Source organism: Tauraco erythrolophus, chromosome 10 (genome assembly GCF_009769465.1).
Source record: "Tauraco erythrolophus isolate bTauEry1 chromosome 10, bTauEry1.pri, whole genome shotgun sequence".
NCBI classification, from domain to species: Eukaryota; Metazoa; Chordata; class Aves; order Musophagiformes; family Musophagidae; genus Tauraco; species Tauraco erythrolophus.
Window position 1 is genome coordinate 30,683,300 of NC_141474.1, and position 121,896 is coordinate 30,805,195.

Below are 121,896 nucleotides of genomic sequence, written 5' to 3' on the forward strand. Positions count from 1 at the left end.
TTCGCATCCCTTTTCTCCTCTCGCACCCTGCGGAGATGGTTTTGGTCTCCGGGAGATGAACCGCCCAGCTGAAGGGTTGAGGCTTGTCCCAGTGCCAGGGTACAGGGCTGAGGATCCTCAAACTCTGTGATTCTGCCGTCTTCCCTTAGGGTGCATGTGTATTTCACCCAAACTCCAGCACTATCACTTTGTCCGCTTCCCAGTGCTGCTGCTCATGCTTTTCCTGCATGATCTCTACAGAACGGCCATCCCACTGGTAAGCACAGCACGTCAGCCCACAAGGTGCTTCCATCACCCAGCCTCAGTCCTCCAAAGCGTCATGAGACTCATTGAGGCACAAACTTCCCTCCTCCTCCTCCACTTTCCCTTCCCAGAGCCCAGGGACATGCAAACTCTGTGCCCCCAGTGCATTGCAGCCCCGCAGCTCCCAAGAGCTAGCTCAGGTCTGTCTTACCAAGCCCAGGTCTCACCTCTGCACTGCAATGTAGACATATCCTCAGGGCATGTCTATTCACTAGGTACAGGCTGCTCAGTGGTGGCAGGGTGCAAGTCGGGTCTGGTTTGGAAGCTGCAGAGCAACCTTACAGTGCGAAGGGAGTCGAATTTGCCTGGGCACCGCGCCACGCTGAAGCGGCTCTACAGCATACATCCAGCTCGGGGCAAAAGCATTGGAGGCTGTGCAGACCTGTTCCTCCACAGCCTCCTGCTCTGGCTCCCAGCTCCCCATCGCTTTCCAAGAGCCGTGATGCATCACCATCCATAGCTAATCCTGCTTTCCTCTGCCTCCACTGGCATCTCCCCCTCCCAAAGACGGCCTCTTGCTGCAACAACGCCATCAGGAGCATTGCATCTCACCACCCCTGGGATAATGCATGGCTCCTGCCAGAGTTGTGCACCCATTTCAGAGGCACCAGGACTGAGTCTGCTCTGGGAGAAGCTAAAATGATTCACTTGCAGGCTTGCTTGCTGTTTTATTAATTCCCTTTTTTTTTTTAATCTGCAATTTCAAATGGTGCAATTTGGAGATCAAAGCCCTTCCCCTGCTCTAATAGCTCCGTGTAAGCCCGGACTTCACACATACAGGAGCCTCTGCCTCCAGGGAAGACGTGAGACTCAATCTCAGCCAACATGAACCGATTCACAGAGAAGACAAACTGGGATATATTTTGCTCTCACTTACACCCATCCAAAGTTAATTGGCTTTAATGTGGGAAGAACGTACCTACTCAACTGATCTTAGTCAGATCAGGCCCATCCCTGCTCTGTATTTAAGAAAACTCATTGGATGGTGCTGCCTGTGAAATAACTGCAATTACCCCTGGCCTGAGGCGAGAAGGAGTAGCTGGAGTGGGTGCTGCATGGACAGACAGCCACCAGGACACAAGGCAGGGGACTGCCCCAACCTTCCGCCTGGAGGAAGGGTGTTCTTGTTGGCCTTCCTGAGCAACACTCAGCTCCAAGTTTGATCCAAAATGTTATTTATGCTCTACCTGGTTTCTTCAATGTACTACAAACAGTCCCATGCATACCCTTTCACCACTGCTATTCTGTGGGACAGAAAGAAGTTAAATTGGGCCCAAAACGCGTGGCTATCAGAGAATCCTAGAATAGTTTGGGTTGGAAGGGACCCTTAAAAGTCATCTAGTCCAATCCTCCTGCAATGAGCAGGGACATCTTCAACTAGATCAGGTTGCTCAGAGCCCCGTACAATCTGACCTTGAATGTTTCCAGGGATGGGGCATCTACCACCTCTCTACGCAACCTGTTCTAGTGTTTCACTGCCCTCGTTGTAAAAAATTGCTTCCTTATATTTAGTCTGAATCTTTCCTCTTTTAGTTTAAAACCATTACTCCTTGTCGTGTTGTTACAGGCCCTACTAAAAAGTCTTTCTTCATCTTTCGTGTAAGCTCCCATCTAAAGGAGAACAGAGCTCCCACTCAACTAGACATGCTGGTAGATGTTACCCAACATCATTCAATGCATCAGGAACAGGAGAGCCTGCACTTGGGACAACTGCCAACGTTTAACATGAGGTGAACCTGTACAGAAGGGTAGTGGGACTTCATTTTGGTCTAGATCTGTCACAGTAAAGATCAGCTTAAATTGATTAGGCGCTGTTTTATGAAAAAATGAAGCAAAATCTGTCAGAAAGAAACATCACAGCTTGCTGTCCTTTGTACTCCGAGCAGTGGGCCTGTATAGCCATGCTGGGCAGGAAAATAACAGGGCAAGGACAGAGCCGGTCTCACCAGTTATGTCTGAATGTAAACATGGTCTCTATAGAGCATGGATGAAATCCCTACCCTGAGGGCACAGGAGAAGAGCTTAAGGTTGTTCTAGCTGGTCCTGCTCTCCAGACTTATCTCCCGCCTTGAACATGGTCCCGAGGCAGCCTGCAGACCCCTAAGCGATGCCTCCTCTCCCTTGGGCGCTGGCTGAAGCTACGTTGGAGCAAGCACTGAATAACCTCCTGCCAACAGCCTCAGCTATTTGCTCATTTGATCTTTTTCCCTGAGACAAACACTTTGATGCCACTGCTACGCAGCGACGCAACGTGCCATCCCCTCCCAAAGCTGCAGCCCGGTGTCCTCTGCTGGTCCTTCCCACATCACCCTGCCTGGTGGCACAGCTGTGCTCTTTTAGAAGATTGCTCAGGTCATGCATGTTGTCAAAGCTGGGCTGGGTCTGTCTCTGACATTTGACAGCTCATGAATCTCTGAATCAGGAGCAAACCAGCTTCCCTTGAATTTGAAATGCGCTGAATCTTCTTCTCGTAGACCTACTCCATCATTCCCCATTAAAAAAAGAAAAAAAAAAGACAAAAAAGAGCCATTCTTTTCTTTCTCTCACATCTAGCAGAAGCACCTCACAGAACGCGGTCTCCTCTCCTAATAGAAACTGTAAGCACATTTGTTGCACGCAGAACCATTTGATGTACACGTTGCTGATAAAACACAGGCTCTGGTTCTACAACTCATTACACCAGTCCCCTTCAAAGCCCCGCTGAGCAACCGGCTTCTTGACGTTGAACGTTTCCTTATCTCATCTTTCGTACTTCAGCATTTCTTCATTTAGAACATTGATAATTAAAAATGCGGAAGGGGATGATCACAAGGGGAGATTAGAGAACTTTCGCAAAAATACTTGAAATAATAATAGCATTACATTACAGGGAACAACGTCTCCTTATTAACTAACTGCTGTGCCATAGTGCCAAGGGATCCCAAGCAATGGCTCAACCCCCCCTGTGTTAGGTGCTATGCAAAGAGAAGAGCTGCTATAAAAACGGTACAAACTCCCTGCGGGATGCCAAAGGCAGCCTAGCAGATGTTTACATCTCCAATTTCTTTGAGGCAGATCCTTACGGGCGTTGTTTAGCTCTTACTGAATTCCAAAGGTTGATAAAACGCTGCCTGAACCACGAATCTAAGAGCTCTATTCTTCGAGCTACTCTGCATTTTACAGAGATGTGCACCAGATGATACATCAGTTAAAAATAACTGGGAAATATCAAGCAATCGTAAGTACGTGTCCCACAGGCTTGCATATCTTGAATACTGAAATGCCTTCCAATCACGCATTAAATGACGAGTCTCACTTTTGCTGCTGGAAATAGCGTATGCAATGCCTTCGGTTTCGGTAGGGTCTTTGTTTTGGAAAGCTCTCCTAATTGATGCTGCTTGGTCTTTATGGTAAAGAAGGCAAACCAAAGACCTCTGGCTTTGCAGCTGGATTAAGATTACTCTTTGTTGGATTTTTCTCAGGAGTCCCGTAACAACCCTGTTGCCGGCCTACAGTCACCAGCCTCATCCTTCATAAAAATGGGAAAGCTAGCATTGGGTTCCACATGAAGAACAGCCGCAAGGACTCAGGATTTTAACTATGAGTACTACAAAAAGCTTACATGCTTTCCTCACCAGCACTCAAGAAGCACCAGGGCTGCCTTACGAGTAAAAACGGCCTCTACTTCACATGGAGATCCAAGAGCATCCTGCATCATGACCCTATGTAAAGGGCTGGTTACTACAGACTGGAGAGAGAATTGGAATTCAAAGCCTACCTGGATGTCACAGCTACTCAGCAAGACAAGAGAAATGGGTAAATTCATACGCAGTTCAGTATAAAGATCTGGCTGTCCAGAGTTGTTTCACTGCACAGCTAAGCATGAGATGGATCTGATTTCTATTCCTTCCTTTTGGCCACAGTACAGCAAAACCAGCTCACTGGAACCACTGGAGGGGAATCTCTGCACAATAGCCCCAACGTGCCTTAAATTGCTAAAATAGCCATCAGCCAATAATCCCATCTCCCGCTTCTCACTTGTATAGCTCTGATCGCTTTAGAAAGGAGGAAAAGCAGCATCCATCATTTATGGGGAGAATACAATTGAAATTAATACAATTCATCAATTAATCGAAAAGTCATCACAAGCATAGACTCATAGAATGGTTTGGGCTGGAAATCCTGTGAAATATCCAACAAAGACATCATAGCTCAGAAACGAAGCCATGTTTGTTTCATACCTTTACATAAAAAAAAAAAGAGGAAAAGTGGGATAGCCTAACTGCCCAGAATCTTTTTCCAAGCTTCAGACTACTTTCTCGTTGTTGCTTTCCATTCTGTCTCCAGCGTGTCTTTGAAAGGCACTTATGGCCACACTTCTCACACTCATCCTCCCCAAAAGATACTCAGCACCAGAGAGGACTGTCCCAGCTCTTCCTCACATAAGCTGAGGATGTGGACCAGAGCAGGAGGCCACTCAGCAGAAAGTCTTCTTACAAGTGGAAGGAATCCCCCTAAGATTTCATGACCTCAAAACAGCAGGAATAGGAGCCAAAGGTCCAAACTACTTGTAAGAATAAAGTTATAATTCATTTTTTTTTTCCTGGATTTGAGAGATTAAAGGAAGGAAGTACATTGGGAGGAGAAGGAAGCAAAGTTAGAGGGATAAAGGCAAGGTACAAGAAGAGTCTGGGGCTGTCCTTCAGAGAAACAGGCAAAGGGGTTGAGGAAAGGGAAAGCAAGGGAGTGGTGGTGGTGGGAAAAAAAAAAAGATGATCTAAGAAGGGAAAGAGAGGTAAGAGGGTCAATGGGATCAGAGCAGAAGACAGTCAGGTTAACTAAAAAAAAAGTCAGACTGGATATTCTAGAAAGAAAACTGAGAATAGAGACAGAAAGTACGGTCAAGTGAAGGAACAGAGAGCATGAGCTGGAGGTCAGAGAACTGAGATGCAACAAACAGTGAGGAATTCAACAAATAAAAAAGCCCTTGATATTAGGATGAGTTCATTTGTTGAGCTAATCCCTCTGCTTCCATTTGCCCTAATGGAGTTTGGGTCTGAAAGAGAATTTGAAACACAGGCAGGGTAAGGAAAAGTCACAGCAGAAGAGGTGAAAAGGATCAGAAGCAGCATTTTTTTCCTCTGTAACCTCTCATATTTTACAGCTCCACCTCATCAGGATACATGACCATACACAGTAACCTTCAGGAGGTGAGTTTGTAGGTTGTCCTACATGACATGCTGTCAATCACTGTATAAATCACTGCTCTCTTGATTTTTCTCGTGCTTGTATTTCAAATAAGACTTTCCCAGCAAAAGCTGCTGTTCAATCTCAAAGAAGGTTAAACGGTTTTCCAGCTGATCATTGGCCACAGTTTCTTCCTACTCAGCTCAAAATAAGGGCCAAATCCAAGCTTGGCTCTGCGCCATCTGTTTTCAGTATTACTCAATAAGTTCCTTTCGTCTGGAAAAACCTTCAGATTTATCTTACACTTTTCCCCCATACAGAGATAACGGCCAAATCACAAGCGCCTTTGCTGAACATCTGCAACTCAGATGGTCATCAAACATAGTGGGGCTCCCTTTCCACATGCCAACGTACAAGACCCAAAGTCATTTGTTGTTTCCTACTTGTTAGACACCCCATCCTGGTCCAGTTATGTCACTAAGAGACTTAATGAGACCTCATTTTGTTACTGATTAAGTTTTGCCACTGTAATCACTGCATCGCACAGCGATACATGCTGGAGTCAGGGCTCTCCAGGGAAGCTCATGAGATTTCACCTACATGTGCATATCCCAGATTTTTCCTCCCAGACCCACAAACTTGGCAAAAACATTTTGATTTCTACTTAAGCAGGTTGTGAAAAACTGGCCTTCTCATCTGTGAGCGGGTCTCTGAAGATTTCCACAGAGGATGCGAGCGCGGCTCCCACGGTCGAGGCTCACATCCAAGAGGGCACCCTCACACTGGCCTTAGCAGAGCAGAGTGGTTTAAAACAGTATGGTTGATTCACAGAAATGATAAAACCAGATTAGGAGATCTAATCTCTAGGCAGCAGGAAGAACTGATGGGATGGCCAGCTGTGAAAATCCCTTTCATTTCCACAACACACAAAAATGAGCCAAAAACGCTACTGAGGGATGATGTCCTGTATCGCATGAGTTGATCAGAAAACATTTGCAGGATTATTACGATATACCATTACTCAAATTAATCAGTAAACTCCTGACACGACATACACTGAGGTCCATGGGAAAAAGCCAACTGCTTTCAGCATGCATTGGAAGAAACTGGAAAATTCTATTAACGCACAAACTTGCAATAGGACACAAGTGAATTAATATCCCTGCTTATAAAAGCAGTCGTATCAAGCAGACTGCAAAATTAAATTGATGCACTAACACAAAATACAGCCTAAGCAAAAAATTATACCCCTAGCTATCTCGTATCTAATGGGCATGATTATGTGTTACAAGACTGTTACTTAGGTACACAAAATATAGCCAAAATATTGTTATTTCTCATGAAAGAGCTTGTTTGTTTTTTACACAGATGGTCAAATTTAGGTTTATTTTTTGCAATACATTGCTGAGTGATTAAAGAAAGCATTGTATAGAGGTTAACTCGGAAGCCTGGGAATCAGGGAAAACACCCTTTATTACGTGTGATTTGTGGTTTGTTTTCTGATCGCTTTATCTTCTGATTCCCTCTGAGGGCAGTGAGGCAGTGGAACAGGTTGCCCAGAGGAGTTGTGGATGCTCCATCCCTGGAAGCGTTCAAGGCCAGGTTGGATGGGGCTTTGAGCAACCTGGTGTAGTGGAAGGTGTCCCTGCCCATGTCAGGAGGTTGGAACTAGATGATCTTTAAGGTCCCTTCCAACCCAAACCATTCCACGATTCTACAATCAGCAAAATACGAGCAATATCCCTTTGGTGAGGCCCTAATTTGTAAAGATCTTTTACATGGCAGTAAGACAGGTAGGTTGGAGAGGAATACAACTTATGAGTGCTGCAAGTCAGAGATTACACATGCTCAGCGCGTTTTAAGGGCTTCGACACACAATCAGGCTGCTGCACTGTAAAGTGTTTCCCCATTGTGGCTGATGGATAGTTGCTGCCCATGTAAGATGTCCTACCCTCGTATGAAAGCAAAGTAACTCCAGGCAGCTTGCTCCATCAATGCCAGGTGAGCCTGGGCACACAAAGTTCCTGCAGAGCTGTCGATGGACAACAACTTCTTCGACAATGGCAACTTGTTATTAAAGCCTTCAGCAATTACTTCTCATCAAAACCTCTAGATAATTAAGTCCTCTCTCCAAAAGAGTGCAACATTTCACACACATTTCCCACCACTGCCTTGTTAAGCTTGGTGACCTACGTGAACAATGCTGCTGCAGCCTCAGACAAGGCTCCATCTCACAGACACACAAAAACGTCCATCACATAATTACCCCTGAGCATCCGTTTTGTGGCAGCCTTGGCACAACCCTTACAGTCACTGAGCTTTTCATCCTTGAAGGTGATCCCACCAGGATTGATGTGCACCAACACCAGGAATACTCACTTTTTCCTACCAGCCAGCAAAAATCTGAATTTCTGAGCATAGATCCAGATGCAAAGGCACTGGCAGCCCTTTGGCTGGTCTTCCATCTTTAGGAGCCTCTGTTATTTATTTCTTATCTGGTTGGGATTCAGGCTCATGCAATGGAAGCAGAAAAAAAAATCTCTCCTGCTCTTGCAAATAACTTGAGCCATCCTGTTGCCGTGTTGTACAAATTCAGAAGGCAAGATTTGTTCTCAGTTTCACCTTTCCTTGCTGTGCACAGGTCTGGGAAGATATGAGAGATGGTTCAATGAATGTCTGCAACTTACATCCACTCCATCTTACTAGCACCACAACCTATATACAACTAGATTTTTTTTTTCCCCTCTCTAGACACATTTTCTTGATTCATCTTCAAAATCTGAGTGGGTGAGATCTTGCATTTGTCCGGATTTTTCCCCCTCACCGCTGGCTGTCACGTCGCTCAGATACAGATGCACAAAACGCTGGGAGGGTCCTGATGTGCCCGTGGCCACACAGGCATGGCATGAGCCCCTTTCTCCAGGAAAGCAATTCCTTTTTTACTGCCAACTGTGGCTATCCAAAATGACTCTGGTTGCTCTCTCAAAAGGATGTTTGCAATTGTGGGGAAAGAAAAAAACAAAACAAAACACTCCAAACAACAAAAAAATCCCGAACTAGAAGCATAATTCATGCTCTGTCAGAGCTGGATTTTTTTTTTTACTCTACATCTAGGTATCTGGGACTAGCCAAGCAACTTGCTTGCTTACAAACACCTTATTTTCCCAATTTTGGTTTGGATACATATGTGGGGTTTGTTATAGGAGGAGGAACAGCTGGATTGCAAACACTGCAGGGAGAAGGTGCCCCATTCCGCGCTGCAGTGATTGCTCAGGAGGTACCACCCTGTGCCCCCTCCTCAGGATAACCCTCCCGAGTGACTCTGAACAAGGCAGAAGTCCCACTTCACAGGGAAGTACCCAAAAATCCCTGCACAAATGCACAGGTAACACAAGGCTTGTACTTACAGAAAACCCCTAACAACTGCAAAGTGTCCAAATTCATCACCCCCTGGGAAAAGCGCTCCCGTTCCTCCACGATCCCGGAGTGCATCCCCCTGCCCATTGCCGGCTCTCCCAGCACGCCCCCAAGCCGTCTCTCTCCTCCGCTATGCAAACTGCCAACTCACAGTTCGACCGTCTTCCTAACGTTACCATGGTTTCCCAGGTCTCTCACCAAAGCTCGTTCCTGCAATGTAACCTAAAATGCATCGCTCAAAACTGATAGAGATTCCTACGCATGGATCGCGGTCCCCATCTTTTCTTTTCCCCAGCAGTTGATTTATTAAAAATACGGAATCCCAACGGTGCCCATTTCTCAAGAACACACCCTGATGGTTTCCAAAGGGAGGGCAATCCTATATAAAGATATCAAAGATGGGATTTCACAGCCATAACGACTCAGGAGTCATCAAATCTAGGGACATAATCACATTGAGTTCCCAACGATCCTTGTAGTGTGGGAGATTATTTAAAGTCATACATCTTTCAGATTTTTTTTTTCCCCAATTTAATATTTGAAAGAAGCCACTCAAGCCTCTCAAACCAAGATTTCTGATGCAAGAACTCCACACCGCAGACCCAAAATAGCAGAATTATGAGCGCTAAAAGTGTCTAGCAAGGCTTTTTATTTTAATTCATATTTGAGAAAGGTTTCTAGCAGCTGGAGAAAGTAAGAGCTGTATTCATAAAACCCTTGGCTAGATGCCACACAAACGGTACTTTTATCGAGCGGGGGGTGGGAGGGGGGGGAAATGGGGAATGTGCCTATTCCGCACCAGGAATGTGTTTCTCCAATTCATAAATCCTCCTCCTCTCCCCCAGCTGACTAAAGGAAACCTTTCTCAGTTTGCCATGGAGGTGAGAGAGGGTGAGAGCAATTCTCTGCCCCAGAAAGAGGCATTTCAGCCGAAACAACACGCTTTTTAAAAACACGCACACAAATAGGACTATGTGTTACAGCCCAGCCGAGGGACGCCCCGACCCGGCACAGACAACAGCGGGGACAAACCTTCCAAAGGTGCAGTCAACCCATCATACTAGCAGCCTGCCACGGAGTGTAACATCCTGCCATAAATATATATATTTTTCAGGACAGGTCTGAGAGTTTCCAGTCTAAAACACACACTCGGACACAGGGGGGGAGAAGGAAGGAGTTACCAGGGTGGGGAACTGAAACACGGAAAGATTGAGGGTTAAATGAAAAATAATATTATCTAAATATACTTTAAAATTGGTGATTGAAGATGATACATAGACAAAACAGGAAATGTGAAACGCCTGATTTCCCCCAAGCCAAGCTTTATTCTGAATTGCAAGTGCTGCAAGGCACTAAAGATGCTCCTAAGATGCAGCCGCTAAGGCGCAGGGGAATAGCTGTACCTCAGGTTGCTCTGGGCTTAGGGACTTCGCAGCTCAGCACTGTTAAAAACGAAGCAGTTTGGGTTAATATGACAGGTCTAACTTTTGGCAGATTCCCAGGCAGGGAGGTTGAAAGTAAAAATAAAATAAAACCCATCTAAACATTAGGGCTTGGCAGCAGCCAAATGGAAGGTTTGAATGGGGATTTTTAGACTTCAGCTCAGCTCCATCTCTCCCACTTTGGGCACTTCAACCCTTCACTGTGTGTAGTCCTTGACAGCTTGCCCAGCATCCCACAGGGGCTGAACTCAAGTCCTAAAGTCCTGGTCGAGATGTGAACCAGGCACTAGACGTGCGGGGACTGACCGTGCAGCATCCCTGCCCCAAGGCAGGAACATCTGTGCTCCACAGTCCCGTCCAAATAACAGATTCTGATGCTTCAACAAGCCTCATTTTAAGCATTTCTTCATTTCATACCATCTGTGGGTAGTTTAATTTTAGCCCTATCCTTGCCCTGGCCATCATGGACGTGGAGAACATGTTCCACTCTGTTTGCAGTAAGGCTCTGATACAGAGCAGCAATACAGAAGGGGCAAGGAAACAGCGGACTGATTCTGCAAGGTTGCAGATCTTTAAATAGCATTTCACATCAAGCTCAAAAAAGGCTAGATCTACTGTACAGGAAAAGGATCAAACCCTAAACTCTTCCTCATTCAGTCCCTGGAATAGATGCTTATGGGTCCAAACCAAAGGGTGAGGATGAACTTCAAACTCTTCCTCACCAGCAAGTGCTTTCCCAGCTGAGCGAATTAGGCAAAGCCAACAGAAGGTCTGCCAGCTCTTGCAGATTATGCCCTAAAAGAAAACATACTTGGCAAGCCACTGAAAAATGCTATAAGCAGCTCACACGGTCACTGCTCTTCCCTCCACGCTGCTAGGAGTTCTCCTCCAGGATTTGCTGCCAAGCTCCAGGCTATGAAGTTTCTGTAGGAATCGTATTGCCCACAACTTGTAGAGAAAAGGAGGGTAAGACTGCATGGAAACAAAAAACACCCCCCACCTTTCTGTATAGCTCACCTCAAATCCATATCGTGCTTCATGTTTGTGGATAAAGCCTAAAATATTTATTCCATGATTGCAGAAAACAGACTAGTGCACACATCTCCTTTAAAAATGACCCCCAAAACCCCCAAATAAACCATCACGCTAATCAGAGCATATAAAAAAAAACAACAGGAATTCATTACTATTATCTTCTAATGAGATAAGGAATGTAGTTACTCCTTTGTGCCCTTAAAAAACCTTATCCAGAAGTCTTTCTCATGTAGGAGGAGTAAACCACTCAGAAAACGTGTCCTTCTCTAACTGCTGGTTAGAGCGCGTACGCACACAGTGCTTGCGTATGCAAGCAGTCTCTTTCCAGTAGCCCCCTCATTAAATCAATGTTTACCATGTTGCATGCTTAAAATGTTTTCTTTTCAATGTAAGAAATACCACACTCCTTCCCTGCACTGACTCAGGGAGGGTTTTCAGCACACATTCCCACCAGAGCATCACACATTGCCATACAGTCTGGATTTTCACTCAATACCAAAAAGAGAACAAAATAGACTATGGATCCATACGCGCTACATTTTTGGAATAATACTTCCATCTTGCATGTTGTTATGTTATATGACATTGAGCTAATCACAAGATTGTTTTTGAATAGCCAACCCTCAGAAAAATTAATTTCCAATGCTGTAGCATGACAATTCAACATCTGCTCTTGGCCAGTACGTGGGGTTTGACAAACACATAATGTAAATGGGAATTGCTTGGTTACAAATCTAATGTGCATAAGCCTCTGATGCACGTAGTTTCTCTAGCATTCACAAAACCCCACCCATTTCACATGTCACAGTTTACCCACTGCAGCATTATCTCATTAACTATCTCCTCCAAACAGACCGGGAAAGCAAATCCTACTGAAAATCCACAGATTTAGGACACTTACAAGGGTTGGATAGCATGGTCCAGAACCCAAGTTTTTGTATTAACATATGCACAGCATTCCTTCCTGGTCTTTTTTTGGTCACACTAAACTGGAAAAATATAGCATCCTCCCCTCTTCCCAAACAGGCCGAGAGGTTCAGGGTGCTGAGGTGGAGTCCTGTGACAGGTCGGACATGGCTTGAGATGTTCAGCTACAAGCCTTTCTGCAGGTTTGTGATGGTGACCGAAGCCAGCGCTGCAAAAGGCAGCACCCAGGTTTGCCCGGGTGCCCTTTCAACCCTTCAACATCCTGCTGTTTAAACCCACATTACCAAAAAAGTCCTTTGCACATTGAGCAAAGACAGCTCAGTGCCCAAGAGGGGCATCAGCAAAACGTGAGCGCACGGCTTGAGTCTCTGCGAGAGCTGCGAGGGTTCCCCATGTTCCTGCCCAGGACTTCGGCATCCCATAAAGGGTGCAAAAAAAAAAAAAAAAAAAACACGTGAAAAAACCTCAATGTTTTAGCATTCAGACCCAATTTCTACCGTAAATCCAACCCTAGTAGCACACCAGGAAGAGCTCAGTGCCCCAAGCAAAGGCACCCCATGGCAGCTTCCCCCGTGCCATAACATAGTCCCTGGCTGCAGGGAGGGTGGAGGTGCTTGGAGGGGATTATCTGACTCCCAGCTGGCACTGGGGTGCCATAAGGGGCACAAGCAGCAAAGCAAGAGAGAACAAGTCCTGGCAGAATGTATTTAAGAAGCCCAAACCCAGAGAGAAAAACCATCTGCTAACACACAGTATGTGCAAAAGCGGAGACAACTGGCCACAAAGGAACCAAAGGCATGCGAAGATGCCCTCCCTTAAACAAAGACATATATCCTGCTGCTCAAGTAAAGGATTACTCAATGAGTAGGGGGAGGGAAAAAAAAAAAAGCCCAGAGACTGAGCAGCACCCAGTCTACGTCTGATTTCCATTTTAAATAAGCTGCAACGCTACTGGGCAGAGAGAGATCATTCAGAGCTGAACGTAAGCAGAGGGAAGAGATTTCTATCCTGCTTCACAGTCAAATACTATTTCGTGTGATCTATATCAAAACTAAGAACACCACTTTGCCAGACACTGGAGTCTCCATCTCCTAGCAACACCTCCCCACTCAGCGTCTTACTCAAGACCCTTCAGCTCCTGCCTATAAGCACAGCTCCCTGCCCCGCCGTGCGCAAATGAGATCTATAGATACACATACAGATAAGCATATGTGTGTATTTAAAAGCCAGAGGGAAAATTAAGCAAATTCCCTCAAGCCTGAGCCTCGGCATTGTTATCCAGGAGCACCCCAGGCTCTGCACCAACACTGATGCAGGTATAAAGTGCTCACCCACCTGGTAACATGTTTCCAAAAGGTTTTCTAGAGTCGCCTGTAAACCTTATGTCCCAAAAACCCATCCTGTAGATTGAAAACCTGATTAATATTATTCTAATATGTCTAGTAAACAGCTTCTGAGTGTACAACAGGCTGCAGAAACACTCATGACATCTCAGTTTGCTTTGAGATTTAGTTACCAACTTCTAGGAACAAGAAAGATGGCCAAATAGCACATCTACATCCAGCAGCTCCTATTAAACGTAGTAATTTAGCCATTAAAAAAATACCATTCGAGAACCTACCTATTTGTTGTGGTGCTTCGTTCTGGCAGAGTCAGGGCTTGCCGAGACTGGAAGCAGGGATCAAACCAACCCCACACACTCTTGTGTGCATTGACAGAAAAGAGCTGCTGAGAGCCTGCAAACGGAAGGACTTGCATGGACCAACAGTTTTGCAGCTGCCTGGAGAAGACAGAGTGCTCTCAAGCTTTCCAGGAGATAGTAAACTTCAGATAAGATAATAACAATATTAATTGTGAGTACTGTTTAGATCATGCCTCCACGCACATCTCTTGTTCTGATTGAGCAGACAGTTTCACTATACCACATATGGTTTTGTATTACAGCAACCTTCCTGGTTCTACCCAAGCTTGTTATTTTAGTTAGTTATATTATTGGATTTGTTGAATTAAGTTGTCATTTTATTATTTATGATGGTATAGTTGCGTAGTCTGGTCATTATTTTATCAGGTATCCTTTGTTTAAACACTTTCCCAAATAGGTCTTTACTACTTCAGGGCATGGATTGCATTTGTGACTGCCTTCTGCTACTTCTTCTGGCTGAATAAGAAACAGAGAGGTTGGAATTTACACTGTTAAAACATGGCAGAGCCACTCTTCAAATATGCTAGACCAGTTTCAGTGTTCAACCATGCTACTTACTCAGCATGAGCATGCCTTTTTTTTTTTTTTAATGTGAACTATTAACATTCTCCTATTTAGGAGATGAGAGAGAACAGCATGGTTTCCTTAGGAAACTTATTGGACTTTCAGCCAAAATTGTCCATGGGGTGACTGCTTGAAAGAGAAACGGATCTGAGCCTCTACATAAACCACAACTCCCTTTCCTGCAGCACAGCTCTTTGAGCTGAGGAGCAGCTCCTGCTTTACCTGAGCTCTGGTCTGGAGATGTAGAGGTCCCAGGACAGCATTCGCAGAGATCCCATGACCCAGGCAAGAGGCAACGGGACTGCAAAGCAGAGAGACCTTCACCTTATGGCAAACCCACCCGCATCAGCTGCTTTCCAGCCTCAGTTACTGCGCAGCATGGCAAAGGCTCTCTTGTTTTGGGTTGCAGTTGCCTTTTTAATGAGCAAAAGGAGAAATCATCACAGATAAGAGTTGGGATCCCTAAATGGGTGTTTCCTTCAGGAGAGGGCTTTCTTTCCCCCAAAGTACAATTCTAATGAGAAGTTCTGACAAGAAGTAGCCTGCTTAGAGCAGCTGCGTTATTATTTAACAGACAACATCACCATAGGAGACTGCGGGCTGTCCCAAGGCTGAAGTGCTAAGGGATGGATAATGCTATCTTTAGGATGAGCTGTGAGCTCCTGAGAAACAGCAGCCGCCAGCACTGCCAAGATACGGAGGTGGTTTCAGCTGGCTGCACTGACTGCTGGTGTATTGATGTTCCCTTCCCCAAACACCTGGTTTGCTCCTTTGTACTAACACAGCTTCTGACCCACAAGAAGATTCCTGTAGCTGCTTTACCAAGGGAGACCCTCTCACCCACCATCACACCCTGACGCACTGCCCAGCAGCTGCTAGCAGTAGGTAGCACCGCCATCACCCCAAATTCAGCCCTTCCCAACCACACACACACAAACTTACTGACACACAGTGGGTCTCTGCTTCTCCCAGTCTGCAGCCCAGGGTGAAGGACTGCAAGGAGATATCCATGAGTGCCACCTCTGTTCTTCAGCATACAAGAACCAGGGCCCAGCAACACCCAACCGTGCAGGTCCTGACATCCACTGTCCACCTCATAACCACCCTTCTCTTCTTCATAACACTGCCTTTCTCTCTCCTCAGCCCACTACTCAACCACTCCAACACAACCCCCACCCACCTATTTTATTTCATTCCCATCAATCCCTTCTACCCACCCACCCCTCATCTCCCAGCCCAAGCTACAGCTGGGCCTTGTGAGGTACGTGTGGGGCCACACTTCCCATCCCACAGCACATCCCTCTTAAGGAAATGTGCTCTACAGGCCTAATGCAACTTCCCTGGCTGGTGCCACCCCAAGCAAAGCATCACCAAAAGCAGAGATTGACCCAAGGAAGATGCACGATAAGGAGAGTGCGCCCCAAGGACAGTGTCACCCTCAGGTGGCTGTCACTCCAAGGAGGGTGTTGCTCTCAGATACCTGCTCTCCAAGGAGGGTACCACATCCAAGCAGGTGCACCCCAAAGAAGGTGCACTATAACGAGGCTTCAACCCAAGTAGGGTGCACTGCAGGCAGGGTGCACCCCACAGAGAGCATCGCTGTCAGGCAGCTGCACCCCCCAGGCGAGGTTCACTGCAAGGGGGATGGCACCAGCTGACAAATGCACCCTCTGACAGGTGCCACACCAAGCCAGGAACACCATAAGGACGGTGCACCCCAGTATCCCTATCAGGTGGGAGCAGCCCAAGGAGGGTGTACCCTAAGGGTGGTGCCACCCCAAGGACGGTGTCACTGTCAGGCAGGTGCACGGCAGGGAAGGTGTACACTGAGCTCAGTGTCACCCAAGCGGGGTGTCACTCCCAGATAAGTGCACCCCACGCCGGGTGCACCCCGAGGAGTGTGTCCAACCTGCACAGGGTGCGCCAGAAGAAGGGCACGCCCCGAGGAGGGTGTCACCCCCGGGCAGATGCCGCCCTACAGGAGTGTCACCCCCGGGCAGGTGCACCCCAAGGAGGTCTGTCTCCCCCTCCCCACCCGGCATCCGCGGCGGGCGCGCCCCTGCCCGCCCCCGCGGCCGCGCAAACCGCCTCCCGCACACCCAGCCCGGCCCGGCCCGGCGCTCCGAGCCGCGCCCGCCCCGCCGCCGCCGCCGCCGCCCGCGCCGCGCCGATCCGGGCCGGCCCTGTGCATTGTGGTCCGTCGGCGCGGGGGGCGAACATGGCCGAGAAGCAAAAGCACGACGGGCGGGTGAAGATCGGCCACTACGTGCTGGGAGACACGCTGGGGGTCGGCACCTTCGGCAAAGTCAAGAGCTGAGTACCGCGGCCGCGGGGAGGGGGCCGGGCTCGCCGGGCTGCGCCCTCCCGCCGCCTCCCCTTCCCCCCGCACCTTCCTCCCCGTTAACGCGGGCCTCCGCGCCGGGCATCGCCCGCCCTCGGCGCTTCCCCCCGCCGCGGCGCGGCCGCGCAGCATCCCCGGGGGGCGGCGGGGGTCCGGCGGGGGGCGGGCGGGCGGTGCGGGGCTGGCGGAGCCCAGCGCTGCTCCACCGGCGCCTTCCCGGGGGGCGCGGGGTGGGAGGCGCTCCCTTGCCGGGATGGAGGGATGAGGCGGGGGGCGCGGGCAGGTGGCGGGGGATGCAGACCTCGCCCTTCGGTAGCGGGGCGGCGTGGGGCCGCTGCCTGCCGCAGCCCCCGGAGCCGGTGCTCCGAGTGGGACCCGCCAAAAGTTTCGTCCCGAAGTAGGAGGAAGGTGATGGGAAGGTTGGAGAGCGGAGCAGGTGACCATCCCCGGCTTGTGCCGAGGCTGTGGTCCCTGCTGCCCCTTCCTTCCCAAAGGGCTGGCGAGCGCTTCGTAAGGAACCGGGAGCAAAAGGGGTTTAATTCTGCCGCTCCTTTCTGCATCCCGCTGGGGAGCGGCTCCCGCGGGGCTGAGCCCTGCAGCGGGCCGGGATGGAGGGGTCAGGGCCGGCTTGGGCTGCACACGGGGATTCCTCTGCCACCCGTGCCAGAGCAGTCAGCTCGTGTTTACAACTCACCAGCTTGGCTTTACCACAGTGTAAGATTTGCAAAGGTTTGCATTTCTGGCATTGCATGCAAATTTTTATTTTTGACTCAAGATATTAAAATATATATTTATTTATTGTCTAAGCAAAATGGATAGCTGTGATTCCTGGTTGGAAACGGGTTTAGCTGTAGCCAGGGGAGCAGCTGCCCCACTTGCTGCCCGGCCGGGAGGTTACCCACAGCGCTGTGGCTGCTCGAGGGGGTGATGTGCCCGCGCTCAGCGACTGGAGTTTTAAAATAAACCAAAATTGACAGCAGGGGAAAGAAACCACCGCGACCACTGGAGCTAAATCCACCTGTGACCATTAATCAGGCCCCTAAAAATATATTGCTGTGTTTAATCCCAAACCACAAATTTACTCACTAAAGAATTATCGGAATAAAGACTTCTAACAGTAAGGACCATTTAAATCACTCACATGTACCAGCAGACCTCAAAAAGTGCTCCAAAGGCAGGTTTTTTCTTGTGGGACAAATTAAGCCTTCCAACAATAGCCTTTTTTCCTTAACTACCTTTCAGGAGTACCTTGCACAAACACCCCCCACCCTACATATGACCCAACTTTGGTAAAAAAACTGACAGTTTCCAAAGAAACATTTAATATAACATGAAAGAAATTACCTAGCTTGAAATCCTTTATTGGTGAGTAGTACCCTTTATGTATTTTTTTCCTTAATATTTTGCCTACTACTGACAGGTGAAATTTGGATTCGAGATTGGAAACTGAGATGAGGAAACCAGATCTCCTGTTTAGGCAGAACTATAGTATTTTAATCAAACGAGCTTTAGAAAAGCCTGTATTCATCTATTTAGCAAGAAACATGAGGAAAGTGAAGAGATTTTGGCCTGATTGGTTCAACCTTTGTATACGTTGTGTGTAAGAATTGCTTTTTCACAAAGAAGATGGGTGGCATTTCTTGTTGCTGATGTGTTTTCTTCAAGCTCTGCCTTGCCCAGGACTTTGTAAGAGGCGCTTTTTCTTGCCTCACTCCTCAAAGAAATCACAAATTGCAAATTTTAAGGATTACAATTATTAAGGAGATAAAAAAATGGTAATGGAAGGGAAGGATTTAGTGATGATGGGGTACTAACCAGAGCTTGGATTTGTGGCTGGAGCTCAATAGTCACTTTGAGCTGTCAAAAGCCTGAGATAGGACAGAAAAAGTCTCTGCTGCCCTGTTGGGATGCTCGTTCTGCTCAGCGCTGCCTGGGTCATCGGTGAACGGATCCACCTAAAAACTAGCTAAATGCTGCAAGAGATGGTTAGTTTTAAATCCATTCAGTTCCTTGATCTTGTTTGTAGACAGACCGTACAAGGTATGGAGGGGAGGAAATAGGTTGGCAGATGAGAGCAGGATTTTGATGATAACACTGAAATTCCAGCTGGAAATGGTGATTAAAAGGCAAAGGAACGTGGCTGGAGTTAACGTGGTAGATGTGAAGGTGGAGGATGGATAGGAGGCCTCATGCCAAGGGTCAACGTTACTACACAGGATTTTGCCAAATACAGGGAGAGCTGGTGATAGTTATTTTCCCTGTCCTCCAGGCAAAAAATAAGATTGATTTGCAGAAAACAGAATTGAGGTGGCTGTAAGGAAGCTGTCTTGGATTTTGAGTTTAGTGAAGCAATGAAGGAAGGAGGTGGCATCTCCTCTGCTGATGGTCGGTAAGCACAGATCAGACAAATTGCTGCTGTGTTTGTCCTGGGCACGTCCCACCCTGCGGGTCCCTGAAGAGCTCTCCTGTGACCACAGCTCTCACACAACAAGACCTTCGATCAAAATCCAGAGGAGGAACGCAAATATTTTTCCACGCGATGCCATGCATAATGTCCTCGGTAGCCACTTGGTGGTTTCTTACCCACACTTGTTGGCCACCAAGGTGATCAATTTGTGGTCCCTCAAGGACCAGCAATGCTTTGGTCATGTTTGTGTTGGTTATGATGGCACCTCCGTGGGCTCGAGTTGGGGTCAGATTCTGTTGGCCCAGGCGCTGTACCATTGCCACTGAAGGACAAACCTTGTGTTGGAGGGACGATAAAGGAGACGGAGCAGATGAAGGAAAGGGAAAGGAAGGATGATATAACATACAAGCAAGTGGCACTGAGGCAGAATTAATACAGCGTTGCTAAATATATGCTTTGGATGGATTTCATTTTTAACTTTGGGCTAAGATAAGGGCCAGCACAGCTGATAGGAAAGGAGTTTTCTCCCCCCTCTCTAAACTTCTACATTCCCCCGAAGCATTTGCAAAAATGTTAACTGCTTGTGCGACCTGAGCTGCACCAAACATGCACCCAGAAGTAGGCTTCCTTGGTACCTGCTGCAAAAAAACATGCTGTCAAAGGGTTTTAATGATTATCTCAGCTTACGGTATTATAAACTCTATTCTTCCTCCTATAAAAATAACTAAATTAGAAGGGCCTTCTTTCAGAAACTAATTCTATTATATCTCTTCCCTTCTTTCCTTAATAGCATCTGATGCTGAAGCGTTCTCGTGCCCAGGCAGTCACACGTGCAAGCAGATGGGGTAGCAGCGAAGGACACTCACACCAAGTCCCGTTTGTTGCTGTTTTTTGGAGTTTAGGGTCAGCGTTACCACTGCGGAGGTAGTGAGAGGGAAGGAGGTGGTTTTCTCACCACCACCCGAGACCACCATGGCCCATGTTTGGGGCGAGGAGAGGACAAACCTGTTAGAGATGAGCTGCACGAGCATCCCCTTCCATGCCTACGGGAGGTATGGGACCTGCCACTACTCCTCATCCTGGGGCTGGATCCTCCCAATGTGCTCCAGCACACGGGGTCAGAGACAGTGACTCTGGGAGCAGAGGGAATGTTGTCCTTGCTGCCCCGTGTCAAAATTCCTGCATCTACAGGCTGCAGCCGGAGAGACCTGAAAGGCTTAAAAGTCTCCCACCGCATAGCAAATTACATTCTCTCTTTTTCTCTATCTCTCAAGGCTTTGAGTAGACTTAACAAGCCACTGGGGACTGAAACAATAATATCTCTGTATCTAGTGCTTACTGTAAGCAAAAGATGGATTGCAAAATAGACTTTATTTTTAATTATTAACGGTTTTGAGCTAGCAAGCCTTCGCAGAGTTAGCAGACCTTTGCAGAGTTACATGTTGTTTGTTATGGATGGAAAGGAGATGAACTATTTGGCAATGGTCTTAAACCCAATAATTATTCATTCTGGCCTTGGCCTTTTTTTTTTTTCCCCGAAGTGAATAATAAAACTTTGTCAAAGCGTTTACTGGGATAAGGCCAGAAGGGGTTGTGTTGAAACAAAGGATGGCAGAAATCAGGGTTTTCTTCTTATTTCAGTGATAAACCTCTTTCTTTGCTCTGCTGTTCCTCAGGTTCCCAACTCATGGCTTAGCATGTTATAATTCTTTAACAGAGCTGAATGAATCAATGGCAGCTTTCAAAGTGCTCGTGCTCCCAGGAAAGAAAGAGCAGAGGTATCACAGTGCCGTAGTTGACCACGTCAAATGATCCAAGGGCTGGAGCACTTCTCTTATGAAGACAGGCTGAGAGTTGGGGTTGTTCAGCCTGGAGAAGAGAAGGCTCTGGGGAGACCTTCTAGCAGCCTTCCAGTACTTAAAGGGGCTACAAGAAGGCTGGAGAGGGACTTTTTGCATGAGCCTGTAGTGACAGGACAAGGAGCAATGGCTTTAAACTGAAAGAGGGGAGACTTAGGTTAGATAGAAGGAGGAAATTTTTTGCAATGAGGGTTTTGAGGCACTGGAACAGGTTGTCCAGAGAAGTTGTGGATGCCCCATCCCTGAAAGTGTTCGAGGCCAGGTTGGATGAGGCTTTGAGCAACCTGGTCTAGTGGAAGGTGTCCCTGAGCATGGCAGGGGGTTTGGAACTAGATGATCTTGAAGGTCTCTTCCAACCCAAACCATTATATGATTCTATGAAATGCTGCTGGTGAAAGCGTTGATCTCAAAGGCATCTGCCGAAGTTGTCTCACACCCCTCTGTCCTGCCTTCTTCAGCCTCCTCGAGGTAACGTACACCGTGCATATGCCATGACAACCTCAGCAAAGAGAGATCAGTGCCTTTTATAAGACTACTCTTGGCACAACTCGGGGAGAATTTCTTGCAGTGAATGCAGAGGCTGTACCCCAGCCCCCTTGCAAGCCCAGTAAAGCCTGAGTGTGCTTCTGCACCCCTCGCACACGCGCTGCTTGGCAGGGTCTTGCTCCAGCAAAGCATCCCTGCCATGGGGCAGACTCTGCGCTGCCCAGCTCTCCTCTCCCCAAGGATGCACTAGGGAATACGCCTCCTCCGACTATTTACAGCACTCTCCTTGCACTGTACAAGAGGAATTATCTGCCTCCTCCAGCCCTCAGCTAATCCCTAAATTGCAGCTATACCGCGAAGCTTCGTTTATTTTCATTTAATCTAGTCGTTTCAAGTATTGCGAGGGATAAAATGGGCATGCAAAGTGGTGCTTTAATTTTCAAGGGCAGTAAAGTGTTTTATTTTTAGGATGCTCTTATTGAGGAAAGAATCTCTGGCAGGTCTTATCTGGTGGCTAATAATAGTGACCTCGCGTGCCCCGAGTGGGGCCGCCTGCTTACGCCGTTTGCTTCTGATCAGCTCGTTAGGGCCTCCAAAATTACAGAGCCTAATAATGCAACAACAAGGTTTGCTCATAATTATCAACTCCTCGCGCTCTATGTTATTACTGGAAGGGGGTAACATTAGTAATTAGAGAGCACAAATATTTAGTGTAAGCGGGTTTTCTGTGCAGTCTTTAGAAATTCTATATGTCACCATTTTTAATATCACGTTAGAAAATGCTGAGAAGGGGTAGCTCATGGCCAGAGAACCTTTTTAGATATAAACATCCACTTGACAGTCTTCAAGCAGTTTCCGCTGTCAACTTCAATACCAATCTTGCTTCTTAGGAGCTTTTTATTTGTTGTGTGGTCAGTTTATTGATAACAAATGGACAAACGCTGAATTCGTTTCACGTTGTTGTTAAGTCAGTGCCATTCCCCCCGTGACAGTGGTGCTACTCCCAGTTGGTGGGTGCTGTTTGTCCCTGTATGCAGGAGGTAAGCCTCAGCGTCTCAGTGCACCGAGTGCATGTTATAAAACCTTATATTGAAGTTTGTGTCTTTTCTAAAACCAGAATTTGCCCTTGCAGCGCGGCAGTGTTCCTGCAGCTCGTCATCAAACCGAGAAGCATGATGGAGAAAGTATAAATAGAAATTCATTTTAGTAATGCAAATCCCGCAGTCCTATTTTGGGCAGGGAAAATCCCTATATCATTTTTTTTTAAAGAAGTGTGATGGTTTAGTTTTAAGACTGGGTTTACTAGGGATTTACTCAACCCGTGTGTTACAGCGGAGCTTCTCTGCCATTTAAATATATCTGTTTCTGATTGATCTAACTTTTACATGCTATAAATCCTTGCAAATTAGCTTTGGGTGTGACCTCCTCCAGTAACTCACTCTGTTTTATTTTCTTGAGTGTTTTTTGCAGATAAGTCCCCTCTCTTCTATCTTCCATGAATTTATGGGGAAAACAATAAACAAAGAGACAAAAACAACTTTAAAATATTCCCTCCCCCTGCTTTTTTTTTTTTTTCGCCTTCAAGAGTTTCTTATAAATCACAGTGTCCTAAATTGCTTCTGGAAACGTTTCTACTCTGTTTAGTGACTTTGCAATGCTCTCTTCCTAATAGTTGGCGAACACCAGCTGACAGGGCACAAAGTAGCAGTAAAAATACTCAACAGACAGAAAATACGCAGCCTGGATGTGGTTGGGAAGATCAAACGAGAAATTCAAAACCTTAAACTCTTCCGGCACCCTCATATTATCAAACTGTAAGTACCCTTTGTGCTACGTGTTCAGCTTACTCCTCCGTCTGTGAAGACCTCACGTACACGTACTTTTTTTCAGGAGGTGGATTAGAGTTGTAGGAAATGGTAGGTGCGTGGTCAAGTTTTGGCGTGTTAGAGCCAAACGTTGCTTTTCGAGAGTCTCCCACTAACTTACAGGGGAGCGCAGTTGACAATTGGAGAAATGATGGAAGATGTTTCTTCCATTGGGAGTCTGGGTTGTAGTAACAGCCAACGGACTGGTGTCTCCACGTCAATTTTGCTCAGCAAAACCTCTACAAGCTGTTTTCTCTTCCATGCAGAGGCCGTTACAGAGGTGGGTAGAGAGGGTCTGCACTTTCCTGCCTTGGGATTCTGTTAAAGGTTTTTGTGATGACCCTTTTTTGGCTTGATAGCTCCAGACTTGAAGCTGCTGAGAATTGTGCCTGAGGAACTGCAGCATGGTCAGGCTCGTAGAGTGAAGTCTTGGCCTGAAGTCAATAGGATTTATGTTTTAATGGCCCGATTATCCAGAGCTTAAAGGGACTTTTTTTTTTTTTTAATTTATTATTCAGACATAAGTTTTCAAAGTTGCCACTCTGATGAACCTGAATTTAAGTTGTAAATCAGCACCTGCGCTCCAGCCTCTGGGATTCCTTCTCAATCCCCAGTTTGTGCAGCCAGTCCACATTAATGAGGCACTCGATAATATCTTTGGCATTTCTATAAAAGAAAGCTGTTGAATGGTAACTGCAAGGATAAGCTGACATTTAGGTCAGCCTTAAAACTGGCATGAGATACGGCAAATACCTCGGACTTAGAGGCAAGGGAAAACAAATTCTCGCTACAGTTAAATAACTAACCATGCAGCAACTGTTGACTTTAGAGTAACTTCACAGTTCCATGGATTTATTGGAGAACAGATTGGTATTATTTCACGAGAAAGCCAGCAAGAGTCCTCAGCTGTGTATCCAGCATCCTGCAAGTTAAGTCCTGTTCGCACATTTGTCAAAGCATTAAAGCTTAAAACTTAAACCCAGTTTAACGGTATCAGCGTCCTATGGTGCATACTGCAATTGTGAAATACGATGATAAAGAAAAGAGATGAGGAGGAGCCCATGGTGCCTAAACCTCCTCTTTCAGTAGCTTTTTACATGTATATAAAAGAAATAGTGGGGCAGTTAGCAGTAACTTAGATGTCTGGGTCCAAAGCACTTGAGAAAAATTAGGTTGATACTGTTGATTTTTACGGGACTATCGCCTGTTCACTTGCTGATCTCTGAAAATTGTTTGAAATTTATTTGTTTCAAATTACTACCCACAGAAATTCAGCTTTTTTTTTTTAAAAAAAAAAAAGCAAACAACAATGTATCTGGAATAAAATAGAGGGGGTCTCAGCTGGTGCTGCTATGAATTCCTGTGGCTGCATTGACCTCAGCTGATCATTGGCAGCTTGTACCAGCTGGGGCACGAAATGCCTTTGCAGTGCTCTGGGGTTATTTTGAATGAAAATGGAGAATAAATTTGCAAGTCAAAAGTGATGCTCTTCCCCTGCCCCCCCTGCCCCGCCCCCCCATTCTAAAATAGAGATTTAATATTTGAGAAAGAACTTTTTGAGATGCTCATCTTTGTTACCGTACTTTTCCAAAAGAAGCTCCCTCTAGTGTCTAGCGCTCTTTATCTTCTTTATCCTTAATATGAGGGAAACCAAAAGTACCCCCTCCCTGCCCCCAGCTAAGGAAGCCTTCATTTCTAAAGCTTTTGTTGCAGATCTTGGGCAAAATGGAAATTTGAAAGTCAGGAGAGTCTTAAAGGTGATAGGATTGTCTGGCAAATATTTCAGAGAATTATTTAAAAGCTTGAAGGAAAACCGTAGGTCTGTAAAAGAAATCCTTTCATAGACAAGTGAAAGGTTATACTTGAAAGAGGAGATGGCTTTTCAGAAGTGGAATGCAATTATAAAAGCAAGATCTAAACAAATGCTTATTTTAAGGTTGACATGAAACTAATAATCTGTTTAAAAGCCTTCCTCTGTTCTGCTTAATTACTTTTTTCTAAATTCGCTTGTGTTTTTGAAGATACCAGGTCATCAGCACGCCAACGGACTTCTTCATGGTCATGGAATACGTATCTGGCGGTGAATTATTTGATTACATCTGTAAGCATGGACGTGTAAGTGCCAGTACCATGTCAGCCCAAACACTTGTGTGGGAAGAGGGTGGTGTTTAGAAGCAAAACGACTGCTAAAGGGAACATGGTTAAGGTTAAGGCCCAAAATAGAAGTTGCTTCACAGCAATCCCATCTGGAGTGTCTCGTATCCGGCTCGTACAAAAGTGGCGTGCGGTTTCTTTGCAGCTTTCTCTGATGTATTTCGATACCCAAACCTAAATATCCAAGGTAACGTATTGCTTAGTGCAAATATTTGAAAAACTAGCATATTTTTGTAATTTTTAGCCATGGGTTGCCTGTCAAAACCCCCACGGTTCAGCAGCAGATTTACAGCACTGGAGGGAAAGACCACTCGGTGTGGTCTCCATCCCAGTTGTTCAACTCCCCCAGGCTCCCCCTTGGCTCCACATCAGGTTTTTTTGAAGACTTTTTGAGGATGTGACTTATCTGAACGACGTTTTCAAATGCCAGTAATCCTGCTGGGTATAAATCACCTGAGGCATAGGTTGAGTGCATGAAACGTGATATTATGGTTACAAGGAAAATCACTGGTGTCTGCCCCGTGGACGTCCTCGTAGGCAAGGAGTAATCATGGGTCAAGGAGATAAAAATGGGCTGAAGTGGACATCCAGAATAAGGCTTCAGGTGAAGGATCGGCCCATCAGATGTTTCCTCTCTGTACTGCAAAAAGTCAATACATTTACAGGGAATTGGTTTAGATTCATGCACTGGTTGACGGAGCTGACTCCATTTGCTATTCTCTCTACAGTTCTGATTTCATAGAATCAGAGACTCATAGAATGGTTAGGGTTGCAAGGGACCTTAAAGATCATCTAGTTCCAACCCCTCTGCCATGGGCAGGGACACCTTCCACTAGATCAGGTTGCTCAAATCCTCGACCAGTCTGGCCTTGAACACTTCCAGGGATGGGGCACAGGATGGACTTCCAGCGTGTTATACCCATTTGAATCTTTTCAGTGACTAATTTGGATCTTTTCTGAACTTCTGCATTCAGAAACTAAATTTTTCATGAAGAACGTCTTTAGGAAGTAGTCAGTAAAAACAAGCAGTTTCCTCATCATTTTAAATACAGTTTCTGTAATATAGCTCATACAACTTTATAGCTAATATAGCTCATTAAAATCATCACAATATTCCACCTATAGCTCTTTTTTTCTCAAAGCCATTTGTCTGTGAGTAATCACCCCCTGTAGCATTCTCAGCAGTGTTTTGTCCAGCCTCCATCCACGCGTGATGTGTAGCAGAATTGGTCCTCTTGGGACAGCAGATCGTTGCTTCATAGGTGCCACCAATAAGTTCTCCTTGATAGCTCAGCTAAATTTAGGTTTCTAATTTCATCTCTGGGCTATATCCTTTGCAAACACTAGCAAGTTATAAAAGGGAAGGAGGGGAGATCTGCTTGCTTTGCTGCTTCTGGTCACAAGCACGCTGTGATTTTTCTCTCTGCACCCTGGAATGTTTTGGCTCCTTGCTAAGTCAAACCTCCCCTTGCCAGCTCCACACGCAGACCAACCTTCGGGACTTCTTTCCCCTTAACACCCGTAGGTTGAAGAGGCAGAAGCTCGACGCCTTTTCCAGCAGATTCTCTCCGCGGTGGATTACTGCCACAGACACATGGTTGTCCACCGGGACCTGAAACCAGAGAACGTGCTGCTGGACGCACACATGAACGCAAAGATAGCCGATTTCGGTATGTGACCCCAGCAGCATTCCAGAAACGCAGCCAGCTCCGAGGCGCTTGCTGGAGCGTGTCCGTCTAGCACGCCTTACAAAACCCAGAGCCTGTTTTCCTAACCACTAGCAGTTGCTTTACCTGAAAAGCCCACGGTTATAAACACCAGCCTTTTTTGCAAAAGCAGGGATTACTTGTTGGAGGCTGCTGCCGTACGCGCGTTAAGAATGGAGCAGCCAGGTGATTTGCAAATCTTCGCTGTGTTTTAGTATAATCGCCTAAAATGAAGGTTTAGCTAATTTATGTTTAAGCCAGACTCGGCACAGTTAATTCCAGGGTGAGCTGGCTGCGTGTGTTTGTTTTCGTGTGCGTTCTCCATACGTTTGGCCACGTGCTCTTGGCCTCACTTCGTTTTACAAACGAGCAGTAACGAGAGTCTTTAAGTGGCATTACGGTTGAAAGCCAATGAAATAGCTGGGCTACCAGCTCGGTCCTGGTGAGTCCTTTCTAGCAGTGATAAATCCTTTAGAAGATTTACAGATTTCACAACCTCACACAATCCCCATATAAAACAAGTGCTCGGGGATGAATTATGTCTCTCTTCCTCTGTGCTCTGGGATTTGCAACTTAGAGGAGCAAAATTAGCCTGGAGTGAATATTCCTTGGTTCAATGTGAAAATAACAATAATAGCAACAACAATAATAATAACAGTAATCTGCAAGTCCTCTCAAAGGAGTCTTATCTAAATTATATCAACTGTTCCCCTCCGAATTTCCCCCTCCACTTGCTGTACCTCACCTCCCCTGTGCGACGCGGAGTCCTCTGTGGCTGGACCTTCACATCAAACATCGATATGTAGTAAACATCTTGTTTTCAGGCTTGTCCAACATGATGTCAGATGGTGAATTTCTACGCACCAGCTGTGGTTCCCCAAATTATGCAGCCCCTGAAGTCATCTCTGGAAGGTAGGACATTCCACTTCTAAGCAGAGCCTCTGTGAGCACATGGTCTTTAAATTTGTTCTTGGGAGTGGAAACAGCTTTGCACATCTAGTAAAAGCAGCTGAATCCTTCCAGCCTGGATTTTATGTTTGAGTGAATCTCCTGGCAAAAATCTGAACGTTTTCTTGGTTATTGCATTTCTCAATAGCTGTAATAGCAAAACGTGTTTTGCTAGGTGTTTGCTTTGGAGGAATTATTAATAGCAGATGTTGACTGTTTATATTGCTAGTTAAAGAGGGTGAAAATTACTCTTTGGATGCAAATACTGAGGTTTCAGATGGAAAGGCTTTTCCAGGCCACCCCCTTCTCTCCTGTCCACCTATAATATAAAACACAGTGTTAATGAGGAAAACCATTGACTAACAGAAGAATCAGGAAGATCTTTAATCACTTCGCTACACTCTTGAATTCTTGTATTGAAAATATTTGTCTTCGGTTTCCTTAAGATAGGGTTTTTTTTCGTGACGGTAGGCTCAACCATCGTCATAACTTCGTTTTGAACTGATGGATTGAGTTGACAAACCTCCAGTGTGATTGCATCTCTCAGCGTGCAACATCTGTACAACATGTGGCGCGTTGAACGCGCTCTGCAAGGTTGCATTGGACTTTGCCATGTTGATACAGAAGTGTTACCTCCTATATCTTACTGTCAGGAACTGAAGTTACGTAGAATGTAGTTAGTTCTCTGACTCTCTATAGTAGTATAGCGAAGATTGCAAATATAGATTTTTTCAAATTTTCAGTCCTCTGGTCCTTCAAACTGCCCATCTCCTCCCTGTTTGCCCCATATTTTTGAAGCACCCTTTGCATGAGCATTAGTTTTCCTAATCCAGCCTATTTTTGCCTATAACCATTGTTTTTAAATACAACATTTTGTTCAAAGTGTGTTCGCTGTGATTACAATCGTTTTATCCCTGTTTACACCAGTGCAAATTTTGGCAGAGCATCCTAGGAATTAGACCAGAATCCAAAAACCCTGTTGTGACTACAGCTCTACATGCGAAAGCAAGTAAATCCTTGTTGTCAAGAGGAGGATAAAGCCAGAAACTCTACCATGATTCCAAAAAAATATTATTTCCATGCCCTTTTCAGTAAGGGCCAGAAGTGCATTATTTTCCGTTCATATAGGAGACAAAGCACATGGCAGATTAACAAGTCCCTGCAGTCCCAGTATGCAGAACCTGATTGTTCCAAGGATACAGGCAATACAGCTTATTGACAAGAAATTTAAGAAAGAAAAACAAAAAACAAGCCTACACGTTGCACTTTTTCACTGGCTGCAGCTGCCAGTACCGTTTATGATATTAGTGATCCTGGATTTTTTTATACCCCTAAATTGTATGCCAAGTGGCCCTCTTCTCTGAGCTCTAGCAGCATACAAGAGCTGCCTTTGTTGGGAGAGAGGCACGGTCTGCTGTTCCTACCGTGGGATGGGTGCCTTGCCGATGGGTGCACGGGGCAGGGCTGAGCTGGATCCCGGCTCCTGCTGCCTTTGCTGGGTAGAGCATGAAAGCAGTAGAGCGCGACAGCTCAGGTCCTAAAAACGCATCTCGTTTGGGCTCAAAAGTCCAATCAACTGTTCAAGCAATGCTGTTATCAGCAAAAGATAACCCAAGGGTAAGCACTGCCTCCCAAAACCTCTGAGAAAGCATTGGTTGTAGCAAGAAGAGATAAATTGAGTGAGGAAGTGGCAGCAAAACCCGTATATTTGGGATGTCCTGACTTGGTGATGCCAGGGAGCACGTTAGCAGCTTGTCGAAAGAGGAGTGCTTGCATGCCAGCATGCAAACTTCAATCAAAAATAAACACTCAGAGATACAGTATCTGTCACCGTTGAATCTGCCTCGCTGAACGAGCAGAAATTGCTGGCTGAGCCTTTGGAGCGAAGCTCTTGGAATTGGGGATTTTGGCTTTTCGGTGGGTCAGGCAGAGGCAGGAGCGTACCTGGTCCTTATGCCATGGCTGTCCAGAGGAGCGTTGGCAGCCCACACCAGCCCTGTGATGGGATTTCTGCTGGCCCCTGGGTGCTTTTCGGCTCTAGGCAGGTTTGATTGGAGGCATCCACATGAGTAGCCCGGAGGTGGGCTGGAGCTCTGGCCCCCATGGAGCTGGTGGTGCGTCCCCAGCTCGCCCAGTGGGACCTGCACCCAACCTAAGGAGAGGAGAATGGGGGGGGGGTGACACCTTTCTCCTGCCCTTGCTTTCATGCAGGCTGTACGCCGGCCCCGAGGTGGACATCTGGAGCTGCGGCGTCATCCTCTACGCTCTTCTCTGCGGCACTCTGCCTTTTGATGATGAGCACGTGCCCACCCTCTTCAAGAAGATCCGAGGAGGTGTGTTTTACATCCCCGAATACCTCAACCGCTCCGTTGCCACTCTCCTCATGCACATGCTGCAGGTTGACCCCCTCAAGCGAGCAACCATCAAGGACATCAGGTCAGCCCGGGTGGGATGGGGTGGGCTGGCTGCGTTTGGGGGTTCCAGTGTACCGGTGGCAGAGGACGGTGGCTGTCCTGGCCATCACCTGCTGGCGGGTGGGCAGGGTGGTTTACAGGAGGAGTTGGCTAATCCAGGTGGTGTTTGGCCCAAGAGATTCCAGGAGCATTCCTGCACCCTTCTGTGCTGATGGAGAGGTGGGTGCTGGTGCCTGGCAGTGGGTGATGATGAACAGAGTGATGGTTTTATATACATTTTTTATATATATATACACATATAAATGCTATTTTATTGCATTATAAAATAACCTCCAAAATCTCTTAATAGTGCTTAGTAAAACCAGCTATATCATGCAAGAATCCTAAGATCTTAATATCCACCAGCCATTGTTCAATACTTTCTTTCAAGACCACCTCCCTCTGGGTACCAGTTCAGAATAAGAGGGTAAGCATTGTGTTTAGTGTCTATCCAATAAAAAAGGAGGAGAAACACAAGAATTACTAACTTAATCGGTAAATATTGGATATAGTTTAAAAGGTGAGCGAATGGCTCATCTTTATGTGCAGCGTTGTTTTCTTGTCAAGTCAATGAGCGCAGTGCCGTGAACCTTTTATCTGCATCCATTGCTGTGGAAATTCAAGGTAAAGGGAACAACTGGGCTCTTAAGCAGATGTTTGTGCCTTCAGAGATCATTAAAAGTTCATGGCTGGTAGTAGGACTTCAAAATTCTCACAATCTGAGTCATTTTAGAAACGTTTTGTAAAACAGGAGCCCGATATGCATTTTATGAAATTTATAGTAATCATTACATCAAGCTGGTGTGCTAAGCGTATCCATAAGGACTTTCAGGAGTTCTCAGGCTTTTAATGCATTTGCAATGGATGGCCTTAATTTTACCCTTCAAGTAAAATGCCTTTTTGATTTCTTAGTTCCTTACAACTAGAGGATTTAATTACATGTTAGAGCAGCAGCATGTGGCGAGATTACAGCCGATGCGTAGAACCTATAGACAAGCTTCTCTATGGCATTCAGCCCCTTAATTAGCATTGACTTCATTGTAAATCAGGGGGAATCAGGTACCTGGAGAGCTTTGGTGCTCTGGATCTCTCTCATACCCATAGCACGCAAAAAGCGTGAGCATCCCGTAGAGGCTGAGGTCTTACTTCAGTGCCAGGCGAGCAAACAGCCAGGCTTGCAAAGCGTCATCATTGTTGCGATGCTGGGGGGGACCGTGGAGGGCTGGACTGAGCTCCTCATTCTGTGGCTGAAGATTAGGCTTAGACCTAGACGAAGCGATCAGGTGAGGTGTATGAGCCAGCCAGTTTCTCATCCCCAAGGCTCATTTTGGCCACAACTTCTGTAGTGCAAAAAACCACTGCTCTTTTAGGAATGTACACCTAATTTTGTCTGCTGGTGCCCACGTGGCTCAGTGGGATTTGGAGCCACTTTGCTGGAAACGTGTTGCTTTTTCCTCAATAAAATGCTTTAACCACCAAGACACCTTTTGGGGAGAAATCCAGGGGCTGGTGGCAGTGGTTGGCCCCCTGCCTTGCACAGAGCTCACGGCGGCTCCTCTCCTCTCGGCCTTTCCTCAGGGAACACGAGTGGTTTAAGGAGGAGCTGCCCAGTTACCTGTTCCCGGAGGACCCTTCCTACGACGCCACCGTCATCGACGACGACGCGGTTCGGGAAGTTTGTGAAAAGTTTGAATGCACAGAGTCAGAGGTGATGAACAGCCTGTACAGCGGTGACCCTCAGGACCAGCTGGCAGTGGCTTACCACCTCGTCATCGACAACCGGAGGATCATGAACCAAGCCAGCGAGTTCTACCTCGCCTCCAGCCCCCCCACTGGCTCCTTCATGGACGACAGCGCCATGCACATCCCTCCTGGGGTGAAGCCACACCCCGAGCGGATGCCGCCATTGATAGCGGACAGCCCCAAAGCACGATGTCCTTTGGATGCCCTCAACACCACGAAGCCAAAACCCTTGACTGTCAAAAAGGCCAAGTGGCACCTGGGAATCCGCAGCCAGAGCAAACCCTACGACATTATGGCCGAGGTGTACCGTGCTATGAAACAGCTAGACTTCGAGTGGAAGGTAGGGAGTGCTGGTGCTTCGTGCTGGTTTCCAAAGGTGGTTTTCCCATGAACTGAATTGCTCTGAGAGGTTGGTAGGTATGGTTACAGCCTCACCTGTTTGCAAACAAGTACTCACACCTTGCCATCATAGAATTATGGAATGGTTTGGGTTGGAAGGGACCTTAAAGATCATCTAGTTCCAACCCCCCCTGCCATGGACAGGGACGCCTTTTGCTAGATCAGGTTGCTCAAATCCTCATCCAACCTGGACTATCTCTGCTGTTTCTCATTTGTTCAACCATGTTGAATCGAGATGCCAGCTGTGGTTCAACATCTGTGATGTTTGTTTATGGCGTGAAATGAGAGTTTTCTTCTGAATGCCTTCTTTCTCTTACCCTCTGACTGGAGAGCTGATTCCCCCTCATTTAGCTGAGGAGATAAGAGGAGCCTGTCACGTTTCTAATTTTAGCAGCTAATTTCTTGTGAGGTCATCTTGAGTGCTCCTGAGCAAAATACCTCTCATCATTTCTGCTTGGGTCCTATCAAGTCATATATGCTGAAATGGCATCTTCTTGAAAGATGCTCAGATGAGGGGCAGGGGTTTGTTGGAGGCCGGAGTCTGTATCATTGATGTGGTGGCATTTTCCTCGATGGGACCAGATGTGCTTTCAGATGCTTACTGCTTCCCCAGTTTCGGGCTCAGCTTCTTGAAGCTTGTTTTAAATCCAGATGACATTGTATCTGACAGTACTTGCTTCAGATATTTCTTCAGAGCTACGCAATGTTCAGTCACACTCTTTTTCAAATTCAGATTAATCAATCCCTCAGTTAGCCTTTAATATTTGCTGCTGAGCCTGATTCCCTAAATCTCGGTGCAGCCACTGACGTGAGCTCTCCTGACTCGTGGCCTTTTGCCACAGCCTCGTGTGAGTGTCGGGAGCGAGGTAAGGAGAATTTTAGCCCAGATCTTCATCCCCAGAGGAGATGATACCCTCCTCGCTTCAGGTCCCAAGGGTGGTATGGTGTGAATGTCACTGTGCCACTTCTTCAAAGCCTCCTATCTCCTCCTTATTTGTGATTATATTATCTATTTAAAGCCAAGTAGCACCCAGAAGCCTGATTTCACTTCACCAGCCAGGAGATGAACGGTCTCCAGATGCCTACACCAGCCAGACGTTTGTTAGCTGGGTGATTTTACACAGCGCGAACAAACCCGATGTATTTCTGGTACAGCTTCACAAACCAAGTCAGCCCAACGTCTCCACGTAGGCAGTGGAGCTGATTTCATACGAGGAGGTTTCACAATAGTCTCTCCCACCCTAAGAATAACTTCAGATGTGGCTCTTCATCAAAACAGCTTTCCCAGTCGTGCCATCATGTCTTAAATATAGCACAGAGAGAAGATCGCGTTGCGAACGAGATGCAGCAGGTTGCGGGGTGGGAAGCGGCGAGAGAAAAGAGGCAGCTCACTAACGCTGAATTCAGCTGCACCCATGGGAGAGGTTACTCTCCCCAGCTGCCCAGCCTGCCCGTGTTTCACGAGCACGGTCCTCACACACGGGTCCACGAATGGACATTTGGGCTCATATGGCAATTGGTGCTGGTGAGGGGGGAGAAATCCTCAGTTTGGTGCCAGGCAGGTGGGTCACGGCAGCTTCATCTACCAGCAGCTGGTGAATCAGAGCCCTAAGAAGCGTTTTTGAAGACAGGAGGAAATAGGCTATTCCTATTTATAGGCATTGTTTTTTTCTAGAAACTTTTTCTCAGAAGATGTCTTGCTAGTATATGGAAAAAAATAAGGAAGGAAATGTTCTTCTTACTGCTTTGAATCTCACTCCTGGGAGCACATTTGCCGTTGCAGGTGGTGAACTCCTACCACCTCAGAGTGCGCCGCAAGAACCCGGTGACGGGCAATTACGTGAAGATGAGCCTGCAGCTCTACCAGGTTGACAACCGCAGCTATCTCTTGGACTTCAAAAGCATCGATGGTAAGCGGGAAATGGTGCGACATGAGATGTGAAACACATAGAACAGCAAGTTTGGAAGTTTACAATTTTTTTTTAAATCATTCCTACCGTTTCCAAATGCTTATGCAGCTGTTTTAAGTCAGCAAAAGCCCTTCTGATCCATTTGTCTCCACTAGTGTTGCCAGTTCCTTACCAAACATGTATCGCAGATGCCAAATTAATGCTACTTTTTTTTTTTCTCCTTTTTTTTTGATATTCAAGACGATGTGATGGAGCAGAGGTCTGGCTCATCCACGCCGCAGCGTTCCTGCTCCGCCGCTGGCTTGCACCGGCCAAGGCTGAGCATCGATGCCGCCGCGGCCGCTGAGTGCCAGTCGCTGATGGGCTCCCTGAGCGGCTCCTTCGTCGGCAGCATCCCCTCGGTGACGCCGCGCCTGGGCAGCCACACCATGGACTTCTTCGAGATGTGTGCCAGCCTGATCATGGCCCTGGCTCGCTGACGGGCGGCACCGCGGCGCCGGTCCCTCCGCACATGGTATCGCACTGTGAGGATCTGGTCCGACTTACCCGTTTCTTGTTTCTTCTGCTTCGTTCCTCCTCTTCCTCCTCCCCTCACCACTCCGTAGCCTGTGACACAGAGCCAGTTCCAGACCCCAAATACACTCCCCTCTATAACAAGGCACTGAGGAAATTCAGAATAACTTTATTTCACTCGTTATACCACGGTGAAATGTATCCAATGCCCTTTTTTCCCCAGTGAACTGAATGGGAACTGTTGGCGTGGCTGTAAAGTGGCAAACGTATCACTGAGTTTTTGGAAAATGCCTCCTCCCCCGGTTCATCCTGAGTTCCCAGAGCAACGACCAACTTGCTGCAGCGCAGGTAGCATGCGGTGAGGTCGGTGTGGTGTCCCCTTTGCTGTGTGGAGCAGGGGCAAGATGGGCTGAGTCAGGTCAGAGGGATTGACCGGAAGCTACGCAAATGGAGCCGGGGGGTAACGGAGGAGCTCTGTGGCGTTCGCTGCCAGGGCTGCTGGCCTCTGGCAATGCTTTTCTCCCAAAACTAGCAGCTGCTTAGATGCTTCTGCACTAGTGCAATATGCCATCCCTCCCCTCTGATTTTATTCCCCTGCTAAAGGTGGGGAGGGAAGGTGGGACGTGCAAAGGTCCTGTCACCAACATGCCCTGGGAAAGCTTCCGCGTGTCAAGTGTTTTCAGAGGAGCGTCCCATAAGATGCTTTATTTCCACCTCCTAAGAGCCCCGGATGGCACTGACCAGCTCACCACATCCAAAGGCGAAGGCTGCTTGCCTCTTTTCCAGCCCTTAATCATTGTCCCTGCTCCAGCCTGCTCACCCTCCCCTGCCTCACCGCCAGCTCCGGGGGCTGAATCCCAAGGAAGGTTCAGATGAGCCACCGACGGAGGCCAAGATGCCGCTGAGCCACCTACAAACCCAGCGCTTCACCCGCTGTGCACCCGAGGGTGGGGGATCATCACGGCCGGGCGAGAGCCGGCAGCTCCGAAGCATTTACCTCTCCCATTTCCCGGAGGAAGCCTTCGCCCCTTGTCACCACCCGAAAATCCCTGCCAAACCTGCCTTCCCCACTCGCAGCTTCGCGCCGCCGGAGACTGGCTTTTGGTGCCGAAGGGTTCTCCTGTCCCGCTGCTGCTCGCCGGGCTGTGACCTTCGCCACTCTGCTGATAAGGCAGGGATATCCCAATTCCAAGGTTCACTGTTCCTTTACTACTGGCTATCTGAAGGATAGGATTTTGTTTTTTAAGACAAACTCCGGGGATTTTTAAGGCTGAATTGTTGTTATTCAAGGGTAAACTCTAATGCATGTGTGACTTCTTCGTTGAAAAGAATTATTATTTTTGATTATGTAGGCTTAATCTAATGGGCAGCGTTGGCATCTGCTTGGCTTCGCTATGGTATTTAATTCCATTTACTTGATTGCGAGGGAACGTAATAGTCTAATCAGTCAAGGAACAAATGCTTTATGAAAACTTTGCCAAAAAAATCCTGGGTGTTTTTTGTTCAAGAGAAACAAAGCAAAGGAGAACTTTTCCTGATCCCAGGTATGCGGTCATTCAACTTTAAAAAAAAATTAATCCATCTTTTTGATAGCTTCTTGTGACCCATCAAGGTTTTTTGCTAGTTGTTTTTGTACAGTTGCACTTTAATTTATACTTTCTGCAAGTTTCTATGAGAAGCAAGGAAGAGAATGGCACATTAAGCCTTTTGTACTAATCATTTTAGGTAATGAGGACAAATACGGGATATTTTTGCCATCTACTGGCAGTTCAATGGACGTTTTCAGCTTGAAGTCCCTTTTTTTTTTAAACACACAAAATTGCCTTACTTTTGTTACAGATTAAGCTTGGATTCTCAATAACGTGACTTTACAGCTCCGATTTTTCCAGAAGCCGCACAAAGCAGAAAGCTTCCAAAACAAAACTCGGTTTTGCTCTTAAGTTCTCGTGCGCTCAATCCGACGCAGCAGCAGTTGGATTAGAAACCTGGCAGCAGAACAATTTTGTTTTTAAAAGAAATACTGGAAATATTTGTAGTACTCCTAGGTTTTGTAACGAGCTTTTTATTATATTGCCATTATGAAATAAATACTGTGGGGTGGAGGATGGCTTTGGTAGCGTGCCTGGTGGCTGTCGGATACTCCACGTCTCTAGAGCTGTGGTGTGAGCAGGTCACACCTGGCAAGGATGGAGAATCCAGACTCCTGCATGCGAAAAAACTCCACCAACCCACCTCAGAGCCAAAGCTGAGCAGCACTCAACTCTTCAGCAGCTTTCAATCAGTGCTGAGACACAAGTGAGTGCTGAGGAAACAGCCCTACATGGTTTTGGGTGGTGGAGATACGCCCCTTTGGAAAGGAGCAGAAGAAGGGTGGTTGAGCTGACGTTAATTTCTGTCCAGGAAACAGCTACGAGCGTCTGTACCCCCACTGTGAAATGTATTTGTAACGTAAAAGGACTGTTTAAATCATCACTCGCCAACTGAGCATCTTGCCAAGTCGCTTGTCCTGGGGACACCTGTAGCCTGATTGATAACGAGCCGGGGCGTTAGATATAATCTGCGGTTCAGAAGCACGTAGATGTAGAGATGTCTGGCCTTAAAAATGACACTTGTCCCCTGGGATTTCCTACTCAGCAGAACAAATAGTGTGGAACGACAGCAAATGCCCTTGGGAGGAAATATTTGCTTCCAGGAGGTGGGTGGGATTTCTAAGTGGTGGAATAAGCTCTTGTTGGCACTTGGCATCTTCTCAGAGCCAGGCAAACATTAACTCATATATGGATCTGCAAAACCAGTCCTGCCTTGAAGGCAGTAAGAGTGACTTGGTTTTCCATATGGAGAGGGACAAAGAGATGAAGCAACTTTCCTGCTCGATGTAAGCAGAGGCAGCGGAGCGAGTAGGATTCTTGGAAGTACCTCCTTGATGAGCGCGTTGGATCAAACTGTCCGTTACAGCCTTACCCAAATACACGCTGTGTTTTGAAATATTCTGAAAAGTTTCACTTTTTTAATTTTTTTTTTTTAATTTATTTTATTTATTTTACCTTCAAATAGGCTGTTTTCTGGTTCCTAGCTGCAAAGAAGCTGCTGACCTCTGGGTACATTTTCCAGAGGAAAAGTTTAACTTTGACACTGTTACACTGTGGTTATTTTTTTGAGTGACGCTGGTACATGCACAAGCATCAGGAAAAGCAGGGTAGACGTATTTGACCTACAGAAACTTGAATTACTCCAAGTGCAATTCTTCAAAAGCCACTGGACACCTGTGCTTTGCAAGCCACAAACTTGCCCAAACTTTGCTTCAGCCCGAGGGGAGAGAGACAAAAGGCAAAGGATCGAGTCCAGTTAGGCTCCAGCATGAACCTCCAGCTCCTGGATGAGTTAATTCAGAAGTAGCTTGTACTCTGCTAGTTGATAAATATGTATATATTATATGTGCATATATATATACACACATATATATATGCTACCTACATTTTTATATATATTTATATTAGATATTTATATTATATATATTATATATATAAAAATGTAGGTAGCATCCCTGGCATTGGCCTCTCTGTTTTGTTTGCCCAAAGGGGTAGGTGTGTGCCCTGGTCACCCGCCATTGCACATGCTAATCCCAGCGTGCGAGAGGACCTGGAGAAAGGAGGTGATATTTTTACACCTTCTTCTAGGTAAAGCCCATGAGTAGCTTAGCTGACCCCGTTGGACCCAGCACGGCCTCGTCCAGGGATGGGAGGAGAGGTGGCATCGGGAGCTGTGAACGTCCTGCCCTTCCACCCTCCCTGGCCAAAGCCCCGGTGCCAACGGGGTTTGAGGCAGTTTTATTTTCAGGAGTTAGAGCTGAGCAGGTGAAGGCAGCAGGATTTTTCTTCCTCTTAATGAGTCAGAAATGCATCTTTGGTGTGCGCATCCAATTTAGCGTTTCCTAAGGTGTGTGGAAGCACAGGGGTATATATGGGCAGTGTTGTCAAAAAAATTAAGCGACTGATTGTATATACTTTTTTTTTTTTTGGTGTGATTATAATGCCATTTGTATTGGAATAGATGAAGTTCAAACAAAATAACCATTCTGTCTACTCCTCTTCATTTTACTGCTCTTTACCATCAGTCATCTTGCGTGCACCATATAGAAGGAAGAGGGACTTATGTGCAGGGTGGAGAATGGTGCCTTCGATGTATGTTAGGACTGCCGGGGGTCGCAGCTTGATTTTGGGAGGTGCACAAATCTCCGGACTTATGCAGAATCTCAACGGTGAGACATGGAGGCCATGTTTCTGAATACTTGAAGTACCATTTATTGTGCAATTACTTGGCTTCACCCTTTTATTAGCTGAGAGGAGAGGGGGAAGGAGAATGGCATATCCATCCCCTCGGATGAGCTAAATAAATCCTCGCTCCGGCTCCTGCAGGATTTTATTGGGAAGTTGTAGGGTCCGGTTTTGTTCCAGGTGTATGGTGTACCTGCTGGAGTCACCTTTCTTAAGGTCTTCCTTTGGTATGGGCTTTTCCATTTAGCGCTTTCCTTTGGCTTCCTTAGCCCTTCCCTTATATATTCCTTTTCATCACTCACAAAAAAAGCAACAGCTTCCTGTAATTCTGAATTTCCAGTCTGCCTCTTGGACACGGAGCGAGTGATTCATTCGGAGTTACCTCACTGGCATGCCTGGGAGATGAACTGGTGTTCAGAATTCCCACGTTACACCTATTGACCAAGCGCTGACTTTTGCAGAGAGCAAACCCAGTGTGGCATGTATGCGATGCACAGCGCTTTGCTCGTTTTCCATCATCAAAGTCAGGAGAACTGGACGGTAAATCAGAGTTCTAGCTGCAAAGCTTGAGTATTGGTGTTATGAAAAGTGGTTTCAATGAGAGCCTTGAAATTCCTGCTGAAGCTGCCTTAATTTAAAAATCAACGTTAATTTTTAGACTCATCTCACTGCTTTTTTTTTTTTCCAAGTTTTGAAATAGTTTATTTATCCTCATCTCACAAAGCTGTGAAGTAGACATGGTAATGTTTATTTTTGTTGCTGAGAGCATGTTCATGTGTTCTGTATCATGTTATATTCACGTGTTTTGTACCTCAATGCATTTGTATTTGGTTTTGTGGTTTTTTATTTTTTCTTTTAGAGCACAAATCAAAACTGAATCTGAGGTAGGTCTGTGGCCCGGCATCTCTGGGCAATCCTCAGCTCTATGAGAGATAAGAACCGGACTAGTCCGTTGTAATTTTTTGTTCTTACTGTAAAGAGTATTTATGATTTTTCTTTTGTTAAAATACTGAACTTTAAAAAGCTCTGAGTCTAAGCTTCCCTTCAAACATATCATTAACATGAAGCTCAGAAAAAAAATCTTGAGCTCTCTAAATCCTCCATCTTTCTTGGCATTTTGTTTTTTATCACCCGATGGACTGGAGAAGGTTTGGTTTCCAAATTACTTGCATCAGTACTCTCTGGGTCTAGCTGTTGGGAAGGGCACGGAGCCTTGGTTCAGTTTTGTCCTTTGTGCAAGTAACTGTGCGTTAGATAATCACCACGAAGCCTTTTTACCTTCCATTTATGGTGTGGAAAGTGTATCTCGGTGTACTGTACTGCATGTGATAGCTGTCTCCGTGGTCGACGTTTGCACTTTAATAAACTCAGAGATGAAAAGAGACAAAAGCAACAAATCCTTAAAACTTACTACTTGCATGGACCTTTTTTTTTTGCAGGCTGGGGTTGGCTGGTGGAGTTTCCCTCTAGAGATGCTTCCGGCACATCCCAACTGTGGGGCCGTGGATGCACCAAGGGCTTGGGGATGGGGGGTGGAAGGGGCAGGGAGGAGAATTAAAATATATATGCACATAACATAAACAGCTTCCCCAACCCAAAATACGTGCCAGGAGCCAGGCCCAAAGGTTTTCTCCTGTATTAACGTGCGCCCAGCAGAGCTGATGGACCTGAGCTGCCTTGGATCTTGACTCCCTACTTAAAAGCATGGAGAGAAACATTTTAAAGATAATGTGTAAAAATAACCTTTCATTGCAGGAAAGGTGCTTGGGGGAGAAATTGGAGACTTAGTTCATATACACCCCACCTGCAGAGGGAAGTAAATCGAGTTAAAATGCAAAGCGGTGGTGAGTGCTCCAGTTTCATCCCTATCTGCGCTCTCCTTTTTACACAATTTATGTGATAGAGAATTGGCTTTCGAGAAATTTCAGTTCTTCGGATTCAGCAAATCAGAACAGTTATCATGATGAGCTACTTTTTAAGAATCATGGAATTGTTTTGATTGGAAGGGACTTTAAAGATCATCTAGTTCTACCCCCCCTGCCATGGGCAGGGACACCTTCCACTACACCAGGTTGCCCAAAGCCTCATCCAACCTGGCCTTGAACACTTCCAGGGATGGGGCATCCACAACTCCTCAGGGCAACCTGTTGCAGTGCCTCACCGCCCTCATTGTAAAAAATTTCTTCCTTAGATCTAATCGAAATCTCCTCTTTTTCAGTTTAAAGCCATTGCCCCTTGTCCTATCACTACTACTGCTTCCTTTAAGAAGGAATGTGGAGGAACAGGGTTTAAAATTCACATGAGAACTACTTCAACTTTTGATGTGTTTAGGATGTACCAGCAAGCCTATACAAGAAAAAAAGGAAGAATTTAATTTCCTGACCAATATCTTGACCTAAACATAGCCAACCTGTGGTTTAATTGAGGAAATCGAAGTTGCTATATGTAAAGCATTTTCGTATTGTCTGGAGTCATCTCATATCAAGCGCTTGCCTTCTGTACATGCATTGGAATCCATCCATGAAGAAAAACAGTTTTAAGTGCATTTGCCAGGTGTCCTCGCATGAAGTTGACTGCCAACGCCAGTGCAAAATTTGTGTTTCGCAGTGACTCGAGTTGCAACTCCACAAGGACCGTGTGTAATTGCACCGGGATCGGGGCCCGATCACATATATCACAAAATATATGGGGACATGGGTTTTTTTAAGTGTAATTTTTAAAAAAAGAAAAAAAATCATTAAATAACTTCCTTAGGAGACAGAAAAGAACTGGTACATGTGGCTAATACAAGGTTTGCCTCCAGTGCTTACAGAGTGTGTGATTAATAGACTTCAGGACCTCTGAGTTAGTGCTGGATGGAGAGGAGGATAAGGAAGAGGTCGAGGAAGGGGGGTGTTTTCTTCACAGGATCAATCCTAAACCTTGCTATGGAAAAAAAGCCCCCCCAGGTAGACCGTCTCCACAACTTCCATCAGCATAATTCCCTGCAAAGGCTGTAGGTGAAGGACATCGCTCATGTCCCAGCCTGCTCTGAAGCCAAACACGTGCTTCAGCTCCCTGAACTCTCCATCTCTGCTAGAGAAGTCTAAATATTTGGGCTGGCAAGCCTGCAAAGCTGCGCATGCTTACAGGGGATCCGCTTATTTATTTTTTTATTGCGAGGATGGATGCAGGCCAATGCACTTAATAGTAACCACATGGTAAAATAAATAAGAATGCCTGTATAGACTTAAAAGTAAATGTTAAATGTTTGCTCTGTTTTTTTCTGATGTCTTCTATGCCAGCTTTGAAATGGCCGTGTGGCAAACAGCACTTTTATTTTGCTGTGTTTTCTTAAGCCTGGAACATTTAATAATTTCTAATTAAACCATCTACGTTTTCAGGATATTTATGAGCAAACTGATATGGGCTCTTAAAATGTGCCGGGGAGGGGTAGAAGCTGTTCACTACAGTCATATTTAAGGTTTTTTTTCCTTCCAAAGCCATGTAAAAACTCTCTCCACATTTTTCTGCTTTTGAAAAGGTCTCCACTGGATACACCGAGGAGAAGCCAGTAGCAATTTATATTTCTCTTCCTACGTTTAGGAACGTTTTTCTTAAAATAAGCAATCATCCTCCAGGCCCACAGCAGAGAGTCACCCGAACACAGGAGCGACTGTTGGGTACCAGCCTGCCACTGCGAGTGGAGGGGAGCCAGGAGTCAGCCTTTGCATATCTGGGATGCCTACGTTAGCTTACAAAAATAAAGTCAATTTTGACTGAATGCTTTATTTACTCTTTTTTATATATATATATATATTTTTTTTTTAAAGAAGTGAGTCAAGTTTTCCGCTATTTTATAGATTCAACACAGCAAGAGCGGTGGTACGTACTTCTTGTCCCAATACTTTTGTCAAGACCAAAACCAGTTTGAATTTATATGGTTCACTTTTTAAAGAGCGAATCTTTTTGAGAGTCTTGCAATTCCAGCACCTAAACTGGACATTAATGAGATGGACATGGAACAGCTAAACCATTATGTTCTGCTCAAAATTTTTCATGCAAATGGAGAAATGTTATAGCCATTTCAGAGCTGACCAACAAGGTACTCCAAAAAGTGAGAAACACTGAAAACAACTAATATGTTGAGATAATCAGTGAAGACATGCTCTAAATAGCAGACAAAAAAAAAAAGGAAACATCTCTTGCACGTTTAACAGTGTTAAAACCAGAACTTTATTTACATTCGCATCAGCTCTCTGCAGTTGACCCATGTGGACTCTCAGGGATGCGGGAAGCACAAAAGAGACCTTGAGGGATGCTCCTGGGGAGAGCAGCTCTTGGGGAAGTTAGTGCTGCCTGTCTCAAAAAAAAAAAAAAAAGAAAGTTTTCCAGCGATGGGCACCTGGGCAATAGGAGGTTCATTTGTATCAATTATGCATGAGCACGCGAGGAAATGATATCGCAGCAGGGGATTTAAGGGGGTGTTTTGGCAAGGCGATGCACACCCAGTGGCCCATGTTTGCAGCAGATGTGAATTAATATGGCATATCTGAAGGCAAGTCAAGAATCTCCAATTTATGAAAGTCATGACTGGACGGGGTTTTTTTAGCTGCAGTTGGAGTGGAAACCTGTATAACAGCAGAATAGCAGACTGAATCTAGAAATACTTCTTTAATATTTAATACTGGCTGCTTACATTGACCTTCTCCTGCCTTCAGAAGTTTTAAGCACATTTCTCCAGATCTCGGATATCTATACACAGGAGAGAGAAGGAAATATGCATCGTCATAAATAAAATCTGAGTTTACCTGAAGTTCAAGTGCTCCACTAGAACGTACCCATCTGAGAGAAGGGTGGAAAAAAAAAAAGAAGTAAATTAGTAAACTCCTGAGCTAATAAAGTCGTGGTGGCTTAGCACAAAGAACATACTGTTGCTTGCGAAGCCGATGTGCTCCTCAAAGCTGGATTGCAAAGTGACCGGCCGTGCCAAAGACTTTCTGCAAACTCACATCTGCCCTCCGAATTGCGGCAAATCACTGCATTGCCCTCCGTGACATCGATAATGTCCAGCTGTTCTCCAGCTGTGACTGGGAGATCAACTCTTCTCTTACTGGAGACCGAGCGTGCGGCGGTGGCTGTGTTGATGACATTGATCTCCTTGTCGTACTGCAAGGAAGAAATAAGAGGATGAGTTATTCTGCGCTAGTGCGTGATGTCTTTAAGGGCAGTGGGGAGGGATGGAGAGAAGACATTTCAGGATGGGTTGTGAGACTTTGTTTGGGGCTGAAAAGGGGAAAAAACCCAGTAACATCCCTGATGAAGACCCCAGATTAGAGGAGAAGGCAGGAGGTCTGTTGGACATCTCTCCCAGCACAGCTAAGGACCAACAACTTTCCACTATGCATCTCTTAAGCACGACATGTAGTTGTTTTCCTCCTCTGACACAGCTAATTCTCTAAAAATAGACACATACCATAAATGTTTCTCTAAAAAACTTCTCTTCTTTTTCCATCTTCTTGCTTTTTTCTGCGTTGCTCTTCTTGACTTTGAAGATATTTCTGCATCGAGACAGACACATACACACTCTTCTGAGCTCCATTTAAATCACCCCTGGCACATTGGGAAAGGCAACCCAGAGCCTAACTCCAGCCTTGTCTGCAACAAACTCTTGGAAGAGCAAAGCGCGCCGTTCACATTGCTATTTTTCATAAAAGGATAAATATACAATTAAAATCTGTTGATAAGTACAACATGGACCATTTTCTATCTCCATTTGAAATAACTATTTTCCCTGTAAGCAGCATGGGAACAAACTCCATCAAGTGTTTCAAATCAGTCGTGTTTTATAGAAGTCAACAATTCACTTTTCCCCCAGCAATTTGTCTCCTTCTGGTTTTATTTGTATTCAAAAACAAAGGGTCCCCACGTAACTCTCATCCTAAGTCGTTTATGGAAGTGAGGCTGGACACAGCTCTCCAGATTTTTGTTGCTTTTCAGCACATGGAGGAGAAAGTCACCCAAGCAGATGTTTATATGGCACTGTAAAAGTGGAAAACGAGCTCTTATAACTGGCCTAAAGAGAGCAATGGCCATGCATGCTGAGGCATTCCCTGGGTATGGAGATGCCACTCTTTCTGATTTGTACATGAAATTCCAGCTGCGTCACTCATTTTAAAACTAAGACAGGAAAAAAACACCCAAAACAACCAACCAAAGAAAAACCACCCACTTGCAATAAATTATTCACCCTTGGCTAACTTTCACGCACTTAAAATTAAGAGGAGAGGAAACAAGAGCTGAAATCAGGGATTTTAAAGCTGTGAAAAGATTCCTCCTTGGCAGTCTCAGCCTGCAGGACCTGCGATCTCTAAAGAACGGTTGAAATCACATCAGTTTCCTGATAGTCTGCAGAATTATACGCATGACTTTGTACAACACAACAAGCGGTGTTTGAGCAGCCCCATGCAGGAACTCTTTGGTGAGAACCCAGCAAACCTCTCTCTGTTTTGCATTTGTGTGAAGTCCCAGGTACTGGGTCGTGAAAAACCTCATTTCAACGTACATTTTTCTGATCTAAAAGAGAAAGGAAAACTCCTACTTCCACATGAGATTTGCAGCACCGGTAACAAAAAATTTTATTTTTGCTTTTATGCACAAATGGTACATCAAGAGGCAATGCAATAAACCCAACTGGTAAAACAAGATCCAAGAAATCAATACTTTAAAATAAGGGCAAGGGACACAAACAGGCAATGACTGTGCTGTGCACAGGACTTCTAAAAACAGTACTCTTGCCAAAATAGTAATAGCTGATCCATAGAGATCATGTATTTAATCAAGGCACAATTAAAGAAGGAATGGGACTGAGCACAGCAGAAAAGCAGCCAAATATATAGCAAGTAACACCTTTTTGTCTCATCTAAGTGGAACACACAATATAACTTCAGGATAAGACCCTCAAGGCATCCCCGCTTGCATACAGCTCAGATCCAAGAGTTTTGTTTTGCCCTCGAGATATTTTCTGCAAAGTTTCCTGAAAGTTGGGCTCGAAGAGAAAGGACCCCGGAGCAACAGCCAAGCATGAAACGTGCACGCGAGCAGGGGCATCCCGCTCCTGCGAACGACTTCAGAGACGCGTGGGCAAAGTTGGGCAAAGTTAGGCAACACGGGAAAACACAGAATGGAAATCAAGACCTTTCCACATTGTCGCTGCTCTTCCTTTGGTCCTTATCCTCTTTTGCCATCAGAAATTTTGGCATCCAGGTTTTGTACTTGTCCTTCTCTCTGAGAGGTGGGGAAAGAGGCACACAGAAATTCAAGTTTCCCAGCAGACTGCGTCCCCTCCCCAGGCCCACGTACCTACAAAGCCGTGATTTTTCCCTCTGTCTTACCCCACAACCACCACTGAAACACCAACGCTTGCTGCCATTTATACCAGCACACACTGCCACCGCAATCATCTGACAGCAAGACATCGAGACATGCTGTTCCTATTAAAAGTAATTTTTCTGACAAAGAGCTTGCCAGGACGGGGCTGATTATCGGGTCTGGGAGTTGGAGGTTCCCTTCCTTAGGAATACTATCTGAATTTTCACGCATTTCAGGGAGCAGATCTCTCCTTTTCATGTCTCTGGCACTAACTAGGTAACACTGAAGAAATGTTTTGTGGGATGCCTCTTGCCAAATCAAACACAAATGGAGAGAGCACCTGGACTGTCTCCAGAGGACTGAGTCCCGATCAGCTCATGACCCTCGGTGGCTTGCAGTACAGCAGGCTCCTCAGGGCACAGGTTTGTGCCAGGAGGAACATCTCCTTGGCCCAAGGCCAGCCCCAGGAGAGGGCACCCTCCTCACCTCGGCTCTCTCTGCCCCAGCTCGACATCGTCGTACAACATGTCCTTCTGGGAATCATGCGCTGTCAACCAAAATGCAGTAGAGAAAATTATTAGATGTCTTTCTGAACCTGGTACTCAAAGGGATGTGTTGCAGAGGATCATTGGGGCTGTTGCTGGTCACTCAACCCAAAGGGGCCAAAGCAGTGCAAAGGGAAGATCCTCGAGGCTCCAAAACCCAACCAAAACTCCAGCACAAGGCAGGATGCCTGAGTTTGTTTTATGTGTTGGTAGGCACTTTTCTGGATGTTTTTGGCTGCTCAGCTCCAGGGATGGAGCAGGAGCGGCAGCAAAGCCCCAGCTTTCCATTGCAGCCAGCCCAGGCAGAGTTTCCATCCTGAGGAAACAGATACGTTCACTCCGGCACCTTCTCAAGGCTTGATTAGCGGAGACGGTTTTTGTGCCCACCCTCATGTACATGAGGCAAGAACTTGTCCCTACAAAAGGCACCAATAAGTAGTTTTACAGACAGCTGCCAGAGCACAGTCGGCTGTTAAACACCACTGCCAGACTGGAAGCAGTGGCTCAGCGCAGACTGCTTCATGGGTTGCCTCCCTAAATATATTCAGATCTGCAGGAGGAATGCTCCTCTTCAAAGAAAAAACACCAAAAAATGAGCAAAAACCCCACCCTCAAGTGAAGCACACATGCCTATCAAGTCTTCAAAGTTAACAGTGCCATGTTACATGATTTTCAGAGAGGCACAAGACGTAAAGTTGATTTTCCATTGTGCAAAATGTTTGTCTCTTCATGCACACACAAATCCCTGAGAGTCAAACACATGTATGTTGCTTACCTGAATTTGGTACTGGAATGGAAAACAATCTGGGGATAGAAAGAGGCTTTTAGAAACCAGTTTGCACATGACCCTCACACAAAAAGCCATGAGCATCAATAAACCAGCAGCATTCGCTGCTGAAGCAGTGGAGGCAGGTCTAGGTGCACGGACCCTGTGACACCAACAGCATTTGTCACAGTTACATCCCTTGCTAAATAAGCATCTCCATCCTCTGGCAGCAGCAAGAGCCACATGTTCATCAAGCAGGTTATGAAAGGTGTACATCGCATCCAAAGAACAGTCCAAACCATCAAAACCACTCTCCTCCTGCCCATCCCTACACCCCTTCCTAATAGCTAGATGGTTGATGGGCAGCTGGTAACCGTAGTCAGCAGTAATTCCCTCCTTGTTCCAGTGCCTCACCACCCTCAGACAGAAGAATTTCTTCCTTAGATTTAATCTAAATCTCCCCTCTTTCAGTTTAAAGCCATTGCCCCTTGTCCTATCACTACACGTCCTTGCAAAAAGCCCCTCTCCAGCTTTCTTGTAACCTCTTTAGGTACTGGAAGGCTGCTAGAAGGTCTCCCTGGAGCCTTCTCTTCTCCAAGCTGAACAACTCCAACTCTCTCAGCCTGTCTTCATAGGAGACAGGAGTTGACAGAAGCACTTTTGGCATAACTTTCCAGATAAAACTGTATTTCTTACTCCTAGACCTCCTGCTCTTAAGTTACTGCAAATATGAATGCTCAAGTTTGGAGGGGGAAGTGGTTAGACAAGTAAGATTTTCTTACCTTAAGTTTTCCTTAAACCTGATATTCTTCAGCTTCAACTTTTCTGTCTTAAACAAGTTTCCAAATCTCTTTCGTTTTTCTCTTCTGTCCAAAAGAGAAGCAGATTTTAAATTAAAGAGGTACTAGGCACTGAAATATGTGAGATTTGCAATACTCGTAGCTCCAGAGAACCTGAAGTATGTAAAGGAAGGTCAGCAGACCTTTAGACCTTGGCTTAGTAGTAGGCTTTAAGCCTTAACAGCATCATGCGGATCAATGATGGATTCAATGAGACAGGCACCAATACAGCAAAAGGTTGTTAATTAGAGTCCGAGCTCAAATCTTCACTTAGCTTCAAACTTTTCTGTGTTAATTGAAGCTGTCCTCTGACCCAATAACTACAGAATGATGCAGGTTTATCTGGAGTAAAAATTTTTGACAAAAGGGACAAAAAGTCCTCAGAAGCATGCAGTGCATGCTGAATAAGGACATCAGGAGCACCTGCCTGTGCCACCCTTCATCACACATTTCTGACGTGTATGCTATTGAGAAGGACGTTCCACTACACACACCTCTCTCTGAAGCTTACGGGGAGTTGCAAAGCTACACACCACAATTTTCTAATAAGATATCTGCAAAGAACCAAGATCCTCACCATGGGGGACATTACCCATGCACAAGTACTATCAAAAATACTTTATGTGTATGAGCACACCTAATCTCGCATGTGGGATCAATAGAAATATTACGTAAAGACTAGTTTGAGGATTGAGATGCTGACCTCTGAACCCCATGAATTTGGTTGCAATCCTAGCTTTGTCGTTAAATTCCCTTGCAAACCCAGCAATTCACCACTACTCTGTGAATTAGCAGTAAAGTTTAATTCCTGCTGCTGTTCAGCACCCATGTGCCGAGAGGTGCAGAAGAGGCGTGGGTGGGCTTCCCAGCAGGTAGGCAACATGCATGGTCTGTCCAGCATCCAGATGCAGCTGCCAGCATCTCCACCGCACAACTCTCATGGGCAATTTGCAGAGAAATGCCACTTTCACTTTTTAATAAGTGCCCAGTCACCTCCAGGGTTTCAGGTTTTCCATACTTTTTTCCCCTCTCCGACACACACAGGCTCTACATGGACGCACAGGCTAGACTTGAATCCAGATGCACACCAGGACCAGCCTCACATCCGTCAGGGAAAAGCAGATGTACCAGCAACACCGTATTATTCCTCCTACACCACTCCTTAGAAGAGCCACCAGATGCACCTGAAGCAATTGTGCGTGGCATCCCCAGCCCGCGCGCCGTTCCCAAAGGCTGTCTCTGTTTCTTACAAGGGGATGCAGGAAAACTTTTACTGCGTTGAGGGCAGGGAACCGCGCAAAGCTAATAAGCAAACAAACACAACTAACTTCATGTTTCACCTCTTAATCCATTTGGGAAGCTCAGGCAACGTATAAACCTGAGGCTGCAAAACTCGTTGCTTTTATAACATGCCCTGTGGAAGCCAATATCTTGAGAAGCTGCATCAGAAAGAGCAGGTTGCAAGTTAGTTACAGCGTGTCAGCTGCAGGCATTAGCTCACAGCCTGGGCTCCCTTCCGCTTTCCAGCCTTCTGTGATCTGAAACGTGAGTGGTTTATCCTCTTTTTTGGGAGGGACAATGTCCCCATTTCTCCCTTGAGCATTACCTCTTTCGACGTACAACAAAAGGTGCCATTTCTCAGCTACAGCTGAGCGATGCTTTTGATCAAGAGGAGGACAGCAGCAGTGTCCTGTGTGTTCTGTATAAACAGAGGTCCGTAAGGAGAGTGCTTCCAATGGGTGGAGAGTGCTACGAGCTTCAATAAAAAGGCCTCGCTGCTTAGGGGTTTAATTTTGGTAACTATTTTTTGCTTCCTAAATGTCAGCCAAAGGGGAAAGAGGGAGGAAGAAGGGGAAGAAGTCCACCCATACAACAACTTTTCTGCAGTCGCATTAGGAAAAAAAAAGGCTTCCAGCCAGTACCTGGCACATGAGATTGAGGAAGCATGGTCAGCATTTCAAAACACGGGCTAAGAAATTGCAACTTACTCCGTTTTTGCTGGATTGTCACCCCCAACCTCAACATCTTCATATGTTTCATTGTAGCTGTTTCCTGAAATGTAAAACCAAGGCATTATCACAAACCACATTCAGTAGCGATGAGGTGAGGTTTGCTGGACAAATTGCACCCAGGCCATTACATCTTACTCTTGCAGAGGCTTCAAGGTTGCTATAATGAATTCCATGCTAGACGTGTATTGCTCCCCACTGGTTTTAATGGCAATTTAGAGCAACCAGGGCAGAAAGAGACACTATAAATGTTGAAAGTTCAATGAAACTATTCACATCATCTCCCAGGGACCAGCCCAAATTAAAATCAGCTCCCGTTTGAGCTTCTCCATGTGCTGTACTTACTGCTGGCTGAAGTGAATGGACTCGAGGCATCTGATGCTTGGCTGCTAAAAGAGAGAAATATTACATGGGCATGTAGTGCAGCATAGCTTTTAGAAGACATTTCACAGACACAACCATTGCAAAGAGCCCAGGTGCATACTCACAGTCTATCTTGCATTCCCTCAACATCATCATATATCTCCTCCGGTGCCTGCAGAGACTGCCTAGTGATTTGGTTCAAGGCTGTTCTTGCTACCCCTGGATTTGGAGCATCGATAGACACGTAGCGCACTGGAAACGAGAGAGGATCTTTGCTTTAGAAGATTTTCAGAGGAACTTCTCTCAGGGCAAGGGAACCTGTTGAGGGTAACTGTTGATGCCACAACAAATAAGCCTACAGTCACACTTTCCATTCCAGGAGTCCAGGAAAGACTCTGAGCTACTTTGAGAAACAAAAGTGAAAATCCTAAAAGACTCTAAGTTTTAAAACATTTAGCTTTAAAACATTTTAAAGTCTTAAAATATTTTAGGTTTAAAAAATTAAAACAGCCATCAATATTCTCAGTTGTGGCAACTTTGACCCAAATGCTCCTCATCAGAAAACATTCCAAGAGACTATTCATGGGTGCTCAGAGAAGTGATTGAAGGGAGGGCTTAGCATGGTTGGTAGAGATGCTGAGATTCAAATAACAGGCCAGTCCATTGGGAACACACGTATAAATCCATATCTTGGAAAGGAGACAAGGAGGGAGAGTATCCCAGAGACATATTTCTCCAAGGGCTGGAATAGAGCATGAGGGTTGCATCTCATGAGGCAGAAAAGGATTATTACTGGAGGACTCTGTTAAGCGGCAATATTAAATCTTTAAAACTGATTTAAGAGAGTTGGAGGAAGGTAGAAATGCAGCCACACAAACAAAAGCAGATAGTGTTTCTAAACAAACACAGTGCATGCAGCAGGTCTCAACAGAAACATGCACCACCACAACATGGTCTAGTTAATGACCAAAATTTCTGCAAAACTTTCAAACCCCTGTGAAGAAGAAAAGGATGGGGGACACAGGACCCAAACAATCCTCCAAATCAGCCTCCCTGAGGAAGCAATAGCAGGAGGCTCACCATGAGTACTTTTTTAAAAAAATCCTAACAGAAATTGCCTCCAGCTGTTCAAAGGTCAAGCAAACCAGAAAGGTTTCTTACAAAAACAGACGCCAAACAAACCAGAAAATTATTATGAGTTGATTGAAAATTAAAAAAACAAAACAAAAAAAACCCAAACTAAACCAAAACAAACTAGGACCACACCAATAACAACAATCACAGCCATGGTCAATTTACACTTTCTCTTTCATGCTCCTGATCTGTCAGCAGAGCCCAGCAGAGCTACTTTTCTCTCTTTCATCTTTGAAATCCTGCCCTATCACACTAACGGCTTGCAGAGGTGGGAGCAAACCTTCACAAAACAGAGCCAATGCACACTGATACCTGAAGTTGCAAAATATTTTTTACAGAGGAGACGTGACAGGATTTAATTGTGCAGCTAAGGTGGATATCACCAGCTCTGGACACTACCTCACAGCATTGTGAAAGAAGGAGCCCAAAATCAGAAAAAGGCTCACTGGAACTACTAAGAAGATGGAGCAAGGAGCCATCATCCATCTAAATAAGGGACAGGAGGAGACTTCAAGCTCTCATCTTGCTCACGTGTGTTTCTACTAGAAGCCTCAGCCAAACCCTTTTCTGAGACTCAATAAATTATGAGAAGCAGAGGGGATGGATTTCAGCTCTCTCGGATAAGGGCAATCTGCTAGAAAAACAAACACCTCGGTTTGAGTTATGCAGATGGTTAACCAACTGAGGAAGCTATTTGCAAAGCCAAAATAAATGATTCAGACCAGAATACAAATGTGCATGCAACCTTTTGCCCTGGTTTAACTAAATTGGTTCAAGAGTTGCATCCAAATTTAACATCATTTCCCATATGGAAGAGACATTTGGGCAACAGATGGGATTGAGGATTGAGGAAATACTCAACAGCGCAATGAGATACTCACAGAGCTCCACTCCGTCTTTTGCCAGCCCTTGTGGGGTAGGATGGTTTGTGGTCTGGATGCTGATTATGTCCTGCTTCACTTGCAGCACCTCCATCCCACCTCTACCACCTTCCTTGATTTGGCTGTTGGGAGATACGTATACATTTCCACCTGTCTGAGATCAAACATTTGGTTTTCGTCAATACAGACTTTAGAAACAGCTTTCTAATATAAGTTAATACAACTTAAATGTATCTATCTATAAGAATTTAAATTATCTTTCTGTAGACTTTCAACAGTTTCATGCCCTTTTCCATTGGGCGTTTCTGGTAGACATAGGTGCTGCTGGGCAGCACCACCTGCCTTTTAGGCAGTAGCAGTTGAGCACTGGGCAGCCAAAAGAAAAGGCAGAAAAACCCAAGTGATTAAGGACTCAAATTTCAACTGTTTCCCAAAGAGAGGGAGCATAGAAGGAGAAGAGATATCCTACAGTAACTATTAAAAGTAGTCTCAAGGATACGATACCTTGAAATTTTTCTTTGCTTCCTGTTTCTCTCTTTCAAGACTTGGTTTTTCCTCTTTTTCATCCTCTATTACAGCTTTTTCAGGACTGAAAATTTTAGAAATGAGAGAGATCTCAGAACAGTAAAGTCACAGACAGACAAACTGCTTTATGACTGTGCCCAAACAGGCAGCTCATTTTTCCTTTGAATGAGATAGATGCCAAAAAGACCACCAGTACTATAAGTAAGGGCAAATCCAAACCTAAAGGATACTTAGGGTAATAGCAATCACTCTTGAAAAAGAGACAAACTGAGATGATTGTTTTCTAGTAGCAGGAAAGGACAAGCTAGATCCATTTGGCAGTCTCACAAGACTTGCCTCTCATCATACTATATTGCAATTTAGGGAAGATACAGCAACAGGAGGTGGAACATGATACCTTTTTCCCCAGCATCACAACCTTTCCCACTGAAATGTCTCCCTTTTATCACATGATTCTTTGATCCCCAGTGAAAAAAAAGTCTTCAGCCAGTGAGAGTAATTAAACACTGCAAGGAGTTTGAAACATGACATTTATAGGGTGAAATTCAGTGTGGACTTTGCCTTACCACACAGCTTTGGACCTGGAACTGGGTGTCCCAGTTTGAGAGTCTCATAACTCTCCCTTCTTATACTGAAAACGTTCAGGTTTCAGTAGGAAAAGACAATATATTTTTTGTGTTCTAGAGGAAAGAAGAAAATCTCCCTTCCAGATATGCTTTAGAATGAAAACAATCTCAGAAACCGTGAGTGTTGACACAGAAGAGCATCATCGTCTACATTGTCTTGGTCACGAAATATATGAAATTTCACTCTATTTACTGAGTGTTAGAATATTCTAACCCTAACCCGGGATAGTTGTGGGATTAGAAGAGGCTTGAGAGAGCGGAAAGGAAATTACCTGGATTTGGCAATGAGAGAAGTCTTCTGTTTCTAGAATAAAGGAGAGGAAAGCCTTCAGCCACTGTGCTTTTTTTTCAACAGTCAAGCTTCTACACAAGGCCTCAACTGTCATCTAGTATTTAAAGAAATATTTCTTCAGAAAGCCCAGAAGCATTTTACGTTTGGAATAGTCATCAGACAACGATATTTCCTCTACTTTGCAGGACAGGGGATACACATATTGACAAACTGTATAGGGATAATATAACAGCACGAGAGATCAGGCCAATGAAGCTGCTGGTCAGAATGAAAGCAATCACAGGTTGGAGAGCTTACAGAAGAGGAGGAAGCTTTTTTTATTAAATAAAGATTTTCCAGCCTACCATAAAACAAGACTACAGCCAAGTCAGAGAACCTCTCTGCAAATCATGCACAGATAAGTGCATTTGGAAACCTGTGCTATTTCCTGGACGATTTGATTGCTTTGCAAGTCAAGACGTGAAAGTGGACTTTGACATTTTCCAGAGAGTAGTTTCCTCTTTTTCAGCAGAGCCAGAACTGATACCCAGTACATGATCATCTCCTGGCACGAGGTGACAAGTTTGCTCAGCCCAGCCACCCACTGTGAGCTTGGCCATGCAGCCAAGAAGGTCTTCTCTAGGGGACAGCTGTAGCATTTGCTGCCCTGGGCAATGCACTTTTCCTTCACTGCAGGATACCTCCACTGCCAAGGTGAACTGCCACCCCCTTTGTAGCCAGGGTAAAATGAAAAGATTCAGGTCATAGTTTACAGCAGAGATATCCCTGCAGCAGGGGATGAAAACTTGGACAGTCATGTCCAGAACACTTGCCCTCACTTACGAGCCAAAGCTTGAGGCATGCTGCCATGACAAGGAACCTGTCTTAATTTTGCTTTTATGCCTTCACAGAGGGATTACCAGCACCAGCCCAACTTTGTCAGGAAATTCCAGAACAATTCAGTGGAATTGTCCTCCAAGAATTCATGATCTTAATATCAGTGCTTGTACACTTACTTGGTCTACCACCAAGGTCCAGATGGTGTTACCACTTCCTTACATGCTGGCAGTGGAAGTCAAGGGAACTGACTCTCTCCCCTAGTGTGTTTGGAAACCTCATTAGTCTTTGTATCCCCTTTGCAATTTCTTATTTATTTTTTGAGAGTTTTCACAGACAACACACATAAAGGAATACTTGGCAGATAAGAAATACAGATATTAAAAGTTTCTAAGATAGGAAAGCATGATATGTATGGTACAGTCAAGCCTAAAAGATCAAAACTGGCTTTGAGGAGACTTACCTTGTGTTCTTGAGGCTCTGCCTTGGGTACTAGAAAACATATTTGAAATACGCATTACTTTTTAGCCCATGTTAAAGTCACTGTATTTTATGTTGCCAAACCCAACTTCAGCCCATGCGCTCAGCGTCCAGGCACACATTCACCGTGGTACATTCACCGTGTCCTACCGGCCAGGGTGCTTCAATTTGCTATTTGAATGTTGGCTTACATTCAGAGGGCTGCAGCACCAAGCTTGACTGGCCACAATTTTCATAGCCCTTGGGGTTATGACCCAAAAGGGCTGTGGCAGGTCCTCCCAAGGACGTTGCTTGGCAGAGCAGTAGCAACTCGGATAGAGAAAATTATACTGGGAAGAAGTAATGGTGGAGATGGAAAGGCTCTGTACCCTGAAAAAAACTTGTTCCCAAGAAGATGAGGTTTGCCTCACTATCTTCTTTATCTCCTATGTGGGTAGTGTCTCATGACTATTCCCCACTGCAGTTTTACTGTAAGCACCATCTCACCACCAAAATGCTAACTTCTTTTTTGTCCGTGCCCCAAAGTCCTCATACAGTGACAGTGTACAGAGGGACAATACAGACATCTTTGGTCACCCCGACCAATGCACAGCTGCTTTTCTCAGCTTGAAGAAGCTATATTATTTCCTTTTTAAAAGGCTGTATCCCAGATAGCATGTTATTCACCTAGCATTCTTGTCTTGCAAAGTACCTTCAATGACACACAAGGTTGTGGTGTCCTCAGACTGATTCAGGTATGTCAGGGTTTCTTCATAATTATGCTGCTCTTCAAGTTGAGCACTGAGAAAATAAGAGAAAAAAGAGAATAGATTTTTTTTCTAGCCCTTTTAGAAGTTTAAAAAAAAATAAATTCATCTTAAGGACAAGGAATTCAAGTGCTTTGATACTGAGCCTACAAGAAAGCAAAGTGAAATCAGGAGCTCCTCAGAGGGAGAGGAGACCTGTGCCTTTCCTCCGACCTTCTCCTTTGGGAGAACAGGCTGCGTTTATAGTGCTCAAAGCACGTCAGGGGACTTCATACCGGGATTACAGTCTTCTGCCTAACAGCGATCCCTCCAGTAGAAACAGAACAAAAAGTCCAAGGAAATTGAAGTGCAGCATTTCTCAAACCTACAACACCTACTTAAAAATTAATAACAAACCAGCTGCAATGTTTGGCATACTGTTTCTCTCTTAAGGAAATGGGAAAGGGAAAAAACAGAGATATCAGAGGGTAGGTATAAAGGTCCTGCTCCTGAGCTTATCAAGGGACGTGCTTGATTCTGGCACAGCGAGTGGCACATGCCAGCGCGGCAGGAGGCAAGGTGTCACAGCCCTGGCACCGCACAGCCTCAAGTATTGAGCTTCCCCGCCCAGTCCCCATCTCCTCATTCTTCTTTTTCCTTTCCTCCTCCTCCAGAAATTTAAATTAGAGTCATTTGGGAATAGGTGTAGAGAGAAATCCAAGTCTTCCCAGAGCACCCAGGCAAAGACCAGAGACTTCTGTTCCACCCACCGCAGCAGAAGTTTCAGCTGCTCAGGAGTGTACTGGGAAGCAAAAAACGCACAAGATGCAGCTTGCAAGACATGGGGAGGATAGGGTAGGGTGGTGGAAGAGCATCAGGAAGAGTTATAGTGAGAACTTGCATCTTTTAACAGTAAGTCTGTAATAAACCTCTGGGAGAGCTTGATTCTCCTTGTCTCACCATACTGTCACAAGTCAGTCTCAACAGAGTGCGTAAGAACTAAGTACCTGTTGCAAACTGGAACAAAAGGAACTAAAAACTCAAGGTGCGTTTGAACAGCAGCGAAATCAGAGTAGGAAACGACACCTAAAGTCAAGCAGAAGCTTGTGCCAATGCCAAAGGCTGCCTCAGCCCCTCGCTCTTCCCTGCAGACCCCAGCACGGACCCAGGGCCATGCCTGCCGCCTTGCTGGTCCCACAGCATGCTTTGGGCACGTGGGTCAGTGTGTTCCACTGAAGGGGACACGCACACATACATACATTGAATTAATACCACAAGCAGGTATTTTGCTCCCAGTGCCATCACTTGAAGAGGAGACCAGGAAAAACCCTGACCTTTCATTTCCCCAGCCCAAATCCCGGGATAAAATAGCATTCCAAGATCTTGGCTGGACAGCAGAGAGCCCTTCATATACTCCACAGTGCTATGCTGGGCCTGAAATACAGCTGGGTTGATGGATCCCAGACTCGGATCAGTGTAGGCAGAGTGTTTATCCCCAAACAAGGAATCAGAGCTCAAGATCACTTGGGCAAATAACTACGTCAGGGTCTCAAAGGGACCAGACTTCATTACAGGTGAGGCTTCAAGGAGGAGAATTTCTGTCCCCAAAACCTCATGATTTTCCTTTCTTGCTGGAGTTCATTTAATTAATTTCCCCAGGTATCGCATGATTAATATTTAACAAGTGACCTATTGTAGAGCCCATATCACAAGTATTAGAGCAAGATAACTAATCTTGCTGCAATTTATTACTAGGACAGCTTCCTTGTGGTGCATGACAGCTTCAGAGCTGGTTATTTTTTGGCCAGTTCTCTTCTGACAAGTACAGGTTTAAGGTTAAACAAAACTCCAGCCAACGCTGACAGGAACACCTGATGATGTGAAAAGCACAACTCGCTGTGTCGTTAACTGCAAGAGTTCATTGTTGGACCATAGAAAATATTTCAAGAATTTATCTCTTTTTGCTTTGGTTCAGCCATTCTGTTTCCCATTTTCCCCACTGCATATTCACCCAGCTAAGACAAAACATGAGTTTTGCATACATTTCAAAACATGAAATATTTCACTTCACTTTTGCTATTCTTGTGGCACAGGACCAGGATCACCACACAACCACTTGTGACAAGCCAGAGACATGCCAGAAAAACTCAGGATCCCCTTGTAAACACAATTGATTTTGTGTAAGATTTTTGAGCAATTTAAGCAATTTTTTTGAGCAATTTCAGACACTGAAGGTATCAGAAGTTGAACCGATCGGTCCTGCACATGGGTAGGAGCAATCCCAAGCAGAAGTAAAGGCTGGGCAGAGAATGGATTGAGAGCAGCCTGGACGAGAAGGACTTGGGTGTGTTGGTTGACGAGAAGCTCAACATGAGCCGGCAATGTGCGCTGGCAGCCCAGAAAGCCAACCGTATCCTGGGCTGCATCCAAAGCAGCGTGGGCAGCAGGTCGAGGGAGGGGATTCTGTCCCTCTGCTCTGCTCTCATGAGACCCCCCTGCAGTGCTGCATTCAGCTCTGGGGTCCCCAACGTCAGAAGGACATGGAGCTGCTGGAGTGAGTCCAGAGGAGGGCCATGAAGATGGTCCGAGAGCTGGAGCACCTCTGATATGAAGACAGCTGAGAGAGTTGGGGTTGTTCAGCCTGGAGAAGAGAAGGCTTCAGGGACACCTTCTAGCAGCCTTCCCGTACCTAAAGGGGCTACAAGAAAGCTGGAGAGGGACTTTTTGCAAGAGTGTGCAGTGATAGGACAAGGGGCAATGGCTTTAAACTGAAAGAGCGGAGATTTAGATGAGATCTAAGGAAGAAATTCTTCCCTCTGAGGGTGGCAAAGCACTGGAACAGGTTGCCCAGAGGAGGTGTGGTTGCCCCATCCCTGGAAGTGTTCAAGGCCAGGTTGGATGAGGCTTTGGGCAACCTGGTGTAGTGGAAGGTGTCCCTGGCCATGGCAGGGAGGTTAGAACCAGATGATCTTGAAGGTCCTTTCCAACACAAACCATGCTATGATTCTATGTCCTCTGGTGAGTGAGTTTGGACCACTACTCAGTAAAAAAACTCACTTCAGCATCTGGAGACAGCTGAAGTCCAGGGGATGGAGGGGAAGGCAGTGGCTCCTTGCACCCCCTCTGTGCTGGCTGCACAAACAGCAGCCCCTCCGCTGCTGACAAAAACACTCACACCTGCTTGTTACGCCAGGGCTTTGTTTCAACAACAGTTCTCAAAAGCATCGCTTTGCTGAAAACACCAAGCTTGAGTACATGGAAAACAGGAAGGGAAAACCATGCAGCGGGCAGGTGCAACCAAACCAATATTTACCCTCCAACCATCTAAACCAGATCTAACGACACATAACCAGGGCTCTCCATGCTTCTTGAAGAGCCCGGAGGAGAAAATAGGAAGGAAGCTTTCTGCTTTAGGAGGTCATGCCAGACAGCTTTGAGCTTCTCATGGAGGTTCATACAATCCCCGGCACCGCAGCAAATCCCCACTCATGGGAGTGGGATTTTCCCTCTGGACTTTACAGGGACACTTCAGCGTCAAGGGATGGGGACGCTCCCGTCGCCTGGGAGCCACACATTGCCTCGCCATGCGCTTACCTTTCAGGGATCAAGTAATCCTCTTCGTCAGCAGCTGCACACAAACACACAGAGGATTAACGTTTGAAGGCAACACCGCTCTCCTACGGGACACGGAGCAACGGGGAGGTGTGACGGGACGGCCTTTCCTCGAGGCAGCGTGCCATGCACAAAGGCAGGCGTGAAATAGGATTGGCAGCAGGAACTGGGGATGTGGCTATGTTAATATGTCATTATTTTGCGTTTCCAGGCAACAACTTCAGGCTTTCTAGAAATCAATAATTGAGCAATATTGAGAAAGCAGGGAGATGATGACATATAAATGTAGCTAGTTTCCTCCATCAAATTAAGATATTTAGAAAAGGCAAGTAGGTTAATAAAGAGTTTTGGTGAAAACCTCTCTCTTTTGCTCTTATTCTTATCAAGGCCAGGGCAGACCAATAAGCACCAGCACAGTAAAGCCAAAGGGAGTTTAGCTGAGCCCTTCCTAGAAAAGCAGTTCCCTTTGAATTCAAGGAAAGTTGTGCTAGAAGATCTGGATTTAGTCTTCCAGTACCTAAAGAGGGCCCACAAGAAAGCTGGAGAGGGACTATTTACAAGGGTGTGTAGTGATAGGATAAGGGGCAATGGTTTTAAACTGAAAGAGGGGAGATTTAGATGAGATCTAAGGAAGAAATTTTTTACAGTGAGGGTGGTGAGGCACTGGAACAGGTTGCCCAGACAAGCTGTGGCTGCCCCATCCCTGGAAGTGTTCAAGGCCATGTTGGATGAGGCTTTGAGCAACTTGATCTAGGGGAAGACGTCCCTGCCCATGGCAGGGGGCTGGAACTAGATGATCTTTAAGGTCCTTTCCAAGCCAAACTGTTCTATGATTCTATTAATTAAGCTAGTATCTAGAAATAAACACCATTTAGCAGCTTAATAAGCAGTCCAGAATATTCTCTTATGTAACATCAATAGGGTTTTATTATAGAAAACCGAATTTTTGTATTTCTTGATGTTGGGACATTCAACGACATTGTCCTCTGTTGTATTTCAAACAGAAGAGGGAGGGATTAGCAGACCAGTTTCTGCTGATTTTATCGTGCCTTCCCACAGTTGTGTGCTGCAGAGTGGAGGCATTTCCCACCAAAGTGGGGTGATAAAGATCAGCTGGCTGCGTACGCAGCTGCTGCTGCTTTACAGGCGGCTGTAAACTGCTCACGACATGCCACAGTCAGCAGGAAAGGCAGTTACTGCACGGGGGTCTGACGTCCAACCTGGAATATCAGATCCCTTTCCCGGATTAAAAGCAAAAAAAAAAAAAAAATCAGTCTCACTGACTCTGTTAGGCTCTTTGTAGTGTTTGAGGAAGATTAGATGTAAGGAAGAAATTTTTTTACAATGAAGGTGGTGAGGCACTGGAACAGGTTGCCCAGAGAAGTTGTGGATGTCCCATCCCTGGCAGTGTTCAAGGCCAGGATGGATGAGGTGTTGAGCAACCTGATCCAGGGGAAGGTGTCCCTGGCCATGGCAGGAGGGTTGAAACTAGATGATCTTTGAGGTCCCTTCCAAACCATTCTGTTATTCTACGATACTATGTTGGAAACAAGCAGCAGCATCTCGTTTCCGTGTGCTTGGAATCATGGCCTTATAGGTGTCAATAAACTGTGAATTATTATTCATTTTCTGCAGAACAGGTTTGCGGAGAAAGACTGAAAACCTCTTACTTGTTCCATTTCCTCTGCGGACTGAAGGTACAGTGCTTCGGAAAGCATTGAGATCAAATTTTGGGGGTCTTGCAGGCTTCCCAGGGGCAGGACCCAGGGATTCAGCTGAAGGGAGAGGTTTAATTCTTGGTGGCTTGCTCCTGCAGCTGTGAGACCCTTTTCCTGCTCCAGGCTGACAGAAGGGAGGCTCCGATTCTGCTCCAGAGAAACACAAGGACAGGCAGCAATTAGCCCTCATATAAGCAAAAATCCATGTAGGATTGTTAGTCGTTAGGCAGACTTTTTTAACAATCTCTCCTTCTTCCCAATTTCAGCATCCCCATTACACAGTGGAGCTCTCATCATGTTAACTGGAATGGAAAAGTAAATCGAAATGTCCATTTTTCACAGATTTTTACAAAGTTAACCATGTTGGAGCCTCAGCTCTCGACAGCTCCCTTCCTCTGGGTTATAAAATACTCGCCTAATTTTCTGTACTGATAACATTTTAATCTGCCAGGATTTAGTGGCAGAGCTGGTTTCCATACACAGTCCGAGCGAGGTGGCTTTCCAGGGTAAACAAAGACTTAATCTTTTCAGTGCCCTGTCACTCGGCGTGACGTTAGCAAGGGGAACTTCGTGGGATTCGAGTTTCCTAGTCCCAATTTCTGTAAGATATATTGCATGGAGATGCTCGAATATGACCTTTTGCAAAGCTGGGAGGGTGCAGAGGAGGGAGTACAGGTTTAAGCTGTTTAAATGTGAAAAAAATTGACTTTGCAGAAAAGCCAAGCCGTTCTATTTCTGTGCGAAAACCAAATAGCAGGGCATAATCACATTTACCTCATCATTCTGTAGGGCCAAAGCAGACCAAAACTAAAGATACTACCCTGTCCTCACCCTTCATCCTAATCCTGAAATGTGGACAAATTCTCAAAATGAGTTTTTAAAAGTTTTGCTGGAGATGGGATCCCTCCCCTTACCCAAACTCGGCAGCAGTTTGGGGCCCATTTCTCATCTCCAGGACCTCCTGGGAAGGAAGGGAGGAAGCACATCAATGGGCCAGTTTGGCCTCTTGTTTGAGGGTCTCTACTCATAACAGCTTTTCTCTCCAACTGCTGTATCCTGCACTTCCAGAGCACCTGTACACATATATATGCTCATATGCATATATATTTATGCTCATTGTTAAGAGTAAAGCTTACTATACCTTTCTGGTGTTGAGGTTGCTCTCTTGGTGTACGAAAACCCAGCTGGCAGAACGCAGTTGTCGCTGGGCTTTTGGCACCTGCTTCATCAGAGCTCTTGTGTCCTCTGGAAGCCTGGGGAAGAGCCAGCCCGTTGACTTGCAGAGCATCCTTCTTCTGGGCAGGCAAGTCCAGCGTGGGTTTGCTTCCAGATGGTCGCATCCTGCTGCCACCCAACACAGCAGGAGTACGCATTGAGCAAGGATGCATGTATAAGTTTGTTGTTCTTTGAGTAGGAAGCGTTGCACTTGCCTTCTCGCTGCAGGATAAAGTGCTTTCCCAGATCTGCAGGGTGTGGTGGAAAGAACTGGGAAGCGGTGGGTCCTCTGGAGCTGTTTGGGCTGATCCGTGCTGGTCAGTACAATAGGATGGCAGAGACTTCTCTGGACCGTTCTTGGGAGAACTCAGCCCTTTTTGCGAGATGTTATCTTTGTGTTCTTTGTTGTACCCCGTTGGCTCCAGCTTGGCTCGAGGCCATGCCAAGGGGTTGCGTTGGGTGAGCATGGAGGGTTGGGCAGCAGGATGGGCAGGTTCATCCTTGGGTTTTAGTATTGTCACTTCTCTCTTACTCAGGGTCAGAGGGCTGGACATGAGATTACCTCCAGAGTCCAGCTTGGGAGGGATTTCAGTGTGAGGTTTCTTGCGTGGCTGCACTGGGTTGTTGGCCAAGTTGGAGTCGTTTTGAAATTTTGCTCGTAGGGCTCTGAAATCAGTCACATCTTCCTGGGTGGGGGAAAAGAGGAGAGCACAAAACATGCGCTTTCAGAGGTGGAAACAGGCAATTTATGTCATCATGATCGTTTCAGAGAGAAAGAGGCCACAGACTTCACCCTGGCCACCAAGGATATGCAGAGCCTGGTGAAAATTTTAAAGCAGGAGAGGAGACTTTGCTCATTTGAAGGATTGTCTGAAGGCTCAAAAATCACTGCTGATAAAGGTAATAGAGCAAAACCAGGGGGAAAACACAGGAGCAGAGCATGGAAACGCAACCAAGCAGAGCCAGTGGGACCAGCAGAGATGGCTTCTGCTCCCCAGTGTCACCCAGTGCTGGAGAACCTCCCTCAGGAGGACCTGGCAAACACTAAAATGAATGTTAGAGCTTCCCGGCAGAGCTGCTGTGATGCCTCCCATACACCTGCTGGGCAGGAAAGCTGCACTTTATTTTCAGTACACAAGCACCAGCCAGAGGAGAGGTCGGTGCTGCTCTGGAGATACCCAGTCCATCCCCTGCCTTCTAGAAAACTCGACCATGGGAAGAGAACCAGCAAACATCTTCTTTGCCAGGCTCCAAATGAACCCTGGGACAAAATCTTCTTCCTCCACTGTGTTGGTTCAACTCAGGCTCCCTGTGGCTCTTTGAATGCTTTCCCCCTTGCTGTTGTTCCCACTCCATGAAGCAGAAGACATACAAATCAAACATGCAGGACAAAAGGACAGCAAGAGCATCTCCCTGGTGAATACAGGCTAAGATACTCATTTCTTCTCCCATATAGTCACCAGGCCCCAGGTCATATATGATTTTGAACAAAGAGAGCTAATCTGTGACTTAAAGGTACTAAAGAACATTTTGTTCCCAGATGTGTCATTGTCCCACGTTGGTGAAAAAGGACCACAATCTTTGCCTGCAATGTCGTGGCTTAAATTCAGCCCTGAACTGAACTAGGGAGAAAATATGAAGAAAAATTTACGAGCTACTTAAGTCCTTGAACTGCTCTATAACTTTTTATATGCCATGATTACATTAGGTGCACTACTCTGGCAGCTTAGTTCAGTGCGGAGAACTGTAAGGCTTCACGAGAACCTGTCTAATGAGGAAATTGGAAAAAATTATCTAGGACAGAACTTCGTTATTCTGAAAAAAGCCCCAGCCTTAAGTGTTAAGGCAGAACAGATGAATAGCATACTGAGGTTTTATTGCATTTAATTGCACGATTTATTAAACACTGACAATTTCTCTTGAATAACCCCTTTCACTGACTTTATTACTTTCACAGGGTAGTGCATGATGTAAAGAACCAACCCTTGGGGGAGAGGTTTGAATTGCTCCAATTATATTTCATATTAGCGGTCCGCAGCGTGATGCCGTGTCCGCTGCCCAGACAGCCTAATCTAGCGGCGAGCCGATGGGAATGGGAGTTTTCAGAAGCATACGGAGGATGAATCAGATTTTGGGAAAAAAAAATAATCCCACATGTACCGGATCCCTCCAGCAATGCCAGACAGGAAATAAAGTGGCGAGGTGCCCTAATGCGACTGCTTCGAGCTTTCGCACGTGCCGCAGCAGCGGTTGAAGAGTTCAGCGCTGTTTACATCTCCTTACTGATTTTTCTTTACTGCAACACATAGTTCCTCATCAGCACCCTTGGAGACAAAGAAAATAGAGAAGAAAAAGTACCTGCACATCTCAATGTGCCACAGGGGAGGCAGAGTCCTGCGAAACAGGGTTTTCGGTCAGGCCTCTCCCTGGCACTGCCTGGGACGGTCACTAGCTTGGCACTATCTTTAAAGAGGGATGGATACAAGCCTTCCTTTTCCCCCTCAAGTTGTTATTCGTAAAATCATAGAACGGTTTGGGTTGGAAGGGACCTCAAAGATCATCTAGTTCCAACCCCTCTGTCATGGGCAGGGACACCTTCCACTAGATCAGACTTCTCAAAGCCTCATTCAACCTGGTCTTGAACACTGCCAGGGATGGGGCAGACACAACTTCTCTGGGCAACCTGTTCCAGTGCCTCACCACCCTCAGAGGGAAGAATTCCTGCCTTAGATGTGATCGAAATCTCTCCTCTTTCAGTTTAAAGCCATTGCCTCCTGTCCTGTCACTACATGCCCTTGCAAAAAGCCCCTCTCCAGCTTTCTTGTAGCCCCTTTAGGTACTGGAAGGCTGCTAGAAGGTCTCCCTAGAGCCTTCTCTTCTCCAGGCTGAACAACTCCAACTCTCTCAGCCTGTCTTCATAGCGGAGGTGCTCCAGTCCTGCGATCATCTTCGTGGCCCTCCTCTGGACCTGCTCCAACAGCTCCACGTCCTTCTTCTGTTGGAGTCTTTCTTATGTCTATATTCCTCTTGCCTTGAAAGAGCAGCTTCAAATGATTTGTTTAACTAAGTGGAAGGTTATCTGTGCTTAATGCCCTTCACTAGAATATAGCTTCCTGCAGTTTGCAGCCCACTGAGATATTGGTACCGATGCCACAAGCAGACTCAGTGGAGAAGGGATACGTACAGCCCCCAGCTGAGAACACCAAACCACCCTGGAAGATGGGGTTAAATTGCATCCTATGGCCACCTCCTGCCCACCCACACCCAGCCAGCCTCAACACTTTCTCCCCCCCAAAAAAGCTCCCACAATCGCCACTTCTAAGCTTAGCACAGCCCTCTGAGGTGCAATGAGTTCTCCCAGTCTCTGCGAGGACGATTTTCCATCAGAGTCAGGATTGTTTTAAACCACAGACCCCACCCAAGCAACTTTTGGGCTTGACCTGCACACCTTAAGCTAGCTCAGAGAGATGCTCAGCCTAAATTTGGTACGGAGGGGGTCACAGGCAGGCAGGACACACATGAAGTCCTGGCCCCAGTGACTCACCAGTCCAGGGAGGGATCAGTGCAGCAGGGAGAGGTGCTCCCCTATAAATTAGGCCAGTCGACAAGTGGGGAGAATACACTAATAAATTTAAAGGACTGCCAAAAGCTCACAATGTGTATTACAGCTACATCTGGCCAAATAATTCACTGTGAATAATAATACGTTTGGCAAAAACCCATGCAAGATGAGAGAAGGAGAGAATAAAAAGGAAACAAGCTTCCACTGGCCGGAAAGCTGTGAGTGTTACGGAGTCAAGGGACAGCTAAACATTCCATATTTTCTCCCTATAAATAAAATGCTCTTCTAACGTCAATATCATTCTAGGAAGTAGAATAAAGCTCAGCTTAAGCCCACAACGAGGACACCTCTTCGAAAGAGCAGCAGCTGGAGGTTTGTGCTGATACCAAGGACTAACTGAAAGGAATCTGAACTCTCTTTATTTTTTCTGCAGTTGCTTTTCTAAAACGAATCGACACAGGAAGAGAAACCCCGCTCAAGACGTGACGCACACAGGGCAGCTGAAAGGAAGCACCGCACGTTCCCCTCCCGAAATTTTTCTGCTTTCATTTATTCACTATCTCGGTTTGCAAGGGAACTCCTGCGGGTAAATATTTAATCGGAGCTGCCCTCTGCCCGGCAGCGGGGCAGCTGGAGCCGAGCCCAGGCACCCCGGGGCACGCTGGCGAGAGCACGCCGCAGGTGCCATCTACTCATTAACCCGCCGGCTTCTCCCAGGAAAATCAAATAAATAAATAAACCCCACCTCTACTTTTTGTTAAATTAGGAGGCAGCGACCGCAGCTCATCTCGGAGAGAGGAGGGGGAAGAAACCAGGCACCGGGTCCCCTCCGTCCCTGCTTTGGGGCAGAAAAGCTGTCCCTTTGTGGCCCCTATGGAAAGAAAACGTGGCCTCGAGCGCACACACCTAGCCCCGAGGTTAAACTGCTCCCGGCACTGGAGATAACAGCCCCAAAGCTATGAATCAGCAGAAAAAAATCAAGCAGCAAATGTGCCACCCACGCCGGGGGCGGGGGGGACAGAGCAAAGAGAACATCCATGGCAGTTACCACGTCCATCCCTTGGCCGCTCCACGCCGGCTCCAGCGGCTCAGCCTGGCAGCATGGTTCCCTGCTCCTGCCCCAGCTTCTCCCCGCTCCGCCGTCCGTCCCTGCCGCCGCCGCAGCGCCGGGCGAGGCGGGGCGAGCCCAAAAACACACCTGGGCCAAGGCACGGGTCTGCCCCCGGGGGCGGGGAGAGCCTCACCCATCCACGCTTCCTTCACCTGAGTCACGGGTTCCTTGAACCGTGAATGTCACCGCGGCAGCAGCTTTGTACGGGCTCGGAAAGGGAAGAATTCCGTTTGGTTTGCTTTTTGAGGGAACGAACAGCACTTCCCTGAGGCATGGGTGCCCCTACAGCACCCATATCCATATGGTGTCCGTATACATGGCAGCTCTCAGGTCTCTTCTCACACCTGGGGAACAAGAAGCTGAACAGAGCGGAGGAGTCCCACCAGGCAGGGGCAATGATCCATACCTCACCTCTCCATAGGTCTCCCCATGGGTGACACCCATCCTACTGCATCGGCTCAGCCTGCACCAGGCTCTTCCCTAAGCTGAAGCCAGAGACCTCAGAGTGATTAAACCAGACATTTCCCTGGAGGAATCAAGTATTTTCTTCATCTCTGGATAGCAGAGCCCAGCAAAAACCATCGTCCTTGCTGAAGCCCACACATATTCCCTGGTGAAGCAGTTCTTCGCATGGTGAGCTGTTTCTCAGAGTACTAAAGACAGAGCGGTTAAATTAGGGCAATCAAGACTATTCCCATCACTGGGTATTTCTGCCCTGGAGAACAACCTGAAAGGATCTGTCCAAACATTGAGCCCGTGTTGTTACAGAGCACATCTCCCAGGAAAAGCAAGGCTGGTTAGCTTGGCAAGAAGTGAATTGAGAGCCCCGGGACTTTATTTTTCCCCTCCATAACTGATCAAATATTATTTCATCTTTCTCTGCAGGAGTGCTTGATGTTTTCCTTGGAACAGAGCCTGCTGCTGCATGGAGCCTACATGCTGGGTGGTATTTGGAGGTGGCTGTCAATAGAGCTCACCCATCACAGGCTGGTCCTAGTCCCACGTACTAGGACACGGCACCTCTCATATATCCCATTCCTGAAGAACTGCCTGGAAAAGAAACCCTGAAGCAATAGCAGGCCTTGAGGTTAGAGGAAAAGGATGTCTGTAACATGTGGGACCTCGTGACAAACTGTGCGCATATGATTGTCTGAAGGTGTCCCAGATTTCTCTCCACCGTTTGAAGGGTAAGGGTGTGATACATGACTTGTACATGGACATTTCCCCTCTGCACATGAGCATCAGGGAAAGCCTTGCCTGAGCATCCCTACCACTCTCGGGAGTGGGACCGATGCTCTCCCAGCCCAACCTGTCCCTGCTTTCCAGAGCCAAGTTCAATGAGAACTGAAAAAAAAAAAAGGAAAAAAAATGGAGGAAAAAAAAGTCTCAGTCGTCGGAGACATGACTCGAAGCGCAAGTCGCGTTCCTCGGCACATGAAAAGCCCTACTGCTGCGTGGTGGTCTTGGAGAAGAAAGGGGAGTCCTGCCGAGCCAGGAGTTGGCAGGGAAGTCCCCCAAGCCAAGGTTAGAGTCCTGATGGGATGAAGTGAATGCTGGCTTTGTGTACAGGTAGCTGGGGAGGATTTATGACCCGCCCAGGGGTATGAACGTGGGCCGTGAATTAAAGCATTGTTGGAGAATCGGGAGGTTGTGACTTCAGAGCCGTGGTCCTGTGGAAAAGGACAGGGCAGATTCCTCTATATGGGCTTTAAAACTATATGAAAAAAGCCAAAGGTTGCTTTAAAACATGCATTTTGTGAGTGCCAGGCCTGGTGGGACCCCGCTTGCCCCACCTCCCTTCGACAGCAGCCCCAGGGCTGCCATAAATCGTGCTGGGCTATAATAACAGCACGGGGAGCACGGTGCAGCCATGGTGTTGTATAGATCAAACACTGCAGAAGTGGAAGTCGTCTTTTTTCTCTGGCTCTGGGACCTTTCTGGGGAACGCCTGGTGATAAGGAACTGGCGCTGCTCTATGTATGTCACCTTTTAATGAGCCACGTGGCCTGATTTCCTTAGAGAAACTACACAGATATGTCAGATGACAAAGCAGGACTTTATATGCTCCCCATAATGCTGGAGGGAACATGGACAATCCCTTTGCTAGCTCTTCCCCTCCTGCCTCACCTCTCCCCACCGTGCTGGTGCCTCCCATGGGTCCTAGAAGGCTGCTAGAAGGTGTCCCCGGAGCCTTCTCTTCTACAGGCTGAACAACCCCAACTCTCTCAGCCTGTCTTTATAGGAGAGGTGCTCCAGCCCTTGGATCATCTTTGTGGCCCTCCTCTGGGATATATACATTTATCCCATATATGTATATAATATATATGGGATATATAATATATATAATGTGTTATATATATGATTTTATATATACTATATAAAATATAGTATATAATATTATCATAATATTATAGATTGGGGATGGTCCATCAAGTTATTTCCCCTTGTCACAGCTACTGGCCCCGCATGTGAGACAGCACTGGGGGAAGGAGATGGGGCACAGAGTGAGGGCAACTGCTGCTCTTGCGTGCAACCCAGTAGGATCCATCCATCTGAAAAAAACACCTCAGAACCCAGACGAAGGGGGAAAAGTGGATAGCAGGGCACAACCTTGTGCTAGGGGGGAATTTTGGCTTTATTTTTTATGTCTTATTTTATCCCCAGGAGAGCCAGAGCAGCCACCCCAGCACGGTTCCCTGCACGACTCACCCTTTTTGTGGCAGGCGGTCATATCCTGGTTTTCCAGCAGAGGGGGAGATAGGATCACTTGTTCCACCACCGAGCTGCTCGGTCTGCCTTGCATTACTGACGCTAACGAGAAATTCAAGAAAATGCAGCGTTAAGAATTAATTCAAGAAAATCCCAGCATTCAAAAATATAACACTTTCTTTTACTGGCCAGGACAGAGCATTGTTTAGAAGGAGCCAACGTAGATACCCATGTGGCTCCTTCAGAAGTTTTAAGACCAGCCCCATTCAAAGCACTGTAGCAGTCAAGAAAATTAATGTAAAAGCCTCGCAATGCTTCAGGTTTTTTTTCATCTGTTCAATCTACAAGGTTGTCTCTGCGTTACAGCCCTGAGCCCACAAGCACTTCAGCACATGCTTCTTTTTTAGCAATGAAGCCCATAAAATTGCTGGCATGTTTAAGTGTTTACTCTGGTAGGAGACGCATTATCAGACCAGTTTACTGTTCACTGGTAACAAACGAGCACTGGCATGTCCAGCGGTCATCTTCTGGTCCTTAGGTGGACCTTTTCTATGCGTCTCTTAGCCACTGGGTTCGGTAACTGGGACATGTGCTTGATGCACATAAATGACAGCGAGCTTTGTTGGTCCTTACAATGGACCACCTCACCGTGAGCACTCAGTCCTAGAGAACTTAAGCTGGGGATGAAGAACAGCTGAATCTCAGTAAATGAGCTGCACAACTGGTGCAGAGAGGAAAAGGGAGCTGGTGGTTGTAGAGGTTGGTCAGCTCTGTTAGCAGGACATGACAGCTACCTGTGGTGTGGGACCATCACTGTGAAAGTGACCACTCCTGCCAGCACCTGCAGGCAGTGTTTGCTGTCACCCCACTGATGTGGAGGATGATGAGCCGGGTCAGGTACACCTGCAGCATCCTTTCCCTGCCCTGCAGTAATGCAGTGCACATGGGCATAAGACCTTCAAGACTTCAGAAGCATCATCTAGCACAGAGCATCTGCTCAGCAGTGCAAGCTATAGCAAACTCATTACGTTTGTCTTATCCTTTTTGATAGATCTAGTTGTGTCTTCTGCCTGCTCCACAATATAAAGCCATCTTCCAAATCTAAACCCTTCTCTTGAAGGTGTCGGTGCTGGAATTTTGATTTTGAAGTTCAGAGATGAAGACTTTGGTAACCGGCTTTGCTTCCTTGGCAAAACTGAAGTTGTTTACCAAGCTCCTGTGCAGAGAAAGCTCTCCAGCCCTTGAGGAGAGAATGAGCTGAGAAAGCCCATGTGTGCTGTGAAAGCACGTGTGAAATGGCAAACTTTCTGAGGGCAGAGCTCCAATTGCTAGGCAACTTCTTGATCTTGCCATATCTAACATCTCTATAACCTCTGTACATTGCAACAATCTCTATATTTTTTTTTTAAAAAACCTCCCTACCTTTGAATGAAAAGCTGTCTGCTCTGCACTTTTCCCTGGGGAACCACAAGAGAACAAACAGCACATGGCAGGTGTCAGTCACATCGCTTAATGGATGACAGCAAGAAGCTCGGATACAACTTTAGAGGTATGGTGTATCAAACAGAATAAAAAAGAGCAGGACTCTGCCTTTAAATGTTCATGGTCTTCAAGTCAGGAACAAAATTCAGATTTACAGTATTGCATGAATAATGTACTACAAAAAATTATAAATAGAATATTGGCATAAAAAAGGATGCTTCTTTTAAGTAACTAAATCCCCAGCAGCGAAAACCGTATGAATATACTAAAAATAAAAATCTACATATAAAGAAAGCACAAATGCTAATTGCTGCACAACAACGTCATGTTAGCTCTTGTAATATAACTTCACCCTGGAGCTAGGCTCGAGTAGACAGCCATGTTACTGAATGTCCTGTCCAGGTGCTATTTAAAAGATCAATGCACTCTGTAGGCAGAAATTAATTCCCCTAGTTGGGCCAAAGACATTTGAAGCAGAGACTTTTTTGAAGTGGAACCAAATCCTGTATTGCTATCAGTGAGGAAAAGTGGGTGACCAAATTTGTTTACATTGTTTAAAACTCCACCTGATTTTAGATACGTAAGAGTTGTAAATGAGGAGTTGTATGTCTTCTAATTAGAGGTTGACCATGAAGAGTTCTTCAGTGTTGGGGAAAAGAGCTTTGTGATGGGAATAGTCCCAAAGTGACCACGCAATCTCCCACCCAGGCTTTGTTGTAGCAAGCTCGCTGCTCAGCCCAGCCCACTCGCAGCCCATCTTTCCACTCTCCTGAAGAACTCCAAGACCACAGTTCACGGCTCATAATCCTGAAGATGCCTGCACTGCTATCGACAGCATGTCTGGCCTCGCAAGCCAGAGAGTCAGAGAGTTGATTCAGGTTTAGAGGCAAGGACCCAACACACACTTTAGACAAGTTCAATTCATAACATTAGAAATGGAACCTTTTATATATATCTATCACTTTTGGAACATAACACCTTGGAGAAAGGTTCTTTAATTTCACCTCTAACGCGGTGTGCCTCGCTTGCCGCTTAAACCTCTCGCGCACGCTTCTCCCCGAAACCGACCTCGCCTACCAGAGCGAAATGGTTGTTGTGCCTGATTGCACAAACCAGCCCAGCCTTTTACCTGGGAGACGTGCCACAAATAACTTTCATTATATATGTGGTGTGTTTCTGATGCTGCTATCAGAAAAAGATATAATGCTTCGACAGGCTCGCTTCGATGCTGAGGAGGCACTTGGCTGTGCAAAGCAGCCATTTACAGCACAGGGCAGCAGAAGTCGGGACCGAAGATGGATTTGGCAGATGGCCAGGGAGGCTCCCGCCGCAGGCACAGTGGTGTCCCTCCCCACCAGACCTCTATGAGCATTGCTAAAACCTTTTTATGTTGTTCTGTCTTAACAGCAACACGCAGCGTGGCTGTAACGTGCGCTAGGGAGGTAACGATGGGCATCGCCTTAGGCTGGTTTCGATCCCCTGCTTTTCTCCCAGGCAGAAGCAATTTAGGTTTAATAGTATTTAAAAAAAAACAATATTAAAACCCTCATTTGAGTCCTTCTTGTGCAGGCAAAGAAAGAAGAAGGACTTTCTGAACTCATCTGAAGTGCATTAGTAGGTAAGGGATTACGCTAACATACTCTGGAAGGTCACAAAAAGGCAGTTTTCATTTCATTTCACAACAGAGGCTATCCATGTGCTACACTTCTTCGTGTTTAGCAAAGACAAGCCCCGGGGTCATTCTGAACTTTAATTACATTAAAATAACACCATAAGAGGTCCTTTTATTTTGATAATTTATAATACCAGCTATTGAAATGAGCTTTGCAATTAATTTGGGAAATACACAAAGTGACACTTCTATCCCAGTCTTTTGTGGACAGAGGACAATTCACTGTCTGCTTGATAGCTGTAATAGTCCAAGACCAGAGTTTCCTACAATAATTACATTTTCTCTTGAATTTATTGAGGTTCAAGCTTCCAGTCATCTGCTGGGAACACTTCATTTATGCACGAAGCATCTCAGCCCACTTAGGCAGAAAAAAAGCAAGGAGATACAGACCCTTGTTCAAACAGACACATCGCTATAGATCTCTTACTCTTTTTTTTAACTAATATCTAATGAAGTTGTAGGTTACTTGTGCATTTTTGTACCTGTCCAGGAGCACTCAGGGAAATTTTGCAGGCTATATACAAGCTCGAGGAAACGGGCATGGGGCCACTTGGGCTATAGCATGACCAAGTGTCTTTCCAATGGCCATTTTTTCTTTCTTCCAACACATGAAAACTAAATATTCTTATCCTATGACTATTATCTTAATAATAAAGAACCCATGGTGTTCTTGCTTTGGATGGTATTGCTTTCTTATCTTGTGCACATCCACTCCTTCTGTGTTAAGATCCCAACCAGCTAAAAGCTTTAGAGCCAGCGCTGACAGATGGGCTCACACAGCTTATGGGATATGACAACATTTCAGATTTTAGGGGCATTTTTGTCACCCCAAATCACTTAGAAAACAGATTTAGATTCTTGTGTTGCAGTTACTGTGTAGGGCCATCCAAAATCCAGGTGATAACTCAAATCAGCTTTGGAGATAGGACACTATCTTACAGGGATGGCAATGGGAAGAAGCTGAATTGACATTTCCTTGACGTATCTGGAAGGTACATGTTCCTTATAACACAATTTTATAATAGTCTTCAATTTGCTGTGCTGGGAAGCTTTTCCCTGGTCAGCAACCAGATGCACCAAAATTACAGTCAAGTCACTGCAGGAAATAAAACGAGTTTCCTTCTCCAAATTAAAAGGAGGGCGCAGGCTGGACAAGAAACACACTGCTGCAGCATGACTTGATTGACTTTAATGTGGAAACAGTTGCACAGTTTAATCTATTCCCTTGCCAGAAAACTGGGAATTTGTTTCCAAAAGGGCAAAGGCCTCCGGGATGTGTCCTGATTCTTTGTGATTTGATCTGTGCTGTCATCAATGATTCACCGCAGCATTTTGGAGTCCGATGGGCTCCGTGCTTCTTCCAGCAGTGCTTGGCCCACGGTGTCCTGAAACCTAAAGCGTTCGTTTGCAGCTAATCTATAGCAAACATTTACATATGGAAAAACAATGCGGTGGAGCCTGTGTCAGCTTTCTCCTCTGATTCTCTCTATATGCTCCCTGTCTTTAGCAGCACGTCAGGCCACAGCTACGGCATGCAGGGAGCTGGAGGCATCGCCTTCCCAGAGGTAAGTCTGTCCCCCCACCAACTTTACATATAGAAATTATGGGCAGGTCGGTCAGCCCATCAATTTTGTCCTGACTTGAGGCATGTGCACACTGTGCTGTCTGTAAACAGCTACCAGGAGAAAAAAAAAAAAAAGGTATTGGCAGCTGTCCAAAGCTCAAGCTAGGCATCGTAATTCCTTCTTATATGAACTGTTTGCACAATGGTTTTTCTTCTATGGATGACTGTTAAGCCTTCTTAAACATCCTTACAGAAATTACCATACTAGTTTTGGGCACTTGGAATGAATTCTCTATACAGAGTGATTTATGAGTGAATATTTTTCATATTTTTTTTCATTATAATTATTTTGCATTTGAAAATGTGAAGTTAACAAGTACATGTCTATAACCCAATTTTCAATCTGAGCCAGATCCTCATACCTCTCTTTTTTTTTTTTTTCCCCTGAACAATATTATTAACCTATACAAGTGTCATTTAGGCTTTGAAGGAAGGGAATAAACACGTTACCTTTCTCTAAAGCTATAGTGTCGTGATAGGAAAATGATTGGGTTTTTTTCTGCAGCTATTAATTTCAGGCTTGTTCTAAAGGCAAATATGATTTAGAAGGATCAAAAAAAGTATCAGTGATAATTGGAAAGTGGAGACAAGGAGAAGGCAGAAAGGAAAAAAAATGTGGTAGTGATACACTTAATTATGAAGGCTTATTCCGATAATCCCTTTTGAAAATGAACAAAGACGAGATTTTTGATGTTTGATGAACTTATCAAACAAGGCAGAATAATGAAGAGGTAAATGTAAAATCCAATCGAAGGTGAGCCAATTAAGTACTTTGTGAAGTGCTGAAGGATACAGCACACAAATCCTCCTGTCAGAGTGAAAAGGCATCAATACATGCATGTCCTCCAGCTCCGTGTTTGTCTGCGGGCTCCTGTTGTTTTCCTGGAGACACAGTGGCTTTTTTATCTCACACACTGATCTACTGATCTGCATCCACTCGCTCCCTTGCTGAGCTGTTGTGGCTTTCATTTAGTAGTCTCTCTTCTACAGCCTCTGATGAATCCCCAATGTGCTCCGTATCTCTGCTAATTATCAATATTTCTCTTTGGACTGCAGTCTCGTAAGTAAAACAGACTGCTCATTAGTTAATCATCAAAATAATAATAGTGTTTTGGCTCAGAATAACCCCTCAAAATGCTTCGAAGGCTGTGGCAAACAGAGTTGTACTGACATGCCACAGATTGTTCCTCAAGACAAAGAAACACATCATACAACTAAAGATTTTTTGTAGGAGTAGGGACAGAAATAGAGATCGTAATGACTGGGTTGGGAGGTAAGAGGAGCATTTTCTTGCTATTGTATAATGATACCCACTGTACGCGCAGCGAGTCTGATCTACGACACAGTACCCTTGCCATTTTCTGCTTTCATACTCTTATTTTTTTCCCCTCATCTCAGAATTTATGTATTTCCTTATAGGAATAGTCAACCAACAAATTCCCATAGTCAACGTGGCTTTGTACTTTGCCTTCTCAGCACTGCTGGTGCAACCATTCCCACTGCTGCGCAAAGCCCACAGGAATCAGACTGATTTCATACTTGTCTGGCAAAATACTGACCATGAGTTCACAATGGTGTAAAAAAAGTGAAATAAATAGATTTCAGAACAGGTCCAGGGTGATAAATATCACTACTGCTGGAGTTTGTGGTGTGCTTCTGGGAAGAAAGCCAAAGAGAAGTCTTTCCTTAAAACCTGTCTCTTCTCAACATTCCTTCTGTTTACTCAGTTTACTATATACATATATGATGTACATATATTGTATTGCAATCTACCAATTGGAAAGGGCTAGGATCTCTTGTGAGAGCAGGAAGCCCAAGACAAAATCCTAAAGTCCTGCACCTGCTGCCCCTGACCAATTCTGATGGTGAATACTTGGATGGGGCATCTCAGCCCCACTTGCTAAGAGATGCTTCCTATTTCCTACAAAATAGGTGTCTGCTGGAAAACCATACACAGAGACAGGTCATTTTCTCCCTGCTAGTCTCCAGCCTTCCTTAAAACACAACTTCAAAGACCTCAGACCGCTATCTCTTCCTCTTCTTAGAAGAAGCAGCAGAGATGTTAATTCTCCAGCTCCTGTTGACTGTCAGCTGAGTCAGTGGTCAGAATGGACTGATTGCTTTCCTTGCCAAGAGAAAAAAGTAAGCCTCCACCATAATGTATTCATTTATCTTCAGATGTGTCTGTGAAGAGGATGTACACACATTAATTATATATATTATACATATTCATCATTCTGAAGCATCCAGTAAACTCATCCAAATATGATGGAGATGCTCCTCTACTAGAGAGACTCTTATTTACTCTGGTGTAAACTGGGGAATAAATTCATTTAAGGCAGCACAACAGCAAAATGTAAAATCTAGGCAAATGGTGGAAGAGTCAGGCCAGAATATTTGCCTGAGACTTTCTTCCTTTTCTATCTCAGATTTAATTAAGTATCCCCTGATTCTTAATGCAAATATTCCAATGAAAAGAAATTAAAAGCAGCCTTCATTCATCAGCTCCTGTTCTCAATTTTTTTATATCATTTCACATATGTCTTCATAATTCAAGAATTTATTTTCAAATACCTGACATAATTTTGCTTTCTGCTGCATTTATATCCCTGCATTTTTTATTCCTGTGCTTATAATCAGTAAATGATTCAGCTCTTCTCTCTTTCCTTTTTTTTTTCCTTTTCTTTCTTAGTTTAAAGAGCAGCAGTTCTCATTAATAATCCATTAGAAATGTTGCAGGATCAGTCTTGTAGTTAGTGTCCGTGTCCATCTGAGCCTGTTACGTTCCAGGACAAAGCACATGCAACTGGAAAAGTTCCATATTCTTTCTAAGGTGTAAAATAGGGAAGAGATTTTTAAGATTCCAGCCCCGCCCCTGCAAATTCACTTGTATGAACTTCGAGAAAATCTCCTGAGCTCTCACCTCTCTGCTGGTTCTCCTTCTCCATTTATCACATGCAAAGCCTGTGGACTACAGAGAAAAACGACAATCGAGATAAAAGTGATAGTTTTAATTGCTTCATAGCCTGTGGAGGTGCTGTCTCTGGGGGACACAAGTTTGGTGTTGGTGGTGATTTTCTCTCTTGTGCGGTCCAGCACCGGTACCGGCGGCTGGAGCGGCCGGCGGGCTTTGCGGGGCAGCGATGCACGGGCCACCTTTGGGACGAGCAAGCTTGCCGTGCCCAGACGATGTGTGCTGGACCCCCTGGCTGCGGGAAGGACTTTCGGTGCGAGGAAACAGGTGAGTGAACTGGGTGCAAACTCCTGCCAAAGAGGTTTCGGGTCTGGCGAGACAGACCTGTGGTGATTTCAGACCCCCTGCCAGGGGCTTTGTCGAAATGTGTTCAGCCCAGCTGGCAGGATGGTGAACCAGTACAAGAAATAGCAGGAAATATCCTCGTCTTTGTTTTTTCCACCACTTTTAAAAGAAATCCATCCATGTTATGCTTAGATTTGGATACAAAAGGCTGTGTGACATGGAAAAGGTTAATTTTTCAGTGGAACAAAGAGAGTAGAAATATTCTGCTCCAACTGCTGTGCTACACGCTCCCGCTCCCCTCCATGGGCACCACTGCTCCCGCACCGCACCGCTTCCTCCCCCTGCAACAGACATAGTTCAATCACGAATCCAACTAGCAATCTGTTGGGGTGATTTATTTATTTTTAGCCATCCCCAGCTCTGAGGATTGGGATACAATACGGCTGTTCTCTGAAATTTTGACTAGCCTTTGACAGATTTTTGTTTTTACACAAATGGCTCAAACTCACATCTTCAGCGTTTAATGAAAATCCTATTGAAATTCAGAAACAGGCACCAGCTCTGTGGCCAGTTCATCAGCTGGAGCAGGTCATCACCATTCCGTTGAGGCAAATGCATCGATTCCTGCTATGGATATCACGGCAAGGCTTTCTTCTCACTCCCAGAAGCAAAAGCACTTTGCCCTTCCTGCAAGCATCCATTCTGGAGCTATAATTATTGCAATAAACTTCCCAAATACCTCCTGTACTGGAAAAAGGAAAAACTGCACTTTGACCAGACAGAGCTGACTTCCCCAAGCCAAGCAGAGAAGCTATTGCTTCCTGTATTTGCTTATCATTCAAAAACATGATTGTAGATAATAAAGTCAGGCCAGTGCAGTGACCCTCTACTTGATTCCCATCCCATGGAGCCCAAGGGACTCCTAAGCTGTGCTCACTCCAGGTTGCAAAGGAAAACTTCCCCTCAAGGTGCTGGGGAAAGCAAGATCCCAACAGAAGAATGTTGTGTTTATCACGCAACGTGACTTCTTGTGGCCCTGAGATAGGGGTGGAAAGTAGCACAACTGGTGCAAGCTGCCAAAAAGGTCTTCTGAAGTGTGGATCAGTGACTTCCTGTTCCTGTGCACTTTAGGCCGCTGTATTAAACGGCATCTTGTGTGCAACGGAGAGCCAGACTGCAGAGATGGGTCTGATGAGGATAACTGTGAGGATGAAGATATTGAAAGTCCTTGTGAACATCTGTTCCCAATACCAGGGTCTGAAAAAGCAGCCCAAGGGTGAGTAATTAATCCATAGCTGCTACTCTCACGACCAAAACAGGATTAAGTTTTTTATATTGCTCTTCTTTAGTAATAGCAGTGCTCCATGAATTGATAAGGTGCTGTACAAAACCCGAAGGAGAGCTACTGTCCCACTCGACTGTAGTAATGAGGGAGGCAGGAGGATTCATCCCAGCTTTTATTTCAATTTCTGTCTTGAATTTACTATCTGACGTTGATCTCTCTCAGCTGCTCTGTACTTTAGTACAAGAGACATTTTAGAGTGTCCTTTAGACACTTTAGAGTGTCCTTTTTATACTCATGTATCCTGGTTTTGGCTGGGAAAGAGTTAATTTTCTTCTTAGTAGCTGGTATAGCACTGTTTTTTTCGGATTTAGTATGAGAAGAATACTGATACTACTCCGAAGTTTTCAGTTCTTGCTAAGCAGTCAAGGACTTTCAGCTTCCCATGCTCTACCAGGTGCACAAGAAGATGGGAGAGAGCGTAGCCAGGACAGCTGACCCAAGTCAACGGGATATCCCATACCATATAAAGTCATGCTCAGTACATAAACTGGGGAAATTGGCCAGGGGCAGGTGATTGCTGCTTGGGAATGGGCTGGCCATCAGTCAGCAGGTGGTGGGCAACTGTATTGTGCATCTCTTGTTTGGTATATTCCTTTATTATCATTGTTATTATTAGTTCTTTTTTTCCCCCTGCCCTGTCCTATGAAACTGTCTTTATCTCAACCTATGATTTTTTTTTTTTTTTTTGATTCTCCTCCCCATGCCATTGCAGGGTAGGGGGGAGTGAGCGAGCGACCGCATGGTGCTTAATTTAGGCTGGGTTAAATCACAACACCATGTCAAAATATATCCCAGTTCTCCAAGTCTAGTTATCTTACAACTTTCCCCAGTTGATGAAAGCAATATATTAAAGCCAACAATAGACTTTGGGGATGCAGCATCCTGGTGACGCTCATACTTAAGGAGAAGATTTGACTTCGTGTTTTAGGACTTCAGAGCACAGATTCAAGGCAGAGAGTTTGAGCTCACATATATGTGCAGGGTAAATACATCTACTTATCCATTAAAAAGTTTTACTGTAATCAGTTGGTTAGGTAATACATGGAAAAGAGGAATTCAGAATTAGTTTAAAGGCAAATTGTCTGTTGTGACATTCTTGTTTTAAATCTTATGTTTTAACCAAGATACAGCTTAGTTTCACTTGGAGAACGTGGGCTACAGTATGAGAATGTGGTTGCCCATTAGATAACTTTCCCATCAGTTTGATCCAACGCTCTCTGGAGTCCATGAGACCAATATCTCTCTGGCCCAGGGCCTGGGAGAGTCTATCAAAAGTTTTTCAAGACATATATTAATTTTCACTTGGCACCCCATTTAATACTGCTCTCCGATGTGTTTCTCCTGCAGAACACGCAAAAGTGAAAGCATTTACTATCTTAGCCTTAAAGACCATTCCCTGTTGTGAGGAGCAATGCTGCTGTCTAATTTGAATAATGCTTTCATTTCGGGCCATGGAATTGGAGAAAATATTAAGTAACAGGCAGGATTTCGGAGGGCAGCAGCTGTGATGACTGGAGAGCGGGAAGAAAGAGGCATAAGGAAATAACACCAAGAGACTTGGCAAAGCACAAACAGACTGCAAGTCTAGGGAGGACGTTAACTCCCCTGAGAAATGGGACCGTTGTTAAACAGAGGGAGATGAAATTAAGATAGAAAACAATTACAAGGAATGCCAGGAAACACTTTGGGACAGTGAGATGCATTAGTCTGTGAGAGACTCACAGGGGACCTGGAGGAATTCCAGGACTTTGCAACTTTCATAACTACTCGCTGGGGTGGACTGGACAATTTAACTGATTTCTTCCATCTCTAGCATATGAGTCCAAATTGATGTATTGGAAATAAAATGGCTGTTTGTCTCCTATTCACTTTGGAAAGGAGAGAGCAAGGAGAACAGACTCAAACTTTGTATTTTAGGAGCTATCTAAATTCAGAGACAGATAGACAGGTGTAGTGTCAGGAGAACAGAAACAGCGACGGAGACTGTTAGGGAAATAAAAGGGGAGCTATGGATAACTTTCTGAACACTATTTCTTTCCAAGATACAATATCCTAACACAGGAAGAGAGACAGTACATATATGATCCTAATTTTTTTGGAGGCCATTGTGAGTATGTCTACAATGGAGAGTGGCGGGAGCTGAAGTACGACGCTGCGTGTGAACGCCTGTACTACGCAGATGACGAGAAGTATTTCCGCAAACCTTACAACTTTCACATATACCAGTTCCTAGTAAGTACTTCAGGTGGTCAAACTTAGCAAAGTTTTCCCAGTGAAAAGCCAAACTTCCTATAAAGATATTATGTACGTTTTATCATTTACTATAGGTTGTCTTTCAAGGTACCCTTCTCCAGCTGTCCCCAAGACAACAGGCAATCAAAGATAAAAATGCTGGTTTATGACACATCAAGGAATTAACGTGCTTTATCACCCAGGCATCCCCACTGCTTACTGTGGCCTAGTCAGAGCCAAGAGAAATGGGTTTTCTCTAAAATCTGCTATTAATGAGCTGTAGACCTTGCACAAGCCACCTGCCTCTCTAGGGATGAATTCAGCCATGTGTAAAGTGGGAAGAATGCTACCAGTTCAATCTTTGAAAGCAGTTTCAGTCCATGGCATGGCTACAAGTGACATAAATTCAAATTCTGTGTGAGACAAAGATCCTGAAAGCCATCACCATGTATTACAATGCCTATACTCTGAAGGGGTCACATCTGATTTTGGAGACTGAACTAAGTAGAGTAGGGATTCCATCTGGGTCTCCCGTGTTGTAAGTGGGTGTCTCGGCCACACTCTTAAACATTTATCATTCTTTTTGACATGAATGAATGAAAATACATTATTCCAGGGGAATATTACAGCCACAGGCTCAACGCAAGTGGCTTTCATGTCCTCCCAGCAAGCAGACTCCCCTGTGCCCCTTAGTCCCCAGTTTGAATCCACACAGACCCACCACTTGAGCCACATTTTCTTCTCCTCTTTATCTGCTGCTAGCAGTGGAAGGACATCTGCAGCATGGGCAGGCACTGAGGAACGCTTGGCCATGCCCCATATGCATCTTGGCCTAGGAGCTTCTGCTCGCAGGGGTCTATGAAGTCATTGATGATGATGTGAGATGGCTTTTTTCAGTGTTGGAAATTTAGCCAGCTTTTTATAGAGATGGCAAATGGCACAGCCCAGATTCAGCAAGGCTGCTCAATTCCACGCACCAGCAAAGTAAAGCTGTCAAGGAAGAGGTCACTGCTCTGAAACATGGGCACAACAATGTTTGCTTTCTAGCGTTGCCATCCCAAATGGCTGAATCACTATTGTTGAATTTTTTTCCTAAATACATTCACCGAGAAAGAGGATGGAGAGAAAAAAATCACTCCAAATCATCAGGATTTGGCAGAGCTGTAAGGAACTGGAAGGAGGGGTTTATAATGGGAAGTGTCAAGCTAGTTTAATAGGTACCATTCCCAGCTCTGCCTGTATTGGTACTGCTTCGAGTGGCTAAACACAAACCTCTCCCCTGCCTGGACACGATGAAGCAAAATGCATGGCTTTATCTGCATTTCTCATATCTTTGCAAATGAAATGGCACAGGACTAAATTTCTTATTCCACATTCACTGAAGTCAGTGTCAGTGCTGTCAGAAGCATCACAGGTTTCAACAGAGGCACCATCGGCTCCTTAAAGAAATAGATTACAAAGAAAGGGAAGTACCTGAAAAATTAACGTCTGCTCCTTTCACTGCAGGCTCATGCTGATTCTGGATTCACTTTTGAGTTTTATGATGATTCAAAGGATCTGCTTGATGCCCTTAAAAGTGAGAAATCCAGCACTGTAGGCTTTACCATTGGAATTGAGCCTGCAAAGGTACCTTTACAGTTAGAGTTGGGCTTCACTTTGTCAGGTGGCAGAGGATCCCTGAAGAATTTCACGCAATACGCTGCAAAGGTAAGAAAGAAATAAGTCACGGATGCATATGCTCCAATCATGTCATCTGTGCATCGCATGGTCTGGCTGTAACTTACATCAGTTTATTCTCGCAATTGCATTTTTTAACACATAGTAATTGTACCTTAATTCGCTCATGTAATTGCAAATGTGTGATCGTTAGTAATCCTGTTTGTTGTTCTTATTACATTTTAGCAAACAGGGAGTGGGAATAAAATTGAATTACGAAGTACTGCAACACATGTCATCTCACCCCATCCTGTTTCATGGATACATTAAGAACATAAATAAAAAAATAATTAAAGTGACGATGAGGGAGAAAGAAATACCAAGATGTTGATCAAAACAGTTGTCCTCAGGGAATGAGCTCTGGCAGCAAATATATCTTGTTCAAATTAATACAAGCTGCCTTATGATGGGGAAATATGCTACTTTTTACAGGAGGTTAAAATACCATGCTGAAAAACAAGAGTACCCAATAATAAGGTGTATTTTTCACAGGGGGTCTACATCATGGACTAGCTGTGATGACCTCTTTCCAATCTAGTAACACGAGCGCTGATGTTTCCCACATTTACCGTGCCTCGTCTCCACTCGTCTCATGGCTGCTGATAGAAAACAATAAAGAAGAGTTACTTTGGTGGTGTTCTGAGTTAAAACGCCCCTAAAAGCTGTTTGAAATGGGCACCATTATAGTATTTGCTGTGCCCTTGTCTAGACTCATATGATATTTGCAGCTAAATAATGATCAGTTATTGGAGGAATCATTTAAAGGGCTGTTCTGGTTGCACCAGAACCTTGTCCAAGGCAATGGCTAATCTAGAAAAGGAGTTGTGAATCTGGTGGTATATCGAGGAAACTCTCCTCTTATTAGCACCTTCTTGGCCATAGTATCACCTCACTGCCGGGCTGGGCTGACCTTGAGCCCTTGTCCTGTATCTCTGGTCAAGGCTGTGATAAAAACAAAAGGGAATAAGCAGTATGGAAAAGAAATCAGAAAAAAAGAAATAGCAGAAATGGAGGATGAAGGGGAATCATGTGGAGCCCGATTCTAATCGCATTCATGCATCAATAAAAAACCCTACAGCATCCAAACCCTTCGGCTTTGCCCTCCACCTCACACAGCATACAAGAAAGAAACACTCTAAAATAGAGTTACCACCAATTTAATTTAAACCTGGGCTTGTTTTCATGCCTTCAACATACACTGACAGAGATTCAAGCTTTTCTCTGCAAATCTAAAGACTAGAAATGACTTTTTTAAAAAAAAAAAAATGAATGCTGAGTGGCAGCTCTTCTCTTTACCTGCAGGAGGTTGAATTCATTAGAGGTATGACGAAGGTGCAGACAGCCCGTTTCAAGATGAGAAGGGACAACATTGTTTTGGATGAAGATGTGCTGCTCTCCTTGCAGGAGCTTCCAGACACCTACAACTATGGCATGTATGCCAAATTCATCAATGACTACGGCACCCATTTCATGACATCCGGCACTATGGGAGGCGTCTTTGAGTACATCCTTGTCATTAACAAGGAGGAAATGAGAAGAAAAGGTTAGAAAACAACAAGATATTCTCTGTTCACAACTTTCTGCTCTAAACCAGGTATTTCTAACCTGGTGACCACGTGGTGGGTCCAGTTCACCAGAGTAATTCATCTGGCTCTGGCTGCTCCCCACAGCCATCTTCTCCCTGGACTCTGAGAGGGTGGGTGCTCATCGCCACCTCTTTGCTGAGCTGGCTGGCATGTCCCATCACATGAGAGACATACTCATCACAAGCCCAAAAATTCGCAATGGAGGTTAGGTAGCGGTGTTCGCATGTTGTTCACAAGATGGATGCACTACTGCTGACATAGGAGGGGACAAGCTTGAGCATCACAAAATGTGCTTCCTGATCCAATTTCAGAAGAATTTGGGTAACATTTTGGTAGATTAGAAAGGAATCTGATCATCTTTTTCTCTCTTTCTTTCAGTGTCACTTGCTAGACTTCTCTAAACTTCTCCTGTTTCTTATAGTCTGTTTTTCTGGCCATTCTCATGAATGCTCAAGGACTGCAAACTCATCCAGGGTAAAGAAAGATAGCCCACTCACGTTTTAGTCTCCCAATAGTGAGGGTTTCCATTTTCTGTAAAAGGAAATAACGCATTGCACTTGGCAATACCTCTCCCACTTTGCTCTGGTTAGTGTCATATCTGAAGACTAATAGACCTCTGTTAGCTCCAGTTCTCAGCAAATTAGAGTGTATGAGGCTGGAGAGCCATACCTCTAAATCTCAGTTACATAAAATATCCACTGCAGATGTCTAGAGCGCAAGAATAGCCATTACTGGCGAGCCAAATCATAACATTTTTCCTAATCAAAAACATAAGATGCAGAATAATAATATGGTACTTTAGCACACTAACCAGATTGTCAACTTTTGCAAAGGTGTTGACAGTGCAATAGATCCCACTTCCCCTAAAGACCCTCATTCCGTTCTGCTGAGGGTAATGCTGCCTTGGTAACCCCAGGCCAGATATTTGTGCAAAAGAAAATTGTGATGTTGGTCAACAGGTGTAAATTGCTGCAGTTGGTGCAAATTGCTGTAATTCCATTAATTCTATTAATTTCTATGGTTCTGTCTCCGGTCTGAAATGATTTGGTACCATCAGCACTAAGATAACGATGCACTCCACATTGAGTGTTAACCATGCCAATTTTTCCACAAGAAATTACCGATTGAGAGAATTTTCACCAAGTTCCCAAACTACTAATGTTTGGAAACATGATGCCTCTTCAAACCATTTATTCACTTTGAACGGTGAGTGATATAGAAGCGAACAAGGTCTTGGCAAGAAAGCCTTTGGGAAGCAGACTGCCAATTTCAGAGGAAGAATGAATCAAGAGCATGTGGAGGGAGGCTATTATTTTGCTTTATCTTGTGCTTGCTGCGTATATAAGGAGATTTACCGCTACGAGATGCCTTATCTTAGGAAAGAGGGATGTTGAAGTTCAGCAAAAGACAAAAATGTGCCCCAGTAGAGATGTAATTTTCATTCTAATGTAGCACACGTCTGTAATTTTAATCTAACCCAAGCTCTTCTAGAAAGTCCATGTTTACAAAGTCAGCAGGGCTCTACATCACATGATATAGACCCAGAAGGACTCACCTGCAGTGGCTGATATGCCACTGTCTAAAAACATTTAGTAAAACCCCTGATTTTTCTAATGGTGATCACAGCCATGCTTGAAGGCTCTGTTTGCAACAGGATTATCTGCCTTCCCCAAGGAATGGTCAGGATCAGGATATAATCACTCGAGTCTTAAAATTATAGCTTCATAAGATGAGCCTGAAGCTCTACAGAGGCCTGGAGATGCACCGCTGAGTCCCCACAGGGCTCAGTAGTACCTGCTTTAGGTCAACCACTGCCTCCTGAGAGCACACCTAGCCCATGAGGCTATGTGTTAAATGCTCTGGAAGAGAAACCACCCCTTTTTTATAGGCCAGTGACTAAAGTACATGCCCAGGATAATGATCTCTAGGCTGTATCCTCCCTAAATGAGATACGGCTTGGATGGTTGCTGAGCATCTAGCTAGGCATAGGCGTGAACTGAAATTCAAACATCTAGGAAACCTGAATTTTGAAAATGAAGTAGGTCATATTCTGGGTTTAGATACCCAGGACTAGACCCCAACTCACCGGTGCCAGACTGCAATTTTACTGCCAGACCCATTTCTAGCTTTCAGGCTGCAAGGGCTTGTATGGATGTGGTCATGAGGGAAACAAATACATATGTGAGAACAAGGTCCCTTGTTGCTCTGCCATCAATATTTTTCATTACTTGTTTTTAAAATAGATTGTTATGGTTCTATTATTTAGCAGAAAACAGTATAATGTGTTCACACATTACAAGAACATTTATGGGAGAAACATTATGCACAGAGTAAATTGGAAAGAGTCTTCATATATTCTGATTAATTCAAAATGCAGCAGTAAATCTTATCACTCGAGCACATTTAACTATCGCAAATTATATCATATAAAAAAAACTGTCAGGGCTCCCCCCGCAAGTGCCAATATTTTCTATGACCACCCTTTTGCAATGATAACCACTTTTCATTTATCAAGACCCGATCTTGCTGCAACCAATAGCGAATTGTATCGACAGCCACTCGCTGAACATAATTACTCAACGGAACCATGGCCAATCAATTAATCAGGGTGTTCCTCAAGTTTAATTTTATGGCACTCCAACACCAAGATAAGCAATCACTCATGTTGCTGGGGGTGAATGAACTTTACCCACTGTGTTTACAACTGTTGAGCAGTTTAGTACAAGTAATCGAGTGCTACACATTTAATCTTTCTCAAGGGCCCAGTTTTGCGATGGGATGTAATTCCCCCTGAAGCCTGGAGCATGCTTCAGCTCTCACCAGTTTGAATCCAGGACTTGCAGCTCCTTTCTCAGGATGCTGAGCACCTCCGCTGATTGGGACCCACCAAGCCAACGAGCAGCTCCATGCCCCGTGCAGCTCCAGCGAGCCTCTCTCGCAGGGTGTGCAGAAGGGAGCAAAACAAGAGCTATGGAGGTTTTACCAGTATTTTGAACAGAAGGAAGATGAGACACGGCTCCCTGGCACTGGGGTGAGGCACTTCAGCAGACAGCACTCAGGGATGGGGCTCGGCCGGGGGTTCAATCTTCAGACCTTTATGTTACGACGCATAAATCGTGTCGACCTCTGTGCCTCCCTTTCAATACCGTGGTATTGATCGTCAGGGCTGCTTTGTAAAACACTTTAAGGTCCTCCGACAAGAAGAGCAATATAAAAGTTACCTATTACAATACCCACATTTATTGAAACCAATGGATTTTTTAACTGTTAAAGAAGACGGCCTTATATTTGCTCTGTACGCTGAAGTGTGTACATAAAACCAGGCTGTATGAAATATGCGCATTGCTTACCTTGGTGAAACCACCTCATTAGTTCCTGTCTCCCCTCTGCAGTCACTTCATGGGTCTCCAGTTACATATTTTCATGATGTATGTGGCGGTGGTGGTAGCGGCAGCCCGGCAGCAGGCAGTAAGGCTTTGGCAGCTCTCAGCAGACAGACCTCTTGCAAGTTGCTGCTTAAGATGCTACTTAAGCCCCTAATACATGAGTCAGATCTTGAGTTTAGGAAAATTGGTGAGAATCAATTGATTTCAGCTGTTGTTCCCAGCTTTAGCCTAGTTATGAGTTAATCTGTAAAAAAAATATAATGTTTTATTTTTAAATGAATAGACCAAACAAGGAAATACATGCCTGCAGCCTTGTGTTAAGATTTTTACTTTCTTCTAATACTTTCTAAGGAAACAAATTTACAGTAAGACATTTTCTTATCCACCTATTATGCGACAGGTCAAACATACCCCAGTAAAATAGTGGCTTTTCCACAGCAAGACTAAAGGCTGTCCTCTGCCCAGAATAGCTTTTGACTTTGAAAAACTGGCCATACAAATAACTGAATATTTTCTTCATTGATAGACAAAACCAAGCAGGAAAATGAACATACTTCCACTCAGAATGTCACGGATTTTACCGGTTTCTTTTCTGTTTTGCAGACATCAGCGCCAAAGAGATAAGTGACTGTGTTGGTTGGTCAATTGGCCTCACAGCCAGTAAGAGTATGCACTTGGAAGCGTCTGTGTCATCATCTGACTGTGTGAAGAAAGGATTTCTGAACACTGGTACGACAGCAGGGCAGATGTCTGTTAATGCAACTGCGTCACTTCTTTTGTCACTTGGGCATGGAGGTTCAAGTAGGGTTACAAAAGGGTTAAAAAAAAGGGAACTCAGTGCCATCCCCAGCCACAGCTCAGGCTCAATAACTGGACCAAAGCGATTTCATATCCAAGTCAGCAGGAGTACCGATTGCTCTTGAAAGACCAGGAACTAAAGTAGCAATACTTGGATTAGAAACTCGTGTAAATAAAGGCAGTGAGGTGGCTGGAAGGCTGCAGCCCCTATAGCCATGACATGAGTGACAAGGGCAATATGGCAACTATTAAAGAAGTCAAAACTGACTATAAAAAGTACTCAAAGAGGCTAGGAAGCCCCAGATTTGTAAATTACTTAACCAGCTATAGGCAGCGTGATCTACTGCTCACATATTAACTAGAAAAAAAGGCTGGAGCTGTGCAGGCTCCTCAGCTCCTAGCTTAGGGCATTTGGGTTGCTCAACTCACCAGCAACCACCTTGTGATACCATGGCAGGGCTCACCCAGCAAGTGATGGACACCGAGCTCCCATCAATTTCAGGAGGCAGGGTCAGTGCCATGCACTGATAGCCCTGTACATGACTGATCTCACCTCCATTAAGCAGTTCCTAGTGGATGGGTGGAAATGGTAACTAAATAACACACTTGTTATTCAACTTTTCAGATGCTGAGAGCAACAGTGCAGTTGTGGAAGATATTATTCCCCGGATTAGAGGTGGAGATACCAGCTATAGCGGAGGGCTCTTAAACAGCTGGGATGGCAATATGTATCGTCGCTGGGGAAGGTCATTAAAATATAATCCTGCTGTTATTGATTTTGAGGTAAGGCTTTTCTGCAGTTGAAGAAACTCTACCGCTATAAGGAATGAAAGTGTAGCCAAGCAGATCATTTCGTATTTTTATTGTGATCCCATCACAGAACAAGATTAAATGTAATGGGCCACTGATCTGGTAACCTCTTATTCGTTTCACAATGGGGAGTACATCTCCCACCGACTGCATCCGCAGGGAGACAGACAAGGAGCTTAATGCTGGATTAGTGCCGAGTTAAGTTTTTGATGTGTCCCCAAACAGCTTCCCGATGAATGGCTCTCCGTGGTTGCATTCATCTCTATTATTCTCCCCGACACTGTCCGCTCTTCTCTATAAGCAGGGGACTCATGGGGACTGGGGGAAGGAGTCTTCTCCCCCACCAGCAGTGGACCCCCCACTGCTTTTCATCTGCCTCAGAGCCACAGTGCTGCCTAACCTCTGCAGACCATGGTGGATATTTCTATGGGTGCTTCCAGGTGTTTCTAGAGCAGGAGGCTCTTGGTTGCTTTGTCAGGTGGGTGATGTCTCCCCCCACGCTCCACAAAGAGGGTCTGTGACCATAAAAATCAGCCAAACTCTCCCTCTCCCTCTTGTTTTATTGGATGCCACGTAAAATGGAAAGATCATTGAAGCATCCTACAGGGCTTCAGATACGGGGAGAAGATGGGTGTGAGCAGAGGGGGTGGAAAGGGAAAGAGAAGAGCAGCCTTACAAGCAAATAATCCAGGGCCAGCGCTGTGATAAGGAGTACAATATCTACCCTGAGATGCTACAATCACTAGTCTGCTCCAGGAGCACAGCTCTGGGCTTTGGGGAAGGACCTTGGTCACAGCAGAGACATGCTGCCACCTCCATCTCTCTCATCTTCATTGGAAAGCACACCCAGTTCTGGCTCTGACAGAGTCTAGGAGAAGTGAAGGTGGAATCAGGAATTATCTGCGGTATTGTCAAGGCAAGCGAGAATCTTCAAACCTTCCTGGGCAGCACCCCGGTGGCAGAAAGCCTTGGTAACGTAGAAGCGCTTTCAGTTCTAGCTGAACGCACACTGCAGGTTATTCACCTTTCTGCACAAGTTCCCATCAATTCTGGGCAAAATTTATTGCAATTTTCCAGTAAACCATGTGCTGACCTCTCTGCTGGCTGCTCTGGAGCTCAGCAGTTGCTGTGCAACCAGAGCTGCCGATAAGTGCTCGTGTCCACTTCAGCAGCTCTTATCTGTAGCTCCCTCTCATTTGTTAAACAGGCTTGTGCAAATTTGCTCAAGAGTTTTTCCCAAAGCCCAGCTAATCCTCCCCACGAATCGCTCTCGGTGCACTCAGCTCTTCCCTGGGACCCATTCCCACCAACACCCAGCCCAGATGCGCAGTGTTCGCAAGGAACACCTGGATGGACAAATATAAGTACGTGTCCTCAGACTAGCCTTGGGCTTTTAGCTTTAATCCTCAGTTGAATTTTTGTTACTGTTGAAAACAAAAGAGCTGAGATTTTCCAGGGAACCGTTTTCTAAACAGAGTTTAATACCTAAACCACCCCAATGAGCCGCTCAGAGCATCCGAGGAGGTTGAATGCTGCTGCCAACCCACAACCCTTCAGCTCATCCAGCCATTTTTATCAAACAGGCTCAATGGAGAAGGCGAGTTATAATTACATTTACCCACACTGGGCTATTTTTGCTGAATGGTGTATAGGAACTGGATTTTGCTACTGGAAATACTATGACTATGTTTTGTTCTCAAACCTGTAGAGAGAACAATATTATGTTGTCGCATCAAAGGGCAAAACACAGGTAGGTAAAATTCTCCATGCTCAGTGTTTACTGGATTGTCCACAATCCGGTCACCCTTAGTGGTAGGTTGGCATGAAGTTTTGATGATACTCACTGTCTAAAGTGCTCATCAAAATGTTTTGGTTCAAAAAGGCAAAAAGCATGCAAGAATCTCTGAGATCATGACAGCACTAAGAAATCAATCAAAAATGGGCTTACTGGGATGTTTTAGTTTATCATTTGAATCCAGACTGAAACTCTAAAGCATGTCCAGAGAAGCCAATCCTTTACAAACCTCTAAGATGAAGAGGGTTTTGGAATGGTGGTTTCTCACTGGGGCCCATCAGTCATGGTAACACATTTGCATGACGCACATGGAGCTGTCAAGGAAGACAAATGAGTCTTTTTCTGAGCCCTGAGTTTATCCAGCAACGTCACAGTTCTCTGACCGTGCCGTGGTACCATCTCAGTTGATGCCCAGCTGAAATTGTCTCCATGCTATTCATCTCCATCCTACGCAGCTGCAGCCCATCCATGAAATTCTCCGCAGAAGCAACCTTGGCGACATGGAAACCAAATGGCAAAACCTGAAACGAGCTTTAGACGATTACTTGTTGGAATTCAACGCCTGCCGCTGTGGACCGTGCCAGAACAATGGCGAACCTGTTTTGGTGGGAGACACGTGTTTCTGCCAGTGTCGACCAGGTTACGGGGGCCCTGCGTGTGAGCAGACTAAGCGCCGAGGTAAGACCCCGGCGTGAACCTGCAGCAGGGGAGAGTGAACAGCAGTGCAGGGACATGGTTAACCAACACCTCTTTGCACCCATGCATCAATCAAGCCTTCACTTCTGTAGTGCTTTAGTTGCTACGCTATCCTTAGCAGCCCTGCAAGAGACTAAAATTACCAGCTCGGGTGATTATTAGAAATAAATTAGTGGAAACGAGGATGTGTTTAATAGCTGGAGGCTTACTAACATGTAAAGAGCTGAGCTGGGGTCTGGTGGCAGCACCCTGGCAAAGCCCAGCTGCCTGCGTTGTCCACCAAGGGACAGGCCCTGCTTGCCCATGGTGGTCTAGGGATGCAGGTCATTACCATAAATGAGATCATCACTTGGTCCTCGCTGACTGGCAGGTCACCTCCTCGGGATGGCAATTCACTGCTGGACTTGTGGCATCCCGCTGAGGATGCCTGCTACAAGGGCGAGAGCACAAACCCTGGCAAGCAGGGAGGGAAAGGGAGTCTGAAAGGGTCAGGCTAAGTGACTGGAAAGTGGTGCCCAAGCAATGTGCCATGAAAAATGCTGTTTTAGTAAAAAATTGCCACATTGCCAGATCTTTTTCCCCCTGATTAGGGAAACATTTTAACTAAAGGGAACTTTCTACTTTGGGAGAGAAAAAACCCATGTTTTTCCAAAGTGACAGGCTTTTATTTATGTTTTCTTTATTATTTTATCTACTATCCTGAAAAATCAAATGGGTGGCAAAAAAAGCTGACCTTGGAACACGCTCTTTTGTTTCCAAAACATTTCACCGTTGTTTCTGGATATTTTTGTCCTGATTCATGATGATAAAAAAATTCCAAATCTCAGCATGTGAAGCCGGCAAAAAAATTCCATCTTCAGAGCAGATGCACCAGGCAGAGCTCCAGGCCTTCACCTGCATGCTCATAACTAGGGTCTCACCATTGGAAAAGCGAAGCTGCGAGGAAATAAGGAGTAAGAGTGGAGCTGGGTACGTGGTTTATGAAGCTGAACTCAAATGCATTGCTACAGTGATTCAAAAGCGAGTTTCTTTTAAAATCTCAGGTTCTTTCTATTGTTTCCAAATCCAAGGAACCTGCCTTAGATGAGGAGCATGGAAAGCTCAGGACCTCATCCCAAAGCAGCCGACCAAACTGGCCAGCCCCTGTGCTCTCTGCTTTTAGCAATAGTGGGGGGACACACACTTTCATCTTGTGGAAAACTAAGCAAATTTTTAATTTCAAGGCTCATTTGGGACCAAACCCAGGTTTTTTTTAAAGAACAATGTTTCAGCAGGTGGGAAACCCAGCTTTCCAGCCAGCACTAAGCAAGAGCACGTACATCCATTTGTGCTGTCTGGATTAATACAGTGCCCAAGCCAGGCCTGAAGGCCAAGTTGAGTAAATAAAAAACGACAGTAAATGACAGCCGTCAAGCACTCCCATCATTCAGGAGCACTGTCATAATCCCTAGTATCAAATGCTCCTGACAACTCAGTCTGTACTGTAATGAAAAAGCCTTGAAATGATCCATCTCCAACGGGATTGGCAGAATTTAAGACTCCATGGCATTAGGAGACTTTTGTCCCTCTGGCTTGCTTGGAGGTGAGAAAGGTAGGGAAGGGGTAGCTGCCAACCACTCTTTGGAAAATAAAAGCCAAACATCGGCCTTTCAAACAAGCAGAGGAGAAAAAGGAACAGCTCTTGGTGCATGAAGAAGGTGGTACTGCTTCATCTTTCATGTTTTCTGCCTCTCTACACTGTTCTCCTGAGACCCCACCTGCAGTACTGTGTTTAGCTCAAGAGCCCCCAAAATCAGAAGGACATGGAGCTGTTGGAGCAAGTCCAGAGGCCATGAAGATGATCTGAGGGCTGGAGCACCTCTGCTGTGAGGACAGGCTGAGAGAGCTGGGGTCGTTCAGCCTGGAGAAGAGAAGGCTCTGAGGAGACCTTCTAGCAGCCTTCCAATACCTAAAGGGGCTACAAGAAAGCTGGAGAGGGACTTTTTACAAGGGCGTGTAGTGACAAGACAAGAGGCAATGGCTTTAAACTGAAAGAGGGGAGATTTAGGTTAGATCTAAGGAAGAAATTCTTCCCTCTGAGGGTGGTGAGGCACTGGAACAGGTTGCCCAGAGAAGTTGTGGCAGCCCCATCCCTGGAAGTGTTCAAGGCCAGGCTGGATGAGGCTTTTGAGCAACCTGATCTAGTGGAAAGTGTCCCTGCCCATGGCAGGGGAGTTGGAACCAGATGATCTTTGAGGTCCCTTCCAACCCAAACCATTCTGTGATTCTATGATCTATGTCAGGCCATATGCAGCACTTCAGACCTGAATCCTCTTTTTTTTTTTTTCTTTTTTTTCCCTTCCTATCTTTTAATGTGTTTGCAGGTGGTGAGACAAACGGGCGCTGGAGCTGCTGGTCACAGTGGGGTCCCTGCCAGTCGGGCACAGCGCGGCGCAGCCGGCAGTGCAACAATCCGGCCCCGCAGCACGGCGGGGAACCCTGCAGGGGGAGGGACCTGCAGAGCAGAGCCTGCTGAAAACCTGGGGCACATGGGACAGCATCGCTCTCCACAGGTACGTGGTCAAGAGTTGCCTGGAGTCTGCACTGGGCTATAAATACTCACGGCATAACCCTGTAATGGAATTACGCTGGGGAGAAATAATTGTCAAGTGGTGCATTTCTATATGGATGGAGAGATGCTGGAATTGTTGTATAAAAACAGACGAATTGCTCTGGCTGGTGGAAGGCAGGTCTGGCTGCCCCTCACACCACGAGATGTGATACAGGAGACGGTGGAGAACCCACACAGCTCGTTTCGCTCCTGGGTGATCATGGGGTTACAATGTGCCATGAAATAAATTTACTAAAAGTGTTTACATAATTACACTTGACTCACAGAAACTTTTGTATTTGCCTTTGGAAAACACATTAAAAGCTCACGGTCCTTGCATTTTTATGCAGTTGGTATTGACATATGTACCATGAAACTTTTATAAGTTGGCACTGTCAGATTTCTAAGTCCAGCATATTGCCCAGGGCTGCGTTTGCAGCAAAACCATACGCTGTTCTGCATGGGAGGAGGCTTAAGCCTAAAGACACCAAAAGATCGTTGCGAAACGCGAACCCAAACTGATGATGATTCTTAAATAAATAAATAAAGTAATAAATAGAGAGGCTGGAACGCAGCCATTCGGCAGAGCGTTCACACACAAGCGAAGGCTACTCCTCTGTAAGATCAGTGATGAACCGACTGTTAGCACACAGGCGTTTTATCTCCCAGGCACCCAGAGCTGGAGAAGATGCTAACGGGCTGCTTGATTTAAGGGGCTTTTTTTGAATGTTAGACGTAAATCTCAGCACAAGAATACGCACAGTATTGAACTGCATCCAGAGACCGCAGCGAGAGCCCGCAGCTCCCTCTTCTTAATGAACTGCCACAAAAACCTGGGGTGGAGGGAAAGCTAATGGCACTTCATTTTACTGGGCTTTCCATTACAAGGAAAGGAGGAAAAACAAATAAAAAGCCCAGAGAAGGAATCGAGCTTTATGAAAAGCAACAACAGCAACAAAACCTCAAAGCACAAAGGAGCACTTGTATATACATTTGAATGGGAAGAGGGAGTGGAAAGGAATCATGGTTTAGTGAAAGAAATGGCTCGGCTATAGCTCCGATTCTTGGAAATGCTTGTTTTTCAACAGGCATTAGGGGTGATTTAGAGTCTGACACTTAGCTGATGTAAATCAGCATTGCTCCTTTGCTGCAGCTGATTTATGCTACCTGAAGATCTAGTCCCGTATTTTCTTTCGTGTGCATGTTTGCCAAAGGACAATTTTTTCACCATTTCTCTTTTGCTTGAAAATGAAACTGGAGGCTGGTTTTGTGTATGAAAACAACAAACCGTGTTGTCTTGAACACTGAGATGTAATTATTCTACGAAAAGTCCCTATGATGAGTGGTAAAGCTGTGGCCTTTTTGCCAAATTTGTTTTTCCAGGTACAGGTGCCATTCTCCCAGAGATGAATTTGCTCCCAAAGGGTTGAATCTGATGTCTTCTACGTTGGGAAAGTGCAGCAGCATGAAGCACCCATATATCACTATGATTTAGACATCCCAGAAGAATGTGAAATAGAGGATCAAAACAAGTTTTCCCATCAATGGTTCTATCAATGCATTTGGCATTGGGCTGGCAGGTTATGTAGAAACATGAGACCATGAAACATGCTCTTACACCAAGGACCAGTTTGGCTCATAGGTGATTCTTACCTTTACACCGACTGTTTAGGATTCAGGAAAATGCCTGGAAGTAAATAAGGATAAAGTCACCTCAGTTAGAAAGCCAAGTATGTTTCTTTTGTGACCAGAGGGAATAAATTAATGAACAGAAAGATCAGATGCCTTGGAGGCTGGGGAGGGACGGGGCCTGCAGGAAGGGAATAGGCATCCTCAGTTTCTAGAAGGATAGATCACAGGCTTGAGAACCATAAAAAAAAAGAATAAATCCACGTGATCAAAGAAACCACGTGTGATATACCACCATGAAGCACACATAAACAAGAGCAAAAAGCTGGGATTTGCCTGCACTTGTTCATTCTCCACTTTGAACACTGCAGTGTTGGAGTATGGAGAGGAAAGCGAGGATGTGTGCGAGGCAGAGCTCATCATTCACCTCACAACCCAGGGGCAATGAAACACAAACCCAAGGGTTCCCTTCAAATACCAAAGGCAGGTCGGTAGCAGCCCTTCTCCTCCCATGCCAGTCCCCTGCCACGTCCAGGGCTCGGACATCCTCAGGCGCCGCGAAGCTGAAGTCAAAAGAAGGGAAGTACATGCCTGTAAGGTCTGGGCAGGGAGAGGGAGGGAGGAAGATTATGATCAATTACACATTTACAATGCCAGTCAAAGAAGCTAATATATCTCATGCTGAAGTGGCCAGCGTGAGAGTTGTGCTAGATGAGATAAGCAGCAAAAAAAAAGTACGTTTCTAACTTAAACTAAAAGCTTAGAGGGTGCAATAAAATACTGCTGTTCCACCCTGGTTTTAATGAACAGATTTTCCCCCCTTGCACACTGACATACATTTGATATAGTTATTTATCCTATATATTTCTCGCGGCATATTTCCCAGGAGACCTTGTTTATCTCGCTCATAAGTACATGATGGATGTATGGTGCTTTGGATAAATGGTATCACAATCAGATATTTTTATGGATATAGGCAAACGGGGTTATTAACAAAGGAAGGGCAGAGAGGAACCAGCACGTGAAAGAAAATCGTGAATGATTGATGACAATACACCTGAGGTTGCAAGGTGCAGACTCCAGATAACCAGCTAAAAGAAGAGTAGATAAGGGCAGCACTCAAGACAGAGCTGTTTTCTACCTCAGGGTCAATGTCACGCTGACTGCCCCAATGCCTGCATCCCTCTGAGCCTGCAATTTTAGAGCAGGCAAAAAAATTCCCCAGCAGGAGCAGCTCAAAAATGACTGCCTGCCTTTTCATACAGCATAAGGCAGAGGCATAGGAAGATACAGAACATTTAATCCTACCCCAAAATACCTGAAACAAAAGAAGTGACGAGTGGCCAGCAGGTCCAGGGAGGGGATTCTGCCCCTCTGCTCTAAGGAGATCCCACCTGTAGTACTGCGTTCAGCTTTAGGGTCCCCAACATCAGAAGGACGTGGAGCTGTTCATAACAGTAATAATTACTGTCTTCATCACCAGTTTTGTTGACTTACACAAGCAGTGGGGTGTTAAAATAGGATATAAAAGGAAGACGAATCTGGAGGTGTAATTGGACCTGAAATCTGGCAGTTATCTTGAGTGCTTGCTGGGCTCTTTAGCCATCAGGGTAGAAGAACCAGGAGTTGGAAACCTGGGGACTGTTAATATCTCTGCATGGACTTGTTGGGTTGCTTTCAACCTGGGGAGGAACAACTATATCCATCTGACAGAGGGAGGAACCGGAGCGTGGCAAAGTAATTTAGCAGCACTACAACTAGCACAGGGTTTGCAAGTCCTCAGCTGCTGCCTAGACCACGTTCCAGCCTCACAGGGAAATGTAATGTTTCTACAGGATACGAAAAGACAGGGAGCGAGTGAATCCAGGCTGGAAACCAGTCTCGCTTACCCATTCCTAATGGAGATGTTAGAGGCTGCAAGAGTCAAGTTGGTTTTGTCCTGGGAAAGTTGGATGTGACAATTACAACTTACCTCAAATACCCTTTCAGGACCTTTCCAAGCCACGCTGATGGGATCCAGCACACATCACAGCAGCGATGTCTTCAAGCAAGGAGGTGGAGAAAATACAGCTTCTCCATGTTTACTGAGTCTCTTTTGTTCACGAGCAAATTGCTTGTGAAAATACAATATGGGATGTAGTAAAGCCCATCGAGACAAGTGTCTTAACCAGAGAAATGGGCTAGAGCAGCGCAACCAGTGCTTGGCCTTCCCAAGCTTCCATACATGGGTTAATCATCTAAACTTACACAGAAAGGGGAAGTTAGAAACACAAGATAGTACCAAAATCTAACGTGTACCAAAATTAAACAATAAAAGCTTCAGCACAATATTTTTTATTACCCTCCAGGTCATAATAAATCATTACTTAGTTGAATCAAAGTACAAAATCACAAGGATAAGATACAGTTATGTCCTTTAGAGGAGGCTTCTAAGCCTATAGGCTCAATATTCAACCACTACTGAAATCATACTTCAGTTAGACTATCCTGCTGATCTTGAAGATTGTCAAATCTCTCCTTTCTTTCTCAAAAAAAAAAAAAAAAAAAATCTCAACTATTCAAACCCAGGCACTGCCACTTCAAAAAGTCTGGATTTTTCTGATCTGAGAACAACAGTCCAAATTCAGGTTGCTACATTAGGCTCTGCTTGCCGAAGCAGCAGGTGGATGCACCGTGGCTATGTGTCAGAGTGCTTTGTCCAGCTTGATGATCAGGAAAGGTGGTCAAATTTACAAAAGCCACTCGATTCATCTGAGAAAGTTCCTTGATCAGATTACATTGTGTCTCCTCAATAAGGGCAGGCAATTGCATAGCAGTATGTGTCCTCACAGGCACCCATGAACCACCATCAGGGTCCTCTGCTGCAGAGCTTCTACACTGTCCTTTTAAAAAACTCTGAAGAATATTATACTAAGCATAAGCAGTGACCTCTTTGACCATGACCCAAATGACCCTCTTGGCAAATTTCTGTGACACAAAAGATATCACAGTAATACAGCGGATAACGGAAATGTTTTGGGTTGGCAGCTCAGTTACAAAGCCCATAATGAGTACAGAGCTCTCTTCTTTACATATGCAATGTGCTCTTCCTTTCTTAAAGCTGTCACAGAAACCTTGTCAATAAGTGTGGAGGCGGCACGAGGGCTACAACTAAATGCACGTTCCATTGTTCAGATGTCAGAAAGCCTGAGTTGTTCTTACAAGAACCACATTTAGACAATGTCAGTCTGAAAGGAGAGAAACTGGTGATATCAACCCATCATCCCCAGCATTGCTCAAAACCCTCGGAAGAGCGTTTGACCTTGCAGATGTTAGAAGACTTGCAACACTTAGGAACAACTTGGCACTGGTGGAATCGTTTTCCTGGAGCAGAGCTGTTACTGTTTATTTTACAGCATGCTCCACCAACTGTCTTTGCAAAAATCGTTAACCACCAACAAAGCTGTAGGAGGAAAGTCCCTGGAATGATCCAGGCTCAGATCAGTCATGAGAAGGCACACAATATTACAAGTTACTCTTCTGTTTGACCCGGATTGCGATGCACAGCTCCAGGGACAGTAACAAAGGGCAAACCATTCACTTTGCTTTGGCTCTTTTCATAGCAAACTCTCTCCATCTCAGATGTCCTGAAAGAAGCAGCAATGCAGCTGCTGAAATACAGGTTTTCATGGAATTGAACTGATGAACCAGAGCCTGTTTGGGGCAGAGGCAACTACTAAGGGCAGAAGACCTCAGGGGATGTGCAAAGAGGCTTGTTGCAAAATGTCCCATTTAGTTTGCCCACGACAGAAAAGCTAGCGGCTCATCCTGCTCCAGCAGAGGGTCCTGGAGTGGCAGCCGTTAGTCAGGGTGCAGGAAGGTCATAGAATCATAGAATTCATGGAATGGTTTGGGTTGGAAGGGACCTTAAAGATCATCTAGTTCCAACACCCTGCCATGGGCAGGGACACTTTCCACTAGATCAGGTTGCTCAAAGCCTCATCCAACCTGGCCTTGAACACTTCCAGGGATGGGGCAGCTACAACTTCTCTGGGCAACCTGTTCCAGTGCCTCACCACCCTCAGAGGGAAGAATTTCTTCCTTAGATCTCATCTAAATCTCCCTTCTTTCAGTTTAAATCCATTGTCCCTTCTATCACTACATGCCCTTGTAAAAAGTCCCTCTCCCTTCTCTGGAAAAGGAAGTCTCTTTCCAATGGAGAGGTTCAGCCTCTCCTGCAAGTGTAGCCATCTCTCTTGCCTTCCAGTATTCCCAAGCAGCAGAAGGAGCAGCCACTGCTTTCCAGTTGTCCATCCCAGTAGCATCCCTCTGTCCTTCCCACTCCTTCCCAAGGAATATTGGTGTATCTGAGCATATCGGGGTATATCTGATACTCTCAGTGTATCTGTTGTACTTCAGAAACACACAGGAGGAAGCTCATCGCTGTGGTAGGAGTACAACTGCTATATAGTCTAATGACACTTTGGTGTCACCAGAGTGTTCTTCACAATTTGCTTTTCACTCCTTCAAGACAAGTTCTAACACAACAGACAATTTAAGTTAAACAAAATAAATTGGGAAACCGGAGTAGCGAGGCACAGCAGCTTTAAATGTCACATTAGATACTATCGTGCTCATTGAGATTTAGACTTTAATATGCGATATTTAGCTCCACATGACACGGCTGTCTTCACAGAAGCTGCGCATTAGCACATATTCTGGTGCACGTAAGATCAGTCTTTTCTTATCTCAAAGGAACCTTCAAAAACAAGATAGTAAAATATAAAATCATGCTGCTACCAAACAAGGCAGGAGGCAAAGCTTGTCTCAGTTAGCCCATTGCGATAAAGACAGAGAAAAGTCAAAATGTTAAGGACAGTAAGCACATTTGATCCCACGGGACAACTGCAAAGCATGTCTGAAGGTGTGATTCATAACACACACCAGCTCCCATCACCTTCTGAAATGTTTCCAACTTCAATGCACATGGATGAGACCCGTAAGGAGAGCGAGGTCAACCCAGCAAGCCAGTCAGGTGACATCTTCCCACTCGGTCTGCAAACTGCTCATTGCTTTTGTAAGTTCCCAGAGGTTCCCTCTAGCAAGTAACTGTCTCAGCATCTGGCCCTGAGCACGACGAACCACCACTTTGCGGTGCAGGGTTGTTGCACTGTCGTCTCCTTGTTCGTTGACCTCCTGAACACGGAGACCAGCTGGCCCAGCAACCCCAGTTTCCATGAATAGTAGCATCTAGAAAAAAAAAAACAACCCAAAGCGAAAAACGACCGTCAGAATATAGCAGCTCTTTCCATGGGAAGAGTCGTCAGCTTCCATGAATCATATTCAAATACACACATCTCTGTCCCTGTCCACACCACTAACAAAATGCTTGAGTCATTAACAATGAGTGACTGTTTTAAAGATGTTAGTTCTCTGTTCAGCATTTCTGGTGTTCAAACTACACTTTACGCAGCAAGGACAATGGAAAAGAAATTAATTAGTTTTATATTTGCTTGCAGGGCTTTTCTCTCTCAGGCTTAGTCCAAGCCTAGGTAAGAAAAGCAGCAGCTAAACTCGTGTCAGTCACATTTTGAAGTGCTAGGGGAAATGTTCACGTTCTTCTTCAATGAGCAGCTTGAATATTCAGCTTTCTATCCATTGCTTTTCCTATTACACAGTTTCTTCTGGACCCTGAGCATGTGAGTGACATAAATTCAAAATCCTGAGAATCCCAGAGCTGAACACGGAGGCAATACATAAAAGTGGGAAAGGGGAGTGAGAAAGGAAGTTACATGCTGCCAAGTGAATGGATGGGAGTCTTTGGGAGGCTCGGATGCGGTTACGTGTGCTGTAAGTAGACTGCAACAAGGTGTAAGTGACTCCACAGCTTAAGACTCCATGGACTTGCTTAGAAACACCTACAGAATTGACCCTCTGCTCGGTGAAATCTTGACTTTGAATGTATTTCAGCCTAGCTTAGTTAGGACACAGTCATGCAGAATAAGAACTGGATAAAAGACTGTCAACAAAGTGCAGTGATGAATGCAGTGCATCAAATTGTGGGATGGTGCCAGAGCTTTGGGTGCCTGAGATCTGGTACTATTTAGCATCTAAATTAATGAGCTGGAAGAAGTAAACAAAATGATTAAATTCACGGATCGTTCTAATCTAGAAGGAGTTAAGAACATAATTCAGGAGACAGCAGCGATATAAAGTGACCAAGAAGCATTAGTAAATGCTTCGAAACAATATAATAAGATTTTAAGATTAAAATGTATGGTAGTGCATCTAGGGGAAAACATTTTGCAACATACTGGCTGTATCGAAGGGAAAAACTTAGGAAACAGAGCTGTTGGAGGAGACCCGAGGCTTGTCACGGACTATAAATTAGGTAGGAGTTCATATTTTGATACGATTGCAAGGCACTTTTATGCAGCTTTGAACTGCGAAAGTAAAGCCACCTCCTCATGAGTGCAAAGACATTCAGAAGAGGGAAGGCGAAGTACGTCTGTCATCGTTGCAGGACCATGACCCTCGTGTGTGAGCTGGGCAGAGTGGGGACCCCGGCGCTGAGCATCACTCCCCATCCATCAGCCACCATCCCTGGACACTCAGAAACACTGCTGGGACTGTCTCCTTGGCTGGGGGTCCCTCTTACCTTTCCTCTCGCTGATCTCACAGGCAGTGCCGCTGTAGCCAACGGGACATAAGCACTCACATGCCGTTCCTGAAAGCAAGCAGAGACGGTGGGATTAGAGACTTGGAGTCACATTTCCCTGCAGACACCCATTTCTTTTCAGTCTTTTATCTTCTGTGAGGAAGGGAGAGCGGGTGAAATGATATCAGCATTTTTCTCCAGTGGTGAAAGTATAAAAGAGCAATAAAGCAGGGGAGCTGTGACTACCCTGCCACCCCTCTCGCCTCCCTGGCCATTTGCTCCTGTCGCCGCACTGCGGCTCGACCTCGGCTACACCCATGCAGTAATTCAGCAGCCCCGGGTACCACCCCGGCCCCCTGCTCCTCTCCAGAAGAGGTATCTCGGGAGCAAACTGCAGCATCAGGAATGAGCACCTGGGACAGGAGCATCCCAGCTTGGCTCTGTGCCAGAGGAAAAGTCCATGTAGCCATAGTCTGGGTGTCCACCCCACGGCACAATCCTGGAGGAGAGCTCTCACTTAGCAAAATAAACGGCTATTTAAAACCTCTCGTTGAGAAGATCCTAAATGAAAGCTAACCTGACAGCTCCTAAAAAGTTATTTAAACAAGGGTAATCATGAGACGAGTCCTTTAAGTGCTACAATCAACTAGCTGCTACCTGAAGCGCTGCTTTCCGCATTAGGTACATTTAGACGATAACGATTCTCATCAGGACTTTTGCAGACGCAGATTGGAATTGGGCACTTGACAAAACGGTCCCTTTGTTAGAAGCTCTCATCAAATCATATATCTCTGTTTAGGCAGTGCGGTTTTCCTTCAATTTGATTATTTTTCCCCTTCATTTTTAAATCACAGCCTGCTTAAAGGAGGAGGACAGCTTCTATTAGAAGTGGGGGGAGGTGATGGTGATAACTCAGCTTGGCACTTCCATGGTGCTTTTCATCTTCAAAACCCTTTTACAAACACTAATTAATGCTGAGACAGTAGTCACTTCTCTAGGAGGATGGAAGCAATCTTAAAAGCAAAGGAGGAGCCTTAAAGATGTCAATATTTTTTTTTTTAATGCATAATTGAGAAGGAACAAATTCTTTCACAAAACTGATACAGATGGTCACTCCCCATCCCTTGACTTCACGTTTTTTACTTACCAGTGGCACTCTACAAATAGACCGACTTAAAAAAAAATAATTAATTACCTGAAAAACAAATGACAGGAAAAACTAAAGAGCAGATTACTCATCAAACTTCCTCGCTCCCCACAAATTCCCAGCTCATTTCTCTTAAGAGGGTAGAGAATAGGTGCAAAATCTTTCTACCTTGCAGAAAGGGGATGCCATTGCCGTGGCACGGAGCACAGCGACAGGAGCTGGTCTCCAGCTGAAACTCCTCAAGAGCCCGTCGCAGATTTTCTTTTATTGTCATTGCGTTGGCCAAGTCGGTCGGAGTCACCAGCTGATACAGCGGCTCTGCCTAAAGGGAGGGAAGAAACCACATTCGTTTCCAAGTTCAGGATGGTCTGAGCATCTCAGGGCTCGGTGGCGGCACAGCTGGAGAGGGAATTGAAGGTCTTGTGGCATGGGCTCCAGGTTTCCCACCAATATTTCCTTAAACCTCGTGAACGACAAGGCAGCAATGTCAGGAATACTTACAGGGATCCTCCCCTTGGTTTACACCACCAGAGCAGTTGCAGATGCATAGCAAAATACAACAGCCATACTGTTAGTTGAAAATAGGCAGTTTCATTTAATCCTTTCTCATCCATTCCCCTAACTTTGACATTTTTAGACCGGAAATGTTTAAACTTAACATTTCCCAGGTGCTTTGTTTCTCTGTTTTAAAAAGGATCCCCAAAATCCACCCAGAAAAACCTCCTTCCCTCCTGGGAGAGCTGTGCAGCACAGCCAGAGGCACCTGCTCACAGGCATTCCTGTTTGCACCTTCTGCTTAACCACTCCTGCATTTCAGGGCTGACTTCCCTCAACCCAAGATAAGGGTTTCCGCTGCCTTCAGAAGGGAGAAAATCGTGATCTTTGTCTGCAAACACCACAGATGGGGTCGGTGGGAGAAGATAAGGGGGTGCTCAACACAGTGAATGTGCAGTATGGACCAAGGAGACTTTGACTTGCTCATTTACTTTTTTTTTTTTTCTGAAAACAAGGGAAAGTTAAAGCGTGGTCTTAATATTACCAGTCACCCACTAATGCCAGTGAGATGATATCAGCACGTGTCATCAGAGAATGCCTCCCAAATTCCCATCCTTGCTGTAGAGGTGCCTGCCAGACAGGCCACGGCAATACAGTAAGCATGAAAGATCACCCTACTGCTACTGCAGGCTCAAGCTACAAAAAATAGAAGAATGTTTCAATAAAAAAATGCTCATTTCCTGCTGCTGTACATCCATTCTTCATCAATTATCTGTGATCCATACTTTGCTTTTTGAATTCAGATCATACAAATGAGGAAATACACTACGAGTGACCTGCCAAGTCCCTTCAGCAGATGATTTATGAACTGATTTGCTTTAGTTTTCCCTAACTAAGCGTTCTTGGGCTGACATTTAGTCACACTCCGCTGGTACTTTTGATCTTCAAGCCCCACAGGGATATTGGTATGGAAATGAGGGATTATAGATACCAAACCCAAATTAAATCCGTCTGTGGTTTTTCACTGGGCAGCCTGGTCACTGATGCCAGGCAAGACAAAGAAAGTCACAGTTTCTGGTGGGAGAATTTTCCGTAGGTGGGAGCTAGCACGGAGTGTTGCACTGATGTTATCTCCTGCCCAGGGACCTCCCAGCGCATTTCCGGAAGGCCGATTCACAGCACACCAGGGGCTTGGGAAAGCCACCTCCGCTGCAGCAAGCGCTGGACAGGCACTGGCTGTATTCCCAAATTACTCATTTTTGCTTTGCCTCATAGTTTTTAGAATTCACCTTTTTTTTTTTTTTTAATGGAAAGTCAGAATTTTCAATGAGAAACAAACACCTTTTACAAACATAAATATTTTGGCTTAAAATTAAATTTTACAACAAAAACCAATTATACAGTAATAAAATCAACTTCCACCACTACCAGTCCAATCTCCTGTTTAAAAGGATGGTCTCTCGCACCTTTGTACTATTCACTCAGAGTGAATTTATTTTGACATAAAAAATGATGAGGCAGAATTGCTACATACCTTGTTCGCTTTTTACTTTTACAGTGCCTTGCATTTCTAAAACTCTTCAGGATCAAAAAACACTGACTTTTCAAAATCTAAATCATATTTTTAAGATTTAGCTCTGCTGCACAAACATCCAGGCATGCACAGTGAACTACTTGACTTACTGAACCAGAGAGAATTGTTGCTAAATAGTTACCGGCACACACAGAAGACAGGAGAAATTTCAAGGAAAAAAAGTCCTTATAAAGTATATTCTGTCAGATATATTTTTGATAAGTGACACATTGGTCAAACAGAAGGTGGATAGTCTGACTTACCTGGTAGGCAGCTAGTGATCACATCTGCACAGCCAAGTTAGGAGGATAAAAGCTGTTTCATTCATGCACTTCCGACCACACCACCCTTTTCAACGCATCACATCTTTGATTTTCTGAGTACTCAGTCTTAGAGAAACCATGTTTCACCAATACAGGTCTATTATTTGCCCTAGAAATTTCCCTGTTTTTCTTTTTTTAAAAAAAAAACCCTATTTATTTCAAGACAGAGTTCTCCAAGGCGCGCAGCTACGTGAGGCTGAACAAAGTGATGGGTACAGCACCTTTAGCTTTATGATTTCAGGGTTGTACTGCACAGCATCTCCCCACTCCTGCATGAGCGCAGCCGTCGGCAGGTTTTTGTAAGCCAACGCCGTAACGTGTTCGCTTGCTCCGCCACGAACGAGAGCGATGAAATCTTCCACGTACTGTTTTTTGGAGGTGCTGTCTGCAAAAACAAATTCAGAAAGTGGCCAGCTCTGCTCAGGTACATCTTTGTGGATTGCAGATGAAATATAAGATCACAGCATAACATTCCTGTGTATGATCCATCCCACTGAGAGGGGAAAGGAAAAAGGCCACGAGCGTTCCACCCCTGAATTGTGGTTTTCCATGCTGCTCATCCTGTGCCCTTCCTGCTTCCCTACAGTGATACCCCCATCCCCTTCTCCTGCACCCTACATCCTTCCCCCTAAATTTCTTCCCCATAGTTACAAGCTTGCAGGTCCTTCCACAGCCCGCAGCTCTTCACCACCATGAATGTTGCCCGTTCTTCTCCACATTTCTTCAGGTGCACCCTCCTCCCACTGCAACACTGCCACCTTCCCGTATGTCCCCTGAGGCTCCCACACCTGCTTTCACCTTTTGAGCTTCTTTGGGTGCAAAAACCAGGATTCTGGGCTGATCTGCTGGGAAGTGGGTGCATTCATATCACAGCACCAGCTGGGTGGGTAATGGTTGATCTATCCCTGCTTTTCCCTGGGACATTGAGTGGATATTTTTTCTCTATCCAGCAAAGAAAATCTTGCAAAAAACACAAGCTTTGAGATATCTACATCTCTTTTAAGCTTGGCTGGGGTTAGCCAGTAGACTAAAAAGCAGCTGTGAGGGAGTGGGGAAATATTTCAGGCAGGCAAGATCATAAAATCTTCTTTTCACTACGACAAAGGCTAGAAATTAAATGGTAGAAGTGTTTCATGCTTACCTCCAATCTCTTTTAAAAGAGATTTACAGCCGGCTTCAGTTATTCCAAGCTTCACGTAGGCATAACGAATATTTCCTCCAATGCTAAAGTCACGCTGTGCACATTTTTGGACATCGCTCAGAGAATAACCTTAAATACATACCAAAAAAACGTAGTGTTTTAATACAACTGCTTGATGTTTTATGTCCATATATACAGAAAATGAGAGTTGATAAGTATTTTTGCTTTGGGAAGAAAGGAGATGAGATGAAGAAGCCTTTTTTGGGATATTTAACAGATTTATATGAAATGATATTAAATATCTACATTTTACAGAACTCTGAAACCAAGTGCAAATGCAAAGTAAATGCTGGAAGAGGACAGTTTTAATTACAAACTCAGTTGTACTGGGTTATGCAGAGCTGCCATGGCTGGGAGCCTGGCCTGTGAATTAAACATCAAATGTCTTTGACAAAGGACTGCCCGCTACCCATCCCCATGGTCAGGAGCCAGGCTTTTCAAGAGTAGCATTTCCTCCCTTCACTAGCTCACATCTCCAATTCTTTGCTGCCAGAAGAGCCTTAATTGTTTCATGGAAGTTTCTCCACTATTTTTTTTTTTTTTCCTGGCATATAAGAATTGGCCCTAAAAATCTGCAAATCCATCATATGTTCTTCCCTGGAGTATTTCTCCAAACTCCTTGCTGTCCTGAGGCTCAAGAATATTTAAGCAGTCATCATGGTGAAACACCAGATATGACACTTAAGTATCTCTTTCTTTGCTTTTTTGTTGTAATTCACCATGTTTCCTTGAATTCCCTGTATCTACTTTTTTAGTTAAACTCGTATCTGGACACCAATGTTTACATGAGCTCACAACGCAGGTATCACTGTATGGCTGTCCTGTTCTTATGCTCTTCTCATACATCTGATATTGGCTGCTTTCTAGATGAGAAAAGAGGATGCACTGCGTTTTGGGCTGATGCAAGATAGCCCCTATTAATGTTCATAGTCTGTATGCACCTGAAGGCAGGAACCACCATTTTAGGACATCGTTGTACAGCACAATCCAGACCTCTCTCCTGCCATCCTTCCCACAGAAAGTATCGAATCATGAACCACAGACACATCGGGCATGTGAGATTACATGTGAGATCAGTGCAAGTACCAGCCATGTGACACGGTGTGCAATGCTAGATTTGCAAAAGAAGACTTGATTTCCAGCACAGACAGCACAAACATAATGATTTCATTTCATAGATTTCTAGGTTGGAAAAGACCTTAGAGATCATCCAGTCCAACCGTCCCTAATCTCCCATTAAACCATATCCTTAAGTAGTTCATCCACCCATGATGCATTTGAAGGGAAAAACCTGAATTCTCAGACTGGACCTTCCAAACCCCGGAGAGAACACACAGCCCAGCTCAGCACTGGGGATAGTGTGAAAATGTTGGTATCACTGAAGGATCCTGCTCCAGATGAGCAGATGCTGACAGGCAGCATTTCGATGCAAACAATAACACTCATGAGTTCAAACAAACGTGGCTTGTGATGGGCCCACAACAACAGCTGAGAAATTGGGCAGTGCTAATGTTTTGAATATCTGAAATCTCAATCTAAATTCTGTCCCTCCGGGCTATACCCGACTCCAGGATAAGCACCTTCCTAGACAGCAGAAGAGCAAAGAGACCGAGTGCCACACACGGCAGAGTCCACTAAATGCTTTCGCAAACAGACAGCGAAGGCGGTTACTCACTCCCATGCCAATGAATAAATAAGAGAGTGCAGCTATTGATTAATGTCACACGGCTCGCTCCATCCTGCACAACAATCATCATTTCTCGCCAAAAAGGAAGCCAGGGTCAAAGAGCAAGAGCAACGTCAGGCGCAAGAGTCACCCAGCAAATTATTTACTGTTTCCTACATGCTGGAAAAGCTCTCGAGGCTAAAGGTGTTTCAAAACTGTCATTTGAAAGGCGATGGGAAAAGATCTTATGTGAAGGTTTTCAAAGCTAACAAAAGCGTTGAGCTACACGATTCTCATTCATCTCAACATCATGTCAGCCTCCAAAACGTGTCGTCTAAAATACTTCCTACAGGGCCCTTTTTTATGAACTGGCAGCACCCCCAGCTTGAGAGCTAGATGAAGCCCATGATGCTGAGCATGCTTTGAAAACCAGTCTCTTTATTCACTGTCGTAAAACACTTCTACTCCCATACTTCCTGCAGGCTTTCTTGGAGATAGATGTCGTTGACTCCTTCTTCCACCACCTCTCTTTTCTGACCTCACACCTGAACCATCACTGGAGGCCTGCAGAGGGGTTTTCCCCTCAGAAAAGCTGACCCCCAAAGCTTTTTCACAACCATCAGACGCACGTACCTGCCTTGCGGAGCTCATTGCTGTTCATGACTAAAGTATATTCATAGATGCCACCGACGATAGCCTCCGTGATGTAATGGGTCCCGTAGTCTCTGTAGAGCTCTCTGTACTCCCCGTAGCTGTACTCCAATGGAAGCTGATGGAGCCTCTGCAGGAACTCGTAATGCAGCATCAGGGCTCGGGGCTTCAGCTTGTAAACAGCAACAGCCAGCTCTGAACGGGCATGGATGAATTTGCTGGACTACATGAAAGGCAGAAACACAAGAGAATCCAGAAGTGAGGGATGTCATTCTTGTGGCAACGTGTAGTTATTTGCTATTCAACAACTAACGCTGGTCAGGACGTATCAATTTAACAGTTTGCAACCGGAAATCTTTTAATTTAGCAAACCCAACACTTCTAGCAATCAAGTTTCTGAAAATCATGATTATGACTGGTATAAGGGAGGGAAGAAGGAAGAGGGAGAGACATCCATTACATATTAGGTGATGGCCCAGGCCACAACGGAGACGTGGGGAACAGCAGGCTCCAGGCTCTGCTCTGATGGATCCAGGGTGCAAGGACACAAGCAGCATCGCACGAGACTGCTCTGCCCCCAATAATGTCGGCCAGCCTTTGTCTCTCACAAGCTCTCTCCTGAAGAATTCTGACATCTGAAATCACCACCATTTATATGTGAAATGGTAATTCTCTGGTTGATCCAAATTAATATTTATATTCCACAGAACATGCCATTAACAAAATTCAAAGGAAAGAAGAAAACACGAACACTCACACACACATACACATTATTTATATGTCTCTGTACAAATAGGTGTAAGTGGATAAATGTTCTATCTCCCTCTTCTGGCATAAAAGTCAGGAACAGAGGAGGTCTTTCATCATGGTCAAAGGATTTAGTGTCCAGTTGTTTGGGCCAAGAGGACAACAGGATCAGGGGAGGTTCAACATAGAACTCTGTAGCTTAAATAATAAAATCAAGACTTAGCATTGGGTTTCTTTATGGATATCTATTGCAAATGCCTCTCATGTACCTCTGATCTTGTCATGGGAAACGCCTCTCTGCAGGAAGCAAATGCAAGTTTAACAGCAACAAGGCACACTCTGCCATTCCTGAGTGCGCTTTATACCGAGGGGAGAGACATAGATCAGTGATACTATTAAACCATTGACAAGAGATAGGTTTGTTTACAGTAATAACAGATGAAAATAAAGAAATCAAATGAAGGTGCACACTACCTCAGACTGAATCTCATCAAGCAGCCCTAGGAGTTATGGATTAAAGCATCTCCAGCCAGCTTGAAGTGTGCATCAGATCACAGCCGTGACCAGATCTCCGCAGACGAGGCTGGAGGGGATCGTGCCATTTGTATTTTGAGGTGTGTTCCCCTTGATCTGGTGAATGATGTAGGCGGCAGATAGATCACATCAGCCGAAGTAAAATGGCATGTGTCAGTCTATAATTAAAGCCACGGAAGGCCTGCTAGCTGTTGTCGTTCTGGGTTATTGTCAGGCCTGTCCTACAGTTGACCAGCTTGGCTTTGCTCTTTGCATCATCATTTACTGAAGTGACAGCTCCTGCCTTGCTGAACCCACCAAAAAGAGCAATGGCCCTTCACGTGTGAGATGATATTCTGCAATGATTGCACAGACAACATCCGTCTGTACTGCAGACCGGTTTCTGGACTGCATGTACAGGTGCAGAAATTCCCGGAACTGCAGAAAATCCAGTTTGTCCTCCTTTCACCCCAGATTTCTCTATTCTTTGCTGTAACTCACCCGTAGGGCAGAGGGAACTCCGGGCTCCTGAGTTCATCAGCTAAACCCCAATTTCACTTGTGCAGAGGAGTGGAGGAGTGACCGTGTTGGTTGCACCTGCTCACCTCCCACCTGTCAGACTGCTTTGGCACCAGTGGTAAGAACTTTGTAACGGGTAGCAGGGCAAGGTGCACAGCATCCCATGGCTGAGCGCAGCACCGAGACTCTTAGGACTGTCACTTGTACATGTCCTACGAGCAAGTTCACTGTACGGAGGAGAAGCCAGTTGAACCGGCTTCTTAGTTTCATTTTTTTCCCAATAACTTCCCTACAAACACCCAAATGTGGATGACCAGCAGGACACTGGACAGACTGCACTCAACTGTGGCTGATTTTGGAGGTTAGGCAGCCCAGTTCCTGGTCAGTAAGTGAATGGAAAAGCTCCTGGGTGCTGTAAACATGAAGTAAAGATGAAGGCGTTGTGGCCTTAGTAAACACTTGGCCAATGCAAACTGCAAAATCCAATCAGGAGAAAATGTTTCATTTATCTTAGTCATGGCTGCTGACCTGAGGATGGGGATCAAACCGATACACACACACGCACACACAGACAACGCGTTCGCAGAGAGTTAAGTGGAGCAGTGCTTACAGTTGAAGAAAATCTTTTCATCCGTTGAATGAACTTCTTGAACCTGTTGTCGTTAGAATTGTAACCAAGTTCAAACATTTTTGGTATTTTTATGCCAAAGCTGAAGCTAGACTGCGAAGCTTTTGCCTTCAGGACGCTGCTTTCATAATTTGAGTAGGAGTCATATTCAGTCATTGTAAATTCATATTTGCCTTTGGTCTAAACAGAAAGCAAAACCAACACGTTTAATTTCCTACAGAGCGATTGTACACCTGAAGCATGGGGAAGGAATACAGAGACAAACATACTTATGAATTAATGCTTGCACTTTGAAGATGTAAAGCCTTGTCTAATTGCAAAGAACTATTATTATTAACACTGGTACTTCAAGAATACTTGACTCGCAGAAGCAGGAAAGCTACTACCTCCTCCATACTGCAAGGACCTCAGGCTTTTACTTAATATGTCAATCTCACGCAGAGAAGGTGAAATCTTAAACATAGGCATCAATGAAAGTATGAATTCTAAAAGGAAACGGTTTCTTAACGGGCAACGCTCAAAAATATCATGCTATGTCATTAAGATCATCAAGATCAAATATATAATGTTCAAAATATATCCTTGATGCACCACAGAGATGAGCTAGGTGCCTTTGCCTTTCCACAAAGCACACAGTGTGCTGTTACCTCCCAGGCTCTTGCTCAAGGGCAGCTTTCCCCACCTGGATCTCACGGCACTCTACAATTCTGTCTGAAATTAATGTCCCTGTGCCCGCTGGGTGGCTGTAGGGCCCTCTTGTACACACGGCACCAGGAGGATTAGGCTCAGTTTTTGCAATGACAAGGTCCAAAGGAACGTTGTCATCTATTCCAGTGCACGTGGGTATTATAAGGAGACTTGTCCAATTTCACAGAGAGTCTGAGGTATGATGATGTTCTAGAAGTAGGGCTAAATTCAGCCTCATCCCATTTGATCTCACGAGTTTTGTAATTTTTATAAAATGATTTAGTAATGAAGTTTTATCGTTATTACGCACTAAACTTACTGAAATATTTGTATTTATATTTATTTACAGAACAATCTGACGCATACCTCTGGAATGTAGCTTTCTATGTTGTATGGCTTTCTGAATCTTGTGTCCACAATATAATGGGGAGAACATCCCCCAGCATAGTACCTGTGATCAAGAACTAATCCTTCCAAGCTGTTAGTGAAGATATTTAACCTGTAGATGAAGCATAACAGAAAAATACTAAGATTGTCATTGATTTAGGGGTAGACATCAAAGGACTTGGCTGAGAAAGGCAAAAGATCTTTTGTTTGGCTGAGGGCTCTTTGTTTTGTCTTTGCTGGCTGCTTTATTTTGAAACCCCAAAAGAAAGTTTTGCCTCTTTCGCTGTCTGATCAACCCATTTGCTCCAGAAAAAAACAACTGACTAACAAAAAAGCAAAAGACAGAGTCAAATTTTGACACTTCGATGAATACGAAGGGAAATTTTCACCACTCAGCTAGGAGTGACACCAGAGCATTACTGCCACCAGCATGGCCAGCTTCCATAGCTTTTACCAGAACTCTCTGGGAAGAGCAGAACAAACTGCACCAGTCAAACCCTCACCCCATCAGGTTGCTCACCCTGAGCATCCCTGGATGCCCACTGTATTCCCACTGTGAAGCAGGATCTTCAAATACTGTTTTGCTAACCCGTGTCATCAGTCCAGACTAATTTTTAATTCACATTTCTTTGTTCTAAGAAATTTCTTTGAAATTTATCTTTCATAATATTTGCTGTGTTGGTCAAGGAAGAACCAGAGGTCAGTAGATGAGAATGAAAATTGTCAGGGAACAAGATCTAGGTACTCAAGCAATTGTTCAACTATTCCTTGAAGTCATTGGGAACTTTTACTTTGATATTAGTGGATGATGGACAGTAATCTTAACCTGTCTGCTCTAAGAAAGGACGTAGCACTGCTGCCTTTTCAGACGAGATGATTAAACCTCATCATTTGCTTTTCCTGTTGCTGTTGGAGGGATCTGCTGCAGCAAAACCCTTTCTGTCGCTCACTGCCAGGACACTCACATCACCCTTGTGCCATGCAGCTGAGGACATGGCACTCATCTCCACAAACTCATATTCAAATAGTAACATGAGCCATTAGACAAAACTTAAAAAAAAAAAAAAAAAGAAAAATTGCTAATAGTCCATGCCGTGTTCCTATTAGTGTTTCAGGCCCCTGTTAGATCTGTCTCTCCTTATTTTGGGGAGAGGGACTTGCATGATAATGACTCTGAGGCTGTAAAATATTAACTCTAATTTTAGAACAATCTGAAAAGAAGGGAAGTCCACTAAAAGCAAATTACTGAGCAATTGCAGCTTCAAAGACATGAAAAGCATGTTCCTATAATTGTCCTACATTATTTTTAATTTTGATTAAACTCAGAAGTACAAAGCATTAGCAATGACATGTGCAGCAGTCATATCTCCAGAGAATAAGGAGGAAATTATAATTTTTTCCTTGCAACATGATTTTTTTTTTTAATGTATAAAGCATTTTTTTCCTGCAGAATGAGAAAAAACTCTTTTCACACAGTCCGATCATACAGAAAGCTGCCACAGTCTTAGCCTGTAAAAGCTGGATCAATTCAGATGTGCATTTTAATCCTGGCAAAATTGGGCAAAGTTGGGGTTTCCTAGCATGCAGGTTAATCCTACCCTACTTACGCAAAGGAAACAAATTCCACTATCTCTCCCTGTTGAGGAAGAAATCCAAGAAATTTTGACACCCCCAACAAATTAATACGCTGTGCAAAAATACAAATCCATAGTCAGGTTCAGATTTAATGTAATCCAAGATGATGATTTAAGTCACTCTATAAGGATTGGTATAACTGTATATTGAGATTCTAACAAACCTTCCTTTGTTTTTATTCCAAAAGCACAGTTTGAAGTAGTCCCTTGGTTCCTAAAGGCTACGATATTCCTGCTCCCCACAGATTGGATTGGGACAAAGTCTCACTTTACTTACATCTGTGCAAAATAATTGGATTATCAAAACTTTCCCACTGATTAATTTAAGGGCAAGTACCATATTAGAGAAATGTTTGGTGTTGACATTTCCCTCTTCCCTCACCAGGTTTTGGCAGCATGAAGAGCACACACGGGCTCTTGAAGTACATAGTCACAAGCTGAGCTGATGATCTCCGGAGGGTGCACAAGTACCTCCAGGCACATCTGGGACTTCTACTCACCTCATCTCTCTCCAAGTGACTCATGGAGTCAATAAGGATTTTCCCAGTGGGCTTTGGATCAGGATCCCAAAGACTGTCGAATCCCAACCACTCAATATATCAACTGCTACAGCTTTTCCCTGTTCAATGCTTATGGCTGAAGCCACATAAGATGATTCTTATCCTTAAGTAAGAAAACATCTCATGAACGTCACTCACCCTTTTGCCAGATTCTCTATTCCCCAGTATTGCTCCATCTTCTGGTCACATTTTTTAAACACTTTTTTGCAGTTTTTTTCGTCTGACTGGTCCCCACAGTCATCATCCCCGTTACAAAGCAGCCTCCGTGTAATACATCTCCCTAGGATGCAAGGTGTAAATTACTCATAAAACAAGGTGTTATCATGCTTACTGGTAATTTTGCAAAATCACAGTCCCTGGCTCAGAGTCTAGAAACAAAACAAAGACTCCTGTAACCTAAGGTTCAAAACTAGCCAGAAAATACTTCCTCTCTATCTGCATGGAAAACCTCAGGTTTTTAATCACCAAGCTCCTTCTGCTCAGTTTTCCTCAAAACTTTCAAAATCTTAAAATTCCTTGTTCAATCTAGTAAAAAAAGAGAAATCTCTAATTAAAAGCATAAAAAGTAAAAATTTCCCTATTTGGAGATTTTAAAGACATGCTTTAGACTAAGATAGACTCAAAACCATTGATGCAAACACAACACGAGCATGGATGGACACTAGTCAACTCCTGACATGTCTTTAGCCCATCAAACTCTTGTAGAAGCTGAAAGTTCAGTGTGGTGGTGTCAGAGATGCCACCTGAGCACCATCACTTCTCACTCTGTAAGTCCTTACCTGTAACTGCACACACAAAACCTTCACACCTGACTTTATTCCTGCAAGGATTATTTGTAACACAGTCTTCTGTTTCTTTGTCAGAATAATCACACGGATCTCCGTTGAACTGAGAAGGTTGTTCCAGGCGGGCAAACCTGTACTGTGATGAAATAAGAAATACTGACTCAATTGTAGAGAAATTGTGAATTTTACACTTCTCTAGTTAAAATGCAAACTTTGTGTTGGGGCGATCTGATCTAAGAGTACTGTCGTATAAAAAAATTGTCAGCAAAGAAATGTGATGCTGGTAACGTGTCTCATTTCAAAGGTTTCTGATCTGCGATCTGCAGCAGTTTTAATTTTACCAAGCAAGGATTGAGGATTGGAAGGGATGAAGGAAAGTTTGCTTTTCTTTGACAGTTTGCTTAAATGAGCCTGACACAGTACTGCGGGCATTTGCAAGAGTAAGGAAGGATTCAGTTACATCTCCTCTCTTTCAATTAGTGCTGGTAACGACATCCCTTGTTATTTTCTGTCAGTGTATTTACTCGGCCCTTGGTATCATTAGGGACTTTTTTCCGCCCACAACACGGCTGTGAAGCAGTCAATTACTCCATCCAATATGTTAGCCCTCCTTTTCTTTCCAGCTTCTAAGATTAACTCTTTGATACGAAGCATCACTCTTCCCAACTCCCATCACTGGTTATTCCCGCTTAAGCCTGGGAACAGCTTCTCCAGCTCGTTAGCAGAGGTCCCTCGAGCAATGGGGATTTTGCCCTTCACGCTATTGAGATCATTACTTTCATTTGATGGAGCTTCTTGGGTAGGAAATGCTTGTTTGTGGCCAAGAAAAAGCATCTTAATTCTGAGAGGCACTGAGTGCCTCCAGGTCTCACGGGGGACCATTAGAGAGGATGGTGCCTTGTGCTGATGCTGGAAGAAGAGGATTATGTTGGAGGGAAAGTCCTGGCAAAGCCTGGGCTTCCTGCTTGTGTTTTCACAAAATCACTGGAGTTACAGGAGGTGAAGAGCTGAAAAGCTAAAAGCCAGCTGAAAGCAAAAGCCCATAGTCTCACCTGTACTGGGCTTTCCTTGGCAGCTCCCTGCTGTTTGCTCAACCCCATGGACAAAACAGACAAGGTTTGGAGGAGGTCCTGCCTCCCGTTTTCTCAGGCTTCATGCCTAGACCACAAACACTCACCTTTTTCTTTTGGCAGGGATCGCACCTGCTCCATGAGGACCAGGCAGAGAGCACGCAGTCACGGGGCTGCGGTGAGGTGCTCACGGACCGGGCACGCCTGCTGTTGGCCGCGCTCTCATTGGTGCCACTCAGGTTAAGGGACTCCTTTTCACCACTGCATTCAACAACATGAGAGCTTCAGCGTGTGAAACCACCAAGCTGCGAGGACAGAGCAACCTGGCCTATAACCTTGCAAAACTACGCGCCAAAGAGAACTAATGCTTGTTAGACCTCACCAAATCTTCCATGTGACCTCTAGATTTCAGTACTCATTTCATACTGGCATTAATTCTGTATGAAACCTGATCCACTCTTCAATGTCCAAGAGTAGATCCAGTTCTCTACACCACCACCATGACAGTAAGTCTACAGAGCCCTCAGGAGAGGTGACTGCAGAACACGTTTGATCTAGCCGGCCTAGGAAACTCAACCCACATCCCACCAACCTTGGCTTCATCTCAAGCTGTGTAAGCTCTACCAAATAACCTGGCAAAGTGGCCAGCAGTAAAATCTGCACCATCAGTTGCTGCCCGTGTCCTACTGCTCCCTGTTGCTTGCCATTTTGATACTCTGCTGCCGGACACAATGGGCAGCTCCAAGATCAGATACCTCCACGACAAACACCACTCACAATACTGAGGGCTGGCATACACTCAGCATTTTTGAAAACCAGGCTTAAGCACCTCCCTTTGCTGAGCAGCCCATTTTTCTCAAGCTGACCAAACCCATCAGTCTTAGACTCTATTCTTGGTTCACAATAGAGAGTCATTAACCCATTAATCCTTTTCACCCCAGTAATGAACCTGAACCCCAAATGTGAGCCTTCACTCTGCACCCCAGCCCCTCTTTTGCCTCCTCACATGACAACTGTCTCCAAGGTTTCCACGGTGCCACAGCTAAAATGCTGCCTACTCTTTGGCGGATTCAGTCTTTCTGATTACATACTCGTTCCAGACAAATGCTTCCTTGTAGCACCTAATCCAAGTGGGAAGCCTTAGTAAAACATCGACAATTAGTTTCTTTTCATACCCGCTTTGACAAGTAAACTACCACAGTAGCATTCCCAATTCCTCCACCAAGACAAGCAACAGCATCAGCTGAAGCTTTAAGTATGATTCAGTGCGTGCCAAGGGGCTCTCATTACTGCATATTAAAAATCACATGGAATAAAGGAATTACAAAAACTCATCAGCTCACTGAGGCATGAAATCGGAGCTCAAAGTTCAGAGAACAGTAGAAAAATATAGATAGTCTGGAAAGATTACAGTCACTGATTGACCACAGTCCTCTGAAAGAACAAAATCTATTAAGCCAGCAGAGGAAGAAACAACTATCAGCCAGATTCTTGCCTCAAAGAAAAAACTCCCATCTTCCCAGGACATGGTCGGGCAGCTAGCACAGGAGGAGGCTGCCCATCGCAGGCAGAATCCCACATTATGACATGAGCATGGCAATTCGTTGTCTCGGATTTATCAAACAGGATTACTTTTCTAAAGGCAGATGCATCACACTACGTTAACTTCAAAACAATTCCTTTCGCTATTCCCTAGGAATACAGAAATCGCTCAAGGCAGCAGTTATGTGCTGTACAAAGGGAAAGCAGAGAGTCCGTACTGATTTTCACTCTTTACCATATTGCCTCATGGACATGGCTTCAGAAATGTTCACTTACCCAAAGCAATGAAGGGTTTGGATGTTGAGTACAGCGCAAAGCAGCAATAGTTTGACGGGGTATGGAGCAACCGCGGCGCGTGCTGTGTTCATCGCTCCAAGGTACCATCGGCGATTCGGAACGACCATTCTGTCTGCTGGCGGGGTTTGAAAATGGTTCAAGTAGAAAAAGATAAATTACCGGGTCGTTTTTCCACACTGTAAACAGCAGATGACCCACCACCTGGCAGATTCACAAGGTAAACGTTGCAATTGTTAGTACATGGCTTCTCTGGAAGCAAGTGGGAAGGAAGCAGAGATCTGTCCAGAAGCGATTCACAGTTTCATTTGTAACGCTCCTTTCAAGAGACAGGGAAAAATGAATATTTCAAGAAATGAAACGTACTCGAGTCCTGGCAAGAGGGAAGTGATAAGTAAACTAAAGTCAGCTTTCTAGGAATAGAGTAGACTGCAAAATAATTTATTTCTGCTTTTCGTGTCTGCCTTCCAGAGGAAGGCCAGGCATGAGGTGTAACCCATCGTTCTGACGGCTCAGGGAAAGTCTTCAACCCCAGGAGTGCCCTTTGCAGCCTCTCAGCGGGGTTTGGGGTCCTGCTGCAGGGCGAAGGACAAGAGCCTCAGCCCTGGCTGGGCCCTTCCATAGAGATCCTCTGCTCCATGCACCCAAAGTCTTAGGCCCATGGAAGAAGGACCTGTCGGGGTATCAAATTAAACATCTTGGTGTTCTCTAGTTACTCGGTTGAGTCATTCTCTTTCTTAAATGGTCCTAAGAGAGGCAAAGAACTTACCAAGGGCTGATTCTCATCAATTCAATTAGGCTTTCAAAGGTAGATCAGTATCTTCAAAACCTTGCAGAATTCTTCTTCGGTTGCCTGTTGAGACAGCCTTCATGTCCTGCTGCTTCTCTCTTCAGGTACGGCTTTTTGATTCCTGAGACACAACGGTTTTTCCCTTCATTTTCCTAATTAGTCTTAACCTATGATGAGCTGCTTAGAGAGAGAAAAGTTCCCTGAATTTGTGTTTCCCTGTACAAAATGATGAATATCATTGCGTTTTCCTACCCTTTCTCTCACTGGACAAGCAGAGGTTCTTCAAACACAGCCTCACTCTGTGTGCAACTATGGCTTTTAGCAGCACAGTCTCTCACCTGGGAGAAGTCTCCGAGTGCTTTGATGATATGAAGAATAAATACATTTTAATTTGCTCATTATGGGAATCATGGATGTTATATATAAAATTAATCATATTCACCAATACAAAACAAACGTGACGACCGCAGTGGGTTACCTGGCCAAGTGCTACACCACTTAAAGTGTCACAGTTACCTTACAAATGACATTATTC

General features: G+C 45.1%; 4 protein-coding genes across 5 annotated transcripts; 2 read left to right on the forward strand and 2 right to left on the reverse strand.

Moving 5' to 3' along the window:
• The first annotated feature begins 16,774 nt into the window (after nucleotides 1-16,774).
• On the forward strand, nucleotides 16,775-35,306 carry PRKAA2 (protein kinase AMP-activated catalytic subunit alpha 2). Its single transcript, XM_086617256.1, has 9 exons — nucleotides 16,775-16,868; nucleotides 23,322-23,463; nucleotides 25,536-25,629; nucleotides 27,194-27,338; nucleotides 28,199-28,286; nucleotides 30,534-30,758; nucleotides 32,354-32,858; nucleotides 34,701-34,827; nucleotides 35,068-35,306. The coding sequence occupies exons 1-9, from the start codon at nucleotides 16,775-16,777 to the stop codon at nucleotides 35,304-35,306; spliced, it is 1,659 nt and encodes a 552-aa protein (XP_086473382.1).
• Nucleotides 35,307-43,875: 8,569 nt separating this feature from the next.
• Nucleotides 43,876-68,129, reverse strand: FYB2 (FYN binding protein 2). The gene is made up of 20 exons (XM_086617076.1): nucleotides 68,121-68,129; nucleotides 63,437-64,196; nucleotides 62,248-62,442; nucleotides 60,560-60,593; nucleotides 56,922-57,020; nucleotides 56,224-56,254; nucleotides 54,925-54,956; nucleotides 54,006-54,090; nucleotides 53,502-53,655; nucleotides 51,612-51,738; nucleotides 51,471-51,512; nucleotides 51,103-51,174; nucleotides 49,058-49,138; nucleotides 48,285-48,313; nucleotides 47,451-47,511; nucleotides 46,791-46,880; nucleotides 45,070-45,154; nucleotides 44,606-44,762; nucleotides 44,405-44,438; nucleotides 43,876-43,948 (listed from the first exon to the last, which is right to left on the reverse strand). The coding sequence occupies exons 1-20, from the start codon at nucleotides 68,127-68,129 to the stop codon at nucleotides 43,876-43,878; spliced, it is 2,250 nt and encodes a 749-aa protein (XP_086473202.1).
• A 7,363-nt stretch (nucleotides 68,130-75,492) lies between these two features.
• On the forward strand, nucleotides 75,493-95,808 carry C8A (complement C8 alpha chain). Its single transcript, XM_009977630.2, has 11 exons — nucleotides 75,493-75,611; nucleotides 77,716-77,812; nucleotides 78,767-78,911; nucleotides 80,061-80,205; nucleotides 82,317-82,506; nucleotides 84,013-84,213; nucleotides 85,525-85,765; nucleotides 89,798-89,923; nucleotides 90,618-90,775; nucleotides 93,053-93,275; nucleotides 95,657-95,808. The coding sequence occupies exons 1-11, from the start codon at nucleotides 75,493-75,495 to the stop codon at nucleotides 95,806-95,808; spliced, it is 1,797 nt and encodes a 598-aa protein (XP_009975932.2).
• Nucleotides 95,809-102,589: 6,781 nt separating this feature from the next.
• On the reverse strand, nucleotides 102,590-120,681 carry C8B (complement C8 beta chain). Of its 2 annotated transcripts, none has more exons than XM_086617548.1 (12): nucleotides 120,554-120,681; nucleotides 118,843-118,996; nucleotides 117,660-117,801; nucleotides 117,019-117,160; nucleotides 114,666-114,798; nucleotides 113,595-113,792; nucleotides 111,188-111,428; nucleotides 108,829-108,957; nucleotides 107,909-108,072; nucleotides 105,465-105,618; nucleotides 104,150-104,218; nucleotides 102,590-102,741 (listed from the first exon to the last, which is right to left on the reverse strand). In XM_086617548.1, exons 1-12 carry the CDS (start codon nucleotides 120,679-120,681, stop codon nucleotides 102,590-102,592), a joined length of 1,806 nt encoding a protein of 601 aa, XP_086473674.1. The 2 variants fall into 2 exon arrangements, with proteins under 2 accessions (XP_086473674.1, XP_086473676.1); XM_086617550.1 differs by having other exon boundaries at nucleotides 118,843-118,969; nucleotides 120,554-120,645.
• Nucleotides 120,682-121,896: the final 1,215 nt, after the last annotated feature.

What these genes read in the sequence shown, in the direction of transcription:
- C8A (XM_009977630.2), top strand. Translation starts at nt 75,493, where the DNA reads ATGCGGTGGAGCCTGTGTCAGCTTTCTCCTCTGATTCTCTCTATATGC. An exon ending in CTTTCGGTGCGAGGAAACAG is followed by an intron (nt 78,912 to 80,060) that starts GTGAGTGAACTG and finishes TGTGCACTTTAG; the next exon opens with GCCGCTGTATTAAACGGCAT. An exon ending in TGAGCAGACTAAGCGCCGAG is followed by an intron (nt 93,276 to 95,656) that starts GTAAGACCCCGG and finishes ATGTGTTTGCAG; the next exon opens with GTGGTGAGACAAACGGGCGC.
- FYB2 (XM_086617076.1), bottom strand. An exon ending in CATTCCAGTACCAAATTCAG is followed by an intron (nt 47,512 to 48,284) that starts GTAAGCAACATA and finishes TTTGGTTGACAG; the next exon opens with CGCATGATTCCCAGAAGGAC. An exon ending in TTTTTAGAGAAACATTTATG is followed by an intron (nt 44,763 to 45,069) that starts GTATGTGTCTAT and finishes TCTTCCTTGCAG; the next exon opens with TACGACAAGGAGATCAATGT.
- C8B (XM_086617548.1), bottom strand. Translation starts at nt 120,681, where the DNA reads ATGGTCGTTCCGAATCGCCGATGGTACCTTGGAGCGATGAACACAGCA. An exon ending in CAATGAGCTCCGCAAGGCAG is followed by an intron (nt 108,958 to 111,187) that starts GTACGTGCGTCT and finishes TATGTATTTAAG; the next exon opens with GTTATTCTCTGAGCGATGTC. An exon ending in TGAGATCAGCGAGAGGAAAG is followed by an intron (nt 102,742 to 104,149) that starts GTAAGAGGGACC and finishes TTTTTTTTCTAG; the next exon opens with ATGCTACTATTCATGGAAAC.
- PRKAA2 (XM_086617256.1), top strand. Translation starts at nt 16,775, where the DNA reads ATGGCCGAGAAGCAAAAGCACGACGGGCGGGTGAAGATCGGCCACTAC. An exon ending in CACCTTCGGCAAAGTCAAGA is followed by an intron (nt 16,869 to 23,321) that starts GCTGAGTACCGC and finishes TCTTCCTAATAG; the next exon opens with TTGGCGAACACCAGCTGACA. An exon ending in GGACTTCAAAAGCATCGATG is followed by an intron (nt 34,828 to 35,067) that starts GTAAGCGGGAAA and finishes TTGATATTCAAG; the next exon opens with ACGATGTGATGGAGCAGAGG.